At 44.5% G+C, this 120,551-nt stretch overlaps 1 protein-coding gene, 1 long non-coding RNA gene and 1 pseudogene across 8 annotated transcripts; 2 read left to right on the top strand and 1 right to left on the bottom strand.

The window, feature by feature from the left end:
- Positions 1 to 1,619: 1,619 nt before the first annotated feature.
- On the bottom strand, positions 1,620 to 10,525 carry LOC308581956. Of its 2 annotated transcripts, none has more exons than XR_014005403.1 (3): positions 10,392 to 10,525; positions 8,493 to 8,608; positions 1,620 to 3,111 (listed from the first exon to the last, which is right to left on the bottom strand). It is a non-coding gene; the product is annotated as an uncharacterized lncRNA (long non-coding RNA). The 2 variants fall into 2 exon arrangements; XR_014005404.1 differs by having other exon boundaries at positions 1,620 to 2,712.
- Positions 10,520 to 116,634, top strand: METAP1D (methionyl aminopeptidase type 1D, mitochondrial). Of its 5 annotated transcripts, XM_081182950.1 has the most exons (10): positions 10,520 to 10,648; positions 62,814 to 62,983; positions 70,464 to 70,613; positions 80,184 to 80,332; positions 81,142 to 81,184; positions 90,603 to 90,766; positions 109,769 to 109,866; positions 114,199 to 114,246; positions 115,595 to 115,673; positions 115,876 to 116,634. In XM_081182950.1, exons 1-10 carry the CDS (start codon positions 10,600 to 10,602, stop codon positions 115,952 to 115,954), a joined length of 1,029 nt encoding a protein of 342 aa, XP_081039076.1. In that variant the 5' UTR covers positions 10,520 to 10,599; the 3' UTR covers positions 115,955 to 116,634. The 5 variants fall into 5 exon arrangements, with proteins under 5 accessions (XP_081039076.1, XP_081039077.1, XP_081039078.1 ...); XM_081182951.1 differs by lacking the exon at positions 70,464 to 70,613; XM_081182953.1 differs by lacking the exons at positions 10,520 to 10,648; positions 70,464 to 70,613 and adding an exon at positions 54,233 to 54,446.
- On the top strand, positions 27,333 to 28,561 carry LOC308581498 (ras-related protein Rab-22A pseudogene; annotated as a pseudogene). Its single transcript has one exon. The product of its transcript is annotated as a ras-related protein Rab-22A pseudogene (transcript).
- Positions 116,635 to 120,551: the final 3,917 nt, after the last annotated feature.

Genomic DNA, 120,551 nt, shown 5'->3' with positions numbered 1-120,551 from the left:
AGGAATGCTTGGGCCTAGATGGAAATTATGCTACAACACTTTGCCTTGCTGACTTCTCCTTGAAGAAAACATCACAAAAGGGCTTCTCTGCAAAAAGCGTGACCTTTCATTGATTCTGCCTTCTTTTCCTTAGTCCCAAGGAGCTGCATTTAAGACAGATAGTAGTACTGGCAGTGCTGAGGACACAGATTGGGCTGTGTCCTTTTTTTCCTACCAATAAGTCTCCAAAACACAGAGTCCAGGTCACATCCTAAGACAGTCATGAGAGAGTGATGTAGACTTAATAAGCAGGGCTGCAACTCCAACTTCAGTGCAATGTGTATGTTCTTCATATTTCCTCTTTCCCAAGATTTGCTAGAGTAGATTCACTTTCTCTAAATCCTTGTGCTATTCAATGCGGATTCCGTCTCTTGAGTGGAAGCTGCAAAAACAGGTTGCAGTGCATAGTTCAGGTTAACTTTCCTGTTTCTTAAAGGTAGGGACCGCTGACCATTAGGTCCAGTCGTGACCGACTCTGGAGTTGCGGTGCTCATCTCACTTTATTGGCTGACGGAGCCGGCGTACAGCTTCCGGGTCATTTGGCCAGCATGACTAAGCTGCTTCTGGTGAACCTTCCCGCTGGAGCGGTACCTATTTATCTACTTGCACTTTGACGTGCTTTCGAACTGCTAGGTTGGCAGGAGCAGGGACCGAGCAACGGGAGCTCACCCTGTCGCGGGGATTCGAACCGCCAATCTTCTGATCGGCAAGTCATAGGCTCTGTGGTTTAACTCACAGCCACCACCAAAAAATGGGGAATTTCAAAAAAAAAGAAAAAAGCTCAGTCTTCAGTTGGGCTGTTTTGAGTTTCCCCCCTCCTTTGTTTCACCGCCTCCCCTAAAGACCTGTGCAACCATCTGCAAATCCCGGGGCTCTCCCAGGTCTGCTGACACATCCTCCCTCTTGGCATGGGTGGTGCTGTTTTGGCAACATAAGCAGCAGCACTCAAAACTGAGATTGCTATTCATGTGTCTGGTGATGACACAAGACACATGGTTCGTAGAATTGGCATTGATACTGGCTTGGATCCCGAGTACCATATAACTAGCTCTGCATTCTCAAGGCAGTCCTGGATGCCTGTTTCTCTAACAACAGACCCACCCAAATGCCACATGGCAGACCTCATTTTGCACACTGGGGAATTTCAAAAGCAGGACGTGATGTGGTGTGGCAGGAAAGGGTCTTGAACGCGCCCAAAGAAGATGTGGCTTCTGTCTGTTGTCAATTCATGTGAGACCACCTAAATTTGCATTGATAGTAGAACATGAGGTTCCTGCACTGCAGAGCGTTGGACTAGATGATCCCTGAGATCCCTTCCAACTCTACAATTCGATGATTGAAGATGTTGCTGCATGGTTGTGTACACTGCATTATTCTGATTGCGGTAAATGCTTTGGTAGGGGCAATTCAGTGGTTGCTTTCAGGTTTAAGGGGTTCGCGCAAAACGAAATTGCAAGTATTTGAAAACCCACCCCTTCCTGTTTATTTTAAACTGCAATATTGGTGGATATGGGGTAAAACATGAGCAAAACAAGTCCACCCCTTTCTCTCGCAATTATTCAGTGCAATACTACAAATCATTGCTTAGCCATCGTTTTTATTAAAGATTTTCTCGTGTAACAAAGAAAAATACATACACTCTCCACTTTCAATTCATGTGGTCTTTTCCACAGTTCGTTTACATTCAGTATGAAGTTATTTCCCTTTTTTTAATAGATTGGAACTCTCCGGCCTAAACTCATCTTGAGTTGTGGTAAATCAACATAGACAAAATGGTTCAAGAGTGATCTGTTGCAATGCAGGTTAGATTAAGCACACAGGAAGGCCACGAGGTCTGAATGCAAAGAAAAGGGAGAATAATAATTGCTCAGGATTAGATTATATAGGACTGGGCAATGGTGTGTGATGGAGGAACACCTCACAGGGGTCAGCTAAAGTCAGTCTTTTGTGGGCTACTTAAAAGGAGGGAGAAAGAATAATTGGTCTCCCGAAATATTTACTGTTCAGTAAGGCACATTCATCATTTTCCCACAGTTATAACATCTGTGTTACATTCTCTGGAAGAGCAGATCATGGTTCATGTCGTACATTACTCCAGTTACCAAAGTGGAGTGGGTTATCTGTAGTCCTCTGGGTGTTCCTGGATTGTGGTTCCCATAATCATTGGTCACTGGTCATGCTGGAATCCCACAATATCTCATGACCCACAGGTTCCCCATCTCTGCTTGATCTTCTATAAGAATGCTGATGGATCAGGCCAGGGGCCCATCTACTCCTACGTCCTCTTCTTGCAGTGGCCAACCAGTTGCCTATTGGAAGCACATAAGCAGGACCTGAGCAAAACACCACTTGTATTCAGAGACACGCCACTTCTGAAAGTGAAGGGAGAACATCATGGTCGGTAGCCTTACACTCCACCAGAAACTACCCACCCCAAACTGGCCAGTGCTGAATTTCCCTCCTGTAAGCACCTCAGAGTAGGTGCACCCAAAGAAGTGTGAGAGAAGGCCCATATGGAGAAAAGCAGACATCCAGACATTCTGGTCCCAAACAGTGAAATGATGTGATTTTTTTCTGGAAATTTTTCAGTTTGCATTGGAAAATTCGCTGGTGCCCTGCCGGTCCTGCTTCCTGGGAGTTTTCCTCTTGAACTCGGTGCGATTCATTCTCTGACTAAGCATGCATGTGTTCTTTTTAAAAAAAAAACCCACATGTTTTTACTGAAGATTTCTTAGTTCACAAAAATACATGCGTTGTCTCTTTTTTAAGTTGTTTTCTACAGATCAGTTTCATTTGTTGTGGGACATTTGTGTTACATACAGTGTTAGGTTAGGTCAGTGGTGTCCAAACTTTTTTCAAAGAGGGCCAGATTTGATGAAGTGAAGGGCTGTGAGGGCCGACCAAAGGACCAGCCAAAGTTGTTGACTGAAGTTGTTGAGCTTTTTTTATGATTTTACTCCGAAGTTGTTGAGCTTTTAGGGTTGAAGTTGTTGAGGTTTTTCAGGATTTTACCCTAGGAAATAAACTGACTGGTGGGCCGGATTCAGCCCCCGAAACGGACTTTGGACATGCCTGGGTTAGAAAGAAAAGAGAGCGAAAGGAGGGGTGTGTTCGGGTGGTTATGCTTCTATTCTTCTACTTAGTGTATGTGTGGGGTTTTGGGCTCCCAGTACATTTCTGAGCACAATTCAAAGTGTTGGTGCTGACCTTTAAAGCCCTAAACGGCCTCGGTCCAGTATACTTGAAGGAGCGTCTCCACCCCCATCGTTCAGCCCTGACACTGAGGTCCAGCGCCAAGGGCCTTCTGGTGGTTCCCTCACTGCGAGAAGCCAAGTTACAGGGAACTAGGCAGAGGGCCTTCTCGGTAGTGGCACCCACCCTGTAGAATGATGCCCTCCCACCAGATGTCAAAGAGAAGAACAACTAGCAGACTTTTAGAAGACATCTGAAGGCAGCCCTGTTTAGGGAAGCTTTTAATGTTTAACAGACTACAGTATTTTAATACTTTGTTGGAAGCTGCCCAGAGTGGCTGGGGAAACGCAGCCAGATGGGTGGGGTATAAATAATATATGATGATGATGATGTCAGCGTTACTTGTATGGGTTTTCTTACAATTCACTTGTTGTATTTCCTTGGTGGTAAGAGAGGTTGGGGGTGGCTTAGGGTGTGCTTGGTTGTCTTTGGTTGGCTGTAGTGAAATTTGTTTTCGTGAGCGGTGTGTGTGTATTTTTGAATCAGGTTAGTCAGATTCGTATGCTGTCGGCAGATTCTTGTCGTCTTGTTGGGCTGTGTATGTGATAAAAGGGGGCCATACCGGCTGAAGGCATCTTCTTCTATTTGTCCCCATGTCAGTTTCAGTTTATTGGTTAGTTTTTCTAATAAGGCTGTTTTCCATACTATCTAATACCATTGGTCCGTGCTTACTCCTGACAGGTCTCTCCAGTGTCTGGCTATGATGTTTCTGGCTGCTGAGAATAGGTGGGTTATAAGCTCATTATGATGTGAGTGTGCATTATCTTGGAAGATGTTTAGTAGGGCCAGTTCTGGGGTGACCTCTAATACTTGCTGAGTTATTTCGCATATTTCTGCATGCATATGTTCTAAGCAGCTACAGCTCTACCCAACCGCAATGAAGCTTTTGCACATTTTTGAAATACAGTGGTACCTCAGGTTACATACGCTTCAGGTTACAGACTCCGCTAACCCAGAAATAGTACCTCAGGTTAAGAACTTTGCTTAAGGATGAGAACAGAAACCGTGCGGCGGCGGCACAGCAGCAGCAGGAGGCCCCATTAGCTAAAGTGGTGCTTCAGGTTAAGAACAGTTTCAGATTAAGAACGGACCTCCGGAACGAATTAAGTAGGTAACCCGAGGTACCACTGTATTACAAACTACTGGGAAGCTTGGTTTTTTTCTTGGGGAAGGGGGACAATTGAATTGCATCTAGTTCCAGGGAAGATCATCTTTTTTAATGGAATCAATTATCCAGTGACAGAGGCCTTGACACTGTTTCCTACGTGTACCATGGCCATTGTCTTGGGGTGGGAGTGCGCAGGGGGCTCCGGGGACAGGAGAGAAGACAGAGAGAAAGTCTGGGTGACAGCAAAGAGAGCAGGGCTGTGGGCTGTCTGTTCCCGCAGCAGCTGGATCTTTTCTTCTGCTGGTGATCAGGGGAAATGTAATGCAGTTAGCGTGCCTCAAATACGAAGAATGTGCTCTGGTTAAGTCTGCTCTGCACCGTTAGAGTAGATTAGAGCAAACATAAATGAAATCTGGTTCAATGGAAAGGGAGGGGGTGGAGAGTCAGCATCTGCCACTTTTGTTCCAAGCACATTGCAATAAGCAAATGTCTAGTTTTTAAACTCCCCACCCACTGGGCAGTTGCTTTTTTGGGGGGAGGGGAACTCTGATTATTAAACATTTTTCACGGAGGTGGAGGGGGCAATCAAAACTAAAATGTATTGACTAAGTGAAAAGAAAAAGGTGGGGCAGTATGTTTAAAAAGCAGAAGGGCTGCATGAATGAGAAGTGAAATACTCTTGAAGAAACAGCGGAAGATGATATTAGAAATCATAGAATTGTAGAGTTGGAAGGGACTCTGAGGATCCTCTAGTCCTACCTCCTGCAATAATAATAATAATATTTTTTTATTTATACCCCGCCCTCCCCAGCCAAGGCCGGGCTCAGGGCGGCTAACAAGCAATAATAAAAACAAGTTGAATGAATGCAACTTAAAAACAAGATTAAAATACAACAATTAAAATAGTGAAACATTAAAATATTAAAATGCAGCCTCATCACAGGAGGAGAAAGGAAAAAGAAAGAGGGGGAGGGAATCAAATTGGCTCCAAGCCAAAGGCCAGGCGGAACAACTCTGTCTTACAGGCCCTGTGGAAAGAAATCAGATCCTGCAGGGCCCTGGTCTCATGAGGCAGAGCATTCCACCAGGCCGGAGCCAGTGTTGAAAAGGCCCTGGCTCCAGTGGCGTAGCGTGAGTTGCCAGCACCCGGGGCAAGGCAAGTAATTTGCGCCCCCTAACCCGTGGACTTGTGCCCCCTAACCCTAACCCCCAGATGTTGCGCCCGGTGCGGCCGGCCCCCCCCCTGCACCCCCCACTCTACGCCACTGCCTGGCTCTGGTTGAAGCTAATCTAACTTCCTTAGGGCCTGGGACCACTACGGTGTTGCTATTTATGGACCTTGAGGCTCTCCGTGGGGCATACCGGGAGAGGCGGTCCCGTAGGTACAATGCAGAAATATGCAGTTGTCCCATACAAGGATCGATCCTGCAACCTTGGGGTTATCAGCACCACGCTCTAACCAACTGAGCTATTGAATACCACTAGTTGCACTTGACTAAAATAAAGGGAGGTCCATGGCACTCTGCCCCTTCCATACAAAGAACCTGACCAAAATGGTAAGTTCAGCAAATAATGATGAGACAGGGTTCTCCAGACTTGCATAAGGAGTGCATGGCAACCCACATACATCTTTTTTCCTCCAACGTTTCCCCACCCTTAGCATCTGCTTTGCTTTGCTTACTAAAAGCAATTCAAAGCATCTCACACAATGAAAGCCACATAGAGGAGGGAGAAAGGTTGTTTTCTGCTGCTCCAGAGAAGCGGACACGGAGCAATGGATCCAAGCTACAAGAAAGAAGATTCCACCTAAACATTAGGAAGAACTTCCTGACAGTAAGAGCTGTTCGACAGTGGAATTTGCTGCCAAGGAGTGTGGTGGAGTCTCCTACTTTGGAGGTCTTTAAGCAGAGGCTTGACAACCATATGTCAGGAGTGCTCTGATGGTGTTTCCTGCTTGGCAGGGGGTTGGACTCGATGGCCCTTGTGGTCTCTTCCAACTCTATGATTCTATGATGTGTTTCCTCTGTGCAGACAGCCATTCCCTCACCAACGGTGTTGGAAACTTAGATACATAAACTACCGTAGTTTTTGCTCTATAAGACGCACTTTTTCCCTTCAAAAATTAAGGGGAAATGTGTGTGAGTCTTATGGAGCGAATGCAGGCTCCTTGGCTTCAGCGATAGCAACACGAAGTCTCCAAAGCGCAGAGGGAAAGCTCCCCCCACGCTCCGGAGGCTTCACGTTGCTTTCACTGAAGCCGCCTGGAGCCCCTGGAGCGCAGGGAACTCCTGCTGCACTCCGGGGGCTTCAGGCAGCTATCCGCAAGCCTTCGGAGCGCAGCAGGAATTCCCTCTCTGCGCAGCGCCCCTTCAGCGAAGCAGGAGGAGAAATGGAAGGGGCTCCGTTTCTTCCGCCGCTTCGCTGAAGGGGCGCTGAGCAGAGAGGGGGAGAATTTTCCCCCTGTTCTCCCCCTCCTATGGTCCGCTGCGTCCTATAGAGCGAAAAATATGGTAATTGCCAAATGGCACCTTAAACCAAGGTTACAGTCGCCACAGTGGAATGCTTAGGCGCCTCCCCCCCCCCCCCCGGGGAAATTGATTGTTGTTGCTGTTCATTTCATTTCTGTGCCACTTTATATTTTGAAGGAATAAAAATTTCAAAATGGTTTGCAGCACATTAAAAAATCAAATAAAACAATCCAGAATAAAACAAATTCAAGCTTCTAGGAAAATATTTCAGATCTTTCTCTAAGTGGCATTTCGCTTTCCCCTATATTTATTTATTTATTTATTTACCTACTTAATTTATACAATGGTACCTTGGGTTAAGAACATAATTCATTCTGGAGGTCCGTTCTTAACCTGAAACTGTTCTTAACCTGAGGTACCACGTTAGCTAATGGGGCCTCCCGCTGTCGCCGCACCGCTGGCATGCAATTTCTGTTCTCATCCTGAAGCAAGGTTCTTAACCCGAAGTACTATTTCTGGGTTAGCGGAGTCTGTAACCTGAAGCGTCTGTAACCTGAAGTGTATGTAACCCGAGGTACCACTGTATAGCTGCCCCATAGCAGAAATATTCTAGGAAGCCAGGGTAGTGTAGTGATAGACTGTGGGACTCAGACCTGGGAGATCAGGGTTCAAATCCTCACTCAGTCATGAAGATCACTGGGTGACCTTGAGCCAGTCACAGCCTCTTAACGTCCTCACAGGGTCATTGTAGGGCAGGCATCCCCAAACTCGGCTGTCTAGCTATTTGGGGACTACAATTCCCATCATCCCTGACCACTGGTCCTGGTAGTTATGGATGATGGGAGTTGTAGTCACAAAACAGCTGGAGGGCCGAGTTTGGGGATGCCTGTTGTAGGGCTTAATTGAGGAGATGGGTGAATCATGTACTCCTTGGAGAAAAGGGTGGGATATAAATGCAATAAATAAGCTCTTCTGCTTACCTGCTTAAGACAGCTGGAGTGGCCAGCCAGATGGAGATGTCAGCCTCCCTTCTGGCATCCAGAAATCTCCACGTGGTTGCAAATGAACCTGCACCAGTAGCAAAATGCACCTAGCACCTGGCTAATTTCTAACGCTGCTCACCAATAGGAGAGGTTCTTTTGGTGCAAGTTTGTTGGGATTCCATGACAGAATCCCTGACTTGAAGACCTTTCCTTCCTAGAAACTACCCAGTGTAATTCAGTAACTCAATAAACTGAACCAAACAATGTAGGCGCATGCAGCCTCCAACCGACTGCACACGAAATATGAAATGGGACACAAGCTGTGAGCCAGTGGTAAAATATTTCGCAGCATGATCAGAACTGATGTTTTCTACTTTACTAAGTAAGTCACACTGACTTCAATTAGGCTCCTCTCCCCGCCCCCCTTTCACTTAAATATGCTTAGACTTTCACTTTTGTGCCCCTGAACTGGAACAATGAGTCTGATTTGGGGCGTGCAAGCGTGTGCCAAAGAAAAGCTCATCTAGAGCAGCAGCTGCAGTGTGTTCTGATTTGGGTACGAAGACGACTGCATTATAATTGTCGAAAATTGATTCCTGCCAAGCAGCCACAATGGAGCCATTAAGAAATGTGAGAACTTACACATCTCTGCTTGCAAAACCAGGGGGGCAAGGTTTCATTTTATCTTTCTGCAAAATCACACTCAACCTTCCTCAAGAAAGTCGTTCTCCTTCTATTTTCCCCGAGAAGCCAAGTACCTAGAACATCAAGTAAAGGATGTTTCAAAACAAAAACAAAAAGTGGGGAGATTACTCTATTAAACCATAGGATTCTGTTCTATCAAAAGTCTCTGAGACAAGCATCACTCGTTACCCGATCTTTCTTCTCTTTGCCAATTAATGCAACGATCTGGAAATCCCCACCTGCATGCAGGAATTAGCTATAACTTCAGTATTTTTTTAAGGGGGACCGGGTGGCACTGTGGGTTAAACCACAGAACCTAAGACTTGCCGATCAGAAGGTTGGCGGTTCGAATCCCCACAACGGGGTGAGCTCCCATTGCTCAGTCTCTGCTCCTGCCAATCTAGCAGTTCGAAAGCACGTCAAAGTGCAAGTAGATAAATAGGTACTGCTCCTGCGGGAAGGTAAACGGCGTTTCCGTGCGCTGCTCTGGTTCGCCAGAAGCGGCTTAGTCATGCTGGCCACATGACCCGGAGGCTGTACACCGGCTCCCTCGGCCAATAAAGCGAGATGAGCGCTGCAACCCCAGAGTTGGTCACGACTGGACCTAATGATCAGGGGTCCCTTTACCTTACAATATTTTTTTTAAAGAAATGGCAAAGTTGAAGGGCATTCACCATATCTCAGTCGGTGGAGCATGAGACTCTTAATCTCAGGGCCATGAATTTGAGACCCACACTGGGCAAAAAAATTATGCGTTGCAGGGAGTTGGCCTAGAATGACTCTCATGGTCCCTTCCAACTTTTGCTGGTATTCATTTGTCTTAGGATTTGCCTTCATGGGAAAAGTCAAACTGTTAAGAGAGTTGCAGCGCCTGCTGTGGCTGTGTAGAGACTGATACCAGAGAGCCATGTTTTGTTGCAGCTGGGGCAGATGAAAGTGTCCTGTTTTGCTGCTACAGGCAAGGCTTTTTCCTCCCAGTCAGAACTCGCTAGAACTCAGTTCCGGCACCTCTCAGGTGGGTGCCATTGCCATTATAAGAGAACAAGGGAGGCGCTTATGGTGAGTTCAAGCACCTCTTTTTCTAGAAAAACGGCACCGGCTACAGTTGCACCATGGTGTTTCTCCTCTCTGTGCTCCTCCAACAGTCATTCCTCCTCTGGTCACTGCTACGGATACACAACCTGATTGTCTCCAGGCACTGCGGTCACCCTCTCTACAATTCCAACAACCCTACAATTCCAACTCTACAATTCTATAGAACAGATTTTTGCAGGGCATATAAAACAATTCTGTGGTTGACTCCAAGAGTTGTGCAATTTTCATTTGTTCACAGGGGCGCCAGGCTTTTATACTAGTGTTACCACCTTTGTTATGGGAAAATACAGGACAGGGTGAGTTGGGGCACGGTTATTATTTTTTAAAAATCTTTTGTTGAAGTGTCTTTCAAAGCAATGCATTGCAATCTATTGCAGCCGAACAGGACAGCCCCTCTGGAATTTGTCACACAGGCACATATGAATTTGTAAATCTGTCTGAGCTTGGCTACCCAGAGCTTAAATGCATGATCTTTCACACACATGCATGGGCGTAGCCAGGATTTTTTTTTAGTGGGGGCAAGCTTTTGTAAGGGAAGGGCAGAATCTCAGATTTGTATTGATTTTTCCTGATTTTTTTTGGGGGGGGGGAATCTGCCCCCCGCCCCCCATCTTGGCTATGCCCATGAACGCATGATGCATTTGGAGAGGATTGGGCAGGGGAATGGGCTGAAATACAGGACAAAATTGCAGGAGGTTGCCTTGAAACACGGGGTATTATTAACAGGACAGGTGGCAACGCTACACCTTTGCTGAAGCCTACCTGCGACCTGCCTTTGCCGCTGAGCTACAGGAACAGAGGTGCGCATGCGCCCCGCAGAGGAGGTTCCGAGGGTTCCACCTCCGCCCGCGCGCGCGCCTTTGACCCTCCTGGCCAGGTCGACGCCTGACCTTTAAAAGCGAAGCGGAGGGGAGCGGGGGGGGGGAATATTTGCTCTCCGCGTCCACGTGACCCAACACGTCCGTCCAAGATGGCGGCGCCCAGGAGCCTTGTTGACATGCTTCCGCGGCTGTTCCGGGGTAGGTGAATTCTGCGCGCTTGTGGTGTTCCTGAAGGGGGGGGGTCCCCGCGTGCGGGGGAAAGCGCGGGAGAGGAATTGCGGGCTATACTACTGAGGGGAAGAGGAACTGCGCGCGCTTCTCTCCCTCGTGCGCACCCCAGGCAGGGGAAAGATGCCGAGGAAAGCCGCCTTTCGTTCTGAAGTGCACCATAAATAAATAAATACATGTATGTTGTCCCCTCCCCTCCCTGTCAAGTGAGAGGGCGCTTGGCCGTTTTGCATCGCGGGTTCAAAAAAGTATTGGGCTGCAACGCTGTACCAGTTTGCCTGGAAGCGAGCGCCACTGAACTCGGTAGGATTTACTTCTGAGTAGGCAGGCGCTGTGGGTTAAACCACAGAGCCTAGGACTTGCCGATCAGAAGGTCAGTGGTTCAAATCCCCACAACGGGGTGAGCTCCCGTTGCTCAGTCTCTGCTCCTGCCAACCTAGCGGTTTGAAAGCACGTCAAAGTGCAAGTAGATAAATAGGTACCGCTCTGACGAGAAGCTAAACGGCGTTTCCGTGCGCTGCTCTGGTTCGCCAGAAGCGGCTTAGTCATGCTGGCCACATGACCCGGAAGCTGTACCCCGGCTCCCTTGGCCAGTAAAGCGAGATGAGCGCCGCAACCCCAGAGTCGGCCACGACTGGACCTAATAGTCAGGGGCCCCTTTACCTTTTAGGCAGGTATAGGAATGTGCACCAGTGCTGTGAAGCCCCAGGTTGGGACTCCCAGTTTATCTGACTGGAAAGTGGAAGGGTGGGGGGAGAGAGAAATGATATTCCAGTCTAGACCATCGCATCAACAACACAAATATGAATTATGACCTCTTCTCTGAATTATGACCTCTTCTCTGACTTAGTGCCTTGTTTCAAAGCTGGCGACGGTATCTTCCTAGGGAATGATGGTGTGATTTATCATATTTAGCATACCTTCATATAAACTGAATATTTGAGGCTGCCGTACTCAGATGGTTGGTTCATCTTACCTAATGCAGTGCTTGGTTGAGCCTGGCAGCCCGAGGTGCTGAAGGTGGTAAGGATTGTGCTTATCGCTCAAATATGGTCCCTACTTGGGGATCTTGTACAAATACAGTTGTGGTTAGCCTGTTGGTGGCTGATGTTTGAGTCTATCGAAATTAGAAACCAAAGATGTGCATAAATAGCCTTTGACTAGTTGTCAAATTACTGCTTAAAGTGGACAGCTCCCAATATAAGGAGAAGTGACATAACCAGGCTTTTTTCAGCTTGTCTAGTGTGGTTAGGGCAAACAGTCTCTCCATGGCTTATATTTCACTTTATTACATTGGAGAAATAACAAGATTAGACACATCTTTAAAGTAAGCAGATAGGATTTGGATAAATATATCATTTGTGATTTTAGCAGGCCAGGGAATAGCATTTTGTTTAAGTCAGACAAATTATGTATTAACATTGTGAACAGGTTTTTTTGGGGGGGTGGAGCAGAAGGAGCTTGAACAACTGCGAGCACTGCACTGGCAGGGTAATGAAAACTAATTCAGAAAGAAATAATGGCAAGAAATTTATTCAAATGGCTCTTTGTGGAAATAGAAATACTGAAAAGCACCTTAAAAATTCAAAAGCAAGCAGCCGTTACTAGTAGCTGCTAAGCTATAATTCCTTTGAAATGAGGGGCAATTCTTACATGTTCTGCCATATTGTGCAGTAAATTTTAAATACCAGGGCCTCAGTCCATACAAAGCTACTCCTGCATTTCTTTGAAATCAACAGGACTTAAGCTACCACGCAATTATATGCATGCTTACATGGAAGATAGTCTTATCAGTTAAATCAAACTTATTCTCAGGTAAGTGTGCATAGGATTGAAGACTTGGGTGCAAGTCAAACCCTCACCCCTGACAGTGATGCAATTTCTGCATCTGTAGTCCAGCCTTTCACGGTGGCTATGGCAGAAGGGAAGGACCTGGCCTGATCTCTGCACCAACTCCAGGCTGCTGCAACCACCTGGTCTGGATCAGGCCTGATGCCAGTGGATCTTGGGCCAGCTCAACACCACCTTTTCTCCATTTTCAGAATGTCCCATTTCAGGACTTTCTGCTGGCAGGGATATTGCCAGAGCACTACCACCTGTCTGTTTGGAAGGTGGGAGTAGGAGATTGATTCTGACAGAGATGCTTGTGTTTCTCCATTAGCAGTAACCAGTGAGAGTCTGCTTCCTCCTGCAAAGCTGAGCAAAGGGACACCTCTACTCAATCCAACCTGGAGCAAGGGGTGGGCTTGGATTTTTTGGTCAGTTGCAACTAGCTCCCCCCCCCAATTGTTTGCAGAACAGCCTTACTAGCATATCTAAGTCTTTGGATCGGAGCCCTAGCTTCAGGGACAATTTGGAAGACCGAAAGGAGAAGGCCTTTGCTGAACTAACTCCCTCCCCTTAAATAATGGTGCAAAATGGTGGTTATCGTTCTAGGCTGGCCTTCCCCAACTGGATGCCCTCCAAATCTGTTGGATTACAACTCCCATCATCCCTTATTATTGGCCATGCTGGGTGAAGCTGATGGGAGTTGTAGGTGGACTAGGACCTGAGGATTCTCAGCCACATGGAGCCCATGGGGTCACTTCGGGCCAGTCACTATCTCTCAGCTTAACCTGCCTCAGAAGGCTGTTGTGAGACTAAAATGGAGGGGGGGGGGAGCTTGTATGCCACCTTGAGCTCCTTGGAGAATAATAATAATCAATAATAGCTATAAATAAAATAATAAAACAAGTAAACATCCAGAGGGCACCAGCTTGGGGAAGGCTGGTCTAAGGCACCGTTATAGTCTACACTGGCATGATTGATTATGCTATTGTAGTAGATTGTAAATGTTCTAATTATGCATTGGAACAGCTCTCAAGTATTAGCAATAATTGCATCAGGGTGACACTCCTATTGCTAATAACAAAAAATCAGGATAATGCCCTTTGAAAACCATCTTAAAGGGGCACGAGAGACTTCAGTATCCTTATGTGCACTGATTTACTGATTTTGAAAAGCTAAATCATTACGAAGCAGGCACTCTTCGCATCTTCGTGTAAGTGGCTCTCAATCTTCAGAAATATTCAGTTCCTGGATAAACGCTTGATTTTATATTTGAAGTCCAAAAACAAATAGGAAGGCTATAATTTTTTTCTTCTCATTTGTGACTTCTTGAACATGAAGGCTCAGGATGTTGACCTATAAGAAAATAATCATGTTTATGAGAAGAAGTCACTTATTCAGTCAATTTCTTCTTGCCTCTGTGTTCATACTAGTGCAGGGTGATGTCTTCTGTGGCTCAAAAAGGAAAATGGAGGGGAAGGTTGTTTAAATTTTGATCTACTGCAAAAAAAGAAATTAAAAGTCATGTAGCTGCACTCAGTATGCATTTCTAGGTTATATTTTTAAGAAGAGTGCCTGAATGGATTTATACAGTTTGTAGAGGGCCTTGTAATATTAGAACATCAAGCAGTACCTTATTCTGAGTGAGACTTTCTGCATTACTTTTCTTTTTTCTTTTTTACTGTACAGCACTTTCTACAATTCCTGCCACTAGGAAGGGGAAAGTGTCCCATATCGTAACATTCATGGGTGCTTTTGTGTGCCAGGAGCCTGTACGTGTTTGGCAGTTGCTTTTGTAAAACTGGACCTGTATTGTATGTAGATACATAATAATAATAATAATTTATTATTTCTACCCCGCCCATCTGGCTGGGTTTCCCCAGCCACTCTGGGCGGCTTCCAACCGAATATTAAAAACAATACAGTGCCAGACATTAAAAACTTCCCTAAACAGGGTCGCCTTCAGTTGTCTTTTAAAAGTAAAATAGTTGTTTATTTCCTTGACATCTGCTGGGAGGGCGTTCCACAGGGCAGGCGCCACTACCGAGAAGGCCCTCTGTCTGGTTCCCTGTAACCTCACTTCTCGCAGCGAGGGAACCGCCAGAAGGCCCTTGGCACTGGACCTCAGTGTCCGGGCTGAATAATGGGCGTGGAGACGCTCCTTCAGGTATACAGGACCAAGGCCATTTAGGGCTTTATAGGTCAGCACCAACACTTTGAATTGTGCTCAGAAACGTACTGGGAGCCAATGAAAAACAACGATCCCATACAAGAAATGTTCCCAATGTTGTGCCCTCCGTCAGGGTTCCGGGAAGAGATACATTACTCATCTGTGCTTTATTTCTTTTTTTGGGCTGTTGCATGCTTGTTGTTTGTGAAAGATTCCTCCTTTGTGCGAAGTTTCTCCATCAGCAATCTATACTTGTATGCTCATAGTGCTAAAGACATTGGGGTGGAGTAACACAGCCTGCATCGAAGCACACCTTGATATATGAAATCCTGCAATTGTGGCGTCTTGCATAGCTATCAGTGTGCTGTGATTGTTTTGCTACCATCTGTGGCTTTGGAGGCAAAGGCAGGGGAACAGTGAGGCTCTCTGTGGACTTTTAAAAGGAGAGTGTTTTAGCTTTATTAGGGTAGTGATACACTGTGGGTTTAAATGTGTATGAGCTGTGAGGGAGGATAGGCTCTGAACTGCACTTCTCACTTTTTCCCACTTCTCTTGCTGGTGCTAGACTCTGCTAGTGCAAGGGAATCACTAGACTAGTGTAGATTCACTATCCTGGTGCGCTTTGCCAGAGCAGGGTGTTTGTGTTGTTGTCGCAGTGTCATTTCCCTTCTTCCCCAGCAGGTGTAACTCAGAGACAGGATTGTGCTGTCATAAGTTTGGTTCCAATTATTAACCACAGACAAAACAACAGTGTGCATGTCTAACTCAGAAGCAAGTCCTGCTGAATTCATTGGCACCTACTTCTGTGTAAGTGTATATAGGATTGGAGCCTTTATGCATTTGCAAACGAATACAACAATAGTGTCTGATTTGCAGGATTTCATTTTGCCAAAGAATAAATTTGCCCTCTTCAAAATGGCATAATTGTCCATGCTCCAATATGGAAATGGAACGTACTGATACTTTAGAAAAGAGACGTGAGGAAACAGATACACTGCTTGATCCTAAATTGATTGCAATCAGTATTAAGACTGCAGCCCTCAACACATTCACATAAGTAAATGTGTTTAAGAGTGATGCAGAAGGCAATGAAAGTATACATACTTGTGGGGGGGGGGGAAAGAGCCCCACTGAAATCAGCAATGTGGGCTCAAACTCCTGCATAGTTGCCATGGGCCTAGTGTTAAGATGCTTTCTCCTCAGTGCAGAATCTGTTGTGATGTTCCTAGTCCCTTTGACCGTCCTTTGGTATCATTACTGTGGTTTAATAGCAAACATGAAAGCTAAAGGTCCAAGCCTTCAGACAGAATCATAGACACTGATCATAGTTGAAGTCTTTAGCTAATGGATGTGCTGATCAAAGGACGGCTCTACTTTATTCTGGGCCCTGAAATAATAGCTGAAAATGGAACCTTCTTATTACATCTTGACTGTGAAAAAAATAATTAATTCAAATCTGTATTCAGCTAGCGCTGTATTTTTTTAAATGGCTGCTGATTCGCTGGCCTTATGGTTTCCCCCAAACATTTTTATTATATCCTATGACAGGAAATGTTTGGATGGAAAGGGTAAAAAGTTGGAGATTTTAGATGATTTTTAACTATTCTGAACTTTTGTTACATCCTGGCAAGCGATGGGCTGCACCTCACAACAGTTGGGAGAAATGTTTTTGCCAAAAATCTCAGAAACCTCATCAGGAGGGCTTTAAACTGACTAATGTGGGGGAGGGAGACAGTGCTCCTGAAGGTAGGAGCCTATCAATTGATGAAGATGATCATCCAAATGTCATAGACCAAATGGAGCAAACAGCACGCAGACCTAGTGGTGGGAGGAAAAAATCCTTAAATAAGAGACACGGGGGAATGATTAATGGACTTCAATGTCTGTACACTAATGCGCAAAGCATGGGAAATAAACAAGATGAGCTTGAGCTCTTGGTACAGCAAACTAAATATGACATAATAGGCATCACTGAAACCTGGTGGGATAAGTCCCACGATTGGAATGTAATAATGGGGGGATACAATCTATTTCAGAGAAACAGACCAGACAAGAAAGGAGGAGGAGTGGCGTTATATGTCAGGGATGTGTATACCTGTGAAGAGATCCAAGATTTAGAACATCAAAGCCAAAGTGAGAGCATTTGGGTCAAAATTAAGGGAGAGAAGAATAACAGGGACCTCATTGTGGGAGTTTACTATAGATCCCCAAGCCAAACGGAGGACATAGATGATGCCTTCCTGGAACAGATGGCCAAGCATGCAAAAGGAAGGGAGATAGTAGTAATGGGGGACTTCAATTACCCGGATATTTGTTGGATGTCAAACTCAGCCAAGAGCATAAGGTCAAATAGATTCCTCACTGGCCTTGCAGACAACTTCATTGTTCAGAAAGTGGGAGAAGCAACAAGAGGAACAGTCATTTTAGATCTGGTCCTAACCAATGTTGATGACCTGGTTAGTGGGGTAGAAGTGGAAGGATCATTAGGCGCGAGTGATCATGCTCTTCTGAAGTTTACTATACAGCGGAAAGGAGCAGCCAAGCATACTAGGACTCAATTTCTTGACTTTAAGAAAGCCGACTTCATAAAACTTAGGGAAGTGCTGGGTGAGATCCCATGGACAGTAATACTAAAAGGAAAGGGAGTTCATGATGGCTGGGAGTTTGTTAAGAGGGAGATACTAAAAGCACAACGTCAGGCAATACCAATGAGAGGGAAACATGGAAGGTGCCTAAAGAAGCCAGGGTGGCTATCTAAAGAACTTTTAACTGAGTTAAGATTAAAAAAGGATGTGTACAAAAAATGGAAAAGGGGGGAAACCACCAAAGAGGAATTCAAACAAATAGCCAGCACGTGTAGACACAAAGTCAGAAAAGCTAAAGCACAGAATGAACTCAGGCTTGCTAGAGAGGTTAAAAGCAACAAAAAAGGCTTCTATAGGTATGTTCGTAGCAAAAGGAAGAGCAAAGAAACAGTGGGGTCACTCAGAGGAGAAGATGGTGAAATGCAAACAGGGGACACAGAAAGGGCTGAACTCCTCAATGCCTTCTTTGCCTCAGTCTTCTCCGATAAGGAAAACAATGCCCGACCTGAAGAATTTGGAGCAAATGATTCAGCAAAGGAAACACAGCCCAGAATAACTAAGGAGATAGTACAAGAATACTTGGCCAGTTTAGATGTATTCAAGTCTCCAGGGCCAGATGAACTGCATCCAAGAGTATTAAAAGAACTGGCAGATGTGATCTCAGAACCACTGGCAGTCATCTTTGAGAATTCCTGGAGAACAGGCGAAGTCCCGGCAGACTGGAGGAGGGCAAATGTTGTCCCTATTTTCAAAAAGGGGAAAAGAGAGGACCCAAATAATTACCGCCCAGTCAGTCTGACATCAATACCAGGGAAGATTCTGGAGCAGATCATTAAGCAAACAGTCTGTGCGCACCTAGAAAGGAATGCTGTGATCACCAATAGTCAGCATGGATTTCTGAAAAATAAGTCATGTCAGACTAACCTGATCTCGTTTTTTGACAGAATTACAAGCCTGGTAGATGAAGGGAACGCAGTGGATGTAGCCTACCTTGATTTCAGCAAGGCATTTGACAAGGTGCCCCATGATATTCTTGTAAAGAAACTGGTAAAATGTGGTCTTGACTATGCTACCACTCAGTGGATTTGTAACTGGATGACGGACCGAACCCAAAGAGTGCTCATCAATGGTTCCTCTTCATCCTGGAGAAGAGTGACTAGTGGGGTGCCACAGGGTTCTGTCTTGGGCCCGGTCTTATTCAACATCTTTATCAACGACTTGGATGATGGACTCAAGGGCATCCTGATCAAATTTGCAGATGACACCAAACTGGGAGGGGTGGCTAACACCCCAGAGGACAGGATCACACTTCAAAACGACCTTGACAGATTAGAGAACTGGACAAAAACAAACAAGATGAATTTTAACAGGGAGAAATGTAAAGTATTGCACTTGGGCAAAAAAAATGAGAGGCACAAATACAAGACGGGGGACACCTGGCTTGAGAGCAGTACATGTGAAAAGGATCTAGGAGTCTTGGTTGACCACAAACTTGACATGAGCCAACAGTGTGACGCGGCAGCTAAAAAAGCCAATGCAATTCTGGGCTGCATCAATAGGAGTATAGTATCTAGATCAAGGGAAGTAATAGTGCCACTGTATTCTGCTCTGGTCAGACCTCACCTGGAGTACTGTGTCCAGTTCTGGGCACCACAGTTCAAGAAGGACACTGACAAACTGGAACGTGTCCGGAGGAGGGCAACCAAAATGGTCAAAGGCCTGGAAACGATGCCTTATGAGGAACGGCTAAGGGAGCTGGGCATGTTTAGCCTGGAGAAGAGGAGGTTAAGGGGTGATATGATAGCCATGTTCAAATATATAAAAGGGTGTCACATAGAGGAGGGAGAACAGTTGTTTTCTGCTGCTCCAGAGAAGCGGACACGGAGCAATGGATCCAAACTACAAGAAAGAAGATTCCACCTAAACATTAGGAAGAACTTCCTGACAGTAAGAGCTGTTCGACAGTGGAATTTGCTGCCAAGGAGTGTGGTGGAGTCTCCTACTTTGGAGGTCTTTAAGCAGAGGCTTGACAACCATATGTCAGGAGTGCTCTGATGGTGTTTCCTGCTTGGCAGGGGGTTGGACTCGATGGCCCTTGTGGTCTCTTCCAACTCTAGGATTCTATGATTCTATGATTCTATGATTCTATTCTATGATTCTATGAACCCGTCCTGTCTTCCTTTCTTGCTGTGAGGGCAGCAGTCACAGTACAGTCCGGGTGGACCATTGTCTCAGCCTTGCTCATCATTCTAAAGCAGATTAGGCACAGTGTTTGAAATGTGCATCAGGCACATTTTGCACCTGGCTATCGGCCACTTGCGACCAAGTGAAGGTGTCTGGGTTCCAAGATGGTGCCTGACATCTCCACTGTTATGTATTCAGTGGTATGTGTTTGCCTGAGCTTGAGTCTGGACTAAAGATTCTGAGCCCCTGCGTTCTCATTCGATACATGATATCCAATCACAGAACATTTCAGGATTTGGGCCTCTGCCATTGGCCCTTAAACTCTGAGTCATGATTCGCAGCTTGGAAGTTTAGACAGCCAATCACGTGGGGAGTGGGAGTGGCCCAGGCCTTCAGAAATGTATATAAGCAGTTGCTTTGCCCCTGTTGCCAAGTTCTGTTAATTCAATAAAGGTTCTTGCTGTTATCACTGTGTTTTGCCTCATGGGAACACACCTACACTTCATCTACCATCTGGAGGTGCATGCCTGGTGGGATGCGGGTGGTGCTGTGGGTTAAACCACAGAGCCTAGGACTTGCCAATCAGAAGGTCGGCAGTTCGAATCCCCGCGGGATGAGCTCCTGTTGCTCGGTCCCAGCTCCTGCCAACCTAGCAGTTCGAAAGCACGTCAAAGTGCAAGTAGATAAATAGATACCGTTCTGGCGGGAAGGTAAACGGCGTTTCTGTACGCTGCTCTGGTTCGCCAGAAGTGGCTTAGTCATGCTGGCCACATGACCCGGAAGCTGTACGCCGGCTCCCTTGGCCAGTAAAGCGAGATGAGCGCCGCAACCCCAGAGTCGGCCACAACTGGACCTAATGGTCAGGGGTCCCCTTTACCTTTACCTTATATATCTGAGTTTCTAACACTGATTTGGTGGGCATTTCACAGGCAAAGGCTTCTAAATGCTTAACCAAGTCCTGTGCTTGGGCTGTTCAGCTGGAGTTGGATGATAGGTTGCCTGAAGCTTATGATCTGCCAGACACATATAGAACGGGGCTGCCAAATCCAGACTCGATATTACAGCCAAAAAGAAACTATCTGTAGCACATAATAAAATTATTTGCCTGTTCTCTGCAGTTTGGGCAGCTTTAAAGGCTAGATTATTTTTTCCCTTGTTTGTTTTAAGTTGGCTTTTAATATCGTGTTGTTATCTGATGTTAATATATTCAGATGTTTGGTTAAATATGTTTGGTTAAACTTGCGGTATCTTACCACACATCACCTCTTAGCCCGGCTAAGTAAAAGTGGTTGCTAGTCCTCTTAAGGGAGCTGGGTGGACTGAGATGGGTCGTCCTTTCTCCCCACCCACCCCAGAGCAGGGTTTTTTTTTGGGGGGGGGGGATGGTTTGTGCCCAGGTAGAGGAAGTCCCACTTTGTTAGATACAGCCCATTGTATGCAGATAAACTATAACAGTAATCAGCCAACCTCACCAAATAAGCAATATAATTATGGGTCCTTTTTTTCATTGGTTCTACTTCATAGGACCCCGAAATAGCTCCTTTTCTAACTGTCCAAGAATGTCCTGTTGTTGTTTTTTATTAAAAAAATCAAGTACCATTATATATGTTGTGAGCTTCTAATAATCCCAACTATTACATTACCATATGTGAACGTGCGGAACGATTTGCCTTTGGTCTACGTGGTCTGTATCTTGCAGTTATTGCATGCTGCAGAAAGAAGTCCTTTCGTTAAGGCAGTCTGCTAATTTCATTTTTTAGTCTTCAGTTACAAGCTTCTGGCAGGTTTTCTGACCACTACTGTTACCTGGTGGCGCCGATATTTCATCAGAGTTAGACAAGCAGACTACTACCTGGACCTAGGCCCAGATGCCCTGTTGTAAGTGATGAACATGATCCCTTGTGTTAAGGAATTCAAGACTTATAGTGCTGGGATTCCCAAGGGAGTTGAAAGAAAACTGTGTTCAAGCATTCTCTTTGTGTGTTCTCTTTGTGCTTGTTACGTACACAGGATTATGAGCTCAAGCAATTACACATCACCCCGACAAATCCTTTTTTGATTTATTGATCATTTATTTCAGGTAGAAAGACTCTCTTAATTTGAACGAATACAAGCCATTAAAGATGCAGATGCTGTTTAAAGATGACCTGATAATAGTGACTAAGGAAAGCGTAGCTCGTGTTTAGCACCATTTTTATTTATTTTTAACTCCGATAAGAATTAACACCAACGTTAAGATAATACATCTCATTCCAGCAGTTTGAGTGAATTTTGTTTGCTTTGAAATCTTATCTCTTAACCCTGGACCATTTGTATGTTATTGTGTTGATCTGTCTGTTTGGGCTGCATGCTGCTTTGGCTTTTTAAGACTTATTGTGGATTTCACTGTATAATTGTTATGTTTTTAAAATAGAGTCATCCGATGGCCTAGATGACTTGTTCATGAGGCTTCTAACAGCTATAAATCAATAAATACTGTACCCTTCTAACATTTCCTTTTACATATAGTAACTTTATGCTTACGTTTTGGGATTGTTTTAAAAAATTATGTTTATCCTACATAGTGTGCCATGCTTAACTGTACTCTGTATTTATAGCATGCCATATGTTAATATGTTAAAGTTGGTATACTATAGATATTGAGTGGCAAGTCACTATTCAGTTCTCCTGAATTGGCCCCACTGAAATGTATGGGAGCTGTATCCACTTCAGTAAAATTTGTGCATTATTCTGCTGATTGGATCTGGGTTGGATTAATAATGGTTTGGATTAGATGTCATCTAGATTCCCTCTATGACCATGATTCAGAGGGTCTCATAGGGAACTAGATATGCTCATCAGGGCTTCTTGAGGTGTGCAGCCTGGGAGTCATTTTGGACTCACAGCTGTCCATGGAGGCGCAGGTCAATTCTGTGTCCAAGGCAGCTGTTTACCAGCTCCATCTGGTACGCAGGCTGAGACCCTATCTGCCCGCAGACTGTCTTGCCAGAGTGGTGCATACTCTGGTTATCTCCAGCTTGGACTACTGCAATGTGCTCTACGTGGGGCTACCTTTGAAGGTGACCCAGAAACTACAACTAAACACCGGTCTTGAAAGACCTACACTGGCTCCCAGTATGTTTCCGAGCACAATTCAAAGTGTTAGTGCTGACCTTTAAAGCCCTGAACGGCCTCGGTCCAGTATACCTGAAGGAGCGTCTCCAGCCCCATCATTCTGCCCGGACACTGAGGTCCAGCACCAAGGGCCTTCTGGCAGTTCCCTCGCTGCAAGAAGCCAAGTTACAGGGAACCAGGCAGAGGGCCTTCTCGGTAGTGGCACCCGCCCTGTGGAACGCCCTCCCACCAGATGTCAAAGAGAAGAACAACTACCAAACTTTTAGAAGACATCTGAAGGCAGCCCTGTTTAGGGAGGCTTTTAACAGACTATTGTATTTTAATATTTTGTTGGAAGCCGCCCAGAGTGGCTGGGGAAACCAATTGCAAGCCTTATTTCATATAATCATAGAATTGTAGAGTTGGAAAAAATCCCTGAGGATTATCTAGTCCAACCCCCTGCAATGCAGGAATATGTAGCTGCCCCGTATGGGGATTGAACCTGCAACCTTGGGGTTATCAGCACCATACTCTAACCCAGTGTTTCCCAACCTTTTTTGGGCAAAGGCACACTTGTTTCATGAAAAAAATCTCGAGGCACACCACCATTACAGCCCCGTGACGTCAGCGCGCAGCGTCACGCCGGGAGGGACGCATGAAAGTGTAAGTTTCAATTTTTCCCCCTCCCCCTTGCCTTCCTTCTGTGCCAACCGCCAAAAAGCCAAGAAAAAAGCCAAGACTTTAGGGCAGCAGGTCGACACGGAAGAAGCTCCTACCTAAGGACAGGTGCGACAGCCGTGTCCTCTTCTGCCACACTTGGCAGCCCTGCCTCACGGTCGTGACTCCCACCCTGATTTCTCCCCGCAGGTCGAGCGGCACAGGCAGCCCAATGTGTCCAGCCCAGACACAAGCCCCGCTTCCCCACTCTAGATCCTGAATGCGACCAAGTGCTCTGGACTCCCGAGCAGGGTGGGAAAGAGGACTCGCATCTGGTAGCCTCCGGGCTCCTCGCCTGCTCGAGGGATGGCATTGCAGGCAAGCTGCCGGCCATCGCCATCGCCGCCCCCTCATGCGAGTGGACCTGCCCGGAGTGGTGGGCCGGGGGAGGCTCGCTCTCTGTGGGGATGTGGCCCGCACGCACGGCCCCGCTTCCTCCTGCCCAGGGCTGAGCTCCTTACCCGCGATCTCGGTCTCGCGCACGCGGATCCCACTTATTCCGAAGCTCACGCCACTAGCCGAGGCTCTCACACCGTGCCAGGGCGAGGCGGCGTGGCCCACTGACGTCATCGCGGCTCGCCGCCGCCCTCGACTTCCCTGTTCCCTCCCCTCCCTCGGGTCGCCGTGGTTACCAAGGACTGCAAGCTGCTCGGGCGAGCGTGGGGCATTAAGTGGGAGAAGGAAAATTAAAATTAAAACTCGCCTGAAGGCCGCCTCTCCGGATATGAAGCTATCTTTCGAATTTTTTTTATTTTCCCCGCGGCACACCAGGCAACGTCTCGCGGCACACTAGTGTGCCGCGGAACACCGGTTGGGAAACACTGCTCTAACCAACTGAGCTATCCAGGGCTATTTGCTGCTTAGCAAGCTGCTTCGGGTTTTCAATTTACCCGTTTCAGAAGTGGTTAGTAAGATGAGGAGCTACTATTTGGAAACCTCAATGAGATCCCCTCACACACACAATAACAGGGATTGCTAGATGTCTGTTCACAGGGGGTGTTTAGTGCATTTAATGCTAGTTAAGTCAGTGAGCTTAAGCATGCTTAACCCTGTATAGGAGTGGGCTATAAATCCCTAGTTCTTGGAACTGGGATATTCGTCCCCAACTGGTGTGTGTGTGTGTGTGTGTGTGTGTGTGTGTAATTCATGAGCATGGGATCAAGAACCAGAAACCACCAGCTTCTGATCTCGAAATGCATACTGGGTGTTAGCAGACAAAACAATTTAACCTGCAGCCACAAAAGAGAGGTAACGCTTACTTCTTTGGCAGGTTAATTAGTTTGCATTTGCAAAGTTCTTTGAAGATGAAAAGTGCTATAAAAATGTTAAATAGTATTTTATATGCTGTTCTCGAGTGGATTAACAGGTGCAGAATTAAAAGCTGGCAGTCGCTGAGAACACTTAACGATAACTTCTCTCTTTCATCTGCTAATGCTTTTAACTCCCCACCCCGCAAAAAATCTAAGAAATAGATAGAAATTTACCTATGGTAAATATGTAAACCTCAGGAATGGCTGAGGGAATTCGTCTAAAACTGGCTTTCAAAAACGTAACTGAATCAAAAGAAGCATGCACTTGAGTAACCTGGGAATATTGCTTACCAATCTTGACTACTGTTTAATAAAATCCTCTAGTCTGGGAATTTATAGAATCTTGGAATTGTAGCGCTGGAAGGGTCATAAAGATGGAGTTCCTGCAATACAGGAATCTCAAATCTCCAAGGAAGGAGAGTCCACAACCTCCTGAGGTCGGATCTGTCTGATATCATGTCTCTTGGGACTAGGGGGTGGCTGATAGGGCCAAGCCATTTTTATTCTTAATCATTTACATTTAGATTCCAGAGGGGTAACTGTGTTAGTCTGTACAGGGGGACGACGACAACAGCAACCCTGCAAAGAGTCTTGAGGCACCTTAAAGATAGATTCTGCCACAATAAAATTGTTAGACTGAAGGTGCCGCAAGACTCTTGTTTCTTACATCTGCTGGATCAGATGGAACTTTGATGATGATGATGATGATGATGATGAAGAAGAAGAAGAGGAGGAGGAGGAGTTTGGATTTGATATCCCGCTTTATCACTACCTGAAGGAGTCTCAAAGCGGCTAACATTCTCCTTTTCCCTTCCCCCCCACAACAAACTGTGGAACACAAGTGAACAGCAGAGAACCCGCACAAGAAACGCTGAAACAAAACCCCACATATATTAAGTAAAACAGAAACATCACCACCCGACCCCAACCCCACTCATATTTTCCCCCCTCCACCTCTTTCACCCTATTCTTCCTAATGTCTCAACAAATGAAAACGATTTGTAAAAAAAAAAAAAAAAAAAAATTGCTACGTGGGGAAAAAAATACGAGAGGCATTGCACATACCTTTGTAAATAAGAAAATCTTTAATTAAAATACATTTAAAAAAACACCACTCTGTGAGGTGAGTGGGACTGAGAGACTTCAAAGAAGTGTGACTAGCCCAAGGTCACCCAGCAGCTGCATGTGGAGGAGCGGAGACGCGAACCCGGTTCACCAGATTACGAGTCTACTGCTCCTAACCACTACACCACACTGGCTCTCTTGATCTGATTCTTATGGGTGCTATTAAAATTCTGCCAGCTCTGAAGGAGAGCAGACATGTCTGGGAAAGGGAAAAGCTAGGTAAAGGCAGTGTTTTCTTGTCCTTTCTATCATGTTCTGCCACACTCATCAATCAGGGCATGGTTCAGCTTCATCTCTTTGACCACACATCTAACCAGCTCCTAAATGGAGGAATATCTGCATTACATCTTCAGCAAACCAAGCGACAGCAGAAAGAGGGAAGAGAGAGGGACAAATGGTGCCCTAACCAATCAGCCCCCTTTTCCTACCATCTCTGTCATCTTCCCCAGGCTCCTGAACGAAATAGTATACACATGTGCCCTATAGGGGCTCGAGTCAAGGGTCAAATTATAACTTCCCAGGGTTTCTGGTCCTTGGTCCCACGACCTGCAAACCTTGAGAAGTTACAGTTTGCAGGGATTCTAGGCTGCAGGATGCTGCTAGAGTAACTTAGCTCAGCCCTCAAAATTGTTGGAAGGGCAAAAAGGCCAGGAGCATAAATAGACCTCATCTTAAAATGAGTTAACTTAGACCAGCGAGGCTCTCCTGGCGCCCTTATTACATATATTTAGGCACTAGGCAAAAACGTTCCTCTTCTCCCAAACTTTTGCCTAATTAAATAATCTACACCCTTTTAAACTGGGCCGGGGGGGTATTTTTGTTTGTTTGTTTTTATATTGTAAACCACCCTGTGTTCCTCAGATGAAGGGCAGTATAGGAATAATGATGATGATGATGATGATGATGATGATGATGATGATGATGATGTTTTACTGTGTTTTTATATATGCTGGCAGCCTCCCAGAGTGGCTGGGGTACCCTGTCAGTTGGGCGGGGTATAATAAAAATAAAAATAATGTCTGAATCATTTCAGTTTAGCTGAGATAATTTTGAATCTCGTGCAGGGAAGTTCATCTAGTACAGTCATATCCTGGATCCCGAACGCCTTACGAGTCAAATGTGTTTTTTTAAAAAAAGATATTTATTAAAGTTTCCAATTTTTTACAAACAAAAATAAAAATCAAACATAAAAATATTAAAAACATATAAATTTCATAGCTTATTTTCTCGTAACTTATTTCCCCGACTTCCTCATACCTCCCCTTCTTGTATACCCAGTTTAAATTGTTTATACAGCAAATCCTTATCTCCAAATCTTAAATTATTATCGCTCTAAGTTCTTATTTACAGAGAAAAAATCATTTTATCATAATTACAGCTTGAAACCACTTAATTTCAATCCAACATCATTCAACATTCCTTAATTTTGCAATATTTTTGTAAGTAGTCCTTAAATTTTTTCCAGTCTTCTTCTGCCGACTCTTCTCCCTGGTCCCGGATTCTGCCAGTCATTTCTGCCAGTCCCATACAGTCAATCAGCTTCATCTGCCATTCTTCCAAGGTGGGTAGATCCTGTGTCTTCCAATACTTTGCAGCGAGTCGAACGTTTTGGTTCCCAAACACCGCAAACCCAGACTGAGTGTTCCTGTTTGCGAAAGTTCTTTGGAACTCGAACGTCTGACGCGGCTTCCGATTGGCTGCAGGAGCTTCCTGCAGCCAATCGGAAGCCACGCCTTGGTTTCTGAACGTTTTGGAAGTCGAACGGACTTCCAGACCAGATTCTGTTCGACTTCCAAGGTACCACTGTCATAGGATTGTCAACGGGCCCTCTAAGATGGTGCCCATTTTGTGGAGCCCAAAGTGGAAAAGGAGGAGACTTTACCTGTAACTAGAAACTGGGTGGGAGAAAAGACAGGATTTTTGGGTCAGTTCATCTCCCATGCCTTGTTTCTTTTTCTTTCTTTTCTTTTTGAGAAAGAGAGAGAGACTTTTGACTGAGGGAGAGGGCGACAATGGCTCTTCAGTTTGTGCCTTTTTCCAGTGAGGAGGGTATGGTTGGCTTTGTTCCTTAGAAGCAAGCTGTCTCTTTTTCTCCAGCCATGGCTCTGAGAGAGCTCAGAGTTTGCCTGCTGGAAGGACGCTGGTGTGGGCATATCAAGCACTATATAGTGCTTTGTAGAAGACAGCTTTGATCCCAACATCAATCCAACAATTAGAGCATCTTTTATGAGAAAGACAGCGCAGTATCAGAATGGGTTGCGTAAATTCCTAATATGGGATACAGCCGGGTAAAGACGATTTCACGCTCTAGCGCCAATGGACTAGTGAGCTTCCGCAGCAGCTATTTATGTTTATGACATCATCGCAAAAGAGGAAACGTTTTCAACGTTAAGGAGCTGTGTGAAAGAACTCCAGTAGCATGGACATCCCAACATAGTTGCTGCTATAGCTGGAAATAAATGCAATCTTAACGATGTAAGAGAAGCCATGGAAAAAGATGCTAAAGACTTTGCAGATCCCATCCATGGAATATCTGGAAAGACCAGGGCAAAAATTTGCAACAAACATAAATGAACTGTTTATAAAAATTAGTCATAGAATTCTATCAACAGATACAAGCCCTCAAAATGCAGCTGTTGTTGACTTACACTATCATATACCAGAGTAGTTTTTAGGTATTGTTTGACCTTGGAAATTAGGGGCTTATTTGGAGTATAGTTGACTTGGTCCCTCCAGATTTTGCTGGACTCCAGTTCCCATCAGCTCCAGCTAGCATGGCGTGTTATCAGGATTGATGGGAGTTGTAGTTCAGAACATCTAAAGGACTCCATGCTGGCTATCCTGCCATAACCAACCCGCTCTCTACCTGCCATTGTTGGATTTTTATTTGGATTGTTTGCAGAGTCGTTCACCGCTTCGCAGCAGAGCATTACTGAAGTGTACCCTAAAAAATAAAATAAAATAAAATATTGCAAACTCAGTAAGCCAAAGACAATAAAACAAGTCATACAATTATACGGCTATTCTTTCATAAAATAATAGGTCATGTTTTGCTCAACATCTACAATTCCCATATCCTTTGTGTGAAAAGTGAACAGGTGGCACGGCAACCCTATCTACTGCAATTCTTTCTTGCATGTATGAATCTGTCAGTGGGTTTATTACCATGTCAGTTTTGATCACAAACTCCTGAGTTTTCATTTAATTTTTTTGGCCTACAGATTGAGCCATTAATTCATTGAGTTAATTGACAATGACTTTAGAACTCTAACTTTCCCACTGAACTCTGGAAAAGCTCCTGGCCTTGCCTATAAGGTCCAGATGTTGTGCTTAAACTAAAATGCCGCATGGAGGTCGAAGGGGGACTGATTTGAATACCACACCAAACTTCAGACAAGGGCAAGAGATTTGAGTCTCTAGTAAAACATGCATACTTTTGGAGCAAGGAGCAGGTCTGAGGGGAAATCATATTGTGCATTTTGAACTTGAACAAGCACCCTCTTTCTCTCCCTGTAACTGAGTGTACTGCTACTACAAAGAAAGGTATTAAGAGTGATTCCGTAAAACTTTCAAATGGCCACCTCTTCCTTCTTTGCTATTAGCTTGAGTGGCCTATGGTGTTAGAAAAGTAAAAAATGCACTTTAGTGTTTGGAAGACACACTGCCCAAGACAACTTTTGAAATAAGGGATAAGGTCAAGGAGCCGGTAGGGTTCATAGCTTAAACAATTTAATATCCTCTGTCTTACACATGCACAGTCAAAACAGGCCTTTAAATAATGTTTATGCCAGTCTTGTGTGTGTGGACTCAGCTGCAAATAAAATGTTATAAGTGTGTTGCAATATACAAATGTGACACTAGATGGCGACAGTGAGCTATGGCAAATTCAATATATATTTTTCAAAATGTTTTTTAAAAAAGCATTTTCACAGCGTTTTTTTATATGTGTGTAGATTCCACCAGAGTGTGTGTGTGTGTGTGTGTGTGTGTGTGTGTGTGTGTGTGGTTAAGTGTGCTATGAAACAAGCAGCCAAGCATATGTGTAAGGTAGAGCAATATTAGTTTTGCCATGTTGCAGATGTAAGGAATGCAAGTGTAAATGTGAAGTTTCTAGTTTATAATGCAATCCTAACAATGTTTACTCAAAAGTAGGTACTTTTGAATTCAGTGGGGCTTACTCCCGGGTAAGTAGGTTTAAGATTTCAACCCCAATCTTAACTCAGTTATGTGTATTTTTTAAGAAGCCCAGGCTAATGTGAAGCAAGGTGCTGAAGAAATATGTGATTGCCTACCTATTGATCCTTAACATTAACAGCAACTGCCTTTGATGAAGGTCTGAGGATGTGTTATGAAGGCATATGGTCAGTGGCAGCTGTTGTGGTGGGTAAGAGCAGTGGAGCTACCCTCCCCAGGTCACTACAACATGGATGGGGAAACTTTTTGGATCTGCAGGTCAAGTGTGGTATGTAGTGGGTCTGGCTACTGTCAATCATGTGACATCACAATGATGTCAGGTGACTGGTGCTTTGACGTCCCATGCACAACCAATTCAGGAGGCTTCAACTCTGGCTCCTTATTGGCTGATGGGTGGTAGAGGCCGAAGCCTGCCTTCCCTTGCCAATGTGCAACCAGGAGCGCACTTGAAGGCTCCCAGTTATGCATTGGCAACCACATATTACCTCAGGTATAAGGCCGTGGTGTATCCAAGAAGAAGAAGAAGAGTTTGGATTTGATATCCTGCTTTATCGCTACCTGAAGGAGTCTCAAAGCGGCTAACATTCTTTTTTCAAAGAGGGCCAGATTTGATGAAGTGAAGGGCCGTGGGGGCCGACCAAAGTTGTTGACCTTTTTTTAGGATTGATATTGATATTTAGGGTTGAAGTTGTTGTTGAGATTTTTTTTATTTTTTTTAGGATTTTACCCCTTGAAATAAACTGCCACAGGGGCTGGATTAAACCATCCAGCGGGCTGGATTAGGCCCCTGAAATGGACTGGAGTTTCCGGCTTTGTATTGTTATTTTTTCATCAGAGGAGGGAGGGAAGGAAGGAAGGAGGGATGGTCAGCACCTCTGACCATCATTTAAGTCACCCAGGGTGCCATGGCACACTGGTTGAAAACCATCTACCTGAAGCCCTCTTCATGCTTTGCTTGTGTGAAGAGACAAAGCAAGAAGAGAGGGGTTGTGGGACTTCACTTTTGAAGTCTGGGCATAACTAGTGTGGCCTTCTGATGTGGGTTGTGGTTGTGGTGGTTGTTGTTTATTGAATTTATATACCACCCTATATAAAAAGTGTGGGTGGCGCTGTGGTGTAAACCACTGAGCCTCTTGGGCATGCCAATCAGAAGGTTGGCGGTTTGAATCCCTGTGATGGAGTGAGTTCCCATTGCTCTGTCCCAGCTTCTGCCAACCTAGCAGTTTGAAAGCATGCCAGTGCAAGCAAATAAATAGGTACTTCTGTGGCAGGAAGGTAAACAGCATTTCCGTGCGCTCTGTTTTCCATCACAGTGTTCCGTTGTGCCAGAAGCGGTTTAGTCATGCTGGCCACATGACCCAGAAAGCTGTCTGTGGACAAATGCCGGCTCCCTCAGCCTGAGAGCGAGATGAGAGCCACAACCCCATAGTTACCTTTGACTGGACTTAACTGTCCAGGGGTCCTTTACCTTTTTACACCCTGTACCCAGAGGTCTCAGGGAGGTTCACAGAATAAAATCAAAATATGAAACCACAAAAAGCATAATAAAAAAACTCCCATAACCTAACATACCCCGCCCCGAAAAAAACACATTTTAAAAAGGCATAGGATGTCAATCAAATCAACCAAAGGTCTGGTTAAAAAAGAACGTCTTTGCCTGGCACCTAAAGGTGTACTGTATAATGAAGGCGCCATTGTTTTTCTCTACACCTGGAATTTCCTTGGATCCTGGGACTCTGATTGCTTAGGATTCCAGAATAGAGGGAAGCCTCTGCATGAAGCAGCCCTCATCCTGAGGAAGCCATGTGCTTGGGGGTGGGCAAATGTCTCCCCTCCCCCCTACTCTCTACTTGCTTTCCCTCTTTACCCGAGTAAAGCGTGAAGAAGAGGGCTTAATTCTGCGCTAGTTCTCAGAAGTGGGGTGTTAATTGGGACGAGACACAGGGCAGCGAGCAACTGTGCAAGCAATCTGTGCTGCGCTCTTGCCTCAAATCATGTGCAAAACAGCAGGTGCAGGCCTACTGAGAGGCACCGCGAGCCGCAACGAGCCCCGAAACAAACGCTGATTGCCGGCCTCATTGACAAAGCACTTTCTGTAGCTGGAGCGGGCTACCCCTGCGACTGTTTCCCATTTGTTTCTTCCTGTGTACCAAAATTAGTTTCATATTGTTTGAACCGAGTGGTAATGGATTCTCCGTCATGCAAGCCCAGTCCCCTTCCAACAAAGAAAAGAGCCTGATTTGGCGGAGGGAGGGGAGGGGAATGCGGCGCTGCATATCAAATACATGCTGATGATGCGGTGGGACGAAGCACATTCCCCCCGTTTCTCCTTACACCTGTTTGGACAGAAAAGGGTCACAGAGCAGGGTCCCCAGGGAAGCCCTCTGGAGAGGTGATTAATTGCCTACCTGCTGATTAAAAGGATCCAAGCAGCTGAATTCACCCAAGCCCGTTTCCGTAGGTGTCGCCATGTGCTGCAGCACAACACTAACTGCTAAAGTTACAGGCCTTCCAAGTACAGTGGTACCTCGGGTTAAGTACTTAATTCGTTCCGGAGGTCCGTTCTTAACCTGAAACTGTTCTGAACCTGAAGCAACACTTTAGCTAATGGGGCCTCCTACTGCGGCTGCGCCGCCGGAGCACGATTTCTGTTCTCATCCTGAAGCAAAGTTCTTAACCCGAAGTTCTATTTCTGGGTTAGCGGAGTCTGTAAACTGAAGCGTATGTAACCTGAAGCGTATGTAACCTGAGGTACCACTGTATCCCTATATCCAAGGGCAGCCCCAGGTTTACAGAAACAGTCCAGGTTTCTGATTTGATCCTGGAATGTCCCGCTTTTCTTTAGGACGTCCCCATTTCCATCAGAGAAATGTTGGAGACATGTGACCCCCAAGCCAAGGAGTTAAGAAACTACACAACTTTTAAAAGACATCTGAAGGCAGCCGTGTACAGGGAAGTTTTTTAGTGTTTTATTTTCTTCTTATATAAGTTGGAAGCCGCCCAGAGTAGAGGGGCGGGGTATAAATAATAAAATTATTAGTATGGAACAGGATGTCCCTATTTTCATCAGAGAAATCTTGGAGGGTATGAAGTAAAACAGTATGAGCTGTCCATCCAGTGGTCTAAACCACTGAGCCTCTTGGGCTTGCCGATCAGAATGTCAGTGGTTCAAATCCCTGTGACGGGGTGAGCTCCCGTTGCTCTGTCCCAGCTCCTGCCAACCTAGCAGTTCGAAAGCACACCAGTGCAAGTAGATAAATAGGTACCGCTGTGGCGGGAATGTAAACGATATTTCCATGCGCTATATTTTCCATCAGGGTGTTCTGTTGCGCTAGAAGCGGTTTAGTCATGCTGGCCACATGACCTGGAAAACTGTCTGTGGACAAACACCAGCTCCCTCGGCCTCAAAGTGAGATGAGCGCTGCAACCCCATAGCTGCCTTTGTCTGAACTTAACTGTCCAGGGGTCCTTTACCTTTTTTACCTGTTGTTTGACTGTCTACTTCCTCCCCCCCCCATCACCGAGGTGCTTTGAACGTCTTGCAATTCCAGAAGTCAAGGAAACTTACTCCTTCGCTTGTGAAAACCATGCCCGAGTGTTGACGATGACTGCCTTTGTGCACATGTCGTAGTAACCTTATAACTAGTAATCTCGGGGGGGGGGGGGGTTTGCCTGTCTCCTGCTCAGTTTGCCAGGCCGGATGCCCAGTCAGGTTTCTGCCCCACCATCAACCCACAGCTTGGTGGTAAGGTGACAGCAATTCTGCGCCTTCTGGCCTTGAACCAGGGAAGGGTGGGCCATTCCTTGTCAGGAGGTGTTCTCTCTGTGTGAATGAGGGGCTGGGGGGGGCGTGAGCACAGCTCTAATGCCCTGCTGTGTTTTCCTGCTGTGAAAATAGGGGTATGCTGTGACAGGCCCCAGACTGGGCCTTTTCTCTTCCAAAGAGAGAGGGTCTGAAAAAACAGGTGCGCTCTGCGGTTGCTCTATATCTGCTGCCTTTGTGGCAGGGCTGCATCTGGTCAGCCGAAGGCGCTTTTTTATTATTTAAACTTCCCACGTGTGATTAGGGAAATGCTTGATTGCATGGGCTTGCTCCCTTATTATTTGGGCTCTGTCAGTTCTGATTGTATGGCTATTCCTGTATCTTTGTTCCAACGCACTCCAGGCAATGCATTGGAGTGGTGAACATTTAATCCCTTAGATTTTGGCTTTGTTTTGTTTTGTTTTGTTTTGTTTTGTTTTGTTTTGTTCCGAGCAACTCCGCAGGAAACAGAAATCCAAGTCATAAACTTCCACACATGGTGCTGCTGAACTACACAGATCCCATCAACCCATCCCGCTAGCCATTCTGGATGGGGATGATGGGAATTGTAGTCTTGGGGCAGCGGGCTAATAGGTCCCCTAGCCATGGCTTGTTCAACACCTCTGCGTCTCCTTGCTGCTGCATGGAATAACACATGTACCAGACCTTTGGATTTAGTAAGTAAAGTAATTTAAATTTTAAAAAACACCAAACGCCTTCCACGCATACCTGCTGCTAAGTGGGCTTTGCAATAATGACTGCCAATCTGTGTAGGTTGAAGCAGCGATGGTCAATCTGTGGTCCTCCAGATAAGCTCCAGCATGTCCATCGGTCTGAGATAATGTGAGTTCTCATCCAACAACATCTGCAGAGCTGCAGGTTGCCCACGCCAGGGTTAAAATGGCCAGTTTGCCCTGGGAATCAGCCTTGTGAAGGTTCCCCCAGGGGGTGATGTTCTTGACAGGGCTTGGATTAGCCTGACTGGTCTTTTGTAGGAATTCAACCGCACTGCAAACTTAATGAGATCAGGGCTCCTTCCATCACCTCTTCCCAGAAACAATATTCCGCGGTGGCTTCTCAGTTTTTGCCCGTCTTGTTAAATCTACCATCCGATTCAGCCTGGCGTCCTTGCACACATGTAGGGGCTTCTATTTCTCTCTTGTTGAAACTCAGGCGAGTCTCTTTGAACAGCTGCTTCATCACCAGTTAACCTAGCAGGGGTCGCGATCAAATGTGATCATTCCATACGAATGCACCCAGTGATTTGATGCAATTTACTTTTTATGACTCTGTGTGGAGTTTCGGGGCTGCTTCCAAGTAGGAAAAGCATCACAAGTGAGATAATCTTCTTGACCCATGTACTCAGTTGCGAAATACCTGCAATGTGCTTCACAAGGTACAATACACACATTTCTTCTCACCCACTTGTGTACAGGTGGCCCAAGTATTTATTTGGCTACAGTGGATAAGAGAGGGCAGTGATAGATTCACATGCTTTGTGTACACAAGGTCCCAGCAGTGTTAGAAACTCAGATATATAATCTAATCACCAAATGGCACCTTAAACCTGGGCTGTGGTCACCACAATGCAGTGTGTAGGCTCAGTTTCCCTCCCACCTATGGGATGTTACATTATTATTATTATTATTATTATTATTATTATTATTATTATTATTATTATTAATTCATTCCATTTTTATACCGCTTTATATTTTAAAGAACAAATCTCAAAGTGTTTTGCAACACATTAAAACCTGCAGATAAAACAATCTGGAATAGAACTAATTCAAACTTCATGGAAAATATTTCAAATCGTTTGCTAAGTGACATCACCTCCTGGCAAACAGAAAGGGAAGAAATGGAGGCAGTGAGAGATTTTACTTTCCTGGGCTCCATGATCACTGCAGATGGTGACGAAATTAAAAGACGCCTGCTTCTTGGGAGAAAAACAATGACAAACCTAGGCAGCATCTTAAAAAGCAGAGACATCACCTTGCCAACAACGGTCCGTATAGTTAAAGCTATGGTTTTCCCAGTAGTGATGTATGGAAGTGAGAGCTGGACCATAAAGAAGGCTGATCACCGAAAAATTGATGCTTTTGAATTATGATGCTGGAGGAGACTCTTGAGAGTCCCATGGACTGCAAGAAGATCAAACCTATCCATTCTTAAGGAAATCAACCCTGAGTGCTCACTGGCAGGACAGATCCTGAAGCTGAGGCTCCAATACTTTGGCCACCTCATGAGAAGAGAAGACTCCCTGGGAAAGACCCTGATGTTGGGAAAGATGGAGGGCACAAGGAGAAGGGGACGGCAGAGGACAAGATGGTTGGACAGTGTTCTCGAAGCTACCAGCATGAGTTTGACCAAACTGCGGGAGGCAGTGGAAGACAGGAGTGCCTGGTCCATGGGGTCACAAAGAGCCGGACACGACTAAACGACTAAACAACAACAACAAAGTGACATTTTGCTTTCCCCAGTCGCCAGAATCCAGAGATCTCCACGTGGTCGCAATTGGGCCTGTGCCAGTCACAAAACGTAACTAGCACCTGGCTAATTTTGAACACTTGAGTCCCAGCATCTCCAGTATGAAGGTGGATTGTTGGCCACTGTGGGGATAGGATAATGAACTAATAATAATAATAATAATAATAATAATAATAATAATAATAATAAAATTTTATTTATATCCCGCCCTCCCCAGCCGAAGCTGGGCTCAGGGTGGCTAACAACAATCAAAATAGTCCAACATTCTAAAACATTCATTATAAAATTAATTAAATCAAATTAAAATCAAATTAATGGCAACCATCAAGCAAAATTTTGTGCAGATTGCCAGAGGAGGGGGTCAGGCTGCGCCCTAACAAAAGGCCTGGTGGAACAGCTCTGTCTTGCAGGCCCTGCGGGAGGATGTCAGGTCCTGCAGGGCCCTAGTCTCTTGTGACGGAGCGTTCCACCAGATTGGAGCCGCGGCCGAGAAAGCCCTGGCTCTAGTTGAGGCCAACCTAACCTCTCAGGCCTTTTCTTCTGTTCTTCAGGAGCAGCTAGGAGGTGATCTAAAAGACATGGATAGCTCGGTTGGCTAGAGCATGGTGCTGATAGCGACAAGGTTGCAGGTTCGATCCCCGTACGGGGCCGCTGCATATTCCTGCATTTCAGGGGGTTGGACTAGATAATCCTCAGGGTGAGATACTGCTTTTCAGAGTAAACATTACCAGGTTAGGTGGAGACACAGTCTTAGCTGTGTACCTTCCCCGTGTTCGTTTATTATTACATTTATGTTCCACCTTTTCTCCAGAAAGTTCACAATGGTATACACACTTCTTCCCCTCTCCGTTGTCTCGTCACAGCAACCTTGTGAGGAAGTTTAGGGCTGAGAGACCTTGACTGGCCCAAAGTCACCCAATGGGCTTCATGACTGGGAGGGGATGTGAACCCAGATCTCCCAGGTCTATGTCCGACACACTAACCACTGCTCCATTCTGGATGCCACTACAGTGGTACCTCAGGTTAAGTACTTAATTCATTCCGGAGGTCTGTTCTTAATCTGAAACTGTTCTTAACCTGAAGCACCACTTTAGCTAATGGGGCCTCCTGCTGCTGCCGCGCCGCTGGAGCACGATTTCTGTTTTTATCCTGAAGCAAAGTTCTTAACCCGAGGTAATATTTCTAGGTTAGCTGAGTCTGTAACCTGAAGTGTACGTAACCTGAAGCGTCTGTAACCTGAGGTACCACTGTATGCAGATAACAGCATGGGCATGTTTTTGTGCTCAGCTGTGAAATTGCATAACCTGATTGTGGTGTCTTGAGCTCTTGGGAGGACGGGCAGGGTACAAATAAAACGCTTGACGAGTTGGATCCAGGGTGGAAGGCACCAAGGTCCAGGCAAGGTCTCCTGCTGAAGGAAGGGGACGAAAGAGGAGGCAGCTCTCAGTGTTTTCCTCTGCATCACCCGCCACACTACCACAATCTTTTTGGGGACACGGGCTGCAGGGAGAAGGCAGAATCTGCTTGAACTGCTTCTTCCACATTCTCCGCTGGGAGTGGGGCTGGGCGATACTTGGTTTGCAACACTGTGATATACCGTATTTTTTGCTCTATAAGACTCACTTTTTCCCTCCTAAAAAGTAAGGGGAAATGTGTGTGCGTCGTATGGAGCGAATGCAGGCTGCGCAGCTATCCCAGAAGCCAGAACAGCAAGAGGGATTGCTGCTTTCACTGCGCAGCGATCCCTCTTGCTGTTCTAGCTTCTGGGAATCAGAATATTTTTTTTCTAGTTTTCCTCCTCCAAAAGCTAGGTGCGCCTTATGGTCTGCTGCGTCTTATAGAGCGAAAAAATACGGTATCACCGGCTAAATACCATGATATACCGATTTATGACAGTATCTGAAAGGAGGATGGAGCTGTGTAGAGGCATTGGCTGGCTTCACGGTTTCCCCCCATTGTGACTTTTGCCGGCACCTGCTCTTGTGATTCACTCCCGCCTGCAGGAGGCAAGGGAGAGCTGAGCTGGCAGAGTTAACGGGCTGCAGGACTCGAGAGAAGCATTGGCTGGCTTTGCGAGTTTTCCCATATTGAGATTTTTGCATAGTATACACACACAAGCACATCATATCATGGTAAAGGTAAAGGACCCCTGAACAGTTAAGTCCAGTCAAAGGTGACGATGGAGTTGCGGCGCTCATCTTGCTTCCCATGCCAATAGAGCCAGTGTTTGTCCCCAGACAGCTTTCCGGGTCATGTTCCCAGCATGACTAAACCGTTTCTGGAGCAATGGAACACCGTGACGGAAACCAGAGCGCATGGAAATGCCGTTTGCCTTCCCGCTGCAGTGGTACCTATTTATTTACTTGCACTGGTGTGCTTTTGACTGCTAGGTTGGCAGGAGCTGGGACAGAGCAACGGGAGCTCACTCTGTCACAGGAATTCGAACCACCGACCTTGTGATCGGCAAGCCCAAGAAGCTCTGTGGTTTAGACCACAGCGCCACCCGCACCCACTGGGAGTAGGGCTGGCCTGTGACTTTTGCCAGTGCCTGCTCTTGTGATTCACTCCCGCCTGCAGGATACAAGGGAGAGCTAAGCCAGCAGGGTTAACAGGCTCTGCAGGACTCGAGAGAGCCAGTGTGGTGTAGTGATTTAAGAGTGGTAGACTCGTAATCTGGGGAACCGGGTTCGCGTCTCCGCTCCTCCACATGCAGCTGCTGGGTGACCTTGGGCTAGTCACACTGCTCTGAAGTCTCTCAGCCCCACTCACCTCACAGAGTGTTTGTTGTGGGGGAGGAAGAGAAAGGAGAATGTTAGCCACTTTGAGACTCCTTTGGGTAGTGATAAAGCGGGATATTAAATCCAAACTCCTCCTCCTCCTCCTCCTCCTCCTCCTCCTCCTCCTCCTCCTCCTCTTCTTCGAGAAGCACTGGCTGGCTTCATGAGTTTTCCCATATTGAGATTTTTGCATAGCATACACACACACACAAGCACATCATGATTCATGATACGTTGCCAAGTCAATAATTGTGAAACCAATATCATGATATGGACTTCAAACCGGTTTGGGATGATATATCGCCGAGCCCTAACTGGGAGCATCCCATAAGCAGAGTTTTGCTCACATGAACTCTGGATCCAACCCATGTGTAGACACTTGTGTGGCTGTGAAAAAGAGGGCCCCATATTCTTGGTGAGCTGGCTTGGGCGCAATAGGTTCCCCATGCTTGACTTAGAGCTTGGGTGGCCAACCTGGCGCCGAGATGTTCTTGGACTACAGCTCCCATCATTAGCCATGCTGGCTAGGGTTTATGGGAGTTATAGTCCATCAACCGCTGCTGAGATGAAGGCGACAGCAACCAAAGGCTGAAATGGCCCGGGTGAACCACTGTTTAATCCCCCCCCCCATATAATTCTCCTTTGCTTCCTAGTCTGTTTAGTTCCCCTCCTCACACTTGGCAGAAGAGATTCACCTTTTCACAGCAGTACTTCTTCATTTACAAATTACAATTTTCCCAACAATTTGCTGTGTATAAAAATTGGCTTTACGTGCAACCGGCCACTTAGTTGGAGAATGGAGCCTGCAGCCTTGACGCATTCTGTGAACAATTGGTAATAACTCTGAACCGACCCCATTTATTGCAATGGGAGTTCTTGACTACAGTCTGAATTCTTACCAGATAAACTCTGCCACCCGCTTTTGCTCTGTGCTAAGTTTGCTACCGATGCAAATGTCCTCTGAAAACCTAATGGACTTCCATGTGTGTATACGCCAAAACAATTTGTCTCGCTGACCTGAGAGGAAATTTGGTCTCTTCCGTGTGACCGCAAATGCCTCTTCTTCTAATTCTTAATATTGGCTGCCCAGTTATTCTTTTCAGTGATGTGGATACAATACTTAGCAAGCAGTAGGTGAGGGTGGTTTTTCAAAAATCTTCTGGTTTAGTTTTCAATACTTTCCCTCCCTTTTAGCTCTCTGAATGATTAATGGGAATAGGAAAATAGTGTTGACCCATTTAAATCGTGTTGGACAACCTTCATTGCTCATCTGCATAATGAAATACACACTGAGCATTACGTCTTGAGTGTAGGAGCCACTGAACTACAAATATTTCTCTAATTCAAATTATGAAGTAAATTATACAACGTTCATTACTAATAATAGTATTAAATATTAAGCCACCGTGTAAATTGTAATTGTTAGGGAGAACCATAAATTGAAAATACTATTATCAATTTAGCTATAACAGATAATTTCAGTAACCTGCCTCCCTCCCTCCCTCCCTCCCTACTTACAACACTGCATTTTAAGGGGGGGAGTCTCTGTGTTGAAATCCACTTGTAATAAAACGCTAAAATCAGAGTGATTTATATGTGTATCATTTTGTATTCCATTTTAAGTTAGCAATATTAATTTGCAAGGCTAAAATATATTGATTTTTTTATAACACTGTTATCTTTTTGCTTGAATGCAATTTTTAAAAAGCAAATTATCGGTAATTGAGATGGAAAAATCATTCTGGGCAATGGTTAGGAAACAAAGAAAACCATTGGGCTCTAAAATAATAATAAAAAAACCCCACGAATTTTATGAAACAGGGACATAATTTGCAGCGTTTTAAAATAAATGCAAACTTTAAAATGGTGAACTTAGTCTGCGGGGTTTCTATGGTTACCCACCTTCAGACAGCTTTATAAGATGCGTAAATAGGTCTATGAGTGATTTATAATTATTTGTGTGGGGTTTTTGTTTGATATGTTGGTAACCTTGTGTTCCGTTTGCGTGTAATACATTTTGAATGCTTTGGTTTATGTATATTTTAGCACCTTTGATTGACAATGATTGAGCGTTCCTTTCTTGATTTTTTTTGTCATAGATGATGGATGTTGATAGTGTTGAAAATGTAAACAATTTTACTTGCATCACTATTTTGATAAACAAGGACTTTCTTATGCTAAATGGGGGGGGGGGAGGACCTGTATATCTTGAGCAGGAAAGCTCCTTTCCTTTATGTTGAACTGCTCCAAGCAGGTTCCGTAATCCTGCCTGTTAAATATATTCATCAAATCAAACGCCAGACTCTCGTGTGAATAAATATGCTACGTATGCAAGAATGCAACACTTTAGCAGCTGCCTGACATGAAAACAAACAATGTTCACCAAGCTACCAAATTTCAGATGAAATTGGACTTTTGTCTAGAACATCTTCATTACACAGTATGTGGTATGAAATACAAAAAAATATATTTTCGGATTCCATCTACATCTTATAAATGCCAGGCCGCATTTTGTCTGTCTGCGCATTTGTCAGAATTTCTCTTCCAAAAATAGTGGGGTGACCCCCATCCTTACTTAGTCTAGAGTAAAGTTTGGGGGACATCGCTGTTTTAGTTGGAAATTAGCTGCTCACGCCACGTACAGTGGTACCTCTGGTTACAGACGCTTCAGGTTACAGATGCTTCAGGTTACAAACTCCACTAATCCAGGAATAGTACCTCGGGTTAAGAACTTTGCTTCAGGATGAAAACAGAAATCTTGCAGCGGCAGCAGCCTGAGGCCCCATTAGCTAAAGTGGTACCTCAGGTTAAGAACAGTTTCAGGTTAAGAACGGACCTCCGGAACGAATTAAGTTCATAACCCGAGGTACCACTGTACACCTGGTGTGCTTATTCTTCAGACCCTCCTGTCCATGCAACAGGCGAATGGGACAGGGGAATGAGGAAGAGAGGGGAGAAGCTTGCTTTGCAGCTCCTTTGGACCATGCTTGGAGAAGAGTTGATCCATAAAGACTGGGGAGGCTTGTGCCCTGATTTCCGCATCAAGAGGAGGTAGTGTGCGGACGTGCTGATCCCCAGGGGGAACCTGCAACAGAGCACAGAAAGAGGTGGGCACAGCCCCCCAAACGGTGGCTTGCGGTGCCAATCATTGCAACACAAGAGGCGGTCAACAATGTTAGAAACACAGATACAGTGGTACCTCAGGTTACATACACTTCAGGTTACATACACTTCAGGTTACAGACTCCGCTAACCCAGAAATAGTGCTTCGGGTTAAGAACTTTGCTTCAGGATGAGAACAAAAATTGTGCTCCGGCGGCACGGCAGCAGCAGGAGGCCCCATTAGCTAAAGTGGTGCTTCAGGTTAAGAGCAGTTTCAGGTTAAGTACAGACCTCCGGAACGAATTAAGTACTTAACCCGAGGTACCACTGTAGCAAGGAGAGACAAGAAGGCCTTCTTAAACGAGCAATGCAAAGAAATAGAGGAAAACAATAGAATGGGAAAAACCAGAGATCTGTTCAAGAAAATTGGAGATATGAAAGGAACATTTCGTACAAAGATTTCCATAATAAAAGACAAAAGTGGAAAGGACCTAACAGAAGCAGAAGATATCAAGAAGAGGTGGCAAGAATACACAGAGGAACTATACCAGAAAGAAATGGATGTCTCGTATACCCCAGGTAGTGTGGTTGCTAACCTTGAGCCAGACATCGTGGAGAGTGAAGTCAAATGGGCCTTAGAAAGCATTGCTAATAACAAGGCCAGTGGAAGTGATGATATTCCAGCTGAACTATTTAAAATTTTAAAAGATGATGCTGTTAAGGTGCTACACTCAATATGAAAGCAAATTTGGAAGACTCAGCAGCGGCCAGAGCATTGGAGAAGATCAGTCTACATCCCAATCCCAAAGAAGAGAAGTGCCAAAGAATGCTCCAACTACCGCACAATTGCACTCATTTCACACGCTAGCAAGATTATGCTTAAAATTCTACAAGGCAGGCTTAAGCAGTATGTGGACCGAGAACTCCCAGAAGTGCAAGCTAGATTTAGAAGAGGCAGAGGAACCAGAGACCAAATTGCAAACATGCGCTGGATTATGGAGAAAGCTAGAGAGTTCCAGAAAGACATCTACTTCTGCTTCATTGACTCTGCAAAAGCCTTTGACTGTGTCGACCACAGCAAACTATGGCAAGTTCTTAAAGAAATGGGAGTGCCTGATCACCTCATCTGTCTCCTGAGAAATCTCTATGTGGGACAAGAAGCTACAGTTAGAACTGGATATGGAACAACTGATTGGTTCAAAATTGGGAAAGGAGTACGGCAAGGCTGTATATTGTCCCCCTGCTTATTTAACTTATATGCAGAATTCATCATGCGAAAGGCTGGGCTGGATGAATCCCAAGCCGGAATTAAGATCGCCGGAAGAAATATCAACAACCTCGGATATGCAGATGACACAACCTTGATGGCAGAAAGTGAGGAGGAATTAAAGAACCTTTTAATGAGGGTGAAAGAGGAGAGCGCAAATTATGGTCTGAAGCTCAACATCAAAAAAACGAAGATCATGGCCACTGGTCCCATCACCTCCTGGCAAATAGAAGGGGAAGAAATGGAGGCAGTGAGAGATTTTACTTTCTTGGGCTCCATGATCACTGCAGATGGTGACAGCAGTCATGAAATTAAAAGACGCCTGCTCCTTGGGAGAAAGGCGATGGCAAACCTAGACAGGATCATTAAAAGCAGAGACATCACCTTACCAACAAAGGTCCGTGTAGTTAAAGCTATGGTTTTCCCAGTAGTGATGTATGGAAGTGAGAGCTGGACCATAAAGAAGGCTGATCACCGAAGAATTGACGCTTTTGAATTATGGTGCTGGAGGAGACTCTTGAGAGTCCCATGGACTGCAAGAAGATGAAACCTCTCCATTCTTAAGGAAATCAGCCCTGAGTGCTCACTGGAAGGACAGATCCTGCAGCTGAGGCTCCAATACTTTGGCCACCTCATGAGAAGAGAAGACTCCCTGGAAAAGACCCTGATGCTGGGAAAGATGGAGGGCACAAGGAGAAGGGGACGACAGAGGACGAGATGGTTGGACAGTGTTCTCGAAGCTACAAACATGAGTCTGACCAAACTGCAGGAGGTAGTGGAAAATAGGAGTGCCTGGCGTGCTCTGGTCCATGGGGTCACGAAGAGTCGGACACGACTAAATGACTAAACAACAACAACAACAACCACTGTATGCAAATGGCTCCTTAAACAATGATTACAGTCGCCAAAATGGAATGTCTAGTTGCCATTTGGGGGCATGACAGCTCTAAAGTCTCATTTTTCAAATGATGGACTGACTGGGATTGATTACCAGTTAAACATCTGGCTAGTTCAGATGACTTGGAGGAGCATCTCCACCTCCATCGTTCTGCCCGGACACTGAGGTCCAGCGCCGAGGGCCTTCTGGCGGTTCCCTCACTGCGAGAAGTGAGGTTACAGGGAACCAGGCAGAGGGCCTTCTCGGTAGAGGTGCCCGCCCTGTGGAACGCCCTCCCATCAGATGCCAAGCAAACAAGCAACTATCTGGCTTTCAGAAGACATCTGAAGGCATCCCTGTTTAGGGAAGTTTTTAATGTTTGATGTTTTATCGTATTCTGCTGGGAGCCACCCAGAGTAGCTGGGGAAACCCAGCCAGATGGATGGGGCATAAATAATATGTTGTTGTTTATTGATTATTATTATTATTATTATTATTATTGAGAACCTTTAGCTAAGTTAGGAACTTTGATATCTTAAAGAATAAAAGTCACTTGATCTAGGGACAATCCACATTCATATTGGCATATTCCGATCTCTTTCTTAATGGTGACACGGACCATTCCTAACATAGGTATATTCTTCACAACTGTGAGCAGGGCAAGGGGTGTGGTGGTATGTAAGTGAAGGCAAGCTACGACAATTAACTATAATTGCACAGAAAAAGCATTTTGATTCCTGAAATTCATTCTGATTGTGCAGTTAAAATATAACTGATAGAGTTCTACAGGATGTGGTGTTAGTGTGTGAAAGCAGTCAAGATCCAAGGACCCCCCAGGCATGTTCCTCCAGGTGGTGGAGATGTCAGGTGCCATCCTGGCACCCTGGCATCTTCACTTGGTCGCAAGTGGCCGATTGTTGTTGTTGTTTAGTTGTGTCCGACTCTTCGTGACCCCATGGACCAGTGCACGCCAGGCACTCCTGTCTTCCACTGCCTCCCGCAGTTTGGTCAAACTTATGCTGGCAGCTTCGAGAACACTGTCCAACCATCTCGTCCTCTGTCGTCCCCTTCTCCTTGTGCCCTCCATCTTTCCCAACATCAGGGTCTTTTCCAGGGAGTCTTCTCTTCTCATGAGGTGGCCAAAGTATTGGAGCCTCAGCTTCAGGATCTGTCCTTCCAGTGAGCACTCAGGGCTGATTTCCTTCAGAATGGAGAGGTTTGATCTTCTTGCAGTCCATGGGACTCTCAAGAGTCTCCTCCAGCACTATAATTCAAAAGCATCAATTCTTCGGAGACCAGCCTTCTTTATGGTCCAGCTCTCACTTCCATACATCACTACTGGGAAAACCATAGCTTTAACTATACGGACCTTTGTTGGCAAGGTGATGTCTCTGCTTTTTAAGATGCTGTCTAGGTTTGTCATTGCTTTTCTCCCAAGAAGCAGGTGTCTTTTAATTTCATGGCTGCTGTCACCATCTGCAGTGATCATGGAGCCCAAGAAAATAAAATCTCTCACTACCTCCATTTCTTCCCCTTCTATTTGCCAGGAGGTGATGGGACCAGTGGCCATGAGCTTAGTTTTTTTGATGTTGAGCCGATAGCCGATAGCCAGGTTCAAAATGCACCTAGCACCTGGCGAATTTCAAACACTGGCCATCACTATGGGCCAACAGAGGAGGATGGGCTGTGGGCCCAATGAAGGGAGGAGCCTACAGGAGAAGGGGTGGAGTTGGCAGAGAGACCCTGAGGGCTCCCCAAAATGTCTCTAGCCCAAACTCCTGTAGTTTCCCCATTCTAAGGGAGTGGGGAATCAATGTCATTGTTCAAACTTTGGAAGGATTAATATTTAATTTTGTAGTAGCATGAAAGATACCTAAAATGTATCGTTTGATCATAGGCATGCTGAGGCTTCTGTGGCTGTTACTTGCATTTGTAAATTCTCTCTCAATGGGAGGCTAACCCCCATAATGTATAAAATTGTGTTTTCAGATTCCTGCAACCGCTGCTTATAAAACAAGATAATGCAGGTAATTAGCCAAACCTGACACGGTGGAGGAAAATGCTCACTGCTAGATGCCATTTCCAAACAAGCAGTATTTTATTAAAAGATTTCTCTCAGAAAACAAATTCTGACATAATTTATACTTTTCTCCATTGTTGAGGTAAGGCTGGCTTTATGGCTCAAGCAACGGCTGTTGTAGTTTCTCAGGTACATGGCTGCAAAACTGAAATTAAAATATGATGCCCTCCAACATTTCCCCAATGAAAATAGGGCCGTCCTATTCCATCATAATAATTTGAATATATATACTTTGCCCATATGCCAAGCCACTGTGGGCAGCTTCCAACATACAGTGGAACCTCAGTTTTCAAGAGTCTCAGAAGCCAAATGATTCAGAACCCGAACGTCGAAAACCTGGAAGTAATTGCTTCTGTTTTCAAACACACCTTGGAAGCCGAACGGCTTCCAAGGTGTGTTTCTCCATTTTTTCAATAGATTTTGCAGACCACCCATTGGTCCTCGGTTTTCGAACGTTTTGGAAGTCAAACAGTCTTCCGGAACAGATTACGTTCAAAAACCGAGGTTCCACTATATATAAAAACATTTTAAAAAATTAAACATAAAAAATCCTTCCCTATACAGGGCTGCCTTCAGATGACTTGTGGGTCAAATAACTCCATACCCTCCAACATTTCTCAGATGAAAACAGGGTTATCCTGAGGAAAAGTGGGACATTTTGGAATTAAATCAGAAACCAGGACAGCTTTTGTAAACCTGGAACTGTCCCTAGGAAATAGAATCATAGAATCATAGAATCATAGAATCATAGAGTTGGAAGAGACCACAAGGGCCATCGAGTCCAACCCCCTGCCAAGCAGGAAACACCATCAGAGCACTCCTGACATATGGTTGTCAAGCCTCTGCTTAAAGACCTCCAAAGTTGGAGACTCCACCACACTCCTTGGCAGCAAATTCCACTGTCGAACAGCTCTTACTGTCAGGAAGTTCTTCCGAATGTTTAGGTGGAATCTTCTTTCTTGTAGTTTGAATCCATTGCTCCGTGTCCGCTTCTCTTGAGCAGCAGAAAACAACCTTTCTCCCTCCTCTATGTGACATCCTTTTATATATTTGAACATGGCTATCATATCACCCCTTAACCTCCTCTTCTCCAGGCTAAACATGCCCAGCTCCCTTAGCCGTTCCTCATAAGGCATCGTTTCCAGGCCTTTGACCATTTTGGTTGCCCTCCTCTGGACACGTTCCAGTTTTTCAGTGTCCTTCTTGAACTGTGGTGCCCAGAACTGGACACAGTACTCCAGGTGAGGTCTGACCAGAGCAGAATACAGTGGCACTATTACTTCCCTTGATCTAGATGCTATACTCCTATTGATGCAGCCCAGAATTGCATTAGCTTTTTTAGCTGCCGCGTCACACTGTTGGCTCATGTCAAGTTTGTGGTCAACCAAGACTCCTAGATCCTTTTCACATGTACTGCTCTCAAGCCAGGTGTCCCCCATCTTGTATTTGTGCCTCTCATTTTTTTTGCCCAAGTGCAATACTTTACATTTCTCCCTGTTAAAATTCATCTTGTTTGTTTTGGCCCAGTTCTCTAATCTGTCAAGGTCGTTTTGAAGTGTGATCCTGTCCTCTGGGGTGTTAGCCACCCCTCCCAGTTTGGTGTCATCTGCAAATTTGATCAGGATGCCCTTGAGTCCATCATCCAAGTCGTTGATAAAGATGTTGAATAAGACCGGGCCCAAGACAGAACCCTGTGGCACCCCACTAGTCACTCTTCTCCATGATGAAATAGGGACACTTGGAGGGTCTGAAATATATTGGTGAGTAACTGTGGGGTTGGTATTTATTTTATTTATACAGTATGTAAAGAATGCTAAGAGTAGCTTGCATAGGAGAGTACAGAAAACTATTATGCTAGATTCTTCTTTTTCTTCATGGATTTTCTTTATGGATTTATATTTAAAACCAGGAACACTGACAGGATTATTACTGTTTTTAAAACAGGTTATTTTCCTGTACACATAGAGCGCAGGAAGCAATATGTACATATTAGTACATTTTACACATAATACAATTGTATGGCAGTTATGACTGCTTCTTTCTTTAGCTTTGCAAAAAAAGTAAGTGAAGCGTTGTATGCAACACGTAAGGACACAAACCGATAGGAATGTTGCCTATACAGGCACCATAGAAATTAGTGGGAGTTGTGTAAGCATGCATTAAGTATTTCCCAGTGGGTTGCACTTGGGAGATGTGCCTGTTAACAATTATTTATCTTAATGCCTGCTCATTAGTAGGCTTTTGTCTGTGTTTAAAAATCTAAATACTAAATCTGTTGAATGCTTAGTTTCCTGTCAAAATTGAGATTTTGGGGGTCAGGAGAGTTGCTATCACTTCAAATTGGATAATCCACAAAAGATATGAGCAAATCTGTACATTCTAGTTATAATTGTAGACATAAAGTTATGTGTTTCCCCCTCTATAACAGAAGTGCAAGCAAGTTAATAGGAATGTTTCTTTAACTGTTTTTTTTTTAGTTGAAATTTGCCAGATGTGCTAGTTTGAGGCCTGTATTCCCTTGGTGTTAACCATGTGTGAACCTTTTTTAAAAAAATCGCTCTGTCCAGCATTTGGATCTGACTTGTTTCATTGAGCTCTCTTGTTGGCTCTTGACTTAGGCTTTCTCTTTATGCCATGCTAGCAGTGGGAAATTTTATCAAAAAGAATATTGAAATGTGAATTCTAGATTTTCTGCTTTCTTTGTAACCCTTTTTACTGTACTGGCTGTAGAGACACGATTTCTTTTTCATCAAAGAAATGCCTGTGGTGTTAAAGAAAAGGGGGAAGGGTTAAGAATCCCATTTTTTAAAAATAGAAAACGCATTACATCTATCCACACTTTTATTAATAGACAATGAAACCCCTTTGGTCAAAGGATGAATGGAAGAGGCTTGCAATACTCTGCTGTGGCTGTTCTCCACACACACACACACCCAACAGCTTCAGCGTTTTGTTCAGCAAAGCACTAAATTAACTGATCTTACTGTCTTTTTGTTTTCTTGGTTCTCCCCCCCCCCCATCTCTTTTTCTAAATGTACAACCACTGGGGCAATCATCGGCCGAAGATTTGGGGATTTATTTTTAAGGGTGTAAAATGAGACGTCTTCCGACTTTCTCTAGGCTTGTTAAAGTTGCACGGTATCAATTGCTATTGATAAAAGGTGGCTCCAAGCCAACTTCCTGGGGAAAAGAGCTCTGGGGAAGGGTCAGGGTTTGTCATGACCCAGGCACTATTGCTTGAATGTTGTTATTATTGGGCTAGAGTACCCTTAGGCTGTCATCCTTCCTGTACTGATTCTGCAGAGTTTCCAACTTACCTTCCTCTATGCAGCATAAAAGAAGCTAAATAAAGCAACCTAGTCTCTTACGCTTGCAGCACAAGGACTGCATTATTCTCGGAGATATTGCGACCACAGCATGAATGTTGAAAATGGAGTCGAGGAAATGAAAAACAAGCCACGCCAGTGGTTACGAAAATGACGGCTGAGATTTAATATGCGGTAGTTTACACAGTTGCAAAATGTGCATGTTGCTGATCGATATTAGGTGAGCTGGGCATTATTTGAGCCAACTGCAAAACTTCACATTCACAAAGAATAGCGTCCAGGCAAATTCTGCTTAGTTTAGGAATCCTGATAACAACCGATTTAAAACATGGCTTCATAGTTGCATCGACATGTGTGGTCATGGGAATATCCCTCCTAGGTGAGGACAGTGGCCAATTGAACACCATGGGTGGTCAATCTGCTGCATGAATATCAGAAATGGGACAAGAACAGGGGTTTGTTCCATTCCTGGACAAGGTAGGAATATAGTCCGGCCTGGTTTCCTCTCCAGTGCTACTTGGCTCAGGCTGGAATCAAAACAGCTCCAAGGCGTGGCTTGGGGGATAGGACTTGCTTTGGACTTGGAGCACACCTGCAAAAGTTGCCTTCCATCTAGAACGTTAGACAAAATGTACAGTATCTAGCACTGACCCAGCTATAGAAGCAAGCTATACAATTCCATGATGTCCCAAAATTCCAGGGCTGCCTTCTTCAGCCGGGTCAAAATCTTGGAGAGAAAGTCAGTTTGGGAGGAAATACACAGGTTAGGGCAGTGGTTCTCAAACTTTTTCCCCCTCTGGGCCACACTTTCGGAATAAAGATCTGCTCAAGCATTTTTTTTTTATTTTAATTGAGAAGAAATACATAGGAAAACAAAAAGAAACAATCCTAGCAGTACAGTGGTACCTCGGGTTAAGTACTTAATATGTTCCGGAGGTCCGTTCTTAACCTGAAACTGTTCTTAACCTGAAGCACCACTTTAGCTAATGGGGCCTCCTGCTGCCGCCGCACCGCCGGAACATGATTTCTGTTCTCATCCTGAAGCAAAGTTCTTAACCCGAGGTACTATTTCTGGGTTAGTGGAGTCTGTAACCTGAAGCGTATGTAACCTGAACCACTGTACTTGATTTATAACATAGAACACAACTGCTTTATAATAGGATTGTGGGACATCCAGAAAGTAAAATGCAATGCAGCTACATAAGATGACCAATCATTCCCAAAATATAATTATAAACGAGCCTCTTACACATGTACCTTAAGTATGTTTAGAAGTTCGAGTGAGAGGTGTGAGCTTGCTGTGGCCAGGTAATCTCATTTATATTAAGTCTAATTTGAGATAAACAAACCCTCAATCCTTTGGATCTTCCCAGCATACTTTTCATCCTCTCCTGCCACACCGGTGTGGCGCACCACACACCCTTTGAGAACCACTGGGTTAGGGGTTCATTGGCTTGGTGAGGGTCTCTGCATTCCAAAACAGCCTTTCCCAACCCATCTATCGTTGGGCTCCTCATCGTTCCTGACGATTGGGCCATGCTGGCTGGACAGATGGAAGTTGTAGTCCAAAAACATATGGGGACCTAAGGTTGGGAAAGGTTGTTCTTGAAGACACACTGAGAAGCTCTTGGGTCTCTGTCACCTGTCTAGGGCAAGAGCAATCTTAGGAACATAACACTGAGTCAGACAATTGGTCCATCTAGCTCAGTGTTGCCTTACACTGAGTGGCAGCTGCTCTCCAGGGTTTCAGGCAGGGGTCTCTCCCAGCCCTACCTGGGATTGAATTTGTGACCTTCTTTGTGCAAGGCTGGTGCTCTACCACTGAGCTGTGCCCCTTCCTTATAGCCACTGGTGTGAAGAGGGGGAACTGCAAAACTGGTGATCTGTAAAAACTAGAATAGTTGTTGTTGTTTAGTCGTTTAGTCGTGTCCGACTCTTCGTGACCCCATGGACCAGAGCACGCCAGGCACTCCTGTCTTCCACTGCCTCCCGCAGTTTGGTCAAACTCATGCTGGTAGCTTCGAGAACACTGTCCAACCATCTCGTCCTCTGTCGTCCCCTTCTCCTTGTGCCCTCCATCTTTCCCAACATCAGGGTCTTTTCCAGGGAGTCTTCTCTTCTCATGAGGTGGCCAAAGTATTGGAGCCTCAGCTTCAGGATCTGTCCTTCCAGTGGGCACTCAGGGCTGATTTCCTTAAGAATGGAGAGGTTTGATCTTCTTGCAGTCCATGGGACTCTCAAGAGTCTCCTCCAGCACCATAATTCAAAAGCATCAATTCTAGATGCTAGAATAGTACCCCTATGTTATTAATAGTATCCCTATGATATTAATAGGTTTTATAGTACTTATGACCTTGATTATTTAACAATATCTTCCTCTCCCCATCCATTTATTTTTGGCTTTTTGATTAGATGGGCACTTTTATAACGGAGTGGTAAGATAATTCTGTTACACCAAACTGATGATATAGAAGTGTATTTCTGAGAAGTGTATTTCTGAGTAGCATCCCAGTCAAGTATTGTTCATGGAAAGTGTATTGTTATGCTGTTTGGCATGTAATACAGTAGAAGGGCGCGGGTGGCCCTGTGGTCTAAACCACCGAGCCTCTTGGGTTTGCTGATCAGAAGGTCGGCAGTTCGAAACCCCCCAATGGAGTGAGCTCCTGTTGCTCTGTTCCAACTCCTGCCAACCTAGCAGTTCGAAAGCACGCCAGTGCAAGTAGATAAATAGGTACCGCTGTGGCAGGAAAGTAAATGACATTTCCATGTGCTCTGGTTTCCATCACGGTGTTCCGTTGTGCCAAAGCAGTTTAGTCATGCTGGCCACATGACCCGGAAAGCTGTCTGTGCACAAACGGCAGCTCCCTTGGCCTGAAAGCGAGATGAGCGCCGCAACCCCATAGTCGCCTTTGACTGGACTTAACCATTCAGGGGTCCTTTACCTTTACCTTTATGGTAGAAGGGCCATTCACCTCCTTGAGCAGCCTTCCCCAACATGAGGCACTCTAGATGTTTTGAACTACAAATCCCATCGTTGGCCATGCTGCCTGCAACTGGTGGGAGTTGTAGTCCAAAACATCTGGATGGCACCACATTGGGGAAAGCTATCCCAGGGCAACAAAAATTCACTTAGGGCAAGTTGCTTCAGACATTATATAAACAGAGTATGTTCTTCTGATTAAAATTTCGGCACACACTAGACCTCAGGGTAACTAGCCTCGCTGAGATGCCAAATAGTTTATCAACTGAAAATGCTGAGCTTGATCTTGTCTTAACACTATCTTGGATTTATACTATCAGCGAAGTGTTTTATTGGATTTTAACACTGTATGATTATAGCCTGCTTTAGGTTACGTGAGGAAAGGCAGGTAAGAAATCTTCTACATAAATAAATAAAGGTTTCCCCTCCCCCCCAAAGTCTCTGGAAACAGCAGATTAAACAATTACTTAAAAGTATATCATACAATGCAATTCTTTCAATGATCGGCCTCTAGATTACTTTCCTAAGTACAGTCATACCTCATGTTACGTTTGCTTCATGTTAGGTTTTTCCAGGTTACGTCCCGTAGCGACCTGGAAGTATCGGAAAGGATTACTTCCAGGTTTCGCCGCTCGTGCATGTGCAGAAGCGCAAAATGACGTCATGCGCAGAAGCGGCAAATCGCAACCCGCGCATGCGCAGATGTGCCGCTGCAGGTTGTGCTCTTTTCATGTTGCAAACGGGCCTCCGGAACGGATCCCGTTCGCAACCAGAGGCACCACTGTAATAAACTCAGTTCATTCATGGGCAAGGAGATGTTGTAGTTCAGGAATGGGGAACCTGTGGTCCTCCAGGTGTTGTTGGGGCTCCAACTTCCATCAGCTCCAGCCAGGATGGCCAGTGGCCAAGGATGATGAGAACATCAAGAGGGCCACAGGTTCCCCATCCCTACTACACTGGAACTGATTCACAGGTGTAGTATAGATTGCTAATTTTGCTGCCAGGTCTGTGTTCCCTGTGTGTTCCATTTCCATTGTCAAATTCATCATGTGGGTGTGGGGGAACATCATGGATAGGTGGGTGAACATGTGTGTTTACATATCTTTCCAGCCATTTAGGTCGCTATTTTTTATAGACTGATCCTGTATTTCTAGTAAGCATACATACTAGGAAGTAATCCCCATTTTCCAAAAAGTTTAGGTAGCCAGTGGTAGCCAGCAACCACTGACTAGGCTAAGACTATACATTGACAGAGTCAATTGCAATAGTGCCACTTCAACCCCAGTCAAAGACAGAGTCAATTGCAATAGTGCCACTTCAACCCCAGTCAAACTCTGTCCTTTGGGCAGCACAGGTTCTCTTGCCCATCACCTTCCTCCAAATCATGGAATCATATAATTGTAGAGTTGGAAGGGACCCTGAACATCATCTAGTTCTAGGCCAACTATGTAGCTATTCCATACAGGGATGGATCCAACAGCCTTGCCATTATCAGCATCACAAATGAACAAGTTGGAACAAATGTAGCTTCGCGTTGAACTTCTGACAGGTGGGCATTCTCTGTGGCCTGCACTATTGTTCTGTGTATGCGGTAAAGATTTGTTATATGTCCAGAGCTGGTGCAAGGTGCTTCATATCCTTGCAGGAGGCTCCCTCAGTCCCCAGAAGTCCTGTGGCCAGTAGTAGCAGACCATGGGGTCAGGCAGAGCTGCTTTCCCGATATTGATACCTCCGCAGCTTGCCTCAACAGCACTAGAGCAGTGCAGCAGCGGAGTCAGGACTGGATAGATGCAGTGGCAGGAACACCAGACGAGCCTCTTTGCGTCCACACAGCCCTGAATTTATCTAGCTCCAGTGCCATCCAGGTAAGCCACAGGGCTGCTTCTTCCTACCATGCTTGCTGCAACTCCTCCTGGTTTTGTCGCTCTTCCTCTGCGTTGCTGCCGCCCTCCCTGAGTGTGCAGACAGTGGCAACAGTGAGGAGATGAAGCAGCCTCTCAGTGGCGTAGCGCGGGTTGCCACTGCCCAGGGTTGCGCGGAGGGGGTGGGGTGGGAGGGAGGGAAATGGATGGAACACGCATGCGCATTCAGCTGCCTAATGGCGTATACGTCACCCAAGGGATTGCAGCTACAGAGATAAGAAAAGAAGAGTCGTTCCGTTGTCTGGAGAGGTCGCTTCCTGGTTCACATGGAGAAGCTCTTTTCAACAGAGTCAGCGCACAGCACTGAGTGTTGAAGTTTTGCGCCCCCTAACATTTTTGAACCCCTGTGCCCCTCCCACACTACACCACTGGAGCAGCCTCCTGTATCTCCCCCCCTTGAACCTGGAGCCAGCATTTTGCAAAAGCTCCCCAAAGAATGATCTGGATAGACCGGCTTGCAGTCTGAAAAAGTAAGAAGACTGTGGGGGCATGAAAGTTTCAGAGGATTCCCAGGGATTGTCTTGTTTAGGGTGGCCATGGCACAGCAAGGATGGATTCACAAGAGGGGAACAGACTGCGATGGGTGGGAGTTCCTGCCTCTAGGGAACTTGTAGGCTTAAGAGGCTAGGATTTGTGAAGTGTGGGGCGGGTGGTGGGGTGGGGGAGAGAGAGAAAGCGGAGAGAAACACATGAGAATTGTCTTCCTTGGGGCTAAACATTTCTTCTGAGGGGCCTGTCCTGTAGCCATGATTTCCTGCCACGGAGGGAAAAGGGCTGCGAAGCATCTGGAGAGAAGGAGACTCTTTACCAGCTTGTTTCCTGTACGTTAAATTGGAAGGCCTTGTCTGTGCAAATAGATTTCAAAATAGAGCCTGCCCTTTGACTGTCTCTGTAATTGCATGGCTCTTGCAGTGTTTTATTTGGCTGCCAGAGTAGTTAACCCCTGGAAGTAAAGGGTTGAGGATGGCGTGACCAGCACGGGTGTGTAGACATTGCCATGTGAATGCCGCCTTGTTTAAATAAGCCTGCTTACCCACGGCCCTTTTTCAGCAACATTTGTACTCACTCTCTCTCTTCGTGTGTGATATATATATATATATAAGTACCACACATATATAGATATTTATCACATGCAAAAAGTTGATTTAAAATATGCTAGCTCCTGGGTGTACAGATAATGAGGTGGTTTTAGCTACCCAAAAGGGGGGGGGGAGTTTTTTCACTGCTTTGATGTAACCCACATCTGTCAAGCCTGGCTGGGGGTGGGGGGGTTGAATTTGTTTTTGTTTAATTTCAAGGGCTCTTGTCTTCCTTATTTGCCCAATCAGTTTAAGCTTCTGCCCCAGGCACTCCCTTGTGCTGTTCTTTTCTTCTGCCAGCGCACAGGTTATTGCGTGTGAAATGTGAGCTCCACTTCTCTTGCGCAGGTTACAGAGAGTTGCAAAGACCCTTTAATCTTTCGCGGTGTGGTTTTCAAGCACATGCACCCAGTCCAACCCCAACCCCCCGGAATACAACACAGATACAGCTACATCAGTCTATCATTGAGCGCTTGGGGTCCTGCTGTCTAAGAATCTGTGTTGTGACTTATCTTTGCGTGAAACATTTGGTGTCTCTGTTTGGGAAATTTGAACCGCTTAACTGGACTTCAGAATAAAAGCCTCACACATTCCAGTTCAATTTGTTAGAGTCCATAGTCCGTTTTCTCTCTCAACCTGTTGCAAAAGAGTTATCCAAATTTAAGATTTATTTGTTTTTTTGAAAAACCTGGAGGCACCGACGAGCTCCGTTGCTTATTCCTTTGTGCAGTCTTCTAATGTACTAAATATCTTAAACATCTTGAAATACGGGTTTGCAAATTAGTAATTTCTTTTAAAATTGTCAGACAATTTTGAATTCACATCAGACATTAGTGGGAAATCGCTAATAATTTAATGCTTGATTCAGACAAATTTTCTTCACCCAGTAATCAGTTTCTTAAGAATGGTAGCCTAATGGGCCTTTGTACTTGATATTGTCCACTTTTTGAAATTATAAATGTTTTGGTTTGGGGTATTTAATTGGCATTTGCAAATTGTATTACAATTGGTTAGTATTTCACAATTTTCGAATTCTTTGTTGAGTGTGGGGTGTGTGTATGTGTGTGTATAATATTTTAATTAGCAGTTGCCTTTATTTACACTGTCATCTCTGCTGTGGCAAATTTTCAGCAGCTTAATTTTGAGGTTAACCAAACAGGTTTTAATAGTTTGATGAAACATGAGAGCACTTGCACTAATGTGTGTTGAAAATAACGTGGGCTTCTAGTTCCAGTTATTGATGGACTATGTTACTGCTCTCTGGAACATAAAGCAATTATTCCTGCAACTATTAAATAAGAAACACTTTAAAAGGAGTCATTGCCAACCTTTCTCTCCGGGGTGGGGGATCTTGTTGACCGGAAGAAAAGTCACATCTGAATTACTAAATCAGCTTAATTAAGGGTCATTTTGGAAATACACATAAAAATCCTTACTACTCAATGGGTGAAATGGAAGCATTTCATTATATACTGTAGCATGCATGAACAGATAATAATTAAAACAGACCTGCAGTAAAGAGGCTAATAAATGTGGGGCATGTAGCTTACTGTAAAATTAAAATACTCTTTCCACTCCAATCATCATCAGCTGAGTTCTTCATTCATCCCCTTTAACTGTCAGTTAAAAGAGAACCAAGAATTGTTTTAATAAAAAGATTACTACTTTTTCTGCAAGTTATTGAAGAGGAAGCACCCCAGCAGAACTATATTACTGAATGCTAGTTAGTATCCCTGAAAAGTATAAGAACAAAGGTGTAGCTTTTATGAAGGACACGAACCCGTTTTACAACAATATTCAAATCAAAGTAGAAAAATGACAACAGCCAAAGAACCCAACGGCTGATGGGATTTTTATTATGTGCGCTGCTAATTCCTGTTATAGAAGTTTGTAAAGGTGTGATTTATTCATCACAATTTCCTCTGTAGATTTGCAGCCTCTAGGGTACAGTAGTAGGTGGTCAATTTTGCACCGCTTTTAAGATTAGTAGTACAGAATGCTAATTTTGATGTGTGTGTTTTCCCTTGCGGTTCGTAGCCCATTCCCCCATAGAAGTATTTTAAAACTAAAACTGTGCCCGGTAAGCAGGCCTTTGGTGTTGTTGATAAATCAGTTGGCTTAAGTATATATAATACCACATTTGGTTTTTAAAGCAGTATTTCATCCTTCTTTGAGATGTACATCTAGGGCACTAAACAGTTTAATGCATGAGAGGCTGTCAGCTGTAGAATAAACAGGAGTAAACAGAATTTGACAATGGCTTAGATTTGCGTAAAGTGTTCTTGTCGGGTGGAGGCAAAGTCTGTAGCAACTAGATTGAGAAACACAGCCAGCAGTTCTTGTCTCCAGTGATGGATGATGTTAGTGTATCAAATGGGCTGTGAATGTTAGAAGTTTGGAAACTTGAGTGGATTTGGAGGTTTTAAAAAGTACATTATTTGTAAAGAAAACAAGCCGAGGCAGAGTAGGATTTTCGTTGTTCTGAAGACCCTCTCCGCGTATTAGATTTCGCCCTCATCATGCTTGCTTAGACTGCCTTTTATGTTAAAACCCCGAGGAGGGGAATAATTCTGGTTTCGTTTTTTTTTACGTGTGTTTATCTTAACACATTTCTTTGCAAAGGCTCTTCTTTGTGTGCTGTTGCTGCCTGGTCCTACGCTGGGGCGTAACTCTCTCCCTGCTGCTGCAGCATCCTGCATGAAACAAATGAGCTGGTGTTGCAAGTTGCGTTGGAAAGCGAGGGAGGAAAGAAAATCCTTGCTGCAGCTTGCAGCAGTCACAAGAGGGAGCTGAGGGCTGGCTACATGGGCCTTAGGATGGAGCCTGCCTCCCATCTATCCCTCCCGAAGCCCCTCTCTGTTCTATTCCTTCTCTGTGCTTGGCATAGCCGTGGTGAGATCTGCTGGTTTGGCAACAAGAGAGCCAGGTCTTCCTCTTGCCTGAAGCAAGGAAACGTCAAAAAAACCCCAAAACCCCTGCATCTGCCCTTGAAGCTGCGAACACAATCTTGTGCACAGCAGGCCATAGGATCCGGCCTTTATTGCGTCGTATCCCTTAATTCCAGCATAAAACAAACAATTATTACAGAGACACCCCAAGTGTCCTTGTTTTCCATGGACAGTCCTGGATTTGCAGAAGCCGTCCTGGTATCTCATTCAATCCCAGAATGTCCTGCTTTTCTTTAGGACGTTCTAATTTTCACCGGAGAAATGTTGGAGGGTATGGAGTTATGCGACCCCCGAGCCAAGGAGATAAGGAACTATACATCCTTTAGAAGACATAAAGGCAGCCCTGTATAGGAAAGTTTTATATATATATATACACACACACACACACACACACACACACACACACACACACATATATATATATATATATATATATATATATATATATATACACACACACATACACACACACACACACATACCCCGTCCATCTGGCTGAGTTTCCCCAGCCGCTCTGGGCGGCTCCCAATCGAGTGTTAAAAACAATACAGCGTTAAATATTAAAAACTTCCCTAAACAGGTTTGTTTTTATGTATGTTGGAAGCCACCTAGAGTGACTGGGGCAACCCAGTCAGATGGACAGGGTATAAATAATAAAATCATTGCTATCATCATCGTTGTTAAATAGAATGTCCTTATTTTCACTGGAGAAATGTTGGAGGGTATGTTATTATTGGAGGGGTTCTCAACATTATCCTGTCATTTTATTACTCACTTTTAGAATATATTCTTTCTCTTCCTCCCCACCCCACCCACCCTTTTTTCCCCTTTTGGAAAAGTGGTGAAAGTTTAAGAGAACTTTGACTACTGAGTTTGCAGTCATTGTCAAGAGCCACATTGTGGAAGGGAAAAAGACACCCATTGTTTCAGTTTGGGTACTTGGGAATTAAGCACTTTATAAACTCTTTGTGAGTTGCTTTACCACCCTTACTCATATTTACAGTATCTCAGCCAAAAAGTGCATGACTTGACAAAGGCAGGATCTATGTCTAAGCAGGGATTTAAACTTAAGTCCGGTTCTCTAATTTTTGGACTTTGCTGGCTGAGGGAGCCAGCTTGTCATTAATTGAAAGGTTACTTAATTTATTTCTTTCTGCTTCTTCTTAAATGTCTATGCATGGTCTGGCTTGACAGCAAACTCCTTCTTAGATAGTGAAACGTTGAAATGCACTTCTGTGATGAACGAATCAGCGCGGCCTGATTCATAACAGAGTCTAAAGTTATTCGCAGTGCAATGCCATGTATTATTTTTTTTTACACACAAGTTAGTCACACTGTGTTCAGCAGAACTTACTCTGGCCCTCCAGATGTTTGGGACTACAATACCCATCATCGCTGACCACTGGTCCTGTTAGCTAGGGATGATGGGAATTGTAGTCCCAAACATCTGGAGGGCCAGAGTTTGCCTATGCCTGCTCTTGGGCTTCCCGATCAGAAGGTTGGCGGTTCGAATCCCCATGACGGGGATTTATTTATTTTAAAGTTATGTGTCTCTTCCATGGCTCACATGGGTATCTTTCCATGAGCGATTATGTACCTACCTCTGGCTTCCTGGCAGACCTGCGAACTGTTGCACATGTTCAGGACAGGTGTTTTAATGAGTCTCTTGGGCTTCCTGCCTTTTACACAAGTCCCTACACGACGTAACAGTCCTTCCAAAATCTCTCCGAACCACACAAGAGGTAGCCCTCCCCCCCCCTTAATTACCAGACAGAGCGCGCTCAGTATATTTCAGGCTCGTCTGCGAGAGCTGGATTTAAGTCATCCCTCTGTGTTCCTGCGCCATTAGTCCATATACTATACTTCTGGGATAATGGAGTAGAGAAAGTTGCTGGTAATGTGTTGGGCCTCTGTTGTCCCTTGAGGTGCTATACAAATCTAAGCAATTTTCGCTTACTTGCCACTTGTCAAAATCTGGAAAGAACATTATGAACCCTGCAGAAATTCTTAAAATGGCAGCTCCTATTCAGCCAGAGCTTTTGTTCTGTAATTTTTGGGCTCCTGAAAGGAGTACCCCACTGTTCTAATTAAAATAAATGGGCAAAGGACAGGCTTCTGCATTTCACATGTTCTATGGAGTACTAAGGGCTGGGGGGGTGGGGAGTATAAAAGAAGCCAAATATTTTACAAATGTAGAGGGAAAATGTCTGTACCATAGCTACAAAGGCTGTATTTTGTAGGGGGTGGGGGGAACAGGTAGAACCAAAAAGCTGGTAGCCTTGAAGAAAACAAACAGAGACAAGTTTCCCCCCAACATTTTCTAAAACTATATATATATATATATATATATATATATATATATATATACACACACACACACACACACACACACACACACACATATATACACATACACGCACATACACACACAGTGGTACCTCGGGTTACATACGCTTCAGGTTACATACGCTTCAGGTTACAGACTCCGCTAACCCAGAAATAGTACCTCGGGTTAAGAACTTTACCTCAGGATGAGAACAGAAATTGCACGGCAGCAGCGGGAGGCCCCATTAGCTAAAGTGGTACCTCAGGTTAAGAACAGTTTCAGGTTAAGAAGGGACCTCCAGAACGAATTAAGTTCTTAACCAGAGGTACCACTGTACAGTTTTACCAAGTACTGTATAAACATTTTTAGCAAATCACATTTAAAGTGCATTTATAGCATTTTAACAGGCATGGCTTCCTCAAAAGAATCCTGGGAGCTTCAGGTTACAAAGAGTTTCAGTTCCTGGCACCCTTAACAAACTACAGTTCCCAGTGCTTTAAATGACCAAGTCACTCTTACTTTACCATTCATTCAGGCCTTGCTATTCCTTCCCCAAACTCCATCCTCTCCCTCTGTTGTTGTTTTTCATTGTCTAACTTAGATTGGGGGGCAGGCAGTAGAATTCAATATAACAACCAATAATGTGTCCCTTTTCTATAAAATTGTATGGCCATGTTATACAGATGTCCTGTATTGGGTGCAAAGGATGAATGAAAGCGAGATATATTTATGTTGAAGATATGTGATACAACTGCTGGGATAGCTCAGTCGGCAGAACATGAGACTCTTAATCTCAAGGTTGTGGGTTCGAGCCACGTTGGGCAAAAGATTCCTGCTTTGCAGCAGGTTGGACTAGATGACCCTCGTGGTCCATTCCAAGAATGCTTATATGAATAAATGACTAAAAAGTGTCCAGTAAGAAGGAGATCACTACTCATCAAAGAAAGGAAACTCCCAGATAAGGCTCCTTTGTTTAACCATGGCCACAGGGGGGAATGTACTTCCATACATTAGTTTTGATTGGCCTGGATAAATTAATACGGAGCGGGGAAACTGGTGCGTCATCATCAGGAACTAACTGGGTTCCATGTTAGAGGTAAGGAGAAAACATTTTGTTCCGAGAACAGTTGTCTGGAAACTATGGAGGACTTTTGCTGCTCTCGCTTTATGGATGCACAGTAATGTGTCTGATAGTAAGCTATATCCTCTTTGATATGGGACTGTCTGCTAGTAAGGTTAGATAACCTTCTATTCTGGAGTTAGGCCCAGTTTACCTGAAGGAGCATCTCCAGCCCCAAGTTTCCAAGCACAATTCAAAGTGTTGGTGCTCACTTTTAAAGCCCTAAACATCCTCGGCCCTGTATACCCAAAGGAGCATCTCCAGACCCATCATTCAGCCTGAACACTGAGGTCCAGCGCCGAGGGCCTTCTGGCGGTTCCCTCATTGTGAGAAGTGAAGTTGCAGGAAACCAGGCAGAGGGCCTTCTCGGTAGTGGTGCCTGCCCTCCCATCAGATGTCAAGGAGATAAAGAACTATGCAACTTTTAGAAGACACCTTAAGGCAGCCCTGTATCAGGATGTTTATAATGTTTGATTTTTAAAAATGTTTTTATATGTGTTGGAAGCCACCCAGAGTGGCTGGGGCAACCTAGCCAGATGGGTGGGGTATAAATATTATTATTATTATTATTATTATTATTATTATTATTATTATTATTATTATTATTATTTATACTAGATAGAAGATGCTGACATCCTTCCCAGCAAATACTGTTCTGTGAGTGTAAATAAGCTACGCTTAAAAAGATTTAGCAAAGCAGAACTTTCTAGAGGGCATAGGGTTTTGTTGTGGGTTTCATTGGTAGTTTTAGTATGATTGTAACAGTAATGCCGTCGTAAAATGCTATTTAATCATTCCTTTTATGTAGATATTATATATATCTATATCAATCCACAGGTTGCACAACTGGCCGTCAGCGACTTTTCTCTTCATCAGTTGATCATATCTACTTACACAAGCAGTCAAGCACTCAGCAAAGAAGATATCTCTTTTTCCAGAGACAAAGAAATGCTCCCTATAGCATAGTCTGGCCAGCTACAGTTTCTCCGGCTCATCCAGTTCCTAAGGTACTGTAATTTCTATTATCTGATCCTTTCTCCAGTCAATATAAAGGTTGACTGCACGAGTGATCAAGTACATTCATCCCTGACAGCTGGGAGTTTGAATCATGGTTTTGTTACCAGGGCTGAGATTTGATATTGGAACGCTAGTGCGCCAAGTTCCCTGCTCCCTGCTATGCTAAAGACAGCGCCAAATCAATTTCTCAGCCAGTTTAAATCTGATGCTCCTTCAGCTGCCGCAAACCCAAATGCGCTTTTTGTTTTGTTTTGTTAGTCTCGTTGTTTAAAAAAGAAAGATATTTTGCAATTGGTTAGAAGTCAAGTCAATGTGAATTGACTGCACTTGAGGGGGGGGGAAATATCACGGTACGTTTTAAAAATAGCAAACTTAAAAACATTTCTGTCCATTTCCAGCTTTGTTTATTTGCTTCCACCTAAAAACTGAAATGCTTATTAAAAGGTCAGTGAGCTGCCCTGCTATGTATCTTATCAAGTAAACCTTCCTGTTACTTGCTGAAACTAGCTTCTTGGAATACAGAGATGGCATATTTTAAAAGGCAACCTGGAAAGTATGGGTTGAGGTTGCCATTTTTTAAATTTCAGTGTTCATTGAAAGTAGTAACTCAAGCTATTTCATAGTTTTGACATACGCGTTGTCCAGTCCTATACGGTATTTACTCACAGATAGGTAGCCGTGTTGGTCTGCCATAGTCAAAATAAAAAAATTCCTTCCAGTAGCACCTTAAAGACCAACTAAGTTAGTTCTTGGTATGAGCTTTCGTGTGCATGCACACTTCTTCAGATACGTATCTGAAGAAGTGTGCATGCACACGAAAGCTCATACCAAGAACTAACTTAGTTGGTCTTAAAGGTGCTACTGGAAGGAATTTTGGTATTTACTCAGAATGAGTCCCATTGGTTTCCATAGGGCTTACTCTCGTTGAACTATGCTTAGGTCCTGATCTCATGATGATTTGCTCAAAAATTAGTTCAGTGTAGGTCTTAAAGTAAGAAGAGGTGCTTAGCTTTCAGGACAACTCCCATTAAAATGTCCCAGCTCCTTCAAATACCTTCCTGCATTCTGTGTGGAGGTCTGTGTTCAATGTGAAGGGAGATTCAAAGCACATTTGGGAAACAACAACAACAATTTTGTTATTTATACCCCGCCCATCTGGGCAGCTTCCAACATATATAAAAACATAATAAACATCAAACATTAAAAACTTCCAGTTACAGGGCTACCTTCAGATGTCTTCTAAAAGTTGTTTAGTTATTTGATGGGAGGGCATTCCACAAGGCGGGTGCAACTACTGAGAAGGCCCTCTGCCTGGTTCCCTGTAACCTTACTTCTTGCAGTGAGGGAACCACCAAAAGGCCCTTGGAGCTGGACCTCAGTGTTCTGGCTGAACAATGGGGGTGGAGACGCTCCTTCAGGTATACTGGGCTGGGGCCGTTTAGGGCTTTAAAGTTCAGCACCAACACTTTGAATTGTGCTTGAAAATGTACTGGGAATCTGTGTAGATCCTTTAGGACCTGTGTTATATGGTCCTGGCAGCCGCTCCCAGTCGCCAGTCTAGCTGCCGCATTCCAGATTAGTTGCAGTTTCCGAGTACAGTGGTACCTCGGGTTAAGTACTTAATTCGTTCCGGAGGTCCGTTCTTAACCTGAAACTGTTCTTAACCTGAAGCACCACTTAAGCTAATGGGGTCTCCTGCTGCCGCCGCGTCGCCAGAGCCCAATTTCTGTTCTTATCCTGAAGCAAAGTTCTTAACCTGAAGCCCTATTTCTGGCTTAGTGGAATGTGTAACCTGAAGCGTATGTAACCCGGGGTACCACTGTAAATACATTTAGAAGCCTCCCCATGACTGGGAACTCCTATGACACGATTAGAACCTCCCTTCAGACCTTTCAGCTCAACACCTGAAGGTCAGAAGTGGAGCTGGCACATGGGGAATGTTTGGGGTGGGGCTTTTACCCGCCTGCTAGGGCAGGACGATACAACACGCAGCCCAGGGGCCGCAATTGGCCCTCGGAGCCTTTTTTGGAGCAGCCCTTGGCAACATTTGACACACATACCCCTGCAGCTCTTGCACTGCCTTCCCAAAACCAGGTAAGGAAGCACTGGGCTGTGGGAAGGAGATGTGAGGGCTCTGACAGGGCCCTCTTATAATCCCGATATCCCAAGCCTAACATTGCTTCCTCTGGGTATTACTAGCTTCTGTTATGCAAGCTCTGAATTCTGGAAAGTAAACTAGTATCTACCGTATTTTTCGCTCTTTAGGACGCACTTTTCCCCCTCCAAAAATGAAGGGGACATGTCTGTGCGTCCTGTGGAGCGAATGAAGGCTTTCGCTGAAGCCCGGGGAGCGCAGCGCCAACTCTCACTGCGCTTCCCGGGCTTCAGGCAGCTATCTGCAAGCCTTTGGGCTCCAAAGGCTTGCGGATAGCAGCCTGTTCTGGGGGCTGGGGTTGGGGGAAGCTTGGGCTTCCCTTGCCCCAGCCTCGTGGCTGGGGGGGGATTTCCTCTCCCTTTATCCCCCCCCCTAAAAACTAGGTTCGCCCTATGGTCCGGTGCGCCCTATGGAGCGAAAAATACGGTACATCTTGGATGTTTTCAGAAATCTCAGGGGCGAGTAGTAGCACAGGTGCATGAATTTATCTATAAATGTGGTGCCAGATGAAATGCCGAAAACCTGGTTTGCAGAGATTGTGGAACCGCTTGCCTGTTTTCAGAAATGTCTTCAGTGATGCAGATCAAAGAAAAAAACTGTGTTCTGTTCTGATTTGCCTGCTCCCTTGCTATATTATTTACTATTACTACTGTAGCTATTGTTGTTATTATTTGTTTTTCTTACCCGCCCTTCGCCAGAAGATCCCAGGATGGGTTACGCTGTGCAGCTAAAACAATAGGCAAAACAGCCCCAACCATAATCTGCCCCCACCTCCATCCAAAAAAAAATCATTCCATGCAACATATTACAATACAAAATCAATATTCAGATTTAAAAGGCTGGAATGGGTAGCTACATACACAAAGCACAGTGCTAAGACCTGCATGCCTGAGCAACCAATCTGCCTTCTGATTTTAATGTCAGAAGGAAGATAGCGAATAGTGAGAACAACCTCACTGAAAGTGTAATTAAAATGTGTGTGTCTATTATTATGTGTGTCCTGTGTCTGCAAAGAGCTGCACTTTGGCGTCTGCCTTTGTTATATTTTGCGGGCTGCCTTTTTTATATTTTGCGCCGCCTACATTTTGGGTTCCTCAGTGCAAATCCTTATCAGAATCAGCCTCGTGGGCCAAATCTGATAGGTGGGCAGGGGCTTCCTACTACCTGTTAGTCACATGACATCACATTATTGGCTGGTGGGCAGGGCCCGCCCACCTGTTGCAATTGGGGTTCCCACTTGGGAACCGCAGTCAGCCCTGTGTTTCATGCTTTGGGAAGCTCTGAGCATAGGGACAGCAAACTCCTTGTCCCCCCAGGATAAGCAAGTCTGAAGATTGCAGATGATAGCTGCAAGCAGGCCTTTGCCTGCAAAACGTACCTTTTTTTCTCAACTTCATAGAGTTGGCATATTCCAAAAAGCAAAAACCCGGACCCCCCCCCCAATCGGGGCACCCCTTCCCACCATTGAACATCTCCGTCAGGTGGCTGGCACCGTGAGCCAGCCTCACACTGAGAGAGAGGGGGGGATAGAAGGGAAGGGAGAGAGAGGTGGAATCTACACACATAAAAACTGAATATGCTTTTTTAAAAAAGCGTTATTAAAAATACATTGAATTTTCCATAAGGCTCACCATTGCCATCTAGTGTCACATTGTATGTTGCACTTACTTAAAACACACTTAAAACGTTTTATTTGCAGCTATATAGCTGAATCCACAGGGACGCGGGTGGCGCTGTGGGTAAAACCTCAGTGCCTAGGACTTGCCGATTGTATGGTCGGCGGTTCGAATCCCCGCAGCAGGGTGAGCTCCCGTCTTTCGGCCCCAGCTCCTGCCCACCTAGCAGTTCGAAAGCACCCCTAAGTGCAAGTAGATAAATAGGTACCGCTTTATAGCGGGAAGGTAAACGGCGTTTCCATGTGCTGCGCTGGTGCTGGCTCACCAGAGCAGCTTCGTCATGCTGGCCACGTGACCCGGAAGTGTCTCCGGACAGCGCTGGCTCCTGGCCTCTTAAGTGAGATGAGCGCGCAACCCTAGAGTCGGACACGACTGGCCCGTACTGGCAGGGGTACCTTTACCTTTTAGCTGAATCCACAGAGAGAGAGAGAGCGCAACATCAGAGGGCACCAGGGAGGGAGGCCTGCGCTGAGAAAGAAATCATTATTTTGGCAAGAAATCACCCCTGCTGCTATATATCCAGGTTTCCCCAAGGATTGCTCTCACTTGCATTAGCTGCTGACGGGCGGCCGTGGGTGCGGGTGGGCAGTGATCCTGCATAGCATTGGGCTTAGTTGCATGAGAGAGATCCCTCTTGTACACCCAAGCTCAATACTTTGCAGGATGGCTCTCCCTTCACAACTGCTGAGAGCAAATCTGCTTAGGGCTACATTGCAAAAGTGCTGTTTGAAGCATCTGTCCCCATTTTCCTTGAAATGAAATGCAGCCCCCGCACTTCAGCTGCAACAGGAACATAGGAGTTGCCTTAAAGTGCTTCTCAAAAGCTGTATTTGAAGAAGCTCATGCTCTTCTCTGAACCAGTGGCGGCCACTGCTGCCTGCCTGCCTGCTTGCAGGAAAAGCATGTGAACTGCGGCAAACAGTGCTTTTGAGCAGATCTGAATCTCTGCTGATCAGCTGATGTGTGGAGATTGCATCCTACTGCCTCTATGGCTTGATATTGTTTCATGCTGGGAACAGGGCATGCAGGCAAGGCAAGACTGAGCCCTGTCTTCCTGTCCAGCAGCTGGCATCTTCAGGTGGGCATGGTGTTGGAGAAGTGCCTTTGTAGGCAAAACTAGAACCCCTGGCAATTCAAGAGTGGCCTGTTGGCCTGTGATTCCCCGCCCTTGATTTATACAGTCATACCTCGGGTTACAGATGCTTTGGGTTGCACGATTTCAGGTTGTGCACCGCACCGAACCCGGAAGTACCAGAATGGGTTACTTCCGGGTTTTGGCGCTTGTGCATGCGCAGAAGTGCTAAATCGCGCTTTGCGCATGCGCAGAAGCGCCGAATTATGGCCCACGGATCGCGGGTTGCGAACGTGCATCCCGCACGGATCACGTTTGCAACCCGAGCATCCAATGTATATAGAATGTCTGGGCTCTACAGTTTAAGGTTAAAGATCGATAAATCATATGATTGAATGTTCCTCCATACAAATACAAAAACCCTATATATAGCATGTTGGAGAGAAGAGTTCTAGCCTAGCCTTTATCCTGACAGGCTTGCTGTCTATGTAGAGGTTTTCATTGGTGTGCTTCGTGGGAGGCACATTTAGTCACACGAGTCTCCACCAGCCTTCTGCAACAGAAGCCCAGTCACAGGTTTACCACTTCATTGAGAAATAGGCCTCACCCTCTGTCCAAAGTCAAGACTAACTCTACACCCCAGTCCCATCCGTCCCGCGGGAAAAGCCACACATCCAAACTGCAGCACTGCACAGGAAGAGAGCATACCTTGCAATAAACATCCCTGGAGAGCAAATAGCTTCCAACGAATGAAGCAGAGCCCGCAGGGTAGCGTAAAATCTGAACAAGGGTTTGCCCGGGGCCCAAACCTACTTGTATTCACTGCCAGGCCCCAAACCTTTTTTATTTATTCATTAATTCACGCACTCGCACACTCTTCTGCCTTCTCTAGCAACAATAAAATCCACAGTCCTAGAATATCTCCACCTATAAACAGTCAGTTCCCAAGGTTATCCCTTTTGCCCATTCACAACATTGGGAAGATACAAATGGTGTGTTGTCAGTTCAGGATACAGGGGTGGGAAAGAGTGGGTGGTAATACCACGGTCCAAAAATGAACCTTGGCTACAGATCATGGTTTGTTGGGAGCAAAACAAACCACAATGTCTGTGTCAGCCGTAACGCTGAGCAGGAGTTCGTGGTTCTTCCCAGCATGAGCAGGGATTTTTTTACTTTCGTTTCTTTTGTTCTTTAATATCGTAAGCTACTTTGGGAAGGCCATGAGCAGCATTCGTAAGCGGACTAAAATATTTTAAATGAATAATTTTTAAATTAAAAAAAAAAGCACAAAGTTGCTCTCACAGACCTTCCAAGTGTCCCTATTTTCCAGGGACGTCTCTGATTTAGAGAAGCCATCCCAGTTTCCAATTAGATCCCGGAATGTCCCACTTTTCCTCCATTTTCATTGGAGAAATGTTGGAGGGTATGGAGTTATCCGACCTACCAAGCTGTCTGAAGGCAATCCTGTATATGGAAGTTTTTAAAAAATGTTTAATATTTTATTATGTTTTTTATGGATGTTGGAAGCTGCCCAGTGGCTAGGGCAACCCAGTCAGATGGGTGGGGTGTAAATAGTAATATTAACATTATGGAATGGGACGTCCCTATTTTTATTAGAGAAATGTTGGAGGGTATGGCAAACCAATAACTATAGACATCTTCCACAATCTGGTGCCTTCTAGATTATTGAAACTACAATTCCTTCCATCCCTCTTGATTAGACTTGCTGTCCAGGACTTACGGAAAGGCTGCACTATGGTTTATTTACTACATCGTGCAAACACGGCCCATAATATGTGTGTTTATATTTGTGCGTATAAAGATGTGTGCGGTTGTGTAGTAAAGTCCAGTGAAGCAATTAAGTAAAGAGTTGCCTGAATTTGGAGTCGCACCCCTGAATTTGGGAGTTATTGGGTTGTTGTTTTTATTTCGATTATATATTTTGTGGTTTTATATTTTGATTTTGTTCTGTGAACCACCCTGGGACCTCCAGGTATAGGGCGGTATATAAATCCAATAAATAACCACCACCACAACAACAAATAATTTATCTTTTCCACAGAATTCCCACCTGTGCTCTTTTGTGGATGGGGGGTGGGTTGCAGCTTATATTTTAAAAAGCTGGGATTCCTCCCCCTCGATTTCCCCCATAGCCACGAAGAAACCAAACAATTTTGCTGGGTTTTGTACAAAAACACAGCGCCGTTGTTGTTTTAAAAAAACGGGGTGGCGAAACAGGAGCCGGTTTGGCTACTTTGAGGAGCCTTCTGATAGTTTTAAGCCTCGGAGTGGGAAGCAGCTGCGGTATTTTGAATTTTCAGTGCTGTAAGGTTAACAGACTATCAAGAGTTGCTGGCAACGGACAACGTTAAGTTCAAAAGGGCAGTGGCAGAAACACTGAGGCAGCCTTGAGGGTTTGCCCTGATGGCTTAGGAAGGTCGCTAGGGCGAACGAAAGGCCAAGCTGCCATGAAGCAGAAGGCTCTATCTGAGAAAATGATCCCATTGTCATGCTCTCGTTTTTCCCCCTGATCTTCCATTTTCAATCCTTTCTCTCCCCCCCCCAAGCACATAAAGAAACCAGACTATGTGACGACAGGCGTTGTACCAAGCTGGGGAGACTACATAGAAATTAAGAACGAAGATCAGATTCAAGGGCTTCGCCAGGCTTGTCAACTGGCCCGTCACGTCCTGCTTCTAGCTGGGAAGAGTCTAAAGGTAACAACCGCCACGTGGAGGCTTGGCCAGTCCTCGCCTTTTTCGTTTGGCATGTTTTGAGTTACGCCGTTCTCGGTTTGTATTGAAATATCCTTTTTTTAAAAAAAAAAAAAAGTTTGCAGAAATAGTGAAAAGAGAGTTTCAGCCTAACCTCAGCTCTAAATCTGCATTAAAAGAATGCTAAATTCAGAATGAATCGTTTCAGCTAAGCAGATATGCTGAGAACATTTGTTTAACAACAACAACTTATTATTTGTACCCCGGGTGACTTCCAGCATATATAAAAACATAACAGAACATTAAACCTTAAAAAAGCTTCCCTTCAGATGTTTGGGTGTGATTGTATCTCAAAAGGGTATTTAAAAAAATAAACATCATGTTGCCTCATTCCAGAAAGGTGGGCTAAGATCTATGCCTGTCAGGAGAATATGGAAAACTAACTTTCTTGACAGCTGGAAAAATGGGGACTTGGAGCTTGTCTGTATGAATGAAGGAAAGGTCTTTGGATTCCGGTTTCCACCAGGAGTGTGTATAACGTATTAGATGCTATGTAAATAAAGCACTTGTAGCTCTACATGTAACCCTAATAGCGTTTAATCAGGGATTGACATACAATTTACTTGAATATATATATTCCAACATGCCATGTTGCATATGTTTGTCCTAAGGCACATGAGATTCGGCGTTGTTTAGTCACAAAGCAAAATCCCTTTGTTCATACTTGCTAATTTTCAGCTGTGCATTTATGTAAATTGGATTGGGCTGCTCACTCCTTTCTTAGCAATTTTACTGCTTCTGCCTCCCCTTTCTATGCCTTAAACAGGCATATTTTGAGCTTCAAACTGATTTATAAAGCAGGCCGTGGCATAACGTCAGGAGCGCTTGCTATTCTTTCATGTCTCTTTAGGATATATTTATGTTGTTTGCTTCCCTTTTATTAAGAGAAGAGCTTTATGAAGAACTTTTTACAAGATCTTGGGAAATGGAGGGTATTTTGCTTTTTTTAAAAAAAATCTGCCCTAAAAATAGGAAATATAAATTTGGTTGCATGGAGACATTAATTGGAAGGAGTGGCAAAAGAAGATACAGACAGAGCCCAATGGGACTTGCTCCCAAGTAGAGGTGTATAGAATTGCACTGTTCAGATTTCACTATAGCCCACTGGGAAATTGTATAATTAGCTGAGCTATAACTTTGTCCTTCTGTGCATATTAATTCCAGGAGGTTAGAGTCAAAGAACCACGTGGGGTGTCCCATGTGTGCTTTTCCAGCAGCAGCAGCAGGATTTCCCTGCCTCCCCCCCCCCCCAAAAAAAAGCAACTTCTGAAGTTCAGGGAACTTCCAGCAGATCATGCAACATAGCCCTGGAAGCTGCAGCTGGGGTCGAAATTAATATAGTGAGCTTCTCCATGCATGAGCACTAGTGCCGTCCATGTTGCTTTGGGCACTATGGAATCGAGTGAGTAAGCTTAACTACCGTATTTTTCCGTGTATGAGATGCCCCCATATATAAGACGCCCCCTGCTTTTGGGAACCCCAAATTTAGAAAATGGGCATATGCACTATCTGTGTATAAGACGCACCCCCCCCCCGATTTTTCTTATTTTAAAGTAAAAAAAAACCTAGTCTTATACACGGAAAAGTATGGTATATTTCTGTGAACAAAAAATATACAGTCTGTGCGTGTCTGTATATTTTTATTTTAAAATATTTTAGTCCACTCCGATTCCAGAGCAGGATGTAATTAAAAAATATTAATATTTCCCCTTTATAAATATTTTTTGTTATATTGCTTTGATTAACGCTGTGCAATGTCAGCATTACTTCAATACAGATTGTATTTTTGGAAATCAGTTTTGGTTCCTTAGTGGTTTCAGTGAATTATTCAACCAGACATTTGCACCCAACTTTAGTCACTGCTTGAGAATAACCCAGTCTTCTTCGTACTCACTTGGGAATAAGTCGTGAACCACAACATACATTTAATGCACACTATATGTGTTTAAAGCACATGTTTTCCCCACCCATACAACTAGTTTTCACCTCACAGAGCTACAGCTCCCAGCGCCATGATAAACTGCATCTTCCGGGGTTATTTTGGCGAGAGACGTGCTTTAAAGGTATGTTGTGTACACAGTGTAAATCCCATTGAACTTATCAGGACTTCCTTTGAGCAGGCAGGGTTAATACCAGTAGTACGAAGGCTACAATCTTGTGCATCCCTACTCAGGAGTAAAGCCTATGATTGTTATTTAGACTTGTTAGTCACTTGTTATCGGAAGGCCTCCAAGCGCTTTACAACAAATTAGAAACATAAATATAAATGCATGATAGCGTTAAAAACAAAACAACCCCCGTAACAGTGTTGACACTGGATTATGTGTAAACTGAGGGGCACAGCCAACCCAAGTCAAGTCGCATAAGTTATTTTGGCTGAGCTATTTTGGCACTTGGGCCAGAAAATCCCACAGGCACTTTCCCCCCCTTCCTGGCAGTAATTATACAATAATAAGAAATTAAATGACTTAACAGTTTGCTGCTCTTTCACGACACCCAAAATCTGCTGCCTGAGGCAGCTGCCTCATTCAGCCTAATGGTAGGGCTGGCCGTGATGAGGACACCGTTCCCAGATTGCAGACTGGAGATTCTGTGGCCATAATGAGTATATAAAAATTCAGGGACCAAAAGGCCATCTAGTCCAATCGCTGAAATTGCAGGCTTCCTTCTTAGTGCGGCAGACTTGTGACGGATAATCTTGCAGTTTGTGTTTCATTGGTATTCATGGGAAACGGACCCTGTGGGAGAAGATGCAACCGGTGGGCCTGGTCTCTCCGTTGCAGAAGCTCTCTTGAAGATTATAAAAATAGAAACGCCTGTTCAGCTGACTGTGTTTGGGCAGACCCTGTGGAGTTACTGCCAACAGATTCAAGGGCACTCAATATGGTGCAACAAGAGATGGGGATCAGGACTTCCGTGAAGATATGGAGGTGGCGTAGAGAGAAGAGAAGAGATAGCAAGAGCATAATGAGCTTTAAATATAAGCCAAAGAAGTTTCTGGTGAAGATTACAGGGAAATGGGAGCCAGGGCAGAGAACAAGAACATGGCGTCCGTATGGATGAAGTGATAAGCCCGGAATGTAGGTCGAGCGCCTGGTTTGGGGACCAAAGCAAAAGATATGAATGAAGAGGCCCAAGGAGAAATATGTTTTAATGATAAAAGAAAAGACATAGATCAGAGTTGGAAGGGACCCCAAGGGTCATCTAGTCCAAATAAGCAGCTGTCCCATACAGGGATTGAACCTGCAACCTTGGCGTTACCAGCACCATGCTCTAACCAACTGAGCTATCTAGGCTGATAGTGAAAGGCTGGTTTTGACACATTTTGCTGATCTTCCAAATATCAATGTTGAGTACAGGCTGAACATAGGAAGAAAAAAAATAACTGTTTCCTACCAAGCCAACTTCAAACCCATGGGTTATGAAGCTGGCTTGCTAAACTAGCTTCAAACCAGGTTTGAACACAACACTAAGTTGGGATTCTTAAAATTTGAAACTATACTCTGAAGAAGTCCTCCTAGCCAGCGGGAGGAGAAAAGGGGAGTGCGCATGCAGACACTTTGCTACTGCCTATTCTGGCTCATCCACATGGCGCCAGGGGCGTAGCGTGGATTGCCAGGGCCCAGGGCTGCACGGAGTGGGTGGGAAGAGGTGGGAGGGAGGGAAACTGAGAGTATGCATGCACATTCAATGGCCTAATGACTTCTGCATCACCCAGGAGATCACAGTCGCAGAGATAAGAAAAGAAGAGTTGTTCTGTTGTCTGGAGAGGTCACTTCCTGGTCCACATGGAGAAGCCATTTCCAACAGATCCCAGCAACAGAAGCATGCAGCTGTATTGAGGCAGCACTGGGTGTTGAAATTTTGTGCCTCCTAACAATTTTGCGCCCGGGGCAACCGCCCCTGTCCCCCACACGCTATGCCACTGCATAGTGCCAAAGCATGGCTTAGAGTGATGTGTGAATGCGGCCATGTGTAATGCATTTCAGAAATTCAGTCTAGATGCAACTACATAGGTCAGACCTCCTCAGGAATGGGCGTAGCTGATGCACCAGTTAAGCTGGACAAAGGTACTCGGGTCATCTCCTGAGAATCCAGGAGCAAGGGTAAATTGAGGAGTACCTCCAAACCAGTTCTTCAGGCGGAGTGCTACCCCGTCCCAAACAGTTTGAATGCCTATTCCAGAGCCTGTTCCCACACAACCAGGAAGAGCACCTCTGTCTTGTCTTGATTAAGCTTCAGATGATTAGTCCTCACCCCACCCATTACAACTACCAGAACATCAACAGTTTCCTTGATATCAGATGAAGATGAAAATGAGCCACACATCCTCAACATATTGATGACGACACACTCCAGGTCCCCAGACAATCTATCCCAGTGGTCTCATAGAGATGTTAAATCGAGTTGCCATATTTCAAAAAGTCAAAATCCAGACACAAAGCGAAATCGCTTTTAAAAATTGCCTATTTTGAGCTATTTTCTAGGGAAATCAGCAAAAACAACACTGCCAACATGGCTTGCTATACGTCTGGAATTTCCCAGACATTTTGGCAACTTCCGCCTGGACACTGCTTCCAACTACAGTATTCTGGGTATGTCTGGGAAATTTCGGACGTATGGCAACCCTGAGTTCATGCACTCCAATGGGCAAGGCATCAAGCTAGAATCCCCTCTCCACTCCACCCAGGCATGCTGACAACTCTCTCATTTTGATGGCATACTTGTTGGCATACAGAAACACCGAGTTTTCTCTTAGGAGGAGTGATATCTACAATTAATTGGAAGAAATTGATAAGAAAGCCATAAAGCAAAGCTTTCCAAACTGTGTGTGGGCTGCAGTGTGTAGGCATGTCACGCGAACGCTCTCCGCGCTCCTTCCGGGGCTGGAAATGGGTTAGTTTAACCTCCAGCTTGCTAGTAAAACTCAATTGCTGTGCCATGAAATGATGTGTGTCTAAAAAGTGTGTCACCAACCTGAAAAGTTTGGAAAGCTCTTCTGTAAAGGAAAAAGAAAAGGAAGGTGGACAAACCTTCCCCTACACTTCTCTTTTTTTGTTGAAAATTGCCCCTTCAGCCTCATAAAAACATACTGCCAAATAGCAACTGGGGAAAGTTTATAGGGAAAACAAAGCAAAGAGGAAACAGATAGAGATTGAAATAGGAGCTTGGCCTCCCCTCAGGAATCAATGCAGTTTGTTAAAGGTGCTGAGAGTTAGGAGACTCCCCCCCTCCCCCCAACAGAGCCACAAATCCTAGAGTTCCCTGGAAATAGGGAATGGCTGTTAAACCACTCAGAAAATTGTGGTTTTCTGAGGTGAATTGGTGTCTCCCAGCACCTCTCAATACCCTTAACAAACTGCAGTTCCCAGGAGTCTTGAGGGGAAACCATGATGGTTTCAAGTGTCACGATACTGCTTTAAATGTATATTGCAGATGGAACCCTGGTTTCCTAGGTCCACATCTCAAACCCTGCTTGGGTCTGTAGCAGTGTTGGGATAGAAACTGAACCTGCTGAACTGCCTGTTGTTAAAATCACAACAGCCCTCGTTGGGTCATGGGTTTTCAGTGCTGTACGTCAGTGAAGACAAAGTATGTCTGTCTCATTTATTTATAGCTTGCCTCTCTGCCCAAAGGCAGTGAGGTCATTGCCCATCTTCCGCGGTGGTGGAATTCTATCCAGTGCGAAAGAACAGAATTCCTTGAATGGCTTAAACCCATTGCAGCACCCGATGTGCTCCCACATACATCATTGTAACTCCCAAACCTCAGCTGTTATGTCCATTTCACATGGAAGAAGGAATCCATGCACAGTTATGGCATGACCTGATTTCCTAAATCTTTTTGCTGTATTGAGAGCTGCTGCGTATGGCTAGAAACCAAAGTAAGGGACTGAAAGTTTATACCTATCATAGTGCCTCTGCTAAAGTGTCGTATTCATAGGCTTATAGCTCATTCAAATCACAACCAATTTTCACAGGAACACTCAAAGGCACTTCTTGACAATGAGGGAGGTTTTCCTACCAAATTTCAACTTTCAACCCTCGCCATTTCACAGCTGGTTCTGTTCTGGGGAAAAGAGTTGTAATGATAATATTTAAAGTGTATATTTTCCTCCACTTTACTCATATTCAAAAATGGTCCAGAGCTTTCTTCTTGTTCTTCTTCTTCCTCTCAAATTCTTACTGGAAATAATCAGCTCCAGTATAAAACAGAATCTGGAAAATCCAAGCCAGAAAAATGGAAGTTTCTGGAAATGATAGGTGTCTGAAACCGGGGTGTCAAAATGGAAATGCTAATACAGGTTTAAATTGTATTGTAGTCAGGGCTGCTTACATTGCTATACAAGCTGTTTCCAAGTATGAATAGAAATATTAAAGTGCCATGGCAATTCTGAATGTGGTGCTAGCATATACAGAGGAAAATAATTTTGACTGTAGAGAGAAGTTTGGAACGGGAAATTCTTTTGTCTAAAGCTGTTGAGGAGAAAATGGCTCTCCAGGAGAATGCAAATGCCATATTGCGGTTCATTATTTATACAGCACTATCAGTGTATACATGGCATTTTATAGAGTAACATAACGAAAAGGCAGGACCCTGCACGAGGAATCTACTTCAGCAGATGCGTGGAAGTGACCTGGAAAGGCAAAGGGTACATTTGTGGTAAGGATGAAATTTAGGCAGTGTTGGGGAGTGACTCCCAAGACGGTGGCATTGTTGGGAATTAGCTGGGACCCCAAGACTAGCAAAGCACCCGTCAACCCCACAATGCTGCCATTCTCTCTCTCTCTCTCTCTCTCTCTCTCTCTATATATATATATATATCATTTTTATTAATTTCAACATACCAATTATTATACATTCCACAGAACTTCACATCTTATACAGTCTTTTTGGACTTCCATCAGCACCTCTGATGATCCACCATGTTTATCATTTCTTCTGCATGTCTTAAATTCCTATTGCCTTTAATTATCTTAACTCACAATCCACCTCTTTAAACCGTTTTTGCAATAATTCAAATAATTTACCTCACAAAACTTCTTGCAAACCTAACAAACCATAATCTGGTCATCACAATTTCTTTTCAAATAGTCCGTAAATTTACACCAGTCTTCTGTGAATCTCTGGTCCCGCAGGTTTCGAATTCTTCCGGTTAGTTTATCCAGTTCTGCATTGTCCATCAATTTCGTCCTCCATTCTTCTTTTGTCGGTAATTCTTCTTGCTTCCATTTTTGTGCCAATAATATTCTTGCTGCCATCAATGCTGCCATTCTCACTTTATAAGGACCTTCCAGGAAGAACAGAGGTCACGTGAGAGAATCCTCAGTTTGCACAATCTCTTCCAGATTAAGGTCTGGTCTACACATGTGGAAGATTAGGCTGTACCTCTTCAGATGGTATCACTTCACTTTATGGAAGTGAGTCGTGGGCAACTTACAACCATCAGGAGCCATGCCTCAACGCCTTCCACATGCACAGCGTCAGGAGAATTTTGGGTACCACACAGCAGGACAGAACTCCAAACAAAGATGTGCTCTCCCAAGCCCACGATCCCAGCATGTTCGCACTCCTGTCTCAGTGAAATCCACGCTGGCTTGATCTCGTCCACAGAATGGAAGATGGCAGGATGTACTCCTGGGAGGAAGCTGGCTTCCTTCACCAGGCCAATTGGCAGACCAACTCTGCACCACAAAGATGTCTGCCAAGTTGACCTGAAGGCAGGCAACATCAGCCCTGCCATGCGGGAGTTCCTTGCAGATGACCACAGTGTATCCATAGCAGCAACCAGTGGAGAAATGAGAGAGAAGAACGCCATGGTGCCTCTGCAGCAGCACAACCGGATGCCTTCAGCTAAACTTGCCTCTACAGCCACAACAGGCGCTGCAACCTTCCAACAGCTTGACCTCATCCCCAAAGGTGCTCTCCTCCATTGTCTCCCGAGACAGACGGATGCCAACCAACACATATGGCAGAATAGCCTGTACTGTTTCAGATGGCTACTGGTGGGAGAATACCACTTTTGAAAGTTCCCTACATAAGCACCTCTTTTGTAAGTGAAACATAACAGGAATACAGGTTCTAGCCTAGCAAGCTACCTGAGGACTGATTTATTTAGAGTAGGATTCATAAATGAACTCCACTAGCTGAAGTATAAATTACTCTCACCCATGTTACTACTTGGACATTCTGCTACAGATGCAGACCAAGTCAAAGAGTGCTCCAGGACCATAATTCTGTGGTAAACGTAAAGGGACCCCTGACCATTAGGTCCAGTCATGGCCGACTCTGGGGTTGCAGCGCTCATCTCGCTTTACTGGCCGAGGGAGCCGGCGTGCAGCTTCCGGATCATGTGGCCAGCATGACTAAGCCACTTCTGGCAAACCAGAGCAGTGCACGGAAACGCCGTTTACCTTCCCGCCAGAGCAGTACCTATTTATCTACTTGCACTTTGACATGCTTTCGAACTGCTAGGTTGGCAGGAGCAGGGACCGAGGAACGGGAGCTCACCCCGTCGCAGGGATTCGAACCGCTGACCTTCCGATCGGCAAGTCCTAGGCTCTGTGGTTTAACCCACAGTGTCACCCGCGGACCATAATTCTGTGGTAGAGCAGTGTATATCTTATTTTTTATTTATTTATTAAATGTATATACTACCCTTCATCAAGAGATCTCAGAGTTGTTCACAGAGGGAAAAATACAAGATAAGACATAAGTAAATAGTTAAACCAAAACAATAAAACAATAACCACCCCCTCCTTCCCACAGATACATTTAAAAGGCTGTAGGATATTAATCAGCCAAGGGTATGGTTGAAGAGGAATGTTTTTGCCTGGCGCCTAAAAATATATAATAAGGGCGGCAGGCGAACCTCCCTGGGGAGAGCATTCCACAAACGGGGAGCCACCACAGAAAAGGCCCGTTCTCGTGTTGCTGCCCTCTGGGCCCTGTGGAGGTGCCACACAAAGAAGGGCCTAAGGTGATGAAAGCGGAGTCCAGGACAGTTTATATGGGGATCCTTGACATATAGCGGTCCTGAGCAGTTAAAGGCTTAATAGGTCAAAACCAGCACTTTTAATTGGGCCCAGAAGCTAATTGGCATACAAAAGGTCCCAGGTCCAGGTCCCATTATCTCCTGGTAGGGCTGAAACCCTGGAGAGATACTAACAGTCTGTGTCAACGATGGTAAGGTACGTAGATAAATACTCAGTACAAAGCAACTTCCTTATGTTTCAATGTCCCTGTGGCCACTGGGCTAGCTGTTAGAGAGCAGTCTTTCCTGAGCGTCCAAAATCCTGAGCTACCTGTTTGCTTTTCTTCTGGAAGTGACCAAGTGCCTCCCATAACAGGTGCCTGGTATTGAACCGTTCTTCAAGGAAGCTAATTTTTGTCAGAGGCACAAGCTGTGTGGTAGCTCTAGTTTCTCGTTAAAAGCATTCCTTTTATCGTGTTCCATATGCAGGGCCCACTAGGCACTTAATTCATCGCAAATTTTAAATCACAATCTTTCAGGTTGGCATGACTACAGAAGAAATAGATTGCTTGGTTCACCATGAAATAATCAGGCGAGATGCCTACCCATCACCTCTGGGCTATGGAAATTTCCCAAAATCCGTTTGTACCTCAGTCAACAACGTGGTGTGCCATGGGATTCCTGACAGGTACTCCGAGTTCTTGTTTCTTTTCCCTCCCACTGCAGAATTGAAATATTTTGCTAGTACATTGTGTATTTCTTTTTATATTTTATACAATATAAATGCATGATGCTTTAAATCCACCCAATTCAATGGGTCTGTACGGAAGCTTCTTCCTTAATAGAGATTTCACAGCAGCCACGCTTGGTGAATTGCACCCAGTGCCCGCAGCAGTTTTATTGAATTCTACCAAAAAAATAGTCTTAATACAGCTGGTTGTCATGCTGTAAGAAAATGATGTTGGCACATAAGGAAGGTGTGCAGTAATAAAAACAATGATTAGTGCTTTGCCATCTCTTCCCAGCAGGCTATGGGGCGTTATCATCCAAGAGAGAGAAAATCACTCAAAAGAAAAATTACATTACCTAAAGGTGGATTTAAAAAAAAAAAATTATACACCAATATATAGCTAATTATTAATTAATATTGCCTCTTCACAAAGTAAAAGGTGCCAACCATCAGTCTTGTAATTGTGATAAGATAATGATGGTTATAATTTTCATTTCTTGCCTTTTATATTATTTTATATTATGATATATTATCCCATTTATTTGTTTGGGATTCTTTTGAACTGGTGGGAGCTTAAAGACCAAAAGTGGCGATGCCATCTACCTCCTCCCTGTTCTGCTCAATTATGTTCGCTCCTCTTATGTTTGTTTAGGTGTATATGTGATTATGTGCATGTTCGTGTGTGCGTTCTTATATTTCCTTATTGAGAACTGCCTATCACCATTATGTGTTGTTGTTCTTTCTCCCCTCCTATGACGATGCTTAAGCCGCCCTCTCCAAGATGGTGATATTATCAACATTGATGTCACGGTGAGTAATCCGTGTTTTTGGGGTTGCTGTTTTTTTAATAGCCTTTGATCAACTTTCAGAATTTCTAGTAGCAACAGGAAGAATAGTAGATTGCAAATGTAGCGTACACGGGTAAATGTGCCATTTTACATCCAAGCCAAGCAGCTGGTTTCCTCTTTTGTTCCCCCACCACCACCACCACACACACCCTCTGTGTTTATTCCAACTAGACCCAGGCCTGACTTGAATTTAGGGCTGGAATCAGATGCACTGAGATCAATGTTGGCCTAAGTGAAATGTCAACCCAATCCTGCTATGTGTCATGTTTTTGAGAAGGTGTAATTGTTATTGATCCACTGTGTAGTTAATGCAGAGCACCACAGTACTGGGCAGCAGCTGAAGACAGATATGTATGAGATGAGCTAACATGAAGAAAGCCAGCATTTTTCCTTCACTCTGCCAAGATTGATCTCCCTCTTCCTGCTGATTTTGAGTGGGGCCTGTCATTATCTTACTCTGTCATTAGAGGCTACATTGGCCTGTGTATGTCAGTCTATTTGGACAGCAACTCTTTTGCTTGCCGTATTCCCTACATTTATTAAAATCCCTGAAGGTAGTATTGTGTTCCATTTGTGGCATAAGAGCCCTAAACCCCTTTGCTCACAAATACGCAACTTGATCTGCGGCTCAGTTAATCCAAAATGCTTGGATTTCCCTCGAGACTTAAGTTTATAGCCCAATTCTTTGGTTTTGCACAACCTGACTTGCAGCTCCCTTAACTCAAATTGCTTGGTTTTCCCTTGAGACTTAAGTTTGAAACCCAATCCTTTCACTTATCTGAGTTGTGGATCCCACTGTGTATATAGATATATAGATGTCCAATATAGCCATTGATCTAAATAGGGGCGTTCCATTTTTGTGGTATGAATCTTGGTTTGAAAATAAACCTTGTAAGAACCAGTTTATGCTCAAAGCATAAATAGGAATATGTACAGTTATCAAAAGAGAAAATAATTGGGTTTTGTCAATATTTCATAACCTCCTTTCCTTTACAACTCATTAAATTAATGTTGGCTATTATATCTTTATTATGCATGTAAGTCCTAAATTTTAATCTTTTAAATAACATGTATGTTTTTAAACTTCCTGCATTTTTGGAAACTTCAAGTGTAATTGTAAATTTTGGAACAACGGATATTTCCTGGATGCTAACGGTGATTTCACCTTTATTCCATCTGTGGTGCCTCTGTCGTGTTTGTAGTCCATTATACTCCTTTGAGGATTTTTTAGTTTTTTTGTCATTTTTGCCTTATGGACGCAGTGACCACCCATCAAGTTAGACAGATTTTGCAATGCTCAAGAAAAAAATTGCATAACCATTCAGAGTTTCCAAATTCTGCAGTGATCATTACTAGGATGATATTGAACATTAGCCATACTCAGGGTAGACTCATAGAATTAAGTCCATTAATTTTAATGGTTCTACTCAGACTTAGTTGGACACCATCCCTTGCTTCCTCCCTGTAAAATTTATTTCATTTAACGTTGGCACAGGTAGTACACTTTAACCTCTGAAGTCAGTTCACGTTCGGTAATAGTTTAGATAGATGCGGATTTAGATATTTTGATCTTTATACTGTAATAAGTATTAGTTTGTGGGGTTTTTAATAAAATATAACACATTGCATTCTGCACAACCCTAAACTAAGCATTGTAATGTCACCCATTTAACTACAAGTGACTTTTGCTGTTCGAAATACACATAGGCCTAATCCTCAAGTCTTCCATGTTGACAATCACAGGCAAGCTACATGTTAGATGCCAAAATATGACATGATGCATCAACTGAGGAAACATGCATCTAGAATTATTGAATTAGGTGGGCATGGAACAGCTTAAAAGGTAAAGGACCCCTGACAGTTAAGTCCAGTCGCGAATGACTCTGGGGTTGCGGTGTTCATCTCGCTTTACTGGCCGAGGGAGGTGATGTTTGTCCACAGACAGATTTTCTGGGTCATGCGGCTAGCATGACTAAGCCACTTATGGCGAAACCAGAGCAGCGCACAGAAACGCAGTTTACCTTCCCGCCGGAGCGGTACCTATTTATCTACTTGCACTCTGACGTGCTTTCAAACTGCTAGGTTGGCAGGAGCAGGGACCGAGCAATGGGAGCTCACCGCATCGCGGGGATTTGAACCGCCGACCTTCCAATCAGCAAGCCCTAGGCTCTGTGGTTTAGACCACAACACCACCCACGTCCCATGGAACAGCTTAGTGGGAAGATTTAGTATGGAAAAATAGGAGGTGAAGAAAAGCTTACGTATTCTCCCTTCCACACAGTATCTTTGCTCAAAATCTTACCTTCCTAAAGCCACCTTTCTAAACCAAAACTATCCATCAGGGCATTCCTGTATGCAGTTGTGGGAATTATGCTGTTTGTCCTAAGAGCGGCCAACAGTGCAGTCCTAGTTGAATTCAATGGGACTTACTCCTAGGTAAGAGGGGTTACAGTTGTGAGGGGCATAGCCTGGGGAAAGTTCCAAGGGCCAGTCAGAGAAGTCTGGGAGCTACATTCAGCTCCTAGACCAGTGGCTCCCCACCCCGGTTCCAACTGAAGGGCAATTTCATAAGCAGCCTGTGAGATGGCATAAGGGGTCTTCTGTTCAAAGTCAGAGGAGTCAACATGCACAAAAAGAGCTGTCAGGACTATGGTTTCCGGTTTCTTTTGACGGACTCCTTATCTTCCGATTACTCGCTTTTGAACACTGTACCAACACAACAAAAGTTGCATAATGGACAAGCCACAAACAAACTTTGCATGAAGGAGAAGCGATATGAATATTTCCCCTTGCTAAACCCCCCAGCACCTACTGAAGACTTTCCGTCCTTATTTCAGCAGGCATTACAACAGAACTCCATTATTTTAGTGTTAACTGGGGGTTTTGTGTTTTTTTTCTAACCTTTATTTCATTGGATTGAGTGACTTGTTCATTGCTTAGAGATGACTGCAATTAAGCAGTATATAAATTGTCCAAATAACTATTAAATGTGCCTTGATTTTCCCCCTGAGGCCCTCCAGAGCACCAATTTTTGCAGCTGCTATTTTTGTATGCTCTTCTGCAGTTGTGTTTGATTCCTTCCAATGTTTGAGAAGTCACACAACCTAAAATACCTTTTTGGATCCTTGCTGCTGTCTGGAGCCCACAGAACTACAGCTTGGACACGTCTCATGGGACTGTTTACCTGCCCCCTTTTTTTAAAACAAAAAAACCAACCAACCAGCAGAGCCATGTTACAAAAGTACTTTTGAAAGTCCCTTCTGTTTCAGGAAACATTTTGCTACATCCATTTATTTATCCACATTAAAGGTGCATATTCTGCTTTTTTTTTTGGTCCAGTTATCTCCACAAGGTGGCTTACAATGCAGCTGCAATAGAATAGAATAGAATAGAATAGAATAGAATAGAATAGAATAGAATAGAATAGAATAGAATAGAATAGAATAGAATAGAATAGAATAGAATACAAGCATTAAAAAAGCCTTTGAGAAAATAATGTTCTTGCCTGTCATGACTCCCAGAGTAACTCATTCCCCAAAGTGGAACGCCACTAGTGTCGCTCCTTAAGTAGTAGCAGTAAGCCTATGATAAAAAGCTCCTAGAAAGTGTACATCAAAGCAGTCTTGGACACAGCACCAATCGCATGGTTCCTTGGATCCTGGCCTCTAACGATATTGCCTCCTGGAGCATACCCTCAACATTTCTCCGATGAATTTCTTTCTTTCTTTCTTTCTTTCTTTCTTTCTTTCTTTCTTTCTTTCTTTCTTTATACATACATACATACATACATACATACCCAACCCATCTGACTGGGTTGCTTCAGTCCCTCTTGGCGGCTTGGTGGTACCTCGGGTTAAGTACTTAATTCGTTCCGGAGATCCGTTCTTAACCTGAAATTGTTCTTAACCTGAAGCACCACTTTAGCTAATGGGGCCTCCTGCTGCCACTGCACGATTTCTGTTCTCATCCTGAAGCAAAGTTCTTAACCCGAGGTACTATTTCTGGGTTAGCGGAGTCTGTAACCTGAAGCGTATGTAACCTGAAGCGTATGTAACCCGAGGTACCACTGTATATATTAGTTGCCCTACAGCCCACTTTTGCCATGGAAACAAAATATTCTCTCTGCATTACAGGGCCATTGGCAGTTTGTAAGCTCCTTCTCCTCGTGCCATTAGTTCCTTCTGCTAGTCTTTCCCCTTGTGACTGATGCTTTGTGTTCTGGCATTGGAACATTTTACCCTAAGACCAGATGACATGTTTCTAAAGCTGTAGGCCTCAGCACACATGCCCTGAACATGAATTCTGTTGAGCTCAGTGGCACTTACTTCTGTAATTTTGATAATGTCGCATTTATTCCCACAAAGGTATGCTTCTTCTAGATTCAGATTTGCCTTTTCACTCAGATCTAAGCTAATTCCAGTGTTAACACCCCTACCTTTAAAGTACCATTAAAAAAATAATTTTCTAAAGTTCACTCCAAATTTTCCCTTATAATCATAGAACCTTTCCTGGGACCATAATGTGAAAATCACAAGTAAAATGTCTACTTCCTGCAGTTATTGATCCTCCTCCTTTTGGTTAGTCTATAATAATTCATATCTAATATGTCTGAGGAAGACTTTCTTGACAGTGTTTATAATTAACCTTTCCTAATGGGCATAAACTGGGCCATTTCATAGGTAGAAGCAATGATTATGGACCGAAGAAAAGGACAATTGCAGTACATGGCTTTTACAATAATTTGTTTATGGATGTGTACACAATCTATAAAATGATTAAATAATAATCTGCCTATCAAATGTAAATGCTCTTTTGGTGAGCGCAAATTGTCTAGGAATAACAAACTAAATGTATTTTACTCTTATTAATTTGCGGAAAAATTAGAGACTACAGCGGAATGTGTTTTATTTACTGCAATCACATGGACTTCACATATTGTTTAAAGGATTGTAGAAACCAGTTCTTTGTACTTCACTGACTATCAACACACTACAGCTCTTAACCAATAATTATCATGTAGGGCTATCCCATCTCTTAATAGACAGTCATAATTTTAGGATTGACACTTTGAAAACTACTATATTCTGCTTATTTGCTGTAACTATTGTTTATGCACCTTAAAAATATAAATAATGAAAGATGAATTGTATGCATTGTAGCAGTGGTTAATAAAGCATTACCAGCATAATACATCTTTATAAAAGATGTATACTTTATATCTTTATACTGTCTTGCTTTTCCAAGGCTATGGAAAAGTGGCTGAAATTATAAGATTTAATTTTTAAACTATGCTTTTTTACCCACCCGCAACGTAGTAGTGGCTTAAGGGATCATGTGCTTTTGTGTCTGAAAGACCGAGAGGTAAAGTAATAAGCAAAAGGATACTGAGAAATGCCCTAACTCCTGAAAGAAAATAGTATAGAGGTTTTACTGGGTAGTGAAAATGATAGCATCTGTTGGTTTCTATTCATTAAAAATAATGGAAGCAATTAACCAGATAAAATTGCTGTATCATCTCCATTTGTTAGGTTGGAGCAGCTGGCCTGGCGGCTTGCATCCAGTGGGTGCAATCCAGAAAGACAAAGGCTGTGATCCTGTACACACTTACTCAGGAGTACGTCCCATTGAATTGAATAGGACCTCTGTCTGGCTAGTCATGTATAGGATTGTTAGGCATGCAAGTCCCATGATACTTTGGGGAGACTTTCAGTGATCTTCAGTGATGCACCCTTCTTAGAAGGAAGTTGCTTTGAGTTCTGCAATACTTTCAGTGAACAGTCACATGCTTAATAGTGCAGTCCTATGAATGCGGGTGGCGCTTTACTATGAATGCTTAGTCACAAGTACATAGTATAGTGCTCAGTGTAGCTTACTCCCTAGTAAGTGTGCACACTTAACGGGGGGGGGGGAGTAGTCTTGAATATAGTGGGATTTGCTTGTGGCTAAATATGAATAGGCTTGCTTATTCATATTTAGGAATAGGAATGTGTCTCTATTTTCCAAGGACAGTCCCAGATTTACAGAAGCCATCCCTGTTTCTGATTTGATGCCGGAATGTCCCGCTTTTCCTTAGGACACTTTTCATTGGAGAAACGTTGGAGGGTATGGTAGGTAAAGGTAAAGGGACCCCTGACCATTAAGTCCAGTCGTGGCCGACACTGGGGTTCCGGCGCTCATCTCGCTTTATTGGCCGAGGGAGACGGCGTACAGCTTCCGGGTCATGTGGCCAGCATGACTAAACCAGAGCAGTGCACGGAAACGCCGTTTACCTTCCCGCCGGAGCGGTACCTATTTATCTACTTGCACTTTGACATGCTTTCGAACTGCTAGGTTGGCAGGAGCAGGGACCGAGCAACGGGAGCTCACCCCATTGCGGTGATTCGAACCGCCAACCTTCTGATTGGCAAGTCCTAGGCCCTGTGGTTTAACCCACAGGCTGTCCCTATTTTCAGTGGAAAAATGTCAGTGGGTATGGAGTTATGTGACCCCCCAGGCAAGGTGATAACCTTTAGAAGACATCTGAAGGCACACCTGCATAGGGAAGGTTTTTTTAATGTTTAATGTTTTATTTAGCAGGTGCAGAATGCCGCGGTGAGACCCTTTACGGGGTCCTTGCCACGGGATCACATTCACCTGGTGCTATACCAGCTGCACTGGCTCCCGATGGAGTACAGAATCAGGTTTAAGGTGCTGGTTTTAACCTTTAAAGCCCTATACGGCCTAGGACCCACGTACCTACGGGACCGCCTCTCCTGGTATGTCCCATGGAGGACCTTACGGTCTTCAAACAAAAACATCTGTCCCGGGCCACAGGGAGGTTAGGCTGGCCTCAACCAGAGCCAGAGCTTTTTCGGCTGTGGCCCCGATCTGGTGGAACACTCTGTCACAAGAGACTAGGGCCTTGTGGGACTTGACATCTTTCCGCAGGGCCTTTGGCCAAGGCACAGTCTGACCCCCCTCCTTTGGTAATCCTCATAGAACTCTAGCCCAGTGGTTGCCATTAATTTGATTTTGAATTGATTTTAGAATGAATTGATTTTAGAATGCTGTGTTACTTTTATTGTTGTTAGCCACTCTGAGCCCGGCTTCGGCTGGGGAGGGCGGGATATAAATAAAATTTATTTATTTAGGGGAGCTGCCCAGAGTGGCTGGGGCAACCCAGTCAAATGGGTGAGGTATAAATAATAAAATTATTATTGTTATTATTATTGAATAGGGTGTCCCTATTTTCCTCAGAGAAATGTTGGAGGTTATGGGATTGGACAGCATGACTAAAAGCATAAGTGGAAACAACTATCATTTAGTATGGTGCCAAAAACAATCTGGATTTCACCTAAAAAAAAAATTGCAACAAGTCTATCAAACCATCATACTCTCTTTAGTGAGTAAGCGCAGTTATGCCCTGATGTGTGTTTAATTGGAGGAAAGTTATTCTGTACAATGAGGCCTATTTCCATGAAGATGGACATTGACTCTTTCAGGCTTTGTGCAGGACTAGTCTCAGGTGCTTCCCTTTAAACTTAATAAGAAACATTTTGGTAAGCGCTGGCTTATTAAAATAATGCTTCTTACATAGATTTTATTTTTGTCTCTTGTGTACCTTATTGTGCATAGTTCTTAAACAGCAGATATTAAGACTCTGCCATTCTAAAATTGGAGATGTCAGCTGAGAAATCTATAAAGTACTCTAGTTTGAAACTATTTAATAAACGTTAGCTGCTGATAAAATCTGAACTGTGTAATACCATACAGTGACAAATCTAAGACTTTGGTTTCTCTGATGTACCTCCAGATAACCAGTTTAATCAGCATTTATCCTGATCTTCTACCACAAAGGTTACACAGTGGTTAGGCTACGTCTGGTCTTTGTTGAATAGTATTGGCCCTGTGCCCTGCATTGCTCAGAAATTCTAGGAAACAAACAAACAAACAAACAAACAAACGAAAACCACCAGTGCAGTTTTAAAATCAGTGTGGTTCTGAAAGGGGCAGCCTGCCCATCTTGATTCAAAATGGCATCCAGTTGTACCCAAACATAAACGAAAACCTGCTCCTTGAACTTAGGAACCATCATACAAAATTGGATTACGATACCTTAAGAGGCAGAGCAAACCGACAAAAATAGCAACTTTCCAAAATATATAGTAGATCCATTCTGATTTGTTATTGGGACAGTTATATGGCAATGAGCGTTCATCCTGATTTGCTTGTGGGGTATTTACATGACTTTCTGTTGAAACATCCATTCATTCTCACACTTTTCAATGCCTTTCCCCATCACATTCCAAACTGCAAAAAAGCCATTTTTTAAAAAGCGGGTTTGTTGCACTAGGGCAACAGCTCATAAGTCCACTTTAATTGTGCAAACCTGAAGTTCTAGAAAGCACATGAATCTCTCCTGAAAAATACAGAAAGTTTGGAGGCACCCATAGAGCATTTTATTTATACTGTGTACACGTCCGCCATTGCCAGTCTTCTGCCTTATTTTCTTTTTGAAAACCCAATAAGAAGCAAAAAATAAAATAAAAAAGCATTGTAACAGATGGTTATAAGAACTGTTTTCAAATGTGGCAACTAAAGATGTCCCAGCTGCTGAAGCTATAGATGTTTGTATAAATATAGGATTTATGTAAATCCTAAATTCCAGATATGGAGCTGTCTAATCTATAGATGTGACATACATTGTAAACCTCAAAAATCCTATGTTGGACTTACGTTCTCATCCTTTGTGCTGTTATCTCATCTCATGCCCTACATGATCGAATCTGTTGCAGGAATGAAGGGGAGAGGATGTTCGGTGCAAGATGAGATTTAATTTTCTTTCCAATAAGTAGCCTCTCAGTAAGTGTGTCCACAGAAGGATGGTCTTTAGGCCTAAATCCCGATTCTGGCTTATCCAACGGATTGTGCTTTCTCAAGCCAACCTTTGCATTTCGTTCTCATGAGGAGGATAATTTGTGGTACATTGTTTCTAGTTTTTCCAGCCTTGGCTTCCATGTTCCTCGTTAGTTTACTCATCACTGTTAAAGCCGCTAAAATCCCGTTGACCAGTGTGATTTGAATAGCCTAATTCTGTGCAGGACCGTAGCCTTAAATTCACAGCCTTTAATTTCGTAGCTCGTGTTTGAGGAGAAAACCTGCGCCCGGGTTGATGTTTGACAGTGACGGCCTTCTCATTATCATGAATGATCACAGCTAACAGACGAGAACTAACTCCCTTCCACCACCCAATTTTCTGTTCCACTTGCTGCATTTCAATTATTTTATTTTATTTTATTTTTTTATTTGCACCTTAAACGCATTGTGAAAGAAACCCAAGAATGTCCTGGCACCTGGCTGCAAAGCGCAAATGTCTCTTTTGCATTTCTGCATGTGCTTAGGTGTACTTCAGTGGCTACCATGGTGACACTTCCGAAACAATTCTAGTGGGCAACGTGGATGAGTCTGGTCAAAAGTTAGTGGAGGTTGCCAGGAAATGTAGAGATGAAGCAATTGCAGCTTGCAGACCTGGGGCTCCTTTCTCTGTAATTGGAAATACAATCAGGTAAGCCTTATAGTGACAAGTAAAGGGAAGGCTGGCAAGTGGGACAAAGGTTATTGGTGGTTTGGTACAAAGCTGATGACATGTTTTATGATTCAGAACCATCATTTCAGTCTGATATCACTATGTGAACTGCCAGGCTGTAATGTTGTTCCCTGGGTAAGAAAGGATTTTAAAAAGTGAATTGCACTAGACAGGGTCAGTGGATAGAGCCCTGTAGGAAAAGCCAAAGACATTTCTAAGACTGGCTGGCTCCCTACCTTTGCAGGTATGATTGGTAGCTGCTTTGACTACCTTAATAAAATCATATTGGAGATGGAGGGAGGGAGCGTTGTGTCTGTTGCCTGATAAATAATGCCTGCAAGGACTTTTTATCCATGCCACGAAGAACTGCTAAAGGTTGTCAGAATTATTCAGTGCTACAAACCCCTTCCCCTTTTATAACAAAATGCAGACAGATTTAAATGCAAGGGATCTCCCTTTAGGAGGTCCATCTCTTGTGAGAGGCTTTGATCCTGGAACAATATGATAAAACCAGTGGTCCATCATGTTCTGGTCTATTAAAACGTATTATTTGATCCTTTTACTATTTGCACACATTTTTTTTTCTTTTTTAAAAAGGTTGCGCCTTAATGCCCTTTAATTAATATGTTAATGCTATCGGGAAGAAATTGCATGGATCTCGATGCCTACAAAAACACGCATTGCTCAGAACCCTGAAAAGATGCTGTCTTCCCTCCCCCCCCCTGTATGAATCTTCAAATACTTTAAGAGAAATAAGAAAAGAGAGCAGGAAAATATCAGTTTGATGTATTTATAGCTTTAAAAATATTGTAACAGAGTCTGAATCAAACTTTAGTAAAACCACTTTGGGTTATATCCGAGAAGCTTTTATTGAAGACTTTGTATAAAATTGTGTTTTTGACAGTTTTAAATTATAGGCTAACTAGCCTGGGGAAAAAGGATAGTGTCTATCTGTTCTTTCGTAGGAAATGTTGAATCAGACCCCTACTGGGAAAAGAAATTTAATGCATATCTCACTATCTTACTGTCCATGAATGTAATAGAAGTGAATTCAAAATGTAGTTTTATTTTTGCAAATGGGATGAGTCGATGGATGCAGCTCCATATTTTTGAACACCTAGGGTTCAACAAATTTACTGGTGGTGCTCTTGCATTTTAACAAAATTTATTCCCGAGTCGAAGGGGGCACAGAAGACGAGATTCTTATTCAAGCATTCTCTCGAGCGCTGCATTCATGGCTGTGTCTAAAGGGCATGTCAGCCTTTGATTCTCTCTGAGAGGTAATTATCCTTTTCCTGTCACGGAACAACAAATGATAGCTAACTACAGAGGAACATTTGCAGTAGTCACATTCATCAACTGCAGGGGAAAAAAAATTCAATTTAATTGTGCAACACAGCTGCACATAGGCTTTTTGAGCATTGCTGTTGTTCTCCCTGTCTTGCTATTCCTCCCTACCAGATCTATTTTTTAAACTTTTTCCCCCCTCCCTGCTTATTTCCCCCCCTCTTCCACCTCCCCCCCACCCCCATTTTTTTTTTATTTTTTTTGTCTCTTCTTCCATTTTTACTCTCTGTACTTTCTTGTTAAAGTAATTTTCCTTTGTGGCTCTCGTTCTTTTTTCCCCCTCTCCCCCCCCCATTGAAGGCTATGAATGTAGAAAATTATCACAATTACTCATATAATTGAGCCTCTTTGTAGCAAGTGCAACTCCAGTACCCTTTCTCCATCATGAAAATGGTTTCATTATAGGGTTTTTCATATTCTCTGACACCATCTACACAGAGGAAAAGGCGTGCAGATGAGATGTACTAGGAATAGGGTAGATCAGGAAGGTCACAGTGGGAATAATTAGCTCTGCTATGGAAAGAGCATCTAGGCCTTTTACCGCTACATAAATGTACTGTCCGTGGCTTTTAGTCACAAAAAAACTTACTAACAAATGGAGCTCCCGCCTACTACTTTGAAAAAAAGATTTGTATCAACACTACAATTTTCCATCATTAAGACTAATAACACAGAGCCTAGTATACATCAAGGGGAATAAAAAGAAAAATCTCACATTCAAGTGGCAACTGGGTGCTGACCTTTGTTCCCCGTTTTTTTTTGTGTACGACTTAACTCTTTACAAAAAGAGAGCCACACGCCACACCAACACGCAGGTGAACTCCATCCAGTGCTAGCAAAAGTAGCAGCATTCGCTTGGAAAAATCTGATAAATCTCCGCGCAGGGTAATGCATTTCATTAGATTCACCGCATTAAGTCTAGCTGTATATTTTTTTTTAAAGGATAAAGAGAAGAGCAGAATTGAAAGTGACATTGGCCTCTCTCTCTCTCTCCTCCCCCCCTCTTTTTTGCCTTTCCCCTCCTCTCAATGTTGATGCAGAGGTCAGTATTTCACCGCATGTAAATGCGTATGCAAAGCTCAGTTGAAAAGCAAATTAATTTGGATTGGTCGCAGTCACAATCACATCCAGAATAACAGACCCCCGATCATCAGTGCTCCTACCTATTGTCTGTTTTAAATATGCTGGTTTTGCTGAACCAAGGCTTTTCCCAGCCTATTGCAATGTTGCATATGTAGGCTTTGTCACTGTATATTCATGTAAACAAGATGAGAGTTTGGTGGGGAAAATATATTGATTTCTTCCTTGCTGGCATTATAGGAGAGACCTATCAAGATTTGAATATGTGTCCTTCTTTCCACAAATGTGCTTAGTAAGTTTGCAGCGTGTATTTTGAGATTCCATAGAAAACACATTATGTTAATACATTGGATGCATTTGAATGGATTCTGTAATCCAGAATGTTCTTCGATTCTGGGACCAGAACGCAAAGAACTGTAGCGTATCTTATAGGAAGTCTATTCCGAGAAATGGATATATTTACAAGAATTATTTAGCAGATTGGTTTCCTTTGACTAGGCAATTACTAACCTACTTTTATTCCGTCCATTTAAGTTGACCGCCAGAATTCAGATGAAGTGTAATGACTGGATTTGAATGATCTTTATGTACACCTTCTGCGAGTTTTCTGTTAAAAAACCTCTGTAAGTTAGTTTCTAAAGCAGCGAGGCATGTTCCCTGGAAGTCGTTACTTAGATCTAAACAAATGAATGCAAACATAGTTGCAGTTAAATCAAGCCAATTTCAAACTTGTAGTTAAAATTACCGAGATAAGAGTATCAATAAATGGTTTTAAAATGTTTTAACTTATAAATATATGTTTTGATATTAACTTAGAACAATACAAAGGCAGACTTTAAAAAAAGAAATCTGTTTCTATCAGATTATGCACATTTAAACAATAAGTGGCTCAGGCAAAATAAGTCATTTTAATGTCATCTGTGATAGATTTTCTTTGACAGCTACTGTAAATTACAATTACACTGCTTCTCCCTGCATTTGAAAGTAAGCATTGCAATAAATTATCTTTTATTTCAATCCATCATGTCTGCCTTTCAGAAACAGAGCACCTTAAATAAAAGTTCAGCTCTATTGTAAGAAAAATATAGTAATTTGTGATAGTTTGAAACTAAAAATGTACCTTTCTTTAAGGAGAAAGCCCTAAATTGTGGGCTTTCAAAAAATATTACTAATTATACTTCATCGTTCGTTGTCATTAGCGGGAATCCCTGAACGTGTGTATTCTCTTAAGTCTAGAACTGCTGCTTAAGGAAAATAGTTTAAATTCTCCCGGGAGCATTATGTAATCAACCGGGTAAACCATTGTGATACTGCTGGAAAAAATCCATAATCCAACATATAGGTTCCAAAGTCGGGTTGCATCTATGTTGGCAAAATTATGCCCTTTCCACCTCGATCAGTGCTGATTAACAGGGCAAACGGGTTGCATTTGGCGAGGCGGCCCCTTTCAGTGCTTCTGAATCAGAAATAAAACTGACGTCTTTGTGCATTTGTTTGTGAGCAGTTGCTTCCTGTCTCTCAGGTTCTGTAGCCAAGGTTTGGTTCCCTGCCACACACTTGATTCCCACCACTACACACACCCTCACCTTGTGATACGTCTCTTCTGAGAATTACGCAATTTTGCATTTGACAGTTGTAAGCCTGGCCGTTTCTTAAAAAGCACCTTTCCTCCCTGTTCCCTTAAAAAAAACAAAAACATGTCTTTTTTGCCTCTGTTATTCCCTCAACACGAGATTAGTAACACACATCTAGCAAACCTGCAGAGATGCGCAATTACGCAAAACGTAAAAGAAGGTGGAATTTTGCAAACTTGGGCGAGGTCGGAGGGCGAAAGGATAGGGCTCATCAGAGCTTAACAAGGGACTATAGACTTCCGTCCAGGAGAGACAGGTTTCTGTGCAGAACTCCTAGTACAGCCGTGTAAACTGTAGTCAGAACATTTGTTCTGCTTTTTCATCATAAAGCTAGTTTGCGCAGTCCTTTCACTTGGGTGCGAAGGGAGGCTCTTCTGTTCTTTCGTGGAGAAACATGCCATGTGAACTGGTGGTTCATGGCTGTCGTCAGCTTTGTTACCGTAGCAGCAATCCACCCCACCCCCCGGCAAAAAAAAAAAAAAATTAGCTGCAAATATAGGAACTTTTGCTAACTCCACTGTCATAGATATGGTTAACATGTGCTGTTTGAGCATGTACCCAAGCAACCTTGAGACTCTTCACGTGGGCAGAAAACGTACTGCGTGGGCTGGCATAAACTTCATAAGCTGCTTGCTGCGCAGAGTATACAAGTTCCATGTGCTTCAGGTGTGCTTCAGTTTGTTTCTCACTTGCAAGGAAAACCTTGCGCCAGCAATGCCTTGGCTCACATTGCAGCCATCTCCGTAGGCTAGGCTAGGCTTTAGGTCGAGACTAAGTGAAAATAGATTTAAAGGTAACATGCATTCTGCTGTAGTGCTCTGTAAGAGCTATTATTTTCGTAGGCGGGAGGGTATTTAAAATCTGCAAAGAGTGACATCATAATATACCATTTCCGAATCAAGTGTCGGGGGCAGGGGCTGTCACATATATGACAGCTTCTCCTATGTGTAAAGCTGATGTTCTAGGATAGATTTTGCCATACATCCAGAATTTCTTGGACATTACCAGGATTTCAAAGGCAGAAATAACGTCTGGGAGGTGTTTCTGAAATGTGACGCTTTGTCCTGGATCTTAGGCAAGTTAATTGAAAAAGCGCAGGTTTTTTGGCATTTTTGTAAAAAAAACTCAACTACTTTCTGATTTTTCGTAAAAAACAACTTTCCAGGTGTCCTGGTTTTTACTTTCTGAAATATGGCAACCCTATTCTAGGAAGAAGTCTTCTAGGTGAAGGTTTCCTCCTACAAGTGTAACGTTCAGTTCAATCTTGCTAAAGGGGTGCTTGTATAGAAACAGTGTGCTGAAAATCTTGAGGTGGTGTGGTTGAAGGAAACAGTTGTCCACGTTTGCACACTTGAATTGCCCTTTTGCACTCCTTGCTTCATAGGAAAGGTCTTGTGTATCCAAGTGGTTCAAATCCATTTCCTAACTGTTGTCCTCTTCCATTCTCCCAAGTCTGCCCCACAATATTCAGGCTTTCTCAGTTGGAAAGACACTGAGTCCATAACAGAATCAGAGCACCAGATCTTTCTGTGTTCTTCCAGGCTATAAACACCTTCTCTCCCAGCTTTATTGACTAATCTTCTCCTAGCGGCTACTTTTTATTTCAGCTGAGAAAAGAAGGCAAGGAGGTAATTGTGAATCTTTGTCGCTACCTACTTCAGTCGAGATTTCTTTCACCCGGTTCATTGTTGAGGGGTTACAAGTTCAGCATCTCTTCCCAAAGTTTTCCTTCAAAACACTTTTGTCACTTCGCACCTTGAACATCTAGACTCCGGTGGCTCGCTGGGGTCACACAAAATTTTGCAGGAAGAAAAAGCTTTCTGGGGCATAGCTTTTTGTCATTTGACTTTCAAGCCCCAAACCAATTTTCCTGATGCCATCCCAGGAGAAACATTTTGGAGAAAGCTCTCGTCCTTCCTCTTTCTGGGGCACGTCAATGACACTTGCTGTTACTTTCTTTTTACTGGATCCCAAGTGGAGAAAGGGGAGATGCTTGGCCTTTGATCTTTCAACATCTCATCTCTAGTCGTCACTGCGGATAGGTGAATCTGCTAGTTTTGTTTTCTCTCTGTTTCTCATTTCCCCCATCTTTTGGTATGGATTTGGTACAATTTTTGCAAAATTGTGAATTCAGAAAGAAAGAAAGAAAGTCCTCACACAAACATGTCAGCATTTCAATCCATATTCTTCCTAATACACACATTTTTCTTTGTTTGGAGAACCACATCCTAAAATTCATGTATTGTTCGTATATTTTTTCAGGAAGCGTAAATTAAACAGGATTGCACTAAAAGGCGAACAGAAGCAAACTGTCTCCCATCCCTAGTTGTCACTTATGCCCCTAGAACACAGAGCAGTGTGTGATTTCAAAGTGTGCTGTGAGAGGCCTTTTTCCCACCCTTGTAGCTCTACAGCTCTGCCTCTCCCCGATGCCTTATTATTATTATTATTATTATTATTATTATTATTATTATTATTATTATTATTATCTTTAAATGCTGGCTTTTGCGTGTCCACTAACTGACAAATGGGCCTTGGGGCCTAATGTACATTAAAAATAGTTGGGTCTGGTCCTAGGAAATTTGGGTTCAGGTTTCCAGATCATCCATGGTTTTACTGGTTGGCTTTGGGTAAAGAAATGGCTTTTAGCATCTATTCCAACATCTGCAAAATCGGAAGAAGCTAAGCATCTTGCACAACTAGGCTTGCCAAGTGCCATTGTACCTTTACGAAGCACCGTAATGCCAGAGCCATCGGCAGAACTGTGTGCAAAAAAATTATTGAAGTGCAAAGTCATGAATGGAGGAAAATGCAGAAGAAACCTAGTTTGTGCTGTTGATTAGCTTAGACAGACACTGGCCTTTGAAATAAATGTTAAGTTCAGTTGAATTCCGCTGTGCTGATTTGCCTACTTTCTAAAAGGAGAGGTGCTGGATGATTTGTGTAGTCATCTCTGCCTACCACCTAAATTTATTTGTGTTTAAAAAATGATTGGTTGCCCTGATATAGAAGTATGCAAACACAACACAAAATAAAAGTGAAAGGAGGTTTAAAGAAATGGGAAGAGAAAGCTATCTAGAAATTTATTGCACCATCATTTTTTAAATTGGGTGGTAAAGTGGATTGGCAGGCACCTCTATAAGGAAGATGCTCTATGACATGGTGTGCATTGGGCACACTGCAAGGTCTAATTTCTTTATAAGGTATGGAACATGGAATGTGGTCTTTCCTAAAAAGACCAAAGAGTCCAAAGAAGTCCTTAGGCAAGAAAGTGCTCTCACAGACTGGTCCATCAGCAGGTCTACATCCCGCCGAGTTCACCAAGTACAACTCCTTATCAGAAGTTACAATCTCATATCAAAGCATCTTAGCTCAAATAGCATCGTGCCCAGAACTCCAGTATGATATGAAGCAGGAAAAAACTCAAGGACTTTGCTCACACAGCTTTCCTGGGACAACTGTTCAGCCTTGGCTTTAAGATATCTGTGGATGGAGATACCCCCACATCTTTAAGCCAACCTCTGCTGCTGCAACCACTACTCTTCTGGACATAAGGTTGTTTATTAATTGTCCGGTTTAAATCTTTTTACCTTCAATTTGGGCTCATCATTATGTGTCTTGTGTGGTTACAGTAGACAAAGAGCTGCTGACCCTGATTCTGCTTAATTAAGGCAACTTTTCTATCTGACCGTAGTTATCAAAAGAGTCACAATAATGAATTTTCTGCCATGGAATTGATAGTAGGCAATTTATTAACACAGTAGCCAGGAGTGGTTTGAAGATTGATTATGGTGTGTTTATAAAGGTTGGGATTCAGCTACGTTGCTGTGTGTGTGGAACGAGGTCCACTTGTGCAAAGGAGCTTGTCCCTTCTCTTCGCCCCCAAGCCCCCAAAACCCCTAAATATATTCTGGGAGTTTGAGGAGGGGAACAAGCATAGTGGGTGGGTGGGGAGTCTTATTGCATGACCAGACCTTGTTCCCTATACTTATACCCCACTTAGCACTATGGTGAATTCCACCCATGGAATTGTACTAAGTTGTCTCCTTAGTACAATAACATCTGCCTATGGCCGGGATCTCTCTTCTCCTCTCTTCCCATATTCACCCACCTGCACACATCTGTTCTGTGTTACCACCACCACCACCCAATACTCCAGAGCAGATTTGGGCCACACACCACAAGGGCAGAAAGAAGAGGAAGTCCTGACTTCACACTAATAGGACAACTTGGTTGGATACCATAGATGGGGAAGGGTCCAATGCCAACATGGACACGATGCCTGCAAGTGGACTCCCATAGGCTCAATAGGCCTTGTTTTCTCCCCACACCACACATACACTTGCACACAGGCAACACACCGGGGCATTACAGTAAATGAGAGGGGCCTGCCCATGCCTCGGTCCAGTATATCTGAAGGAGCATTTCCACCCCCATCGTTCTACCCGGACACTGAGGTCCAGCACCAAGGGCCTTCTGGCAGTTCCCTCATTGTGAGAAGCCAAATAACAGGGAACCAGGCAGAAGGCCTTCTCAGTAGTGGCGCCCGCCCTGTGGAACGCCCTCCCACCAGATGTCAAAGAGAACAACAACTACCAAACTTTTAGAAGACATCTGAAGGCAGCCCTGTTTAGGGAAGCTTTTAATGTTTGATGTATCACTGTATTTTAATAGTTGGTTGGAAGCTGCCCAGAGTGGCTGGGGAAGCCCAGCCAGAAGGGCAGGGTATAAATAATAAATTATTATTATTATTATTATTATTATTATTATTATTATTATTATTATTATGCCACCCAGGTCCTTGGGCATCTTTCCAGTCTGCAGGATGAAATTCATTCAGACTCCATGTCAGAGAATAAAGAAGGACCGTGGCTCTATAGAGGCTGATGGGAATTTTCTGTCTTTAGTACAGGCACAATAGGATTAGACTATGTCTGTAATATGCTCAAGGTCCAGGGTAACTAACAGCCTTTAATATATATAAGGTAAGATCAGTGTGTGACAGTTTTTTCTACAGACCTTTCTCCCACCTCACCCTTTGGTTTTGGTGGCATGCTCCCCCTTTTAAGGCAGCAGGGGTGCTGTCTTAATTGCACATTAAAAATAAGCTAACATAAACCCAGAATCTTTGGGCATACAGAGTATGGGGATGGTTTAACATCACACTTTCTGTGCAAAGGTTGTACACACACCAGATTTCTCTATTCGGATTACATTTCCCTTAAGATTTCATTACTGCTGTTCCGTCCGTTAAATGACAGACTAGCAATGACCTATGTGTCTTGGTCTGCCCGAGCCCAGTGCAGTTTAAGTTCTTCAGATGAACTCACTCTTGTCCCAAAATAAAATAAAAAAGATGGGGAGGTTTTGTGTGAATGCAAGTAACACCCAAAGAATTGGTCTGGGATAAGCATGTACAAACATTTGGAACCCAACTGCAAACTACAATAGAAGAAAAAGATGAGTCAGATCTCATCTTTGCAACAGGGGAGAGCAGACAAGGATTGTTTTCTAAGGTAAGCCAAGGAGGGAAAATGTGTCCCTCTTCAGTCAGGTGTAATTTGCAGCACAGTTGCACAGCATGAGACCTCACTTAGGCAGATGCCCATCTCTCTATTGTCAGCATAGATGCTGCATGGGATCCGCACCTCAGAAGTGTACTACACTGGTGGTTTGACTATTTATACATTAACTTCTGCTCACTGCTGACTCACAACCGGCTTGTAAAGTAGGCAAGCTCTTAGTGGTGGTTCTGTGGTCCGTCAGAACTGTGTGTTGTTACTCTTGGGCTTTAGAGAACCTGAATTCATCTCTCTGGGGAGCTGTGAATAGGAATATGAACAACCCACGCGTTGAGAGGATGATTTTTAGAACCGTAAAGCACCCAAAAGTTTCAGTTGGTAGGTCTCAAAATGAAAAAAGAAACTATTGGTTTTAATGCATTCCACGACCCCTTTAAGATGGGTTAATGGAGGGGTCATCATCCCTTTTCGGCCCATGGCATATTTGAAAATCAGAGAAACTGCCATGGTAAGGGTAAATGACCCCTGGACAGCTAGGTCGAGTCAAAGGCAACTATGGGATGCGGCTTTCATCTCGATTCAGGCTGAGGGAGCCCGTGTTTGTCTACAGACAGCTTTCTGAGTCATGTGGCTAGCATGACTAAACCGCTACTAGTGCACAGAGGACTGTGAGATGTGCCAGCGCACATGGAAACGCCGTTTATCTTCCCGCTGCAGCACTACCTATTTATCTACTTGCACTGGCATGCTTTCGAACTGCTAGGTTGGCAGGAATTGGCACAGAGCAACAGGAGCTCACTCTGTTGCGGGGATTCGAACCGCCGACCTGATCGGCAAGCCCAAGAGGCTCAGGGGTTTAGACCACAGCGCCACCCGCTCCCCTTAAACTGCCATGGATATCCTACATAGCCCACAACCATGCACACACTGCAACTTATTTTGTTGGTTGCAAAATTATTATTATTACTAGTAGTAGTATACCGCCCTATACCTGTAGATCTAAGGGCGCTTCACAAGATAAAATTCCAATAAGAAAAACACAAAATACATAATAAAAATAAGAACAGAAACAAACCAGTAATCCCCCCCCCTTTAAAAGGGCGTCGGATGTCAATCAGCCCAAGGCCTGGTTAAAGAGACAAATCTAAATGGCCCTTGAATACTTCATTTCAAGTCTAATCTCATCAAAGGATGGGAGGGAACACTGGGCACCAGGGAAGAAGAAGAAGAAGAAGAAGAAGAAGAAGAAGAAGAAGAAGAAGAAGAAGAAGAAGAAGAAGAAGAGTTTGGATTTGATATCCCGCCTTTTACTCCCTTTAAGGAGTCTCAAAGCGGCTAACAATCTCCTTTCCCTTCCTCCCCCACAACAAACACTCTGTGAGGTGAGTGGGGCTGAGAGACTTCAAAGAAGTGTGACTGGCCCAAGGTCACCCAGCAGATGCATGTGGAGGAGCGGAGACACGAACCCGGTTCCCCAGATTACGAGACTACCGCTCTTAACCACTACACCACACTGGCTCTCACCACACTGGGGGAAGGCTTCTTTGGGGGCATATGCACCCATGGGCACCACTTTGGCCAACCCTGGCTTAGAGCCACTTGGCACTGAGCTCAGGAATGCTGATTTCCCAGCTGTTTTGTGGCTCACATCCTGTGTGCCCCGTGGCGAAAGACACGTCAAAGAAATCTTCCTGCAGAAACCAACACTGAAAGCTACTAGAATATTCGCCAAACATCCGTGAAATCGCAGCAGGAAATAAAAAATGTGGTGGGTGTATGTTTCTTGTACCTACTCTTCCCCCATTGCCTATTCACCTGCCCTAATCACACACACCCCCCATTCTGCCATTTGTACACAGACACCCCACATTATTCTCATACTCTTATGTCTAATAGCTTCTCACCAATACAATAGTTGAGGCTCCTTGTGTACAGGACACACAGGCGCTGATGAGCTAACGGCAAATTCCATATAAATTTTACAGCGTTTTTTAAAAAAGCATTTTCATAGCGTTTTTAAAAATCTGTGTAGATCCAGCCTATATCTGTTTCCAGCCACAGAATACAGCCCCACCTGTAAGTTCTTCATGCTAGCAGCTTAGCTTGTTAGCAGTCAGTAAGAAGCATTATTGGCATGCGGTACAATTATGTCTGCTCATTGTTTTGTGTTATTGTGAGCCACTTTGAGCTCAGTGTTGCTCAGAAAGGCAGAATACAAAAACATATAAGCATTCTGTTACATCACAGACCTTCAGGCAGTAACAAGGCATAGGGCATCTTTACAATGAAATAAAACCAGACTTCTGTCTTGCAGACTTCTGTCTTGTGTGGTTTTACCTCCAGTGTATGTTGACTCTGGGGTTTTTTTGGGGGGGGGCAGATTTGTTAGGTTATAATATGTAGTGATTGGAAAACCACCACTTGCAGAAATCTGGCTTCTACCTAACTCTTAAAGGATACAGGATAAAGGAGGATGTCTGAAGCATTTGCAGCCTTCCATCCCCCATGAAAACTCCTCTGTATTTGGTAGCTGTAAGGGAATCTGCGAAGAGGCAGAGGCGTTTGCATATTTGTGACATACTTGTCTGAACAGAGTGAGAGTAATGCTTCCTGTCGAGACAAATTGATTTTATTTATTAAAGATGCTGAAACAATTGTTGAGAGGGGCAGTGAAGAAAAGTAAACCCGAGCAGCAGCAACAAAAAGGTCCAATGTTTGAAGAGCTGCTTTTCTGCTCCGAAAATCCAACAACCCCCCCCCCCAGAATTAGTGCTGCCTTAGTCTACATTTTTGATCTAGAAACCCCATGCTTCATTTGCTCCCAGACATCTGCTTTCCACAGCTCCCTTGCACTCAGTATGAGGGTGTGGCTGATTTTGCTTTCTCTTTGACTTTCCTTTCTTCATATCTTCATATCTCCATTTCCCACTGTTTCTTTCACTCCACGCTTACCTGACTACAGTGGTACCTCGGGTTAAGAACTGAATTCGTTCTGGAGGTCCGTTCTTAACCTGAAACGGTTCTTAACCTGAGGTATCACTTTAGCTAATGGGGCCTCCCGCTGCTGCCACACCCCTGCCGTGCAATTTCTGTTCTCATCCTGTTCTTACCCCGAGGTACTATTTCTGGGTTAGCGGAGTCTATAACCTGAAGCTTCTGTAACCCAAGGTACCACTGTATTTTGTGTCTCTTTCTCCAGTGCCCCTCTAACATTTCTGTCCCCCCTCCCCTCGTCTCCCATTGGAAGCCTGCTCTGATCTTAAAATGTTGTGAGACTTTTTCAGATCTCCACCTCACAGTATCCTTTCCCCTCTGCCTTTCATGCTGTTGTCTCTGTCTCTTTCCTCAGCTTCTTGTTCATTGCCTGCTTTGCACATGCCTACTCAGCCAGCTTGTCTCCAAGCTCCCAGCTTCCCTACTTCCTGAGATTTCTTCCCGCTTCTCACCCTGGCACACAAAACTTCTCCTATCCCTGGGGCCAGTGCGCAGTTTAATCCCAGCCAAACTAACAACCGTCCCTTCCCTCATAGAAGCAGAACAGCAAACATGGACAGCTTTGCTCTCCCAGCATCTAGAAGGTTTGTAAACAATATTCCATGCTATCACACTGGCTCAGCCAATCGGTATCAGAGGCTTCACTGGCAGAAACACAATGCAGCACAATGGATGTGCAATATACTGTCACCTTTCACAATATTACATCCAATAGTATCAAATTTCTACTGTTCTGAATGGGCATTTCAGACATGCATTAGAAACTCTGCCCAAATGAATGGATTACACATTTACATCCTTTGATGATCATCTACTGACTAGTGATGATGATTAGAAGCCCATGCTTTAGCCAGCTGTTTTGCTTTGGTTGATTTAAATAATGTATATTTCAGACAACAGACTATATTTTGAATGAAAATACAATGTTGGGGATTTTTTTTAAAATTGCGTTAAAATTTTTATTTTAACAAAGTACTAAAAATGTGCACCCTACCCCTGAGACCATTCCATTATAACTATCCAACCTCCCAAAATTTCAACCCCTCTAGTGATGGTTTGACCCCTTTCCGTTTTAACGGTACAAATTCTACAAATACCTTCCATATCTCCTCAAAATAATTTCTCCTGCATATTCCCCGTCTTGCCTTAATAGCACATGTCAATTTATCATTAATAGCTATATCCCACACATCTTTTATACAATTCTTCCATTTTATATTCATCTTGCCCCTTCCACTTCCTAGCTATCATAACTCGTGCAGCTTGTCAATAAATTTGTGAGCAGTCCTCCATAGCCTGCGAACCTTCCACCCCCGTTGTAAATCGATAACAATTCTACCTCTGTACTTTTGGTCAGCTTTAACCCAGTGATTTCTGTTATCTCCTTAAACACCCTTTGCCAAAAAAATTGTACATATTTACACCCCCACCACATGTGAACATAAGTCCCCTCCGACATAGCACCGAATATTCCTTGTTTATTTGATTTAATCTTACTGGTGTTAAATACCATCTCCATACTAACTTACAGTAATTTTCTTTTATCCTTATAGACAACATTTTCTACGTTCATTTCTCTTACATTTCCCCCCAGCTTTGACTATTTACCTGCCCTGTTGTCTTTTCCCCACACCTCTTTTAATTGATCCATTTCTACTAATATTTTATCAATTTCGCTGGTTTTCCCTTTTTTAACAATATTTTCTTCTTTAGCTCCCTTTTTTAATAATCTCCCCCCCAAAATTTTTTTGTATATTCTTTGCATTTCTTGTTTTCCCTTCGCCATTTCTTTGTTCATTGCTCCAGTTGTATACAGTTAAACAAAGTTATTTTACTTCCTGATAGAGTTCCTCTTATTTGTTCTTTGCTTCTCATTTTCTCCACCCATTCCTTTATTTTAAGTATTTTCTTCTCTTTTGCTTCTTTTTCAATTTCCTTTTTAAAATTTACTGGGAAGGGGTGGGGTGGGGGGAAACTTCTGTTGCTGCTTTAGAGTAAAGCATGAAAAAGACAGTCTCCATTAGTGTCTCAAGATAAGCAGGAAGAAAAAGTCAGGCAAACCCAAATAGAAAATTGATTAAATTATTTTGGCACCAGCAAGCACACACTTGGAGAAAAGCAGAGAGATATACAAAGGCTTAGTGCTTCATGGAGGGGGGGGAATAATGAATCGCTTGTTCTTATCTCTTTTTTCTGTTCATTTTTATGTGTTAAGTGAGAAAACTGTTAACTTCCTAGCTTCTCATTTCTACTGCTCTTTTCGGTGACTCTAGTGAAACAATTGCGGTTTTTAAAAAAACACCTCTCAAATCCTAGTGAGATTTTTTTTTGGGGGGGAGAATAGAAAAATCTTTTAACTTCCATGTTCCTGCTTCTTTGTGTCATTACTTAACTCCCTGTGAGTATTTAGGAGATCCATAAAGACATTTGAGCTATCATACATTTGAGATCTATACTCTGCTGTGCTCCAGAATCAAACAAAATACTGTAATAGCTAAAGATTTTTTTTGTTGGTGTGGTAGACAAGCAGTAGCTAATCTATAGGGCCTGTTCAAAAAAAAAATCCATTCAAGGTGTTATCTGTGAGCAACATTAAAAGTTATTGACCTAGTTCTTCACTCTCCCACTTTCCAGCTCTGGGGTGCCATTCACTGTAATGGCAGCGCTATTGTAGTGGCAGCACATTCTTGAGCAATGGGGCAGATGTGTGGGCAGATGCAACAAAAGCTGCATGTAAATAGACGCAGAGGAAGGAATCAAGTCCTCACCTTCACGGGCAGATAGGGCGATTTATTTGAAATCAAACTGGCAAGTATAGTCAACTTTTTTCAAAATAAAATAAATGTAGCTTCTTTAAATGCCTCGACCCTTGGGCTTCTGCTAAGCTCATAAACTGTGTGGAAATCAAAGCCCCTGTGTGAGAGACAGGGGAAGGGAAATCTCAAAGGGTGAGAGGTTGGGAGAAGAGAGGGGCACCCCCAGGTGAGAGCAAGAAGGATACCCCCTTTTCTGGGTGGGGCAAAAGTTAAGATATGTTTATGAGACAGGATCCTGTATTTTTTAATCTCTTCTATCTTTTCTTTGTTCTTTTATTCTCTTTTTGTGTGTGCGTGTAACTAGCTTGTCTTATACTGTACTGTGAAAAGTGTTAATGAATATATACAACGTTACCTCGGTTTTCGAACGTCTCCATTGGCGAACATTTCGGAACTCGAACGCCGAAAACCCAGAACTAAGTGCTTCCATTTTCGAACATGCCTCGGAAGTTGAACGGCTTCTGCTTAGCGTTTCTCAATTTTCTCAATTAAATTTGTAGACTGCCCTTTGCACCTTGGTTTTCGAACGTTTCAGAACTCAAACGGTCTTCCAGAATGAATTATGTTCGAAAACTGAGGTACCGTGTGTGTGTGTGTGTGTGTGTGTTAGTTATCACATGCCCACTGCAAATAACACAGGATGGTGGCTCTGTTAAGAGAGGTCATTGCAACATTTCCACATCAAAAATTTATACATGGCAGAGTTTATGAATGCAGTCTCTCACGCCTTCCATATACACACTGACATACTACTGTGCTCGTTTCAAGAGTAAAAGGTAAAGATAAAGGACCCCTGGATGGTTATGTCCATCAAAAGCGACTATGGGGTGTGGCACGCATCTCACTTTCAGGCTGAGGGAGCCGGTGTTTGAAACCAACAGACAGATTTCCAGGTCATGTTGCCAGCATGACTAAACTGCTGCTGGTGCAACGGAACACCGTGACAGAAACCAGAGCGCACGGAAACGCCATTTACCTTCCTGCCACAGTGCTACCTATTTATCTACTTGCACTGGTGTGTTTTCGAACCGCTAGGTTGGCAGAAGCTGGGACAGAGCAACGGGAGTTCACGCCATCGTGCAGATCTGAACTGCCGACCTTCAGCTCGGCAAGCCCAAGAGGCTAAGTGGTTTAGACCACAGCACCACCCACGTCCGTGTTGTAGGAAACTACAGCAGATATTTGTTGTCTCTGTGGTGATGCAATGCATCTCTTAAGTGAGGCTTTTGTGGAGCAGGAATTGGAACAAGTGGGACCCTAGACTTTCATCCAATCCACTTTCATTCCATGCAATTCCCTTTTATGTGGTGAGGGTGGTGTTCTTAAATTCCAGGAAGAGTGCCTAAAGAGTCTTCTGGCTGAAGACCTCTGTCTCTGTTCTGCAAAACATGTCAGCCATCTGCCATGTATAAAAAGAAGGAAATGTGAAAATATATTTCACCCTGATTAGGCACTGCAGCCCAGTGGTGGAGCTTCATGTTCCAGCCCTGGGGGGCAGAGAGCAGGCGGGGGCAGGGGTGCCGCACGTCCCAGGGGTGGTGGTGTGCGTCCTGGGGGTGGGGCGTGTCCTGGGGCATGGCACGTCGCTTGCAGGGGCGTGGCACCCAGCGGGGGCAGGGGGGCAGCCGCGATGGCACCCTCCTGGGATTGCGCTGCCAGGGGCGGTGCGCTCCCCCCGCACTCCTCTTCCTCCGCCAGTGCTGCAGCCCAAACACTGAAATGAGGACAGCAGCGAACTGTGGAGAACCTTGAGTTTTGCAGAACTATTTAAAAATCCTTTTTTTTTTAAAAAAAAAAAAGCAAAATAGTCCTCTACCCCTTCCCTTAAAAACACAATATAATAGAGCAAGGAGTCAATTGGTTTGGCTTGAACTCTGAAATGAAGCACTCCTGTTAGGAGGTGAGAATGTACTGCAACGTTTCATCTATGTTCTATAGCCAGATTAAATACCCTTTGACGCAGTATGTTTCACTTCCAAGAGCCATGCTTAGTTCAGATGCTTCTCTTGAACTAACGGCATTTGCCATTAGTTACTCCTTTTACTCCCGGCCTGTTATAATGGACGATACAAGTTCACCCCAAGTACCCTGTATAAAAGATCCCTCAAACCACCCTCGCTGAACCGGGTTGTAAACCACAGAGCCTAGGGCTTGCTGATCAGAAGGTCGGCGGTTCGAATCCCCGCGATGGGGTGAGCTCCCATTGCTCGGTCCCTGCTCCTGCCAACCTAGCAGTTCGAAAGCACGTCAAAGTGCAAGAAGATAAATAGATACCGCTCCGATGGGAAGGTAAACAGCGTTTCCGTGCGCTGCTCTGGTTCGCCAGCAGCGGCTTAGTCATGCTGGCCACATGACCCGGAAGCTGTACGCCAGCTCCCTCGGCCAGTAAAATGAGCGCCGCAACCCCAGAGTCGGCCACGACTGGACCTAATGGTCAGGGCTCCCTTTACCTTTACCTTACCTTGTATCTTAATGCTGTGGAAACTGAAGCTCGTTAGCAAATTGCCAGCCTGTGCAAATTTGTGTTCTACTCTGGGAAAATATTGACCTTTTCTATTAAAATATATATATATTTACCGGTGTCATAAACTTGGCCGTTTAAAAGTGCTTGGGAATGCAACCTAAAGGTTTTGTCCACTCGGCAATTGTGGTGGCTGCATTGTTCTGTCCAAACGCATTAAAATGGCACCTGAGGGGAGAGGTGCTCAACCATGCCTATTTGCTGCGATGACGGCCTTCAGGGAGAGCAACAATTTGGTTTTTATTAATATCAGATGTACTCTTGGGAGTCGAAAGAGCTTGCTTGGGGAGGGGCAACGGCTTCATTTTAAGGCAGGCTCCTTTGTGTGCTGAAGGGCACACATTACGTCTCCAATTAAAAGGATCTCAGCAGACCCTGGAGAGCTGGCTGCTGGGTGGAACTGATGCTACTGAGCTAGATGGAACCAATGGGCCGACATCGGGGGGCTATCAGAATAGCATTTGTGCCCCCTCCCGATATGTGCCTGGATTTGTAGAAGAAATGATTTGAGGTTTGTCTTTCAGCTTGGCACTAATGCTCACACGGATCTGATGCTTGGTAGAACTTTAAAAAGCATTGCCTGCTTAGTTCCCCTATGCCCAGTCCCAAGATAAACATTACTTTGCTTTTAAAGGGTCGTCTGGTTTTTTAGTACCAGGCTTACCCTGTGAAAGGAAGATTCCTCACTTGTCTTCCGAAGCCCCAAAGCTCACGGCTGAAGTTACCCACCTTATTGTGTCTTCCTGGGGCAGAGAGCTTTTTATGGGAGGCCATGATCTTTCTAAAGGCAGTGTTTGCTATTCCGTAGGGAAGCACATGGGAAGCACATTGGAAATGTGACAGAATGGTTATATTGCTCAAAGAACGCCGTTTAACCCGCACTGAACTTGCAGCACTGAAATTTACTGAACCGGGGGAAGTCCCTAATGGGTTAATTGATCAAGCGTGAATACGTATCTGAAGAGATTTAATGTTTGATTCATTCTTTGAATTCTGGAGTGTCTTTTTCTTTGAATTCTGGAGTGTCTTTTTCTGTTAAATGCTTTCACTTTTGCTCTCCTTTAAAGCCGTATAGCCCGTCAGAATGATTTACGAGTGTGCCCCTACTTCATTGGGCATGGGATAGGATCTTACTTCCATGGTCACCCGGAAGTTTGGCATCATGGTAAGAACGTCCCTCCATCATCGGTTCATGAGCCTTGCACTTGAGTGTTCACATGCAGGAGATGTGCTCCTCCTTTCCAGCTTAAAAAAGAAGAAGGGGGGGATGCAAGTGGGAAATAGTCTTAAAACAGCCAGTGTGGTGACCTCCAAATGTTGTTGGACTCCAACTCCCATCAGCCCCAATTAGCATGGCCAGTAGCCAGGAATGATGGATGTTGTAGTCCAACCACATTACCTAAGAGGAAAAGCTAAAGTCTGCACTCGTCACGTCTGGCACAATTGCCACAAGCCTGCATGTATCAAAAGACACTGGGGATTGTTTGCAGGAGTGTTCTTGAGGAGTAGTCTAAGACCCTTGAGCCCTGCCTCTTTTATGCTGGGCCCTATATCTCCGAGGGACGCGGGTGGCACTGTGGGTTAAACCACAGAGCCTAGGACTTGCCAATCAGAAGGTCGGTGGTTCGAATCCCCGCGACGGGGTGAGCTCCCGTTGCTCGGTCCCTGCTCCTGCCAACCTAGCAGTTTGAAAGCACGGCAAAGTGCAAGTAGATGAATAGGTAAGGTAAACGGTGTTTCCGTGCGCTGCTCTGGTTCGCCAGAAGCGGCTTTGTCATGCTGGCCACATGACCCGGAAGTTGTCCGCCGGCTCCCTTGACCAATAAAGCGAGATGAGCGCCACAACCCCAGAGTCGGTCATGACTGGACCTAATGGTCAGGGGTCCTTTTACCTTTACCTTTATATCTCCTACCCTTCCCTGCCCTTATTTGTATTCATGTTTATTTTGCATAAAGGGACTCCCAGCCTTGCTGCAAAGCTCAGCGCTGGTGAGACCCCAGCCACCAGCCACCTGAATGTGCTCAGAGAGACCTGATCTTGCGTTGATATATATAAATGTGCCCATTTTCATAATGGGTGTGTACCCTGAATATTTATCTTTTTAAATATCTAGCAGCACCCCTGGCTGACCGAGACTGTTAGAATTACAACAACAACATAAACCCCGCATGCATTACTGATTTCAACAGTTTCCGGAGTTGCATTTTGTTTGATGTTCTCCCTGTTAGGATATAGTTCCATTCCACCTTAAAAGGGTACAGGCATGACGTTTGTGTATCACATGCCTGTTTACTTCCAGCTCTCGCTGGGAACTTCCGTTGCATGTAGCATGTGCATGTGATACACAAACGTCATGCCTGTACCCTTTTAAGGTGGAATGGAACTATATCCTAACACTCCCCACCTCCAAACAGACTCCAGTTCACATCAGCCACAGCCAACATAATCAATAGCCAAGGATTATGGGAATTTTACTCCATAACATCTGATTTCTGAGTATGCCCCCTACTTGGTTGGTCATGGGATCAGAGCCGTCTTTCTCATTGGTGTTAGTGGTTCGTTGCGCCAGGGCGCGCCAGCCTCTCAGGGGCACCCTAGCGAGTGGGGGAGCTGTGGCGGCTTTGCCCGCCAGCTGTGCCCTGCCAACTATATGGCTGGCGGGTGGGCAGCTTCCCTCCCCAGCCTCTGCATCTGCTAAAGATGGCCCTCCTCCCTGTCGTTGTCCTCCTCCTGCTTTGCGTCCTGACGCCGGAGAGCATGACCGCCAGCATGTTTTCCTGCTTGATCGCTGCCACCACGCCAGGGATCGGAGCGATGGGAGAGGCAGAGGACATTTTTCACCATCCCCTCCCTTGTTTTGGAGTTGCCAGGGGGGGCCAGATATGCTTAAGATGGCCCTGCATGGGATAGGATCTTACTTCCACAGCCACCTGGATGTTTGACATCGTGGTAAGAAGGCCCTTCCATTAGCTACCCGTGCTTTAGACTGAAGGGATATCTACTGTTGGGAGTTAGTTTGGTTGTGGGGGATGTTGCATGGTTCTTTTAAGATTTTGACGTGTTGCAAGACTATAGGGCAGCGTGGTCAACATGCCTTCCAGATAATTGATTACAACTCTCATCAGCCCTAGCCAGCGTGACCAATGATTAGGAATTGAAGTCCAATAACATTGGGACTATCCCAAGTCTCACTACCTTCTGGAAAACGTGGGCTGAAGGATTTTCTTACGTATAAAGTCATCACGATCTTTGACTGCACTGAAACTGCTCAAGTCAGCTTTACCATTCCCATCTATCGCGCCAAACAGGCTGGTCTGGAGAGTTTGCAGAGACATGTTGAAGTCCCGGTGACCACAGCATCAAGGGAGGACTTTGGGATCACAGCTGAAACACACAGCTTTTGTGTTGCCCTTTGGAGGCTGCCCATTGTTTAACTGAAAGCTGTGGCAGGGTGACATTTCGAAGGCAGCGTATTTAGCCTCCATTTCAGCAGATAGGACTTGAGTGTTTTGCTTGCAAACAGGGAGCCTCTCCTGGAGTGCCATCTGAAGTGCTTTTGCTCTCCCTGATGCATCTTCTGAAATAAGCTGTTGCTTACAAAAGTTCGTGCCGCAACCAATCTATTGTTGGCATCTGTCTGTCTCAAGAGACAATGGAGTGCGCCTCCAGGGGTGAAGTCAGACCACTGTGTTAGCGGCACCAAAGTGACCTCCCCTGAGCACACACCTGGGCAGTGTGTACAGAGGTCCTGAGCTACCCAGAGAACAAGACTCCCCTCTCAGCATCACTGATGTGGTCCAAAGGAAAGCAGAGCAAAAGGTTTCGCACCAGCTTGGCTGCAGGAGTTGCCAGAAGGAGGCATGCAAACCACCATCCAACTATCTTAGGGACTCCACTCTCGATTTGTGTAAGGCTTACTCCTTAGCCTTTTCTTCTCTGGAAGATATCTCACAAGGCAGGAGAGGTTAGGATCAGAATGTTCCTTCTCCTAGGTGGGCTATCTTCCCAAGTGGATGAGCCCCACCTGCCCCTTACTTTCCTCTCCATCGCGTGCAGAAACTGCCTTCTTGGCCATTGGACCCACTATGGGCTAAGTTCACCCTTAACACTGGGCTCTCTGAAATTAGAGAGGAGCTTTGAGGATAATCTGAATTGAACCCTGCCCACTAATTGAGTATCATTTAACAAATAAGAGCCAGGATTTAGGGTCCAGGTGTGTCTGCCCTCCCCCCAAGTAGACTCCAGTTCCTGTAGCTATTGCCCTTAGAATCATAGAGTTGGAAGAGTCTCCTTGACTTTTTTAGCTGAACTGAGAAAGGACAACACAAGATTTTCCAAGGTACCACTTGTGAGATTCTTACTGACGTTGGAGTAGTGGAAGAAGCAGATCAGAAGCTCCAACTTTTCTTTGATGCAGGGTGACACTCACTTCCTTTGTTGTGGTCTCCCCTCCAGATAGAATTGTGAATCAACTTTGTACAACAGCAAAACCATGCCCAGGGCTCAGGGTTGTTAATAAAAGTCAACTCCTGGCAATCGCCCTAACCTCACCCTTTTGGTTACATAGGCACTTGGAAAGCAAAGAACTAGGACAGACGTGGGCAGGGGTGGGGGTTAGGAGGGGAACCCAGAATTTGACCCTCACAATCCAAATTGATATCACACACAGAGAGAGAAACAGAAGGGAGGAGAAGACAATCCCACGTTCCAGCATTTTTACACATTGCTCCAAAGCAGGTCCTATTGCTTTACATACTTCCAGCTGAAGGTGCTGAGGGAGAAACCAGGTGTTGGTACAGTGAGTACCTACTCCAGGTGCATTTTGGATGCTGGACTTCAGATCCCATAATCCATGGCCATTGGGGCTGCGCTGGTGAGAGCTACAATATCTGGAGGGCTCCACGTTGGCTACCCCTGTTGTTAGTGCCTCCTTATAATTCAGAAATGCTTCTGTTTGCGTTTGATTAAAGGGAAACAAAACTTAGTGGTTGGACAATGATTGCTTTTGATTTGATTTGATTTTTTAGAAAGAAAAATCAAAGTGTTTCTCCACCTTCAGTTTAAAAAAATAATAATTCTGAAACATGGTGGGGTAGGGTGGGGTTAAGTTAAAAACTCACAGAGTTGCAAAGCAGCCTGAATTTATTTTCTTCCTGATCTCCTCCCCCCCCCCACCTCTTTCTGCATCACTGATATCCACCAGCTAACGGGGGTTAACTCTGCCTTTGGTGACCAGGATTGCAACAACTGAAGGCTCAAATTGGGCTGCAATGTCTCAAAGGGGGAATAATTCGCTATATGGGCAGGATGGAGAGCGATTTGGACCTTTTTGAGCAATGGGTGAGGTGTGCTTCGTTTTCAGGCCACCAATACCTCAAATACTAAAAAGAAACTCTGCTCCCCAAAAAGGATTGCAGATATACTCTACTGAGGGCGCGCGCGCGCGCAATTTCCCCCTTGTAATTGAAACGCTTCTTCTTTTTCTCCACTCCACAGAGAACGAAAGCGATTTGTTAATGCAAGAGGGCATGGCGTTCACAATAGGTTAGTTGCGGTTTGTATCGAAAAGGGGAGCCACCTTCTAATCTATTCGGATTGACTCAAAATCGCCTGGTTTTTGTTTTGGTTTTGAAGGCATTCGGTGCGTTCCCCTGGCCCCGGTCTGCATAGCTTGCTTGTTTGTACTGGGTATATGGTTTTTTAATTCCACCTCTCCCCACCCTCCAGTTTTATCCCCGATCCAGCCAGAGTGAGTTGCAACCAGTCACAACTGCTGTCGCACCCTCGGAGCCTCTTACTGTTATGGATGTGCGCGCATTAATCCTCGGAAGTAAAATGAAGTTTACGCAGCGCGTTGCTCCCCTGCCCATATAGAACCGCAGAACTGTAGAGTTAGAAAGGGGTTCTACAGGGTCATCCAGCCCAACCCCCCTGCGATTCAGGAATCTCAACTCCTTAAAGACCCTCCCAAGAAGGAGAGTTCACCACCACCTCCGGAGGGAGCCTCCCTTCCCTAGATGATTGTTTACCCTCCCAACAGCCCTGCAGGGTTGGTCATTTCGACGGAAGTGCGTGGAACAAATCAAGCGGGGGAGAGAGGAGGGGAAGAGATGGAAATTCCTCAGTCCATCAAAATGACAGGTGTAACCTGCGCTTTGGCAAGCCACGCGGTTTGAGGAGCTGGGTTTGCCGCAATAGCACAATCTAAAGTCTCTTGCGTATGTCCCCCCCCCCTCCAAAAAAATGCAATGTTAATCACCCTTCTTTCTCTCTCTCTGGGAACGATTATGCCCTTTATTGTAGACCCAGGAGCTGCTGCTCCCTCGTTTTGAGCTCTGCTGAGTTCTGAGTAGCCAAGCAGCAGCCCTCGCCTTGGCGACTGAGCTTCATCCTAAATACCAATCATAGGGGGCGAGGGGGGGGGGAAATGTGTTCCGCGCTCACGGCGCGCCTAAATGGCGCGGCAATTAGAGGAAAATAAGAAAATTGTTGTTTTGCTGATTTAATGAACATTTTAAAGCCTGCTCTTAAAGGGGGGGGGGGAAACAACAACTAATATTTCTATCCTATCTGCTGTTTGGAGGAGAGTGGCTGGCGCTTTGGCTGTTATGATCCATGGGGATCTTAATTAAAGCTTGATTAAAATGCCCTTCTTCGCACTTTAAAAACAGAAGACACCCAAGTTCAAGGCTGAAGGTTGCCACTTTCTCCTCCTTAGTTCAGGGGCTGCTTTCTTTGGTTTTATTTTTAGGCTGTTTCCAATGAGGTGGGGGACGGGGGACGCACAGTAAAAATAAAATATCGGGCATTTTGCCTGGGTCCGGAATAGATTTGGCTTGCAGGCCAGTGGACAAACTTACCTCGTTTCTGTTTTATTTTTGCTACATGGCAGAACCAATCCTCATGGAAGGATCTTACGAATTTAAAATCCTAAAGGATAAATGGACCGCAGTATCCGTGGACAATAAAAGGTGCCTACTTTTCTTTTTTAAAAAAAGTTGTAGTTTGTTGTTTAGTTTTAAATCGGTTTTATCTCTCTCTGGCTCGGGGAAAGAGCGGAAGCTGTCTCCTTGAGTGATTTTCTTTCGAAATTATATATCTCTCCGCCAGTAAATAAAGCTCGGTTACTCTTTGGCCCCTTGGCCACTTACTGCGTCTGCTTGTGTGTTTCAGATCGGCCCAGTTCGAGCACACCGTCGTTATTACTTCGAGAGGAGCAGAAATCCTGACCCAAGTAGCCGGGGAGAGCTAAGGCGCAGCTGGGCACGCGTGGCGAGGAAAACTCGCCGGGCAGAGCCAGGGAGGAGGAGGAGGAGCGCGAGGAAAGCGCCCCAACTTGGAGGCGACTCCAGGGAACCCTCAAGAGGAGACGCTCCAACACATCGGATTTATTTCTTGGATCAGGCCCAACGAGCTGGGTGGAATCTGGCGAGGCCAGAGGGAAAGTTGCCATGGGGAACGGTCCCCTAAAAGACAAGAAAGGAGGCGGGGGAAGAAGATGATTCTCATTTCTCTTCCAGCAGAGAGATGCGGGACAAAGACGCGGAGCGCAGCGCCTCAAATTCCCAAATGCAATTGAGCATCGCTCTCGTTTGCTCAAAGAGCCGAACTCTGCAGCAAGATTTTCCCCACCACCCTCCATATTTTTCTCGTTCTTAAATTAATTTAACTTCTTGGCACTGTAACGTCTCCTCCCGCTCCTTCACTCCCTTAGATTTGGCGCTTGGCAGCTGTGACATCTAAACACGGGTGTGTGGGGGTGTGTGTGTGTATCTGTATCGCGTTTCTTCCAGGTTTTTGGTTATCTTCTGCGTGTTTCCAGAGTTTGACGTCCGTATGGGGTGTGCACAGGCACTCTCCGCGGGGAAAAGGTGTAAAACCACTTTCCGGAAATAAGAACAACAAAAATACAACAACTTTAAAACAAAACAAGCGCTTTTGTTCTTGTAGACGCGTTCTTGGTACAACAATCGCGTTTTGGGATTCTTTCGTTGCTTTCAAAAAACTGCTGTGACTTTTTAGAAACGATTTATAAGACGTTCACCGATTATTTTTTTACCCCAAATATTTGAAAGCAGCTCTCTGCTTGCCTTATTGCGGGGAGGTGGGTGAGGGCTAATCATCCTCCCTTTTCCTAGCTTTTAGGTGGGGAGCTGGTCTAGTAAACATACCTTTCTTCCTCCTTTTCAGTTCTGCTTTTAGGAAGACATTGTGTTTTGCCTTCGGTTTTTTTGTGTGTGTATTTGCACAGGGCGGCCTTCTGCTCCCAGATGGGCAGCCTCACATGCTGGGAAGAGATTTGTTTATTTGTATTGGGTAGGTTGGCTGGAGAGGGGTGGGGAGGGGAGAATGGGGAGGGGGGAAGAGACTGTCCTCTGATCTGCCCGCCTCAGAATCAAATCTCCAGCTGCCCCCAAACCCCAAGCTGAGAGCCCAAAGGAGGAAGGAAGGGATTTGATGATCTGCAATTAGGTGCTTCCTAATCACGCCGCCTGAATGCAGAAAAGGAAGCGTTTTGAGATTCAAATCGGGTTCCCCAAAAAAAGCGAGAAGAGGGTGCTTTGACGGCTGACACACCCCCGCTTCGAGGTTCAAGCGCTCCCCTAGACTGTCCTGGCTGGCAGCCCTCGGGAGATGAAAAGGGCTCTCTAAGAGAGGGCTCTCCCCCGGCACATATGCACACACGCGCCCTGCCCGGCCAGACTAGGGCGCACAGCAGCCTTTGCTGCCTGCCGGAGAGGTGCGGGCGACAGCTCCGCTGCCCTTTCAAAGGCGGCGTGTGCGCGGCTGTGTGTGGTGGCCGCGGGGAGGCCGAGGACATTTCCGCTGTGGTTTTGTTTGGGTGTTTGCTGCTGCTGCAAAGTGACAGCTTTTATTTTTTTTCCTTTTGCAGTGGGCTGGGGTTTTCGGGCAGCTTGCAATTCTTAGAGACGAGAGATAGAAAGAGAATTGGGTGTGGAACCTTGGCGAGGCATTTTCAAACAAAAAAAAGAAGAGGAAATAACAAACCGAGAACAACAGTAGCCCGCCAATCTGTCTGGGTTGCCCCAGCCACTCTGGGCGGCTTCCAACATCTATAAAAACATAATAAAACAGTAAACATTAAAAGGCTTCCCTATACAGGACTGTCTTTTCAGACCAAACACCACTTCTCACGACTCCTTAGATCGGAGCTTCAAGGCCAGGTGAGACCTTCCGAGCTGTAAAAATATTAACTCGAGTTGATTTGCCGCCGCCAGACTAAACGAGCAAGCCCCCTCCCCTGCCCAACTCAGAGGCGTGGTGAGCCTTGCGCCTCTCAGCCTAAACTACCTCGCGGGGTTGTTGTGAGGTTACAGTTGGGGGAGATCCGCGTAGGCCACCTCCAGCTCCCTGGGGGAAAGGTGGGGTAAGAAAATAGGTTAAGAAGTAAACAAATGTAACCGCCAGGCTACGGTGGGATTGCGTCCCCTCTGCGCGCCTCGGAGCGCAATCCTATACTGAACACGCTTACGCGAATAGAAACCCCTGGGAGTTCAATGGCGCTTCGTTGCCAGGGAAGTGGGTATAGGATTTCCCCCTAGCGCGCGCAAAGGGGGCATCAGCTGAAGCCCCAAGGGGACTTAATTGGGAGTTATGGGTCTGATTTGGGGGCTGCTATGATCCTGTAAACAACTTTAAACAGACGGAAGTTTCGCTAAATCTAGTTGTGCCCAAAAGAAGTACGTTAAGCCCTCATGAGTTCTCAGTGGGATATTATCAGCTAAATGCGTATAGGATTGCATGGTTTATGAACTGAAAATGAAAGACCGATGTTTAGGGATAAGGATTGCTGTTTAATAGTTCTGTATTGGGTGGGGGAAAGGAGAGGAAACTCATTTAAGTAACCCGACTCAAAAGCTCTGGAATCAGTAATAGCTGAGTTTAAAAGAGAGGGCCGGAGTCTCTGCTTCTGCCTTCGGTGGGTAGAAGCCAGCCAGAGCTGCGCGCTTTGACACCCCATCCTGGTCCAAGGGTTAAGCACGTCTCCCATTCCACTGAAATCAGTGGGACATACACGAACTTACTGTGCCGCCCTACGCGGGTGCCTACGCAGAAGGAAGCCCCACTAAGGTCAACAGGATTTGCTCCCAGCCAAGAGCGCACCTCCAGTTGGCAGCCTGACGTGGCCTGGATCAGGCCTGGCCAATGCACTGAAAAGTGACAATCCTATGCACGCATCTTGGGAAAGAAGCCCCACTGCAGCGCTCGTGGAAACTCAGCCCGAGAATCATGGGATTGTAGAGGGAGAAGGGGGCTCCCGAGGGTCATCTAGTCCAACCCCTTGCAGTGCCGCAATCTTTTGCCCAAGGTGGCGCTCGAACCCACAACCCTAGAGTCTTATGCTCTAGCGAAGCTACTTTAAAATCACCCGTCATGATTACTGTTTCTTGTTGGCTCTTCACACCAGCCCTGGGAAGCCAGGCTGAGAATATTCCCATTTCACAGATTATAACTGAGGCTAAGAACCGGTGTCTTCTCCAAGGAGGTACCATGTTCACTGTGGTTTATTATCACTGCCACCCCAGAAGGCCGCGCTATCCCGCATCCCCTGGTGGGCTCTACTCTGTTTCTGACTAGAATCCTGAGGTCCAGAAACCATATCCAAGCGCCAAACAGAAGCTAAATGAGTGAGCGATGGGGGGACGACGACGACCACCAACCCCAAATGGGGACTCAGGGACCACGAGATCCAGTTACCTGCTGGAGCCCAGTAGACTTCGTGTACACCGAGACGTGTGAACGCTGCTGCTGTGTACACATACGGATCTGTTTCTTGCTACAGGTTGGCGGAATCTGCCCTGTTGCCATTGTGAAGAGGTCACGAGTCAGAAACTCACCCAGCCATCTAGTGGCAGAATCAGATCCCTTAGAAACTGCCGGAAATGATCCTGGAGAGAGATCCCTTGGAACACCAAAGAACACCCTTGGGGTTTTCAGAAGCAGTAACGACAGCAGCCAGTCGTCTCCATCAGAGGCTTCTGTCTGCTGCTGCGACATTATTGTTTTTTTAAACCCTGTACCTACTGACTTGGGAGTCAAACCCATTGAGCTCAACGGGATTTTACTTCTGAGTAAGCTTCGAGTCGCTTGCGCTATAATGCGTCGGATTGGGCCCGCATCTCCCTCTCGGGTTAGAGAGCGTATGCTTTCGACGAGGTTCTCTCCGCACCAACCCAGGTTAATTTTATTAGGACCGCAGGATTTTACCAACTGCTGCGGTAACAAGCTGTTTGCGTAGCAATTAGAGCGAGGTGGTGGCATTTATGGTACACATTTATAATCCTAATTATAAAGGTGATTGCAGGAAGGTTTAAAGGGAGCGGTGGGGGGAACTCTACTGTGGTTTTTGCTGCAAGAGGCTGCCCCTCGGCCAGACCCCCCCCCCCCAAGTTTGCCCGTCTCCTGGAGGGCCTTTCAATGACCAACTGATATTTCTTTTCACGACCCCCAATTGAAAAGCAAACCTTGGTGTATTTCTGGATGAGACAGACTCTTCGCCTTCGACAGGTTCCTTCCTGCACAGGTGCTTCCCAAAACCACCGTGGAAGTTGGAGTATTTGCGCACCTCCGTTCAAATCCATTTCTCCGCAATGCCCACTTAGCCCGATCCTAAGTAGCTCTACTAGCCATGAAAGAGTCTGGCTATGTTCAGTGGGACATATTCCGCGCCTTCGCCCCTCCTTCCAAAGGGGCAGCTTAAAAACGCAGTCCCTTAACGCGTCGACGCAGAAGTCCCACTGGATCGCACGGGATACGCTTCCTAATACTTTAGGATCGCAGTTACACTTAAAGAGAACGGAAGCAATTCGAGCCCAGAACCCTATAAC

Source organism: Podarcis bocagei (assembly GCF_964188305.1).
Source record: "Podarcis bocagei genome assembly, chromosome: 1".
NCBI classification, from domain to species: Eukaryota; Metazoa; Chordata; class Lepidosauria; order Squamata; family Lacertidae; genus Podarcis; species Podarcis bocagei.
Note: the sequence above shows the minus strand (reverse complement) of the source record. Positions and strands in the feature narration are given on the sequence as shown.

Excerpts from the sequence above, each read along its gene's own strand:
- METAP1D (XM_081182950.1), top strand. The coding sequence starts at position 10,600 with ATGGCGGCGCCCAGGAGCCTTGTTGACATGCTTCCGCGGCTGTTCCGG. Across the intron at positions 81,185-90,602 it reads TTATCAACATTGATGTCACG|GTGTACTTCAGTGGCTACCA; the intron begins GTGAGTAATCCG and ends GCATGTGCTTAG. Across the intron at positions 90,767-109,768 it reads GTAATTGGAAATACAATCAG|CCGTATAGCCCGTCAGAATG; the intron begins GTAAGCCTTATA and ends TCTCCTTTAAAG.